General features: G+C 52.2%; 3 protein-coding genes across 4 annotated transcripts; all 3 read right to left on the bottom strand.

Moving 5' to 3' along the window:
- Window positions 1–1,688: 1,688 nt before the first annotated feature.
- On the bottom strand, window positions 1,689–6,128 carry SLC16A8 (solute carrier family 16 member 8). The gene is made up of 4 exons (XM_058568818.1): window positions 5,915–6,128; window positions 5,007–5,150; window positions 3,964–4,791; window positions 1,689–2,230 (listed from the first exon to the last, which is right to left on the bottom strand). Exons 1-4 carry the CDS (start codon window positions 6,126–6,128, stop codon window positions 1,899–1,901), a joined length of 1,518 nt encoding a protein of 505 aa, XP_058424801.1. The 3' UTR covers window positions 1,689–1,898.
- A 2,021-nt stretch (window positions 6,129–8,149) lies between these two features.
- BAIAP2L2 (BAR/IMD domain containing adaptor protein 2 like 2) lies at window positions 8,150–35,220 on the bottom strand. Its single transcript, XM_058568817.1, has 14 exons — window positions 35,170–35,220; window positions 33,868–33,943; window positions 32,857–32,943; window positions 32,342–32,403; window positions 20,327–20,398; window positions 19,986–20,102; window positions 19,042–19,188; window positions 13,339–13,491; window positions 12,886–13,024; window positions 12,505–12,718; window positions 9,987–10,091; window positions 9,476–9,683; window positions 8,835–8,878; window positions 8,150–8,642 (listed from the first exon to the last, which is right to left on the bottom strand). Exons 1-14 carry the CDS (start codon window positions 35,218–35,220, stop codon window positions 8,567–8,569), a joined length of 1,551 nt encoding a protein of 516 aa, XP_058424800.1. The 3' UTR covers window positions 8,150–8,566.
- Window positions 35,221–36,175: 955 nt separating this feature from the next.
- On the bottom strand, window positions 36,176–94,889 carry PLA2G6 (phospholipase A2 group VI). Of its 2 annotated transcripts, none has more exons than XM_058568373.1 (17): window positions 94,835–94,889; window positions 84,839–85,225; window positions 67,173–67,388; window positions 65,930–66,113; window positions 64,192–64,379; window positions 61,657–61,753; window positions 60,219–60,401; window positions 56,283–56,391; window positions 55,044–55,205; window positions 52,902–52,980; window positions 50,260–50,423; window positions 48,150–48,300; window positions 39,791–39,927; window positions 39,208–39,362; window positions 37,803–37,970; window positions 37,185–37,258; window positions 36,176–37,002 (listed from the first exon to the last, which is right to left on the bottom strand). In XM_058568373.1, exons 2-17 carry the CDS (start codon window positions 85,135–85,137, stop codon window positions 36,858–36,860), a joined length of 2,511 nt encoding a protein of 836 aa, XP_058424356.1. In that variant the 5' UTR covers window positions 85,138–85,225; window positions 94,835–94,889; the 3' UTR covers window positions 36,176–36,857. The 2 variants fall into 2 exon arrangements, with proteins under 2 accessions (XP_058424356.1, XP_058424355.1); XM_058568372.1 differs by lacking the exon at window positions 94,835–94,889 and adding an exon at window positions 94,072–94,236.
- Window positions 94,890–108,809: the final 13,920 nt, after the last annotated feature.

Here is a 108,809-nt window from a genome sequence, read left to right as displayed (position 1 = left end):
CCTGTTCTGCCAGGGCCGTGAGCAGCAGCCCAGCGGACAGTGCCACGCTAGTATCCCGTGTCTTTGCAAAGTGGTAGAAACAGGGTGGCCGTGTGTCCTGCTTCACCTGGGCAGTCCCAGTCCACGCCTGTGCTCCTGGTGTAACTGTTCATAGTGGCCCTTTTCACTCGCGAAGTGTCCCTGTTTGGACCATGAATTCTATGGTCATCCTGAGAATGGGAGGGGTACAAGAGGGCGTGAGGGGTGGGCAGAGGCCACAATGGGGGAGAAATGTTTTCTGCTTGTTAGCTTTGAGTATGCGGGTCCTGGGCAGAAACCCGAATGGGATTCTCAGGCAGGACTGGGAGTGTGGAGGAAGAGATGCGCTGTCACCAGGAGTGCACGTGGGTCCCCTAGAGCTGTCGGACCGCACCACCTCTCTGAGGGGCCAGCCAGCGTGGAGGCCAAGGGCACAGACTGGAACCAACAGCCTGGGTTCCAATCACAGCCTCTGTGACCCTGGTCTACTTCCTAACCTCCCTGTGCCTCAGTTTCCCTGTCAGTGGGTGGGGCTAATAATGGTACCTACCTCACTGGGTTGTTATGACGATTAGATGAGGGAACATTTGTAAAAGGCTTAGCACAGCGCCTGGCACAGAGTCAGCGCTCTATAGGGATTTGTTGAATAAAATAAGATGTAGTCATTGCTGTAGTGCTCGGGGGGAAAACGCAGACAGTGGAAGTCGGCCAGGCATCTGCAAGGGCTCCCCACACCCTCCTGGGGCCCGGATGGAAAAAGACTAGCAGGGAAGGAGTCACCAGTGGGATGGGCCCTCCTGAGGAGCACGGCTGGACGGAGTGGGGGTCTGCGGGGGGAAGGCTGCTTCCTCCACTGGGGCCTGGTCATCACGCTCAGGATTTGGAGGGAGAGCAGCAAGGACAGGGGTGTCACATTTGTGGGGTGAGAATAAACAGAGAGAAAGTAGATCCCCGAGTCTGCTCAGCCAGCAGGAGACCTGGAGCCCCCTGCACTTGAATCAAGTTCGAGAGATGTCCCTGGGACCCCCCGCGGGGAAGCAGATGCCAGGGTGACTGTGCTGCCCACAGAGCCACAGTGATATCCATGGGGCACGTGTCCAGAGCAAAGGCCCAGGACCTGAGTTTATCCCCTAGAGAGAAGAGACCGGAGCTCAGCTGGGAGATGGTCCCCCCTTAGGAAGGTGTGGGGACAGGCACGCCTCGCAGAAGGCAGCAGGGCAGGTGCTGGCCACACGCTCTCCTGGGACGCCATGAGATGGAGTCATTTATTGTCAACCTCAGGGAGCGAGGCGAGAGGAGCGAGGCTCAGGGCCAGGATTCAACCCAGCCCGTGACTCCGGGACCTGTGCTCCTTCTCACTGCTCTGGGCCCCTCCAGCGACAGGTGCCGCCAGTGGGGCTTCAGCACCCAGCTCTGAGCAGTGGGGCTGGGGCTGGCAGGAGCTGAAGGCCAGGGCCGCCCCTGCTGCCTGTCAGTCTGGGAAGACTACGCCCACCCCAATCTCTGCAACTTCCTCCCCCAGCACCTGCGGGTCAGGGGACCCTGGGAGAGCCTCTCAGACTCCCTCCTGCCCCACCCCCCGAGAGCAGCCAGAGCCGCAGCGGAGAAGCAGAAACGGAACCTTCTGTCCTTCAGCTCCTGTCTTTCAGCTGAGCTTTATGAACCTCAGTTTCACACAGGCCCAGACCCTGTCCGTGCACAGCAGCTTCACCGAGCGGGAGCAGGGCCCGGCCGTGGCCCGCTGGGCAGATGAGGGAGGCAGCGCTCCCATGGCCCCCGGGAAGACCGCCCCAGAGCAGCCTCCAGTGTGCCAGGCCCTCGTGGGGCAGCCAGGCCTCTGAGAAGGGAAGTCACCGGCCACCCTGCCTAGTGCCCCCGCACTACACAGTCTCGGGGTCCACCCCTGGCTCTGCCTCCACCTCGGGTTCTGAGGGCCCAGCCCCTGGGCTCGGCACCTCCAGGGCCTCGAGGCCACCGGGCTCCTCAGAGCACGTGGGCAGGGGCTCAGAGTCCCCTTCAGCCTCTGCGTCCTCGGCCTCAGCATCCTCGGTGTCGCTGGCCCCGCCCTCTGTGCCTGAGCTGGGCGGGGCGTCCTGAGAGCAGCGCAGACAACAGTTGGTGGCGACAGCCATGAAGACCCCTGCCAGGACCACCTCGGAGCCAGCCAGGTAGAAGATGATCTCATAGTTCTTCAGTGCATCCACCAGGCGGCCTGGGGGGGATGGGGTGGTAAGGGCCTGTGGAAGACCCCACCCTTCACCCCCTCAACACACCCTCAGATAAAGGGCAGTGCTCTTGGTGGGCTCATGGGTGACACACACACACGGCCCAGCCTTTATTCCCATTTTACAGTTGCAAAACCCCATGCAGGTTCTAACATTTGAGACCTTAAAACTCACTTCACCTCCCTGGACCTCAGTTTTTTAAGTGATATGGGGCCTTTGGTGAGACAGCACTTCACAGTTTACACGGCACTCCCTGCACCCCTGGATTCAAGCCCCACAAGTGCCCTGTGACTTACCCACCTGGGATATTTGGGGTGGGAGTGGGGAGGGGGCCTGAGCTCAGCCCTGCTCTCCTGGGGGTCCTAACTCTTGCTCTCTCCACTTGACGCCCCTGCTCTTCAGCGGCATGGCTCAGCTCTGTAGTTTCCGAGTTTTCTATCACAGGCAAATGTTACCCTCATACTCAGGAAAATCTTTTAATTGCAAATCTTTTCCCCTCAAGTGTGGTTCTTCCGTGGGCTCCCCATCTCGGGGGCATTCTTGTGGCTGTCCGCACCAGCCTGTGACCCCTCAGTCTGCATCTCTGCGGCCTCAGGGAGGTTCCCCCGTGTCCCAAGCTGGCTGCTGGCCTGAGTCCCCTCGAGCAGTGTTCCCTCAAACCTGCCTTCCTGTTCCCCGCACAGCCAGCCAGTCCTGTCCCTCCCACATGCAGCCCTGAGGTGTCCTTCACCACCTTCTCACCCCATGCGCCTTCTCTGCCTCTTACATCCACCCCAGGGTCACACAAGAAAATGGAAGATGGCTCCCTGAGCCATCAGGGGAAGCCCTCTGAGACCACCCTTGTCATCATGACTCCCTAAGAGACGATGAACACCGAGTGCCCAGCAGGCAGTGTGCACAGTGGAAGACCCCAGCACTTCTCCTCCCTATGAGCACGCTGAGCACCCCCAACTCTGCTCCTGGCCCCAGGGCTGGTTCCCCAAGACACTGTCCCTATTCCAGTCACCCTCAGAGGCTGGGGAGACTAAAGCACTCAGATGCAGTGTTTCAGCAGAGCGCACACTTTTTTTGCGTGTGAGGAAGATCAGCCCTGAGCTAACATCCATGTCAATCCTCCTCTTTTTGCTGAGGAAGATTGGCCCTGGGCTAACATCTGTTCCCATCTTCCTCTACTTTATATGGGACGCTGCCACAGCATGGCCTGACAAGTGGTGCGTCCGTGCGCGCCGGGGATCCGAACCCGGGCCACCAGCAATGGAGCGTGTGCACTTAACTGCTAAGCCACGGGGCCAGCCCGAGGGGCCCCGAGATGCAGTGTTCAAAGGTACGGGCTTAGCACCAGGCCGGGCTTCCATCTAATTCTGGGACCGCAAACTGTACTGGGCCTGTGTGCCTCGGTTCCCCCATCTGGAAAAGCAGAAGCACCTGCACGTCACAAGGCCTTCGTGCCCACGGCTGGAGGCGAGCTAGTGGGCCAGCAGCTATCAGTGCGGGTTTCTTCCTGGCACCTTTCCTGGCTTTTCTGCCCTCACCCAGAGCTCGGGGTACCGGCTTGAGGAGGGGCTAACTGGCCATGGGAAGGGGAGTCCACTCCACCAGCCTGTCTCCTCTGATGGGTCCCTTCCCCTCATCCCTGGATGTTCCATCTGGGCCAGGGAGGGGGTTTCCCTTGGACTTAGGGGCCCTAGGCCGTGTCACCCTCTCCTCCTGCGGAGCGCACCGGCAGAGGGCGGTCCGATGAGCACAGCCACGGCCTCGACGAGAAGCACCAGGCCCAGCGCACTGGGGAAGCGGTGCGCACCCACGGCCGCCATGAGCACCTCGAACTGCAGCGCGCCCACCATACCGTAGGAGAGGCCGAAGGCGACGCAGAAGGCGACAAGGGCGCCGTAGGAGCGCGCGCGCGCGCTGCTCAGGTCCGTGAGCCCGTTGGCCACGAGGGCCAGGCTGAAGAGGTAGGCGACGTGCGGTCGCAGGCGCGCCAGGCCGGCCAGGGCGCCGCACGCCGGCCGCGCCACGATGTCTACGAAGCCCACGATGGAGAGCAGGAAGGCGGCGTCGGCGTCGGGCACGCCCGCGTCCTTGGCGTAGTTCACCAGCAGGATGGCGGGCACGAAGAGCCCGAGCGCCATCAGGAACTTGGTGACGGCATACACCGCGAAGGCGCGGTCGGCGCACACGGCCACGTCCAGCAGGCGCCGCCGGGTCCGGCCGCCAGGGGGCGCTTCGCGCAGGCGCAGCCCGGCGCCGTCCGTCTCCATCTCCCCCGGAGCGTCGCTTGCGCTGTCCCCGCGTGGCCGCTGGCCGGGCCCCGGGGGCGGCCGCATGACGGCGCCGCACGCGCAGCAGTGCAGCAGGAGGCCGCCGAGCAGCAGGAAGCCGCCGCGCCAGCCGAAGCGCTCGAGCAGCTGCTGGCCGAGCGGCGACAGCGCCGACAGGAACACCGGGCTGCCGGCCGCCGCCAGCCCGTTGGCCAGAGGCCGCCGCCGCTCGAAGTACAGCCCCAGCATGATGAGCGACGGCTGGAAGTTGAGGGCCAGGCCCAGGCCTGCGGGCGAGGCGGCGCTGTGCCCGGCTCCCCGAGGGCGCCCCCACCCCAGCTGCCAGCAGGAGGGGGGAGGGCGACAGGGTGGGCGGAACTCGGGGAAGTGAGCAGAGGGACCTCGAAGACCGACCCTCATGGGGAAACCTAGGACAGGACGTCTTGCAGCAAGGACTCCCGACCCCCACCCCCGCAGGGAGGAGAGCAGTGGGCACCCTCACCTGTGAGCACCCCAGCCGTCAGGTATAGCTCCACGAGGCGCGTGGCGAAGGATGCTAGGACCATGCCCGCAGAGGCCAATAGCCCACCCACCAGCATGACCGGGCGACAGCCAAAGCGAGTCACGAGGATGCTGGACACTGGGCCTGTGGGCAGGGCAGGGTCACCACTCGGGCTGGACCAAGCTCCTCTCTGGTGAACACTCCAGACTGCACCTCCCAGCCCTGGAAGACGGCTCGAAGGGATAGCGCCACCCCCACCCCGCACCCCCGGGTTCAGAGAGGGCAGTGTCTGGCCGAGGTCACACAGCTTGGCTGGGCCAGACCAAGGAAACAGCGCCCAACCGGGGGATGAAAGGGAGGGACCTGTCCTGGTCCAGAGCGGCCATCCCCAGCCGTCCTGAGAACACGGAACCCAAAGCAGAAGAGGCGGACCCTACTCCCTTTTTATCTTCACAGCTGGAATCGCCGCCTGGGCTGCCTTTCTCCCCAGACTCCCCCCATCCCTCACCCCCACTCCCCACACTGCTTGGCCAGGAAAACTCCAGCATCTCCCCCATCCGCACAGGTGGCTAGGGCTTCGGGGAGCGGGAATCTCATTTAGACTTCGGTTTCCCCACCTGTAACATAGGCGGGTGTGGCAGAAATGGAACGGCCCTGCCCGCTGGCCAAGCTTGCCAGGTCAGCCGCCTAGGTGCGGGCTCCACCTCTGGCCGCTGCCCCATTCCTGCCCTCTCCTCCCCCCTCTCTCCTCCCAGCGTTTCCACGGGAAGGAAGGGGTTTCCGCGCCACCCCTAGAAGCCCGGGGGATGCTCAGGGGGTCAGGTGTCTCCTGGCTCCTGAGCCCAGACCCTCAATCCTGGGCCTGGGGCGGGGGGGGGGGGGGGGAGGGACAGCAAGGGGGCGCTGACCAGTGCCGTAGAGCATGGCGAGCATGATGGAGGACACCCAGGCCGTGTCGCTGTAGCCTGCACCGAAGTCGCGCATGAGCGCGCGGAAGAAGACGCTCACGGCCTTGGGGAAGCCGTAGGCGAAACCGGTGACCACGAAGCAAGCGCCCAGCACCGCCCAGCCCCAGCCGCCGTCTGGGGGGCCCGCGGCCGGCCTGGGGCCGCCAGCGCCCATCGCTGCTGCTTCTGCTGGAGGAGGGGGGACAAGAGGGAGAGGCGAGGGTCTGTAGCCCAGACAGGGAAGGGGCATGGAGACCCAGCGTGGGGAAACTGAGGTACGGGGCTACCCACGTGAGCCCTGCTCAGGGAACGGAGCTAGGAGGGGAAACCTCACCCCAAATCTCCCCTCCTCCAAGGGCCGTATGAAGGATGAGGGGAGGATACCAGCGTCCTTCCCACCTGAGTCGACTTCAGGAAGACCCCTCTGGAGGACACTCTTTGCGCCTCAGGACCTAGTGGTGGCAGGAGAGGGGGTGCGGTGAGTGGGAGAGCCGGGAAGCCAGTGTGCGCTGGGGATGTGCGTGAGGACCCCAGTGGGCACGTGTGAGGGTCTCAGGACACAGGAACAAACACGGTGGAGGGGGGGGCGGGGGAGAGACTGGCGCCAGCCGCAAAATGAGTGTTTATTCTCCTCCCTGGCCTTGTGGAATGTTCCTAATTTCTCATTAGAACATTTTGGAAAAAAACCCCAAAACATGTTGTAACAACATTAGCCTTGTCTCAGAAGCCAAGGGAGCTGAGTTCCAGTTCATCCCAGCTTGACCCTGGATTTGCTCTGTGACTTGGGCTGGTCCCCTCCCCTCGCTGAGCCTCAGTTTCCCAACCTGTGAGACGGGTGAGCGACCACCCCAGGCCAGCAGAGAATCTTGGTGAGAGTGGTCAGATCTCTGGCTCCCACTGGACAGGTGGGGACCTTTGAAGGGACACCAGGAGAGAGAACTGCCTTCCAGATGTCTAGCAGCCCCCCAATCCCTCCACAAGGAGGAAGTCTCTCATGCTCCTGGAGCTCCGCCCAGGGGTTCACACAGCAGCCCATGCGCCCCCATAACAGACGAGGAGGGTGGGCCTCCAGGCAGGATGGACCAGCCCACAGCTGGGGCAGGCACCAGCCTCCCTCCCTCCCTCCCCAGCCCCCTCAGAGCCTGGGGTCTCACTCCCACACTGGGCAATGCCAAGGGCCCCGAGGGTGTCTGGGACTCCACCCCTCCCCCACCAGGACAGGGTCTGGTTTTTGCTGCCTGTCCTCCCCTCACCATGGCTACCACTTGAGGACGGTGACAAGAGGGTGGTCGCTGGCAGCCCTCGCCCCACACTCACCTGAGCCGTCCTGTGGGTTTGGGTGTCCAGCCTCACATCTTCTGAGGCCTGCAGGGAGGGGCCGCCCCACTGGCTCCCCAGGGAAGCCTAGTCTGATGGGGGCGCAGTTGAAGACTGCCGGGCTTGCTGCAGCCCAGCCGTCCAGACTATCAGCCCACAGCTCGCTCCCCCAGGCCTGGGGCTTAGAGTGTCCCCCCCCCACCCCCTCTAAGAGGCTTTTGCCTGAGCTACGGCAGCACAGGGCCAGGCCAGGCCCCACGGTGGGGGTCCTGTCCCATGCCCCTCCTAAGAGAGCTGGAGAGATGGGGAGACCTTCCACCTCCTGGAGCCTTGGGAACCTCGGGCAGAGGACACACGGAGCCCTGCCCAGGGGTGTCCCAGTGGTGCTGGGGGCACAGCCCTGCCCGGGAGAGACCCCACCAGTCTAATCACCTCAACTCCTTGCCTGACCCCCACCCCCAGGCCACATTCCAGGAGGGGCCTCCGTGGCTTTCCCCTGGATAAGGCTAATCCGGGCTGGACAGCCTGGGACTGAGGGGGCAGGGAGGGGCCAGAACAAAGGGTGCTGTGTCCCGGTCCACCGGCAGGTGACTTGCTGGTGGTCCCAGACCTTGGCCACTGCCACCCCTCCCCCTCTGGAGAGGGCACTATTTCCTGGGGAACCCACAGCAGAAATGAGACTGGGCTGGAGATGGGGGAAGACAGCTTGAGGGCTTCAGGGAAGACCTAATGACTCACTTAAAATGAGGGACATGAGGGGCTGGGAGTGAGCGAGGCCTCCCAGGGAAGGGGCAGTGACCTCCAGGCCTCCTGGACGCTGTCCTCCAGTGGAGGTCTCCATCCCCAACCCCCACCCTGTCCCCTAAATCAGACACCACCAGCCTGCGGCCGTGTCTATTTGCTTTATTTCTCACTGTTTACAAAAGTTGAACAGGGGGACACATGGGGGGGTGAGGGGCAGGGTGTACAAGGGGCTCCTCCCCACCGGGGCAGAGGAGGAAGGAGGTGGGGGGGCATGAGGTGGGCCCCCCAGGGAGAGTCTTGGGGCCCCTGGAGGGGAAGAAATGGTTCTGTGCCCCAGTTCCGCCTGCTTTATTTTGAAGGCCCCAGACCCCAGGCCAGTGCCCTCAGAGCTGCTCAGGCCGGGGGCGTGGTTTGGGGAAAGGCAGCCAGCCCCCTATCAGGGCCCCGGCCACTCGCATCCACTGCTGCTGCTTCTGCTGCTGCCAGCTCTGGGCAGCCCCCGGGGCAGGTGTGTGGGGGGACGACCTCAGACCCCTGATGGAGGAAGGCGCCTTAGCGGATGAGGGGTGCTGAGCGGTCATTGGTGACGGTGGGACGCAGCTTTACGGTGGCAAACGGGTTCGTGCCCCTGGAGCAGGAGAGGTGGGGTGAGAGGGGCCCAGGGAAGGTGGCTGGGCACCTGAGCCGGGTGTCCACCCCTCCCCCCTGCCCCCATGGAGTCACCTCCACTCCCCACCCTGTCTCTCCCCACAGCCCTCCACTGAGCCCGGTGCCCTCTGACCCCTGCTCGAGGCCCTCTGACCCCTGCTCGAGGACTCACCGAGGGAAGAGCTCTGGGGGTTGCTGCTCCAGGGACGGAAGTTTCTGCAGTGGGGATGGAGGAAGGGCCCGGTTTGCGGGAGGGAAGTGGCAAGTGAGCCCCTGCCCTCCGTCTCCCCAATCCAGGAGGGCCGAGGATTGGCCGGAGGCCCCTGCAGTGCCGGGAAATGAGGCTCGAGCGTTCTGAAGCCCAGAACTGTGTGGGTTTCAGACCTGAGAAGCCTCTGGGCTCTCTGAGAGAGAGCACTCTCTCCCAGGGCTAGCCACTGCCCCCAGGACAAGACTGGGGGTACACATGGGGAGGTGCCCTCCCTGCCCCCCACCTCTGTCCTGCCCAGGCCAGCCCAGCCCAGGCTCTGACCCAGGACCCTGGTCTGGCCTCCCCTGGGGCGGCGGGGGTGGTTTCCAGTGCTCCCAGCAGGACACCCGGGGCTCCAGTCCCGAGAGGAATGCTTTCACCTCACCCTTCGCCCCAGACTCAGAAGCCCATCACACGCCTCCCTGCACAGATGGGCAGACTGAGCTGGGGCAGCAGAGTCCCCTGCCAGACAGCTGGTGGCAGAGCAGGGAGAGTTACCTGGTCTGGCCTCCCTGCCCACTGGACGACCCAGGGTTGAGGACAAGCTAGGGGAGGGCGCTCACCCTGACATCGCTGGCCACGCCCGGGCTGCTCATGCTGCTTCGGCGGCTCCCGGGCAGGGGGGTAGGTGCAGGGCTGGGGGCACGGCTTGGGACCCGGCTCGGGGCTCGGGAGCGGGACTGGCCATCCCAGTACTCCGAGGACGCTGTGGAGTTGCCCGGCCGGTCCAGGAGGTCATCAAGGCTGTGGCTGCCCCGGAGCGGGTAACCCCTGAGTCCAGAGAAATGAGGGGAGGGGAGGAGGTCGGGGGTCAGGCCCTGCTGCACCTGACCCTATGCGCTGGGCTCTTGAGCATCCTGCGGCCTCTTCCCCTGCATCTGGGTGGAAGGAGACTGTTGGCTTGAAGGCAGTCCTGAGAGGAGGCAGGGGGATGGACACAGCAACCCGCACAGCTAGAGAAATGGGGCTGCCCTTTCTCCAGGGGTGAAGGGGGCTCAGGACTGCAACTCACAGATGCCCCCCGCTGGGTGGGGCCACCCCCACTGGAGTCCCCACCCCTGCTCACCCAGGTACCTGGAAGGTAGCTCATTCATAGGGTTCATGGAGGTCACCGGGGTCAGGGGGTTCAGGGGGCTCTCCTCCAAAGGCTTCACATAGGCCTCAGGGAACCAGCCGCCACTGCAGAGCAGAAGTGAGGGTCCCATAAGCAAAAGGCCCAACAACGGGGGTCAAAATAACACTCCTAAGAGGAGCAGACAGTCACTGGGCACTGCTGTGTGCCGGGCCTTGCTCCAAGGGCTTTGCCGAGAGTAACTCATCTAATTCCTTGAAGGAGGTCTTTCCCGACATTCAAGGCCACCCGTCCCACCAGGGGCTGGGGCACCACAGAAAGGAGGAATGGGAGGTCCGAGAAGGAAAGCACTGTGTCCAAGGGCACGTGGTGACTGGCTGCATATTCCCTCCTCCCTGAGCACCCACCACGCGAGGGCCCACAGAGAGCCAAGCACAGTCCCTGCTCCCCAGAGGCTCCCTGCCTGGCCGGGGGACAGACCGGCAAGCAGATGCTCATAAGAGTGATGGTGAAGGGGACGGGGCAGGGGACCACAGGCAACTGTAGGGACCCAGAGGAAGGGGCACTGAGCCCAGGGTGCCTGCTCTCAATCCGGGGGTGCTCTTTCCTCCTCAGCCCAACTGCTTCCCTCTGCCCTGGCCCTCTGGTTCCGGTGACCCCGGGCACCCTGCTCTGTGTCTTTGCCTGCCTAGAGGCCCATTACCACACCTCAGAGCAGCCAGGGTTGGGGTACAGGCACTGTGATCCATGTTCCTGAGCCTTTTCAGCCTCCACAGAACCCATCAGATTCCTGCAGAACACCTGGGAGAATGTTCTCCCAAACCCCAGTCAACATCCTTCTCATCTAAAGGTAACCGGAAGCTATTTCAACTCAAACTGAGAGAATAAAACCATTTCAGTACATTTTAGTTCTGTTTTCACCATCCAGTGCTTACTGACGGTAAAACCTGCCATCATTTTCCCGAAGCTACGAGTCACAGAAAGAACACCGATGCCCCAAGAAGGCGGTTTGACAGCACCGCTCTGGGCGGTTTTGTAATCAGGTCCTCAGGAAGCGTGCTCCATCCCTGCGGTGGGGACTCTCAGGGCGGCCCCCTGCTGCCCTCTGAGACCGCAGGCCAGGCCTTTCTGCCATTCGTATTCTTGGGCACCTGCCTACCCACCGGCCCATCCTTCCATTCCTGACCTGCGGACAGTCAGGAATCACTTAACAACAAGGACACCTTCTGAGAAATCGTCGTTAGGCGATTGCGTTGTTGTGCGAACATCACAGAGTGCACTTACACAACCCTGGATGGTGTAGCCTACTACACTCCTAGGCTCTATGGTACTGACCTTACGGGACCACCGTCGTATATGCGGTCTGTCGTTGACCGAGACGTCGTTATGCGGCACGTGACTGTAGTTACCTCCCATCTACCCATCTATCCACACATCATCCCATCCACGCGTCACCCATCCATGATCCACGTGGGCAACCACGGATGGACCAGCAATCCACTAATCATCCATCGGCACTTGCCCACCTGCCTGCCCCTCTATCCACCCACTCACACACCTCTCCAATAACCCATCAGTCTGTGCATGCCCCCCAATCCATGCGCCCTCCCACGCCCCCACCTACCCACCTATCTACCCATCCGCTCATAGGAGGGCACATCCGCCTGCCCAGACGACCATGCCCTCACCCATCCTCCACCTGTCCCCCATCCACTAACCCGCATGACCACCCTCGCAAGCGCCCCCGCATGCGCCCAATGACTCCTCCGTCTACGCGTCCATTCCTTCATGCCCCTGTGCCTGTCCTTCATTCCATCTCCCGTAGCATGAGAGGGAGTGGGCACCACACAGTCCCCTGCCCACAAAGCCCAGTTGGGGGGCACTGCCCGGCTCCAGCTAGCTCCCACCTTCCTCTTTTCCTCTGGCAGAAAGAGTGACCCCTGCACACTCCCTCTCTTGGCTGCCCACCCCTGCTCTCCTCCAGGCTCGCGGCGACCGCGCTGTCCTCGGCCACCTCCCCCTTCCACTCGCGGTGCTAGAAACAGCCCCGTGCAGCTTCTTTGAGGATTTCCACTTGCGCATGACCGTAAGCAGGTGCGCACACTCAGTGTGCAAGGTCCCACACTGCCTGGGTGCCTGGCCTGGAAAGCCCATTCCCTCCATCGGAGCTCAGGCTGACTCTCTGGGTGCAGAGGGGAAGCCGCCCCCTTCCTCAGTGTCAGGCGCACAGTAGGTGCTCAAGCAGCAGGGTTTCCTAATGTTCCGCGCTTGTGAGAGACCCTTCCCATGCCCCATCCTCTACCACGCTCTCAAAGGCCGCCACCCTGAACTTCGAAAGGAGGCTCTTCCTACCCCGGCTGAATGGATGAGGAAACCGAGGTGGGAGGCGCAGGGGGCTGGGAGAAGGGGAGAGTCGTCGGAGGCCCCAGGGGGAGGCGGGAGCAGCCGTAGTCGGAGCCGGAGCCCGGGCGTCCCGGGTCCCCCTTCCAAGCCACCCTGCGCCCCGAGGCGCGCACTCACGTGGACGAGCCCTCCAGCTTGCCATAGAGCCAGCCGTTCTGGGCCTCCGGCACCAACACCTCCACGACGTCTCCGGCCGAGAAGCGCAGCAGCGTGTGGTTGGCGCCCTCAGAGTGGGAGACGAGGGCGCGGACTCTCCTGGCGCCCCCGCTGCCCGCGCGCTCGCCGAACGAGTTGGAGCGCGAGCGCTGGGCGCTGTTGCCGTAGAGCGAGGCTGGGGGGGGCGGGGGAGCGCGGCGGCATGTGGGTGGGAAGTTCTCCCTCGCGTCCACCCTCGATCCCTCCTGCTGCAGCGCAACCTCAGTTCCTCTTCCCAGCCCCCGGGCCCCCGGCCTGTGTCCCCGGTCCTCCCATTGCGCTCCGGGGACCGGGGGCACTCACAGGCAGACGGCGTCCGGGGCAGGGACCGGCGGTCTGGCTCCAGCTGGGACGCGGACCTCCCCTCGGTGGGCTCGGGGCCGTAGGAGCCGGAGCCGTGCCGGCTGCGGGGGGAGCCGAACTCTCCCAGAGGCCTCGGGGGCTGCGAGGGGAGACGGGCAGGGGAGGGTGGGGCGGGGAGGGGTGGGGCCCGGCGCCCTAGTCCAGCCCCCATCCCCAGTCCCAGGCGTCGGCGTAGGGGTTCGCGGGCCTGCGGCCGAGCCACCACGGGGGCGCCGAGAACGCGCCCGGGTGGAAGGGCCGGCCGGGCGGCGCCGCGTAGAACGGGACCCTGGGGGGCAGGAGGCTCCAGGCGGAGGGCCTCAGGCCCCAGGGCCCGGCGGAGGGTGCCGGCGGCGGCGGGGGCGCGAACGGCGGCGGGGGCGCGAACGGCGGCGGGGGCGCCCAGGGCCTCACCATGTCCAGGCGGGTGGGCGTCAGGCGGCCCGAGGGGTAGGGCGGCCCCAGCACGGGGCCCAGCAGGCCCGGGGAGTGGGCGCGCGACGGGCTGCGGCTGGCTTCCGACTGCTCCTTCCACAGCAGCACGTGGTTCTGGAGCATCCCCCGGGCCTGGCGGGGTGGGGACACAGGGGTCAGCCCGATCTGAGCAGCCCCCAGAATCCTGGGGACTCAAAAGTGGCACCCTGGACCTGGGAACTCGGGCCCTGCAAGCTGAGGGTGACCGGATTTTCTAGCTGGAAGGAGCCGAAGATCGCTGTGGAGTCGCTTTGGGTTCGCCCACCGTCCAACCCTCCCCCTCTTTTGTGAAAGGCCCCCCCTTTCCTTGAGGAGCTTCCCCTGCCTCCTCTCTCAGTCTGTGCCTTTTGGGGGCTCTCCCACTGCCAGATACAAGTGTAGGAATAGAACCTAGGCCTGGCCACTCAGGTTGCTCCATCCTCCTGGCTACAGGGATGGCACTCACCCAAAAACTGTGACCAAAGAACCCAATCTCAGTACTTACCCTGGAACAATCTGGGAAAATAGATTCTTTCTCCTCATGGGGTTTGCTGAATAGGTAGATGAAGCCAACACAGAAAACTACAACTAAGCAACAGACAGTGGCAAATTTCTGATATCTTGTGTGCCCCTGGATCCAGCTATACCTGAAACCCTCGAACTTCCCAGTAACTAAAGTAATAAATACTTTTTCTGTTTAAGCCAGTTTGAGTAGTTGTCTAAAAGAGACCTTCCAAATACAGTTTTTCCAGTTCATCCCTGTAGTCTACATAAGCATCCCTTTTCTAGTATCCCCAGTACACGGACATCTAGTGGACAGAAGGACAGGACACTCAGCAGCTGACCACATAGTCCATAACAAGCTGGGGAGGCAGGGCTTTAAATGTTAGAACTGCTGTGTGTATTAGCCACGGTTTTAATTTTCTGTATTTTATGATGCTTTGACATCCTGGAACCTTGCTAATCCTGGACATACTGCCCCTCCCAGGATTAGATAATTCTTAGAGATAGTAAACAACTTGCCTGTGAGCACACCTTTCTAATGCAAACCAGCCAATCCAAAACACATATCCCCAACCACCTCCTTTGTCTAACTCACACACCAAACCAATATTTCCCCTGCCCTAAATCACCCGAGAGCCACGGACCAGGCAAGTGGAGGCCACCCCTACAGCCCATAGCCTACTGCAATTATTCAAACTATCCAATCCTAGATTTGCCTAAACTTCCTGCCCTGCTTTGCCCATCCCTTCCCGTGGAAACCATCATAAAGGTTCTGGGCCATGCTTTCCCCTCGCTCCTTCTGTCTCCTGATTGACCCCTGCTGCTTCCCCATGTGGCCCTGCGTGGCATGGAGTGACCCCTTCTCTTGAGAACTGTGAAATGTAATAAAACTTCTTTCAATGGCAGTGACTTGTCTGTGTTGTCACTCAGTCACTTCTATGAATTAAATCCCAGGTACCATCAAAACCTGTGCTCTCCAGTATAAAGGTCTCTCCTTTTCTACTGAAACATCCCTTCCCCTGAGGCCTAGCTCAAGACTGTCATCTTAGGAGTAATCAAAGCTTCCCTTAGTTGAGCATTTACTCTGTGCTCAGACCCAGTGTTAAAAGCTTTACCTACATTATCTTATTTGATTCTCAGCCCTGGGAGGTATGTGCAACTATTATCTCCATTTTATAGAAGAAGATGCTGAGGGTCAGAGAGTTAATGACTGGCTCAAGATCTCGCACCCAGTAAGCAGGGGAGTGGCCTGTACTAGTCTGTCTTGAGGAAGCTTCCTGTGACTGCACCTTTCGGTGAGAGTAATGGCCATGGCACTGAGTCCCAGGCTGGACAGCACTCAATTTCACTGGCTTCCCGGCCCTGCCTCCAGGTGGGTTAGCCAGTGGTTGGGAAGAAACACTATAGTGGGTTTCAAAACCATAGAGGAGACCATGAGAGAATTTTTAAAACATTTATGGGGTGGAAAAGCCATTCTAAGTTTGATACAAACCCCGTAAACTATAAAAGAAAAGACTGATAAATTTGACTAAATAATAATTGTTTTTTTTTACTTGGCAAAACCTACTATAAGCAAAGTCAGATGATAAATGACAAACTGGGAAAATATTGGCAACTCATCACCAAGAAAGGGCTAATTTCGGTAACATAGGAATTGCACGGTATGTGAATTATATCTCAAAAAAACTGCTTAACAGAGGAAGCAGCAGCAGAGGGTCCCTGGCTTCAGATACAGAGGGAGGGGCCTGCGGGGGGAGGAGCCGGGGGCCGGGAGGCAGGAGTCTGGCTGCAGGGGCAGCTGACTGCAAGCAGACGGGCCTCCTGAGTGGTAGCTTCTGTTTTCATCCTGCAGGGCAGGGGGACCTAATTCCACCGGCTGCTTCATCTGCCAGGCTCCATCACTGCACCAACCTTGTGAGGCGGGGATTAGTTCCCTCCTTTTCCAGATAAGAGAATGAGACTCAGGGAGACGAAATGTTTGCTGGAATCTGCAGCCAGGGCGCAGTGGTTAGGAAAGTAAATAAGAATATAAAGGAATAGAAATAGAGACTAAATAAGAATACAAAGACATAGAAAGTAACGGAAACAGCAATGAGACTGGCGGCGGGCGTGGAGGAGCCCGTGTGTGGCCTCAGGGGAGAGGGGCTGGCTGGGGGTGGGTCAGGGACCCGCTGTCTCTCAGATACGAAATAGAGCCAGCCCAGATGTGTCATCTGGGCTCAAACAATATTTGTTGAATAAATGAATGAGTGAACGAATGGCGTTGGAAGTATGCAGGGACAAAGGCATTGATTTCTGAAGGAATTGTGGGAAGATGGTGTCCCAGTGTGCCGGCCCCTCCTGCAGATCCCATCAGCCCCTCTCCAGAGGGGTCAACATCTAGGCCAGGCCAGGCAGGGGCAAGTCCACGGGCCAGGAGGGCCCTTTACAGAAGAGAGCAGGACAGAACACTGACCACTGTGGGCTGGCAGGGGCCAGAGGACCTGCAGCTGAGAGGCCAGGCAGGGACTGGGACAAGTCCCAGCAGTGCAGCCCACAGAAACATTGGGTAGGGCATCATTGAGTGTCCCTCCTGACTGTGGCCTGGGAGGAGCTGCTGGCTTTCCTGAGTTCCAGGGGTCCATAGTCTTGAGCTGCTGTTAGCCCATAAGGTACCTCTTCATAATTTAGAGAGCCATGTCCCCTCTGGATGGATAGAGCCTGGTGGGCACACATTTAGTGAGAGAATGGCCTCTTTATGCAAAGAAAAAGATGCTCCTTTTGCCAGGCAAACACAGCCTGCACCAGTGTGTTCAGCCTGGAGAGCAGAGCACAGCCCCTACTCTCAACCGAGCATCCTTGTGCAGTGCACAACCTGCACAACCTTTCCTAGCAGCCCTGTCTGCAGTGGTTTCTCCACATGCATAGGCTAAATGAATCCCTATCTCTGAGGCTGAGCGAGAGCTGATGTTTGCAACAGGAAGACCTGGGGCAGAGTAAGGCCCCACTGCAGTAGAGATTGCTCCAGTCCACTATCTCCCCACATTTGCCAGCACCACCACCTAAGCGCATGCAGTTTAACTCAACCCGGAGTGGGAACAGGACCATGAGGAGGCAAAGGACAGAAACAAGGCACCTATGAGGACCCAGTGGTCAGGGAGGAGAACCCACAGACCCCAGGCAGCTGAGAGAAGGGGTGACAAGCTTAACAAGGACTTGATAAGAGCACCTGCGTATAACACAGACCCTCTCACCCCAACAAAGCGCAAGTTTAAGATTTAAAGTTGAATAGATGAACAAAAAGAGAGGACAGTCCTGTGGAGATCAGAATCAGTGGGCTGACAGGTCAAGAATAAAGGAAATAGACGTGGTGAAGGAGAAGGGCATAGATGTGGAGGCCCAGATGATTGGAGTTCCAGAAGGAGAAAAAGGCATGATGAAGGAGAGATAATAAAGAAACAGAAGAGGAAGTAGCTCCCGGGCCTGAAGAAGGACTTGAGCCTGCAGACCGAAGGGGCACCAGCAGACACCCGTCCAGGCGGTGCCCAGACAAGTTCCTGAGCCCCAAGCACACAAAGAAAATCTCCAAGCATCCAAGAGAGAGAGCCGGTTACTCAGGGGAAAGGAGACAGACCAGCACCCGACTTAGCGTCCACAACACAGAGCACGAGAAAACAGGGGATATCATCTTGGACCAGGAGAGAAAAAGCCTGCAGCTCCGGTCCTTCAGCCAGCCGATGTGTCCGTCAGCAGTCAGGGTAAAAGGGAGACATCTGCAGATATGCAAGGATTCGGACAGCGTATCTGCAGAAGATACTCATGACAGTTCTCTAGCCACGCCAGTTAATCAAACAGAAACCTCCAGACAGTGGGAGAGGAGAAGGAGTGAAAGCATGGTGAGCAGGGTTTCTGAGCGCGTGTGTGGTGAAATACTAGTGGAGGATGACAGTGCCCTGGGCAATGGCACTATGTGTAATCTAAGTAAAGGGGCTTGAAATAGATGGGTCATGCTGCAAAGAAATGACTAGTGAGGGTCCTGAATTAAAAGTCCTGAAGTTTCTTGACAAAACCAAGAGGTGAGCGTCAGGGAGAATGAGGGGAGGAGTAAAAACTTTCCAAAGGTCTCATCTTAGAGTACAAAGGAGGGCAGGAAAATCCTTCTCAAGGTCTCATCTTATGGGGTGCGGGAGCAATGGACTGAGTAGTGTGGGGGGTGCCAGTATTTTTTGGAAAAGATAATAGAAGAATATATGTGATTATGAGGGTCACAAAGTGAGGTCACCATGAGTAAAGAGGAAAAGAACTGTAGAATTTCCAAATTAAGAAAGGAGAAAGGAGAATGTACAGTAACTCAAGCAAACTGACAAGAACAAGAATGGGAGAAAAAGAGCAAATGACAAAGTAAATACAGTTAACTCAAGTTATCCAGAAAGAATAAAACAAGTGTATCAGTTGTGAGGTTAAATGGGAATGGACTGAATTCCTCTGTTAGAAGACATAGCCTGTCAGACTGGCGAAAAATAAAAACTGAGCCACACCTTAGTAACAGAAAACACACTTAAAACAAAGAGAGAAGAGAAAGTAGGGAGAGCAATATTAATCTCAAAGTGGAATTAAAAGCATTAGACTAGAGTATGAGAGACATTAAGTACATAAATGGCAATATTTACAGAGAAGGTATAATGGTCATAAACCCAACAGCACCAAACAACATGGCAGCTAAATACAGAAAGCAAAATCCATTAGAAATCCAATGAGAAGTGAAAGAATCTGATTGATCTAGCAGACAGAACAAAGCAAGAGCATAGAGGATTTAAATAATATGATAAAATCAGTAGACAATAACTGAGTAAACCTAAGAGTTAATGAATTTGTGAATGGTGAGTATATGCAGGCAGGCGTGAGAAAATAAATGGTTCATACGTGAATGAGTAAATGCGTGAATTAGTAAATGAATGTGAGAATAAACAGAATCATGAATGAATATCTGGTGATACAAATAAACACAGAAATAGATAAACAAAGAAATAGATGGAGAGAGTAAATAAATAAAATGAACGTCTACAGAGAGGAAGGAAAGAGGGAAAAGGGAGGGAGGGAGGGAAATTCCCGTGCAGCCAGCTCACAGAGAGCGCAGCCCCCAGGAGGGCTCCATTCGCTGTGCCCCCAGCCCCAGCTCACCCGGCCGAAAAACTGCAGGAAGGTGTTGGAGAGCAGCAGGTGCTTCTCGGCCAGGAACCGGTAGCGCCGCTTCTCTTCCAGCTCAGCAGCCCGCTGGCTCTCAGACACGAAAGCCTGCATCTGCGTGTGCAGCCGGTTCACGCTCTCCTGGGGGGATGGGGGATTCTGGCGGGAGGCAGGGGGCAGGTGCCTCATCCCACCCCCAACATGTGCCACTTGTCGGAAGCCTCCCTGTCCTTCTCGACCCAGCCGCCTCCTCCTGGAGGCCTGCCCTGAGCACCCAGCCCATCCTAGCTCCCAGGCCTGCCCTCCCACGGGCATCCTCAGCCTCCTGATGGGCTGTGCATCCTCCCTGGCCCGGGCACTTCTCACGGGCAGGACTGGTGTCTGAGCACAGGGCTGAGAACAGAGGTGGGGCCCGGGGAGGCTGGTTTAATGAAAATGTGAATGAGTTGCTTAATACCCGCTACTTGGGAGAAAAGATTCTGAAGAGGAGAGACAGGAGCTTATTAAAGGAGCCAGAAGAGGAGACAGGGAAGCAGACAGAGGTCTTGGAGACCGAGGCCAGGGATGGGGCCCCGAGCGTGGGAGGAGGGCTGGCCTTAGCCGGGGGCAGGGTACCACTGCCCGGGCGGCGGGGAGGGGAGGACGCTGGGCTGCTGGTGGATTCCACCTTTGCCACCCTGACCAGGAGAAGCATGCTGACGGCCTCGGGTTTTCTCAGTGGAGCAGGAGAAGCGGGGCGGGCTGGGGAAGGTGGGGAGGGCCAGGAAGTGACGGGCAAGGAGCGGCGCTGAGGGCGTCCCTGAGGGCTGGCCGACCTCTCCAGCTGTGCTCGCCACAGGCGGTGGGCTGAGCCACGCTCCTGGAGTCAGGCGGGTGCCGGCGGGGGGCCCAGGAGGGTGTCAGGGCCCCCAGCGCCCGTCTTGCCCCAGCCCTCACACCTTCATCTCCCGCGTGTTCTTGTCCCTCCTGCGCTCCATGCGCCACAGCTCGGACATGCGCCTCTCCAGGCTGGCGGCTCGGCGGCGGTACTGGATCTCGTAGTGCTGGCGGCTGTCCTTGGGTGGGGTGGAGAGAGAAGGGAGACCCACGTCAAAGAGCTCAAGACGCTCAGCCCCTGGGTCAGAGCACTGGACGGTGCGGGGGGTGCTCAGCTGGGAACGTGGATAACGTGGGGCCAGTCAATGCCCAGCGCAGGCCTCAGTGTGTCCATCTGTCAGATGGGGAGAAGCAGTGCTGCCTGTGATGGCCGGGGGGGCCGAGGGGGGGCGGCCAGACTCACTTTGATGAACTGCATGTCTAGCTTGGTGTTCTTCTCCATGTGCTGCAGCAGGTCCCCATGGAATGTCTGCGCCTGTGTGGAGTACAGGATGGGAGTGATCAGGGCAGCCCTATCCTTCCCAGGCCCCAGCAGCCCTTGCACTGCCCACTCAGATACATTGCTCACCGCGTTCCTAACACACCAGGCACCTGCCCAATTGTCAGAGAAATGGGTATAATAAGAGCACCTGGTTGGGGGGAGGATTAAATGGTTAAACACGCAAAACATTTAGTGCTCAAAACACACCCTCGATAAAAGTGTCGACGTCTTCTTGTTCTTAGTCTCTGTCTGTTCTTTGATTATACTATTTCTTCTGCCTGGAATTTCCTACTAATCTCCAAATACGGGCTTCCCTGCTCCCTCTGCTGGGAGGCCTGCCTGACTTTCCATTGCTCTCTCATTTTGCTTCTGGAACGTGTACACATTTGTTCATTCATTGTTCATTCCTCCAGCCACAGGACAGAATTTCTTGCCGGGCCCCTGGTCATAGCCCCTTTGTACAGGCAGCGAGCCTCTGTGGGCATGAACCAAGTCTGACCTGTCTCTGTGTCCCCGGCACTGTGGGCAGCGCCTGGCCCAGCAAAAGCACTCAGAACTGTTGACGCCTTAGCTAGGGGGTGGCGGGTTCCCCCGACAGACAAGAAGGAGGCGGCTGACCACTTGGGTGACCAGGAGGCCAGGGCTCAGGCTCAGAAGAGCTGCATTCTAGTAGTTCTGGTGCCGCCTCCAATTTTCTCTATTACGTTGGACAAGTTGCTGCCCCTCTCTGGGCCTCAGTTTCCCCATCTGTAACAGGAAAGGCTTGGCCAGATGCACTCTAAGGTCCAGTCCTGTGAACCTGAAGGTTTGATTCTGGGGGCCCAAGTGGTCACCTGGCACGTACTCCTGAGCTCCCATCAGTGTTCCCCGGGTCACTCCGCATGGTTGGGGTAACAGACCTAAATCATTCGGGCTGCACTCTCTGTGCTTGGGTTCAGGCTGCACAGGGAGCAAAGAGGAGCGTCTTCCATCCCACTGCCACCACCCCTCTGGGCACCCTTCCACCTCTCCTCAGCCTGCTCTGTCGTCGGCACAGCCTCTCCCTCGGCCGCCCCTGCTGGGGAACCCTCAGCGGCTCCTGCCGCCGGGGCCCCACTGAGCTGCGGGCGCTCTGTCCTCGGGGCAGGGCCTTGCCCAGAAAAGGAATGCTGGGAATCTCCTCCCAATGTGCAGGAAAAAACAGTAAATTAGAAAAGTTCTGAATTTTAAGTTTTTCTCCCACACTTGTTTCTGAAACCTTGGTGACTGCTGATCTGCAAGGGAGCTTGACAGCGGCCGCCGCAGGACCAGCCACGCCCTAAACCCCTGAGCTGTGGCTGCTTGTGAGTGAGTGTGTGTGTGTGTGTGTGTGAGTGAGGCCGAGTTTCTGCCGATGGGGGCCCTTTTCTGCTGGATCCTGGAAGTGAGGAAGAGAGCCTTCGTGACCTGCACTTGCGGGGCTTCCCAGGGAGGCCTCCTGGGCGCCCTAGCCTCACCCCTCCGGCCCTACTTCCCACGGAAGAGACGTCCAAGATTTCTGCTTGAACACAAACTGTGAGTTCTTGAGGATCCCCACATCCTGCAGAATCACCCAGTATCAACAACAGGGCTGATAGGAGATGCGGGGTTGGGGCAGACCCTCAACGCCCAGGCGACTCTGTAACCAGAGCACTAATAAAGACAGCGAATGGTACCTGGAGAGACGAACTCGGGCCACGCCAAAGGCCACAGGACCACAGGAAGTATTTTAAATGTACGAAACCGACAGAATGGATATGCCAGCTATGCCTTAATTACTGCAGCGCTGGCGTGCTGAGACAATGCAGGGGGAAGTGGGGCTGTCATGCAGGTGGGCATGGGAGGCGGGGACACACCTGCCCCCAGCTGAGAGCCCCGGGATGGCTGGGAGCACTCTCCCTGGGGAGGCCTGGGCGCAGGAGCTCTTTTAAAATGTTCTCAGAATGCTGACAGCAGACAAGTTGGGGCCTTTTCCCCTTCCTCCTAATTCTGTTTACCCAATCGCGCTCCTCTTGCCTAGGAAACCTCACTCATAAACAAGCCACCTTCCATGGCATACGATGTCACTCCTTCTGCTTCCAGAATGAACTGGAATCATGCCATGGGAATGTGTGTTACAGCAGGACAGCTGGATTGTGATTCTCCCCATTACCAACTGTGGCTGTGATCACCAACACGGTAGACAGACCCACAGGATGCCCAAACTGGATGGGCCCCAGGCACCGCTGGGCTCATGGAAAGTCTTCATCAGGCTCCTGAAGAGACAGATCTACTAAGAGGGTGATACTGAAGTGAACTTTGAGCTCTTGCTGTGGTGGAACCAGAGGATTGTCTATAATTAGCAGGTGGCTTCTGAAACAAGGAAGTCAGCACCCCCAGGGCAGGCTGAGTTCCCAGCAGGTCAGGACAGAGGCTGCGCTCCCCTGCTCCCCTCTCCTGGGCACGCACCTCACTAGCGGGTCCTGTGGGTCCTCAGTACAGGAGCTGACGGCAGGCCCACTGTTGAGAACATGTGCTGTAAGCTCTATGGATCGACTTATTCCAGCAACTTCCAAGAACTCCTTTTACCGTCTATACAGGGAAACCCACTTGAAAGAACTGTCTCCGGGCCGACCCCAACGCCTCCCATTTGCTCTCGAAACCCCTCCAGTCTGGCTATGGCCCACCACGCCAACAAGAACGTTTCTGTCGAAATCACTGGGACTCCACGTGGCTAAGTCCATTCTCAGGAGTCATTGACTCGCCCCGTCACCACTGTCGGACGTGGGTGACCACTCCCTCCTCCTGAAACCCCTTCCTCCCTCAGCTTCCAGCCCCCACTCTCTCCTGGCTTTCCTTGCACCCCCTGGCTGCCTCTTCTCTGCCCTTTGCTGAGTCCCCCTCATCTCCTTGACCCCCTAAAGCTGGGCTGCCCAGGCCTCAGGCTTTGGGCTTCTTGTCTCCTCTATCTACACCCCCTCCCTCAGTGAGTTCATCAGTCCGTAAGCTGACGATGCCCACATGTATGTCCCAGCCCAGACCTCGCCCCCAAACTCTAGTCTCAGATGTACAACTGATGATTCCACATCTCCGCTGGTTTTCTAATAAGCATCTCAAACTTACCATGTCCTAAACTGAGCCCCTGATCTCTCCCCTCCACCCAAACTATTCCACACAATTTTTCCCACCTCAGCTAATGGCAACTCCACCTTTCCAGATCGTTAGGCTAAAACCTTGGGGTCACCCTGACTTTCCTCTGTCTTTGGCAACTGACATCCAATCCATCAGAAAATCTTATTGGCTCTACCTTCAATTTCATCTCTTCTCAACACGGCTGCTGCTGCCACCCTTTCCCAAGCCACCTCGTCCCTCCCCTAGATGATCACAACAGCCTCCTCACCGGTCTTCCTACGTGTGCTTTTGCCCTCCACTCCTGATAATTTATTCTTAGTGCAGGAGCCCGAGTAATTCTATGAAAATATAGTCCAGGGGCCAGCCCAGTGGCATAGTGGTTAAGTTCACACACTCCCCTTCAGTGGCCCAGGGTTCGTGAGTCCAAATCCAGGATGTGGACCTACACCACTCATCAAGCCATACTGTGGCGGTGACCCACATGCAAACTGGAGAAGACCGGCATGGATGTTAGCTCAGGGTCAATCTTCTTCAAGCAAAAAGAGGAGGATTGGCAACAGGTGTTAGCTCAGGACCGATCTTCCTCACCATAAATAAATAAATAAATAAATAAACAAACAAATAAATAAATAAAATATAAGTCAAACAATGAACAATTGGAAAATGAAATTAAAAAATGCCATTTACAATGGCTTCAAAAAAATCAGATACCTGGAAATAAATCCATCAAAAGATGTGCAAGACTGCTACACTTAAAATGACAAAAGCATTGTTATGAGAAATAAATAAATGGAGAAATATACCATGTTCATGGATCAGAAGACTCAGTATTGTTAAGATGACCATTGATTTATAGATGAATGCAATCCCTATCAAAATTCCAGCAGGCTTTCTTGAAGAAATTGACAAGCTAATCCTATAATTTATACAGAAGTACAAAGAATCTTGAATAAGCAAATCAATTTTGAAAAAGAACAAAATTCTTAGACTATTTGATTTCAAGATTTTGATTTTTTTACTATAAAGCTACAGTAATTAATAGTGTGGTTGGCATAAGGATAGACAGATATATCAAAGGAACAGAGTGCAGAGTCCAGAAATAGACCCACACAAAGACGACAAATCAATTTTTGACCAAGACACCAAGTCAGTTCAATGGGGAAAGGAAAGTCTTTTTCAAATGGGCTGGAAAACTGAATATCCATACAGGCAAAAATGAACCCTGACTCCCTCTTGCTTCATACACAAACATAAACTTGAGATCGATCACAGAAAAAAATCTAAAGCCCAGAACATAGAGCTTCTACAAGAAAACTTAGGAGAATATCTTCACCATGGGGGTAGGGAAAGATTTCTTGGACAGGACCCAAGCACAAAGCATTTTTTAAAATTTCCAAATTAGCAGAGGCAGAACCCACAGGTGCCCTTGTTGGCTTTTGGTGGTGTTGTTATAGCATTAGCGCTATGAAGTGTAAGGTAGTTTACTGAGTTCAAAGAGATTCTACCTTTTGTAAAATGAAAAAATAAAATAAAATAGCCAAATTGGGCTTCATAAAAATTTAAAATTTCTGCTCATCAAAGACACTATTAAATGAATGAATAGACAAGCTACAGTTTGGAGAAAAACATTCACTGCACATATATCTGACAAAGGACTCGTATCTTGACTATAAAAAGAGCTCCTATAAGTCAACAATAGGTATAACCTGATACAAAATGGGTAAAAGACTAAATAAACACCTCATGGAAGAAGATATACAAATGTCCAATAAGCCCATTGAAAGTCTTTAGTCATCGGGATATGCAAAATAAAACCACAGTGAGGAACCATTCCACACCCACTAGAATGGCTAAAATAAAAAAGACTGACAACATTGAAGGTTGCTAAGGACATAGGGCAACAGCAGCTCTCATACCTCGCCAGCAGGAGGGCAGAATACTTTGAGAACTTTGGGGAACTCTTTGGCAGTTTCTTATAAAGCTAAATATATGTCAACCCTACGACCCATAAATTCCACTCCTAGATATTTACCCAAGAGAAATGAAAACGTATATCCACAAAAAGACTTGTCCAAGAATGTTCACATTCCTATTCATAATTGCCCTATTCATAATTGCCCCAAACTGGGAACAACCCAAATGACTATCAACAGAAAAATGGATAAACAAATTGTGGTCTGTTCATACAATGAAATACTGAGCAATCGGACTGAACAAAGCATCGACACACGCAACAGCATGAATTAATCTCACAGACATTGTGCTGGGTGAAAGAGGCAGGACACAAAGGAACACATATTGTACCACTCCATTCATATGCAGTTCTAGAACAGGCAAAATTAATCTCTGCAGATAGAAATCAGAAACTGGTTTCCTCTGGGGGGCAGGGTTGACTGGAAAGGGACATGAGAGAACTTTCTGGTCTGATGGAAACATTCTAAATTTTGTTTAGCGTGGTGGTTACATAGTGTAAACAACTGTCAAAGCTCAAACTCAACACTTAAGATCTGGGCGTTTTATCGTATGTAAATTTTACCTTGATAAAAACTAATTTCACATAAAAATGAGTAACAGAAAACCTTTGAAGTTAAGTCCTATAAAAGTCATTATGAGAAAAAAAGCAATGAGGAACAAAATAACACTTCTACAATGAAAGCACACCAGAAAGATGGGCCCGCAAAACAGAAGGAAACTAATCTACAGCTTAAACGTGAACTAAAAGACATTAAGAAAATAATATAAGATGGGAAACAATGTGGATGTGAATTAGAAAAATTCAGAAATGAGGTGACAGAATTCAGGAAAGAATTAGAAATTTAAAAAGACAAACATAAGTTTAGTAACAAAGGCAAAACTATAAGGAATACAAGAGTAATAAACACAACAAATAATGTCTTAAGAGAAATATAAAGTAAAAAGGAAGAAAATATTTAAAATAGGGGGCCGGCCCTGTGGCGCAAGCGGTTAAGTGCATGCACTCTGCTGCGGCGGCCCGGGGTTCGCCGGTTTGGATCCCGGGCGCGCACTGACGCACTACTTGTCGAGCCATGCTGTGGCGGCGTCCCATATAAAGTAGAGGAAGATGGGCACGGATGTTAGGCCAGGGCCAATCTTCCTCAGTAAAAAAGAGAAGGATTGGCATCAGATGTTAGCTCAGGGCTGATCTTCCTCACTAAAAAATAAGAAAATATTTAAAATAAAAAAGAAACAAAGAAATGGGGAGTGCCTGCTAACAAAAGGGTACAGAGTATTTTTTGGGGGGTGATGAAATGTCCTAAAATTACATAGTGGGGATAATTTCAAAACTCTGTGAATATACTAAAAACCTCTGAATTGTACACTTTAAAAGGGTACATTTTATGGCATCTGAATTATATCTCAGTAAAACTGATATATATTTTTATATACCCATGATAGGGGCTCCTATATGGGCTCTATTCTCACTCCAGATATTAAATCATAAAATTTGGAAGTGGAGAAAAAAAAGAAATGAAGAAAAAAGTAAAAATGTCCAAGAGGAAGAGACAGATATTAAAGATAGGCCAGGAAGATATAATATAGAGATAATAGGAGTCTCGGAAGAAAAAAATGCAAAGAAAGAGAATAAAAAAATCCTAGAAACTTTAATTCAAGATAACTTTTCCTGAAACTAAAAAAAATAAAATTTGAAACTACATATTGAAAGAGTACCTCACATAACTGAGAATATTGACCCAGACTGACCAACACAAAGACATTCTAGAAAAATTACTAGACGTAAGAAAAAGAAAAAAGTCTTTAGGGCATCTAGGCAAAAAAAGCAAGTGATTTATAATGGAAAAAACAGATAATCAGACTTTTCGATAGCAATGTTCAACATTTTCTGTCAGAAGAAAAACATATTTAAGATACTCAGAAATGAAAGAAAGAGAGAGAATCAGAGAGAGGAAGAAGGAAGGAAAGAGGCAGGAATGAAGGAAGGGAGGGAGGGAAGGAAAGAAAGGAAGAAAGAAAATGTGAGTCAAGGATTTTGTATCCAGCAAAACTGACTGTCAAGTATGAAGAGACAAACTATTAGCACCATGTCAGAACTCAGAGATCATTGTTCACACGAGCCCGTCCTGTGGGGACTGTCGAGAACAAGCTTCAGACAACTGAAACGACCAGTGAGACCTCGACCTAAGGATTGGTGGTGCACATTACACATGTACCTATGTGAAAAGGAAGAGCAGGGAGGCTAAAGGAGGGCAGGCAAGGTCCGTGAGGGCTCTGCACTGCGACAGAGTGGACACAGGACAGATACTTTCAAAGCAGGGAGAGAACGAGGAGAGCTAATACAACACACATTTTAACTGTTTTAGAAACCATATCAGTGGTGGAGGAATTAGTAATGTTGTTCAGAAACTGTTGCGTATGTAATGGGAGATAAAGCAAAGGGGTAATTACGGGATATCCCAATTTTTTCATTCTCTGTCTCCTTGAGAGTCAGGATTCTTGATGTGGAACAAAGAAGAATCTGGTGTAATATTGAAGAGGTTAAGGAAAAATTTTGCAGTGCTGAATCGGAATTGGAAGTATCGGTATGAACTTGTGAAGTATTTTATCTTTAAATATATACATTGTATATAGTATGTATCTATGTATGTATCTATGTGTGTGTGTGTATATATATATATGCATCTATATTATATATACATATGTATGTACATGTAGCACTGGTCACTGAAAAGGCCTAGAAACAATGATCAACCCAGCAGCAATGAACACCCCTAGTGCCCAGATTATGGTCTTGAAATACCACTTTCCACCAAACACAAAAAATACAAACAAGGCTTTGTGGAGAGATGGCTGATTCCATGTCTAGAGCAGAAAAGGTTCCGGACGAGGAACATCTCATCTAGATAGCAAGGAAGCTGTCGAACCACGAGGGTAGTACCTAAAGGACTCAGGAGCCAGGCTGAAGAGGCTTCCACTGGCCCAAGAGGGGACATTTTCAACTTCAAATAAAGATAATACTGGCAAAGGATTGAAACACATTGAGTATATTTAAATCTATGATACTGATGATACTAAAACATACTACAATAATGGTGCTAGTAAAAAAACAAAATAAAGCTGGGGCTGGCCTGGTGGTGTAGTCATTAAGTTCGAGCGCTCTGCTTCAGTGGCCCGGGGTTCACAGGTTCGGATCCTGGGTGTGGACCTACGCACCACTCATCAAGCCATGCTGTGGCGGCGTCCCATACACAAAATAGAGGAAGATGGGCACAGACATTAGCTCAGGGCCAATCTTCCTCAGCAAAAAGAGGAAGACTGGCAACGGACGTTAGCTCAGGGCCAATCTTCCTCACCAACAAATAAAATAAATAAATAATAAAATAAAATACAGAAAGCTAATTGGTCACCTTCAGAGGATGACAGGATAAGTAAAGGGAGTGAATACGCCTTTATCTGCCTTTCCCACATGAAACGCGCCACTGGCTAACAAATAGCAGACGAGGACAAGCTACTCTTGTAGAAATAATCCAGTTAGTAAGTGAAAGAGCATTGGAATAGCATCATTTTGTAACTCCCAGTGCGTGAATAGCCAGCCCTGGTATCTAGTAGTTAAGATTCGGTTCTCTCACCGCCGGGTTCGGGTTCGTTTCTGGTCAGGGAACCACACCACTTGTCTGTCAGTTGTCATACTGTGAGGGCTGCGTGTTGCTGTGATGCTGAAAGCTGTGCCATCAGTATCTCAAGTACCAGCAGGGTCACCCATGGGGGACAGGTTTCAGCGGAGCCTCCAGACCAGACAGACTAGGAAGAAGGACCTGGCCACCCACTTCTGAAAAAATTGGCCATGAAAACCTTAAGAATAGCAGGGGAGCATTGTCTGATACAGCACTGGAGGTGAGAGGACGGAGCAAAAAGACAGGGCAGGGCTCCCCTCTGCTGTCCAAAGGCTCCCTAGGAGTCGGAATCCACTCGGCAGCACTAACAACAACAACAACAAGAAGTATATGTATGAACGGATATAGACACATTGAGCCTCCACTGCTGTTCACGTCACATGGCAACAGACGTGACATGCCTCCCAATGGAGGAACCCAGCACCCCTCTAGTCTTGCCAAAGGGATGAATCTCAGTCTGATCAGGCCTCCGGATCCAGGGGACAGAGGAACAAGCTGAACTGCACCAGGAGTGTGCAATCAGCGACCCACAGTCTGTGGGAAAACCAAGCAGTCAAAAGGCCTCAGGGCCTTCAAGAGACAAATCGTAAGGAAAAGGATGGAGGGGAACCAGCAGATTAAGAGCCTCAGAGACATATTGAAAAAAAAAACAGAGCAAGACCAAACCCTGGTGTCTGGGGACATACACGTGGGTGATCAACTACAAAGGCACACAAGGAAGTGACAGAGCCTTGGTCACTTTTGGAGGGAGGGATGGAGGGAGGGAGGGGCTGTGACTTTGATGGGGCACATGGAGGGGCTTCTGGGGAGGCTGGCAAAGTCCACAACCCGGGCGTAGTTTCAAGGGTAGTTTGCCTTATAATGAAATGATTCAATAAGCTCTAATTTGCTCAGTGAGATTTTCAGTATCTGTTTTAGTTTACAATAAAAAACGGTTGTTTTTTTTTTTTTTAAACTCCAGATCCTGCCATTCCTTTCCTCAACACCCTCTAAAGTGCCCCTTTCACTGGGGAAATGGCCAGAGTCCCGACAAGGCCCCTGTCAACGGCTGACCCTCTCCTCTGCACTTGCCCTCGCTGCCTCCGCTCCTCCAGCCTCTCCACATGCTGTTCCTCTGCCCAGAACTCTCTTCCAGGTGAGTCCCCCGGGCTCACCCCCCTCGCCTCCTTCAGGCCTTCTCTCCGTGTCACCTCTCTAGTGATGTTTTCCTTGAGCATCTGTTACAAACTGCGTCCCTCCAGCACTTCCTGTCCCTCCCCTGCTCTATTTTCTCCACGGCATATTTTGCATCCAGCCTGTCACACGCATACTCACTATTTGTCTTGGGCTTTGTCTGCCTCCCCTCTTTGGGCGGGCATGCGTTTTGTCTGCTGTGTCCCCAGTGCCTACAGCAGTACCTGGCACAGGGCAGTAAACAGCTGTTGAATGAACGAGCCCAAGGGGAGGCGGCTGCTAGTGTGTTCAGTTGGGACAGTTCTGGCCAAGGGCCCCACCCGGTTGTCACAGCCAAGACACTGGTGCCCGGAGAGGGCAGCTCTCCTTACAGAGCAGGCCAGGGTAGCACTCATCCCTGTCCAGCCCAGGTGTGCCACAAGTGACATGGAGAGCCATCAAACACAAGGACAGGAAGTCACAGGCTGCCAGTGTGAGCCGTGCTCATAACCCCCTGCCCAAGGCCCAGGATGTGGCCCAGGCTTAGTGTTCCGCCTCCAAGTGACCGGGAGACGGGACACATTTTCTGCTGGTCAAATTGTTCCCCATTTCGACACGGTACCCAAACTGATGAGCATGTTATGGGGTCCCCCAAAGAGCACCCTGACTTCCAGGGGTTCCCCCCACACGAGTTTGAGAACCAGGCACTGTCACAATTAGTTGAAATTTCCTTCAGAACCTTCCAAGGCCCCTCACCTCCTGGGCCCACCCACCTCTCTCCCTTTGCCCTCACTCCCAGTCTCTGGCTCATGTCTGCCCGATGCCACGCTCCCTGCATGCTCAGCCCAATGGACCCCCTCGGAGTGCCCCCTCTTCTCCTCTCCCTCTGGCCAAGCCCCCTCCCTTTTCAAAGCTCATTCTCTGCCCCCACAGTCAGTGAAGCCCTGCCCGGTGCCAGGCCCATCCAGGCCCTGGAGCTGCAGAGAGAAGACCTCGTCCCAGCCCGTCAGAGCTCCCAGTCTTGGCAGGGATACAGACAGGGCAGTCAATTCTACTTCTAATTATCGTCGCACAGATACACGGAGGGCTGCCAGTGCCAGGGAAACAGTTTATGCTATTAATTCACTTAATCCTCACAAGAATCCTACAAGGCAGTTATTATGATTGTCTCCATTTTACAGACAGATAAAATGAGGCACAGAGAGGTTAAGTAGCCTGTCCAAGGTCACAAAGCCGGTAACTGGTGGAGCTGGGCTTTGAACCCAGGTGCTCTGGCGGCAGAGCTCGCTTTCTGAACCGCTACGTGCTAAGAACAGATAGAAGCATCTGAGTCTGGAGAAAGGAGGGACTGAATCTGCCCAGGGGTCAGGGGGCGCTTCACGGAGGAGGGCGACTGTGCTGGACGCAGGGCTGGTGGGGGTTCTAGGCTGAGAGAGCAGCAGGACAGCAGCCCAGGGGTGGAACACCAGGCTGGGTCTGAGGGGCAGCTCCTCAGGGTGGCCGGGCTGGGATTGGGGTGCCACAGGGAGTCTGCTGAGTCAGCAGGGCCTGGAATCGCTCACGGAGGAGCCTGGGTTTAGCTCTGTGGGTGGCAGGGGCGTGGAAGGATTTTTCCTCTTGGCGTGACAAGGTCAGATGGCCGGCTGCTCCCTGGGAGAGTGGAGGGTAGGGCCGGGAGGCAGGTAGGGGACAGGGACCTGGACCTGATGCACCTGGGCAACAGTCCTTTCTCTTTCTAGCTCCTCCACTGGCTTGGGAGTCTTGGGCAAGTGACTAGATCTTTGAGACTCGGTTTCCTCCTCTGTGAAATAGAGATAGAAATGGCACCTGCCTCCCAGGGGTGCTGGAGGCTTGAGCAGGATGTTGCAGGTAAACATGCCCAGTGGAGCCCGGCCCTGGCAGGTGCCCACAAGGGCCCCAGGAAGTCCTCCCTGAGAAAGGGTGTGGGAATTCGGGCCCACCTCTTCCTTGGGACGCAGCCCACTCTCTGGAGCGGGCCCTCGGGGCCATGGGGTCTGATACTCACCACCACCTCCAGGTCAGAGTTCAAGTGCCTCTGGGTGTCCGCCATCTGCACCAGGATCTCACCTGGAAGCCCAGAGAGCCTGGCTGCGGTGGGGGAGCCTGCCCCACACCCCCTTCCCGCCAGAAGCTGCCAGAGGGGGGCTGCCCAGGGCTGGAGCTTGGGACCAAAGTCCAGGGATTCCCCATATGGCTCTGGGACTCTGGCAGCGCTCGTCCCACCCTGGAACAGCTGTGCAGGGAGTGGTGGGGAGGGGCCTGGGCTCCAGAACACAAGTCTGGGCTCTGGACCTTGGGCTACAAGGCCTGTCTTGGGGGGGACTTCCTGGAAAGGCAAGAACCAAAAAGGAGCCCCCTCTGGGACCCCAGGATGGGGGGCAAGACAGGCCCCGGGCCTGAGGGGAGGCAGCAGGGAGACAGGCAGAGGGGCGTGGGGCCTGGACAGCAGGAGGCGGCGGGGCTCGGAGGAGTGCCCCCAGGCCCAAGAAGGCAGGGGATGTGGTGGAGGGGGCGCCTCACCCAGAATCTGTGAGGTGGAACTCTGCAGGGCCTGCTCCCCGATCTTCCGGATGGCGCTGAAGTACACCTCGGCGGCCTCGGACAGCGCTGCGTGGGGAGAAGGGATGGGTCCAGCCCGGCCCCTCCTCCATCTGCCCCCACCTTTCTGGAGACCCCTCCTTGCATCACGAGAGGGTGTGGGGGACCCTGTGGGATGTGGCGTAGGGGTAGGTGAGAGCAGGGGTGCCCCAGGTGGTGTGTGTGGAGACGTGGCAGTGGCCAGAGGAGAGGGGGTGTAGAACAGGGGTGGCTCTCTCTGCGGGGCAGGGCCTGGCGCCGAGCGGGTGTGTGCCCATAAGGCGGGTGTGGGCAGCTGTGTTGTGAGGCGCAGGGGTGGGGGTGGGGGTGGGGCCGGGGGTGAGGGGTGGACTCGGGGAGCTGGTGTGGCGAAGCAGGCTCAGACTCTGAAGTCCTAAAAGGCAGGGAGGGATTGGGTGTGTCCCTGGCCTGTCCATCCCACAGAGGGTTCGCGACCATCTCTTGATTAGCTCTGGTGCAGGGGGCGTTGTGGGAAGTGGGGGCGGGGTTGGCTCTTTGCATGGGCACTGGCCAAGTGGTGAGGTTCGGCTCAGGTGTGTGGATGGGAGGAACGGTCAGGGTGAGGACGAACAGCCACGGTGTGATGCTGGCGTGCAGGGGTGGGCCAGGGTGCGGCAGTGGGCTTTCGGGCAGCATCGAGGTGACTTATAGAAGTGTGTGTAGTTGGGGTTGGAAGGCCTGCAGGGCCTGGCATGGCATCTCTGGGAGCATCTGGGGGGCACCTGAGGGGGCGGGCACAGGAGGGTGTGGGTGTGTGAGGGGTCCCCGGCCGCAGAGGTGTGAGGGTGAGGGTGGTGGGTGGGAGTGTGTAAGGGCGAGGATGAGCAGTGTCTGGTGTGGGTGCAAAGAATACGGGTGGGGGCACAGTGTCCGTGTGGGGGGGCCAGGTGGGAGGGCAGGCGGAGGGTGGGGGCCCCATGGCCAGGCACTCACCATGGAAGGCCCGGAGGTAGTTGTTCCCCAGGTACACCAGGTTCTCCAGGGCAGGGTTAAACTGCTCCAGGATGCTCTGGACCCCGAGGGCAAGGGGAGGGGGTGGGATTGGGAGAGGAAGAAGGAATGATGGGCAGAGGCAAGTCACCAGGCCTCAGCAGCATGGCACCCCCAGCCCCAGTGACAAGCCAGACTCTGGGGGAGCCACCTAGAAGCCTGCAGTCACCCAGAAGCCTGGCTCTCGGCTGCAGGGCCCTCAGAGGCCATCTCCCGGGGCCCTGTTCCAGGCCAGGGGCCCTGTGGCCAGCTCCTGCTCACACATGTGGCCTGGCAGAACATTGCTCTCGAGACGATGCACCTGGAAGCTTCTCCTCCTCCCACTGGGTTGAAGCCTTGTCTGTCGCAGCCCCAGCTGGGCGAGGCTCAACCCTGCCCTGAGTCCAGCCTCGCTGGGCTGGACATGTGGGCTGCTGACAGTCCCTTCAGGGGCAAGGGCAGACTCTGCCCTCAAAGAAGAACCCCTTGGAAGCAAGGTTGGGCGGGAGGGGGCGTCACCCGGGCCGCTCCAGGCTGTGGCCAGCTGGAGAGCACCCTGGGTGGTAAGGATGGCTCTGGGCTTGGACTTAGACTGGGGTCTTGGTTCAAACCCCAGCGGCCCCTCTTCCCCTCCTGGGGACCTTGAATAAGCTGTTTAACCTCTCTCGCCTCAGTTCTCTCATCTATCAAACGGCGTGATTATGTTCTACCCCACAGGGAAGATGCTGTGAGGCTTACATGGGAAAGGGTGCTGCATACAAGAGGTGCTCAATAAATGTCTGTGGCGACTGCGGCAACCCCTCTGGAGGGAAGTAGGAAGTTTGAGTGAGGGGCTCGGAAACGAGAAAGACAGAGAGATGAGAGAGAGACAGAGAGAGAGACAGAGACTAAGAGAGAGAAACTCCCCACTCCTGGGCCACATGGCTCTTCGGGCCCCTTGCTCGAAGCTACAGCCACCCTGGGCCTTGTCCTGCCTGCCTATTGTTCAGGAGTTGGGGGTCCTGCTGAGTGCCATCTCAGCAGGCCTGTCACCCACTGGGGGACTGTGGACAAACCTGTGCCCTGGGAGCCTCAGGCTGGGGCCAGGGTGGCTGACTGCCCCGGGGAGCCCCAACCCCATGCCCACAGCTCAGCCCAGCCCGGGTCCCGGCGTTGCGTCCCAGACACGCCGCAGCCATGCTCACCCTCTGTCCTCCCGAGCAGGCCCGACCTTCGCGCCCTGGGAGGGGTGCTCCAGCCCTGGGCCTGGGCTGCACACGCGCTCACCTTGTAGATGGCCATGGTGGACCTGTAGAACTGGTCCATCTCGGGGGCCATGAGCGGGCTGCAGCCGGGTGCTGAGCAGGAGGCTGGTGGCGCTGGCAGGGCTGGGAGCACTGGAGGTTGGTACCCTCGGCTGCCCACTGCTCAGCGGGAGTGAAGGAGGCTGCAGAGTGGGACCCGGAGATGGAGGGCCGGCCGAGGAGGAGGTGGCAGCTTAATTATTCACCAGCCAGGGATGTCAGAATGCGATCTGGGGCGTAACCAGACCCGGCGGGGAAGGCATCCTGTGACGCGGGTGGGTTCATGTGACCTGCCCTTCAATTATTTACCCCTCTGAGCACGCGTGGACGGGCCACTCTCCTAGTTTACCTCCTCCCCGAAGACGAGGCTTCCCCAGGCCAGCCGGGACCCCTGGCTCCGGGGGCACCCTTGCCCGCCTGTACTGCACTGGGCATTGCCCACCCTATCGGGCTAGAGCTGCGCAGCGCCCTCCTCCAGGACGCTCTCTGACAGACCAGCCCCTGGAGGCTGAGCGCACGAGTGGGTAGTCACTGTTCTTGGGCCTCTCTCTACCCTGGGCCCCTCAGACCTGCACCTCAAGGACCAAGGCGCCCACATCTGCTGCTGCCCGCCCAGCTCCTCTGACTGCTGGAGAGGGGACAGCACAAACCCCGGAGTCGCACAGACCAGGGGACAAACCTTGGCCCTGCTCACTCGCTGTGTGGCCAGCCCGAGCACTCTGCCCTCTCTGGGTCTCATCCCCTCCCCCCGGCAAATGGGGGTCTCCCTCGTCCCCCACCACGAGGCAAGTGGGCCTAGCTGCCGCCTCTGAACACCCTCACAGGCCTGATGTGGGGAGGCCTGGAGAAGAGAAGAGGTGTCCCCGCCCTGGGGAGTGGGGGAAACAGCGTCCGTCCAAGTGGGCACAGGAAGATGACAGTCAAGGCTGAGGGGAGCTGGTAGGGGGGGAACGGGGCACTCACACAACAGTGCACACAACACAGGCGAATTGGAATCAGACAGTTTATTTCACAGTTTGGGGGCAGCCCCGGGGGCCCCTCCCCACTCGTAAACTACTTCCTGTCAGGAAAAATAACTTAAGTCACAGGAGCGACGACCTTTGAGAGCCGAGAAGAGCTCGCAGGGTGGGGCAGCTCTGAGGGGTGCAGGTGGCTGGGCGTGTGTTGAGGGGCAAAGTCGAATGGGGCGCCCCAACTCTGGGAGCCTGGGTTTCCCCTGCTGACGGGGTGGGAGACAGCCCCTCCTCTAGCCCCGTCCCCAGGGAAGAGGGCAGAGGGTAGCAGAGGTCCTGCACCCCCAGGGGACCTGGAAGAACCCAGTGCCCTCTGGGAGGCTGGGCTGGGGCGAAGCCGGGCTGGGGGCACACCCAGGCGCCCTTAGTGTTGGAACCGACAAGGCGAAGGGCCTGAATCAGTTGTCCCTGGTGGTCAGGGAGAGGCCCGAGTGAGGCTCTAGGCTTTGTAAGCCTGGAATAACAAAAAGTGCCAGAAGGTGAGGACAGGGGGAGAGAGGCCTCAGGACTCGCCTCAGGCAGGAAGTCCAGCCTCTCTGAGGCCAGTCTGTGGACGCAGAGCTGCCTGGGCCTGGCCATGACCAGCTGGCCAGGCCTCTGCAGCAGGGGCTGGGTGGGTAGGTGGGTGGGGTAGGGGGCGGCTGGGGGCCTGGCTGCCTCACGGCAAGAGCAGCAGCTGGATGAGCTTCTGGAATTCCTCCCGGTGCTCGTAAACGTAGACCTCGGTCTCCCAGAGGGCATTGACCAGCACTGCGTCGCTGACCTCGTCCAGCATGATGTCTGTCCCCAGCTGGGGATTCAATCTGTCCGCGTCAAGGAGGGGTCACCCCAGGACGCTTGGCCCAGGTGGGGGACAAGAGCCAGGACTTGGGGAAAGGGAAGGTCAATGCCATGGGCTGGGGTGGGGAAGGTCGCCAGGTCTGGCCAGGGTGTGGGGCTGGGGGCCGGGGGCGGGGGCCGGGGCCGGTGCTGGCCGAGCCCTCACCTGAAGTACTGGATGCCGACCATCTCGCACCAGGCCCGGGCCCGGTCCACAGCCCGCCCATCCGGATCTGTGCACTGGCGAAAAGCAGCCCCTGTGAGCGTCTAGTACACACGGCACCCACAGCCCCTGCCTGGGGATCCCCAGGTTCTAGTCTGGCTCAGCCACCGATCCGCACAGAGATGGGGTGAGGCCCCCTCCCTGGGCTGCAGTGACGTCCCAGCTGTGCAATCAGAGGGCCACGGTCTGTGGTTTTCACCAGTGTCTCAGCAGCGCCCGTTCAGGGTCAGTGAGCATGTGAGGGGGGTTGGGGGGGGACACACAGGGGCTGAGTGGACAGGCCTCCCCCACGTCCCCGCCCCCTGCAGCTTTTGTCCGTCTGATATTCTGGGCTTCCACACAGGTCTGCATTTGAAGGAAGGGATCCACAGCTACAAGGTGCTTGAAATCCCCCACTGTAGGGTCCCTGCCAGCACTGAGACTCTGAATTGGGGACCCCCCTCCCCTGAGCTGGCTAAAGAGGTTCAACAGAGCCTCCTTGACACCCAGGGTCCCCCAGGAAGGTGTCATCCTGGGGCTGAGACCCTGAGGGACGTGGTCTGGGGAGGGGCCCATACTCACACAATCCACCACCATCTTGCCCAGTTCCTTGGCCCCAAAAACAGTCTTGGCCAGTTCCCAGGGGTTGCTGGGACGGAAGACATCCACACAGGTCACGGGCACCTGCGGGGACCTCCCTGTCCCCAGAGAGACGACGATGGAGAGCTTCTTCACTTTGTTGCCCTGACCCTGTTGGGGACAGGACGGGGTAGTTGGAGGAGATCTTCCCCTGGTGGACCTCTCCTCGGGTGGGGGGCACCCAGGGGTGAAAGGCCCCCAGCCCGGGCCCTCGGGGAGCGTCAGGAGCGGAGACAGGCCTCTGGGGCAGGAATCCAGCCTGTGCTGCCTCTCCCCTTTGCTCCAGAACAAGCTCTGCTGCCGAGCTGTTGGAACCTACCCAGGCTCCTCCTCCACACTAGGAGGCAGCTTGTATCTTCCAAGGACCCTTCCCCATCCCAGTCTCTCACTGAGTCCCTCCTCTTCCTGGAAGTCCGCCCTGCCCCGCCTGGCCCCTAGAGAGTGCTCTCCTCTCCCATGGCCGAGCCCCTGCCCCACTAGCCAGGGGCTGCACCGAGGCTTCGTGATGACCACAGTGGTAACCACAGTGACCACAGCCGGCAAGGATACGGCACACTTGGGGTCAGGCACTGACCTAAACACCGTACAGATAAGAGCTCATGGAAGCCTCACGACAGTCCCCTAGGCAGGGACTGTCAGTACCACTGGCAGTGGCTGACGGGAAGCAGGGGCAGAGCCAGGACCCAAACCCAGAGGCCACGTGGTCCAGGGCCTGAGCTCACGCTACTGCGCCACACTGCCTCTCCCGGCACGCGGGGGCCTTGCCCACCTCTGTGCAAGCCTCCTTGGGCTGAGAGCTGCTTCTCATCCTCCAAATCATTGACTCTGCACTGTCCTGTCCCCAAAGGCCTCAGGATGGGGTCCCCTCCTCCGTGAGCCCTTTCCGAGCCCCCAGGCCTCTCAGCAGAGGTGGTCCTCCTCCTGGGCCCCCGCACAGTCCTCTATCACAGCACCTGAGACACCTGGAGGGGTGTGACCTTGTGTATGGACTGTCTCCCCTGGATAGGAGCTCCTCAAGGGCAAGTGTGTGTCCTCAGGCTGGGCAGCGCAGTTAGCACTGGGGCTGGCATGTACTGGAATGCATGCTGCCCTCCCCACTCACGGCAGATGCTGTTAATTGATCATAACACTCTTCACCACCTAGGCCAGACTGGGCCTCAGAATCCCTCTTAGCACAGTGCTACAGGCAGATACCACCCATCCAGCAGGTTCAAGTGTGAGATAAAATTGCTGTTGAGTGCACACATGAATAAATTGCTCTCTAGGAGTCCCTCCTTAGCAGTATTTGCTGAAACAGGGGTGGCTGCAGTGGGCAGTCACGTCCCCTCCGACCTGAGGTGGCTCTCACCTTGCGGATCAAGTCCTGGTTGTATTCATGGATCTCAGTCATGGCGTCCAGCGTGGGGTTGTTGGCCAGCAGCCCGCCATCCAGGAAGCGTCCACTGGGCCGGAAGTAGGTGGGGGCTGCCCCACTGCTTCGGGCTGCCCGCCATACCAGCTGGTCTGGGGTAGGGGAGGAGGGTGGCCCAGTGCCACAAGGGACTGGTATAAAAGCCGCGCTTCAGACCTGAGTGTGTGTGTGTGTGTGTGTGTGTGTGTGTGTGTGTGTGAGTGTGGGTATAGGGGTGTGGGTCTGCGGGACAGGGAGAGGCTCAGAACTCTTCAGAAGCAGGCCCGACAAGGCCATGTTGTCTGGCCTCGCCATCCTGGTGGACGGCAGGGTGTCGCCGAGGGCCGCCTCTCGACAGCCCGAGGCCTGACAGCTCCCCAGCTCTGCCTCCTGCAGCCGATCAAGACTCTGGAGAGCAGACGGCGCGGCGCGGGGGATGGTGGTGGGCTGCAGGGCCGGCAGCAAGCTGACAACTCCCCCCACCGCCCCGCAGCCTCTGGGGCCAATCGCTTCCCACAGGTGCACCGAACATGGTTTTCACCTGAGGGCTGAGTTAGAGGCTTCAGGTTGATATTCTGGCTGAATCGCGGCTCCCGCACGCACTCTGGGGCCTCGTAATTCCGGAAGAGGTGGAGTTCAGCCGGCTGCCGGTCAGACAGCGTCCCTGTCAGCATCACCCTGGAGGGAAACCGGGAGCAGGACGGCTGACGTCACCGACCCACCCACCTTTGGCAATCTTCCTCCAAACCGCTGATGGCCTTCTCCTCAGACCCAGCGATGCCACTGCTGGGAATTCATCCTAAGACGCACTCACACGTGTGGGAGACAGGCACGCGCAAGGCTGTTAGCAGCAGCATCGGTTGTTAAAGCAAAAGACTGGAGACAACCATATGTCTAACAGTGGGCCGCTTCACTGCACCGCAGCTCCCCAACCAGTGCGTCTGTGTCGCTGCGGAACGACTGAGGAAGGCTTTACGTCCATAGGCACTGAGCACCAAGATTTATGGTTAAGTGGAAAAAGCAGGGCTCAGGACAGTGTGTTTAGTATGCCACCATTTATTTAAAAACAAAACCCAAAAAAAACCTCTGTGCCTATTTGCTCCGTCAGAGGGTGACTCTGGAAGGCCCATGAGTAGCCCCTGGCAACAGTGAGCTGCCTCTGGGGCAGGGGACTGCCTGGTGGCTGCAACTCCGGGACAGGAGCAGGAGGAGACTTCACTGTGTCACCTTTGATGCCCCTTCAGTGTTCGACCACGTGAGTCTATAACCTATTAAAGACGACTCCTACTGGTCTTGAGAGACGCAGACATCCTTAAGTACTGCGGGGAGTGCAGACTGGCACAGCCCTCTTGGAAACTAATACATATTAAGACCCTGGATCTTTGATCTGGGAATTCCATTTTGGAAAATCTACCCTAAAGGCATAATCTTAGCTACAATGGAAGCTTCTTGTACAAGACTATTCATCACAGTATAATTGATTATAGTGAAAAGTGAACCCATCTAAAGGGCAGCAATAGAAGGGCTAATGAAACAATGGAATGTTTTGCAGCCTTTCAAAATTATGCTGGCAAGGAGTTCAGAGTAACACAGAAATGTATTTGTTACGTCGTAAAGAAAAATATAAAGGAAAGGGAACAAAAAAACTCTACCTAGGGAAAAAAGACCAGTTTTCTGTTTCTGGGAATATTGTGGGGAGGTTAGTTGAACAATCTTCCTACTGAACAAAAAATTAAATGCTGGAAAAAATATTTTAAAAAATCTTCTTAAAAGCACAGAAGCCCTGACAAGATAGAAAGGACAGATCAGGGTAAATTCTGAGGATAAGCAAGAACCCAGAGAGGTAAACAGAGCACAGACTAATGTCTAATGGGAGACCCCTACATTAGGCTGGGACCCCAAAGGGCTATGCTCTTGGATAAGGGTGAACCAGAAATAAACCTGCCCCTTTCCCACCCCTGCAGGATGTGAGGAAAGTTGCCATTGGACAAAAGAGGGAGAAAAATTCCCTGAAAACGTATAACCACAAACTAACCCTCAAGGGGATTTGCAGTCTAAATTCACACTACCTGGGGGAAGCTCCAAAACCTTCATGCCAAGAATTCAGTTACAGTGGCCCTAGACGGCAGTGTACCTAGGTACCTGGAAGAGACAACACAAGACACTCTGAAGGAAAATACTATCACTCTAAGCCTCACAGAAACTGCACATATTATTCTTCAACACTAAGGAACACCACATAGTTAAAAAAAAAACAAACAGCATCAGGGGGCACACAATGAAATAAAACACCATGAATGAGAACCAGCTTAAACCAACATAAACAGCAAAACATACCTACATAGACTGCAGATATTTGAATCCTCAAACAAAGATTCCAAAACAGCTATGCTTACAATGTTCAAAGACAAGCTTGACAGTATCTTCAGGGAATAGGAAACTATAAGTAATGACCCAGAAGATTTGAAGAGGAACCAAAGAGTACTTCTAGAAATTTTTTAAAAATACAAGAGAATAAAAAACTCAATGGATGGGTTAAATGGAAAATTAGATAAAGCTAAAGAGAGAATTAGTGAATTGGAAAATAGGTAAGAAGAAGTTATCCAGAATGCAACACATAGAGATAAAATGATAGAATATACAGGAGAAGTTAAAAGACATGGAAGATACATAAAGTCTAACATGTTTAATTGGAGTTTCAGAAGGAGAGGAGAGGAGAGAGAAAATTAGGAAGAGGCAAAGGTTGAAGAGATAACGACTCAGGTTTCCAGAACTAAAAAAAGGCACCAATCCAAAGATTTAAGAAGACCAAAAAATCCCATGCAGGATAAACTAGAAGGAATTCATATCTAGATATATCATAGTACTACTGTAGAGAACCAAAAACAAACAAACAAATAAAAATATCCAGGGAAAAAAGACCAATTGCTTTCAAAGGGGTAACAGTTAGATTGAAATTGACTTTGCAAGTGCAACACTGGAAGCTAAAAGAAGACAGCATGATATCTTGTATGTTCTACAAGAAAACCGCCAGCCTAGAATTCTATACCAGCAAGAATAAGAGTAAAATAAAACTATTTTCAAACAATTCTGCTGGTGGAGAATTCACCACCAGCAGACCCTCTCCAAGGGAACGTCAAAAGAATGTACTTTAGGCAGAAGGAAAGTGGTCACAGACGGAAGTCTGGGATGCAAGAAAGAATGTAGAGCAAAGTGATACACACATATACACATACATACGCACACACGTACACATACACACACACATCCGTAGCCAAGGGTGTGCTGGAGCTAGCTCATACTGGCTTGTAAGAACCTCCTGCTAAATCTCACGAGCTGGTTGCTAAGCTATGAGATTAGTAAATAGCCCTGGTATTTTGAAATTGGCCATGGTGAAAGTATTTATGCTACAGGAATCAGCAAACACTACAGATCAGGGCTTCTTCCCCCAGAGATCTGGTTTACCAGCACACCACTGGCTAAATCTAAATGACAGCCAACTTCAAAAAATAATTATAATGTCTTGTGAGGCTTAAAAAAACAAGATAGATTTAAAATATAGGAAAACAATTATAGATAAGATGGGGAAGGTACACGGAATTAAAGTATTTTAAAATCCTTGATTATCTGAGGGGAAGGTAAAGGTATCAATTAAATTTAGATTTTTATAAGTTAAGTATGCACTAAAAAAAAAAGGAGTGCATAGAGTACAAACTATTGGTGGTGGGCGTGTGGCATGGAATGTAATGATTAAAACTATTCAGTAATTCCAAAACAAGGCAAGAAAGAGAAAAAGAAATGCAGAACAAAATAAGATGGCATATGTCATCCCAAATATATCAGTAATTACATAAATATAAATGGACCAGCCATATAAACTATTAGATTAACTATGTGAAGGTTTTGATAGTCAAACCAATCAGCTAAACCAAACTTAACTAATTAGTTAACTTAAATAAATACATTACTATGCATTAAAAATCCATAAATGGACTAAATGCTCCAGGTAAAAACAAAGAGTAATAGATTAGATAAAGAACAAATCCAACTATGGGCTATTTACAAGAGATACATCTAAAACATAGGATTCAAGAAGGCTGAATTAAAGGATGAGTACAGATGTACCACGCAAATATAACCAAAGGAAGCCAGTACAACTACGTTAATATCAGGTGAAATGGGCTTTAAAACAAAAAGCATTCCTAGAGATAAAGAGGGCTGCCTCATAATAATAAAAGATTCCAGTCGCCGGAAAAATACACAAAATTTAAATTTATATGCACTTATTAGCATATGTCAAAATATTAAAAGAAAAATTGACGGAACTAAAGGGAGAAAAGGGAAATTCTCAGAGTGGGAGACTTTAACATCTCTCTCTCAATAATCGATTGGAGAGGTGGACAAAAAATTAGTAAGGATATGGAAGATTTGAAAATTTTAAACAACATTCCTAGCCAACATGCCTTAATCGACATGTACAGAACTTGGCACCCAACAAATGGCAGAATCCCTATCTTTTAAGTTACACATGGGACATTAAAAAAACTAGCTGTAAAAGGCCACAACCCAGGTCTCAACAAATTTTAAAGGACCAAAATCATACAGAGCATGTCCTCTAGCCACAAAGTCATTAATAACAAAAATATAACTAGAAAATCCCCTGAGTTTAGAAATTGAGAAATGCATTTTTAATGACCTATGGTTAAAAAAATTATAATGCAAATTAGAAAATATTTTGAATCAAACAATCATCAACATGCTTATGGGATATAATTAAAGCAGTACTGAGAGGAAATGTTTAGATTACACACACACACACACACACACACATATATAATATATACACATAGGTAGTAGAACAGAAAAAAGGCTGAAAATCAATGAGCAAAACATTTATTTCAAGAAGTTAAAAAAAGAACAGCTAAATAAATGCAAAGAAAGTACAAGAAGAAATAAAAATAAGAGCAGCAATTTAATGAAACAGAAAACATACAATAGAGAGCCAATAAATTGCCAAAAGCTGGTTTTCTGAAAGAGTGATCCAATTGAAAAACCTGTGACAAGACTGGTCAGGAAGAAAAGAAGAGCTGTAAATAGTCAGGAATGGAAAGGGGGCATCACAACAGAGGCTGCAGGCATTAAAAAGATAATAAAAATACTTTGAACAACTCTACACTAATAAATTTGAAGATTTGACAAAATGGACACCTTCCTAGAGAAACAAAACCAAAATTAACTCAAAAAGACATTTAGAAACCCTAATAGTTTTATAACCATTAAAGAAATTAATTCCAACTTCACAAATTTTCCCTCAAGCAAACTCAGGCCTAGATGACTTTACTAGTAAATTCTACCAAAAATTCAAGGCAGAAATAAAGTCATTATTATACTAACTCTTCCAGAAAATAGAAAAAGAGGAAACACTGCCTCAAAACCAAAACCCAGCAACCCCAAAACGGGAAAAAACAGTCAAGCTCGCTCATAAACATGGATGCAAAATCCTAAACAAAATCTTAGCAAACGGAGCTCATCAGCACTCTCTCTGTAAAAGGCACCAGGAATTGAAAGCAGGGATTCGAACACGTACGTACACCCATGTGCATAGCAGCATTGCTCACAACAGCCAAAAGATAGAAACGACCCAAATGTCCATCAACAGACGAATGGATAAACACAATGTGGTACATACATCCAATGGAATATTATTCAGCCTTAAAAAGGAAGGAAATTCTGACACACGCTACAACGTGGATAACCTTGAGGACATTATGCTAAGTGAAAGGAGCTAGACACAAAAGGACAAATACTGTCTGGTTCCAGTTACATGAAGTTCTTAGAGCAGTCAAACTCACAGAGATAGAAAGCAGAATGGCGGTTGCCAGGGGCTCTGGGGAGAGGGGAACGGAGAGTTGTTTAATGGGTACAGAGTTTCAGTTCCACAAGATGAAAAAGTTCTGGAGATCGGTTGCACAACAAGGTGAATATAGTCATTACTACTGAATTGTACACTCAAAAATGGTTAAGATGGTAAATTTTATGTCATGTGTATTTTACCATAATTAATTGTATACTAAATAAATAAATGGTATTTCTAAATATGAGCTACAGTTAGAAAAAATGTTTAAAATGTATAAATGTTTAAAAATGTATAATTTAAAGTAGCACAAAACATATGAAGTACCTAAACAGATTAAAAAAACAGATGTATAAGATCTCTATAGATAAAATTATAAAATTGAACTGAGAAACTCTGAACCAACGGAATGTTTTACTACGTTCTCTAACTGGAAGACTCAGTGTTTTCAGACGTCAATTCGCCCCCAAATAAACTGACAGATTCAATGTAATCTCAATCAAAATCCCAACAGGATTTGGTTTTCTGTAGAATTTGACAATCTGATTCTACAATTTATGTGGAAGCGCCAACAGTCATGAGTAACCCTTATACAGCACTCTTTATGCACCAGCTGCTCTTTAACTGCTATAATTTTTTCACTCCTCATGAAGACCCTAGGAGGCAGGTAGTATATTATTCCCATTTTCGAGAAGAGGAAACTTCAGGGTGCAGGTTCTTAACCACTTCTCTATAGGGCCTCCAAGAACAGCCATGATACTCTTGAAGGAGAAGGACACGGTGGGAGGCCCTGCTGCCCCGGATGCCAGGACTTATTACCACGCTGTCGACTCAGGGCTCTGTGGGCCGGGCACAGGCACAGACGCCCAGCCCACGGAACAGAGCACAGCCAGAAACAGACCCAAGCAAGGACCCCTGACCCACAACCGAGGCAGCAAGGCTCCAGGTGTGGCGAGCAAGACAGACTTCTTCACAGAGTAGACTGGGGAAACCTGTTATTCGTATGGAAAACATGAAATGGAATCTGCCCTGATACAAAAACCAATTTCAGGTTGATAAAAGACATAAACAGGAAAGGCAGATCTAGAGAGCTTTCCGGCCTGACACAGGAAAATACCTCCTGCCTCGGGTTAGGGAAGGGTTCTTGAATGGATATGAAAAGTACAAACTATAAAAAGGAAACATTTCTAAAGTCCACCACTTTAAGAACACCCACTCATCAACAAAACACCACAGAGCATGAAAAGACAAGCCATGGAATGGGAGAAAAGATTTCAAATCCATATATCCATCAAAGGACTAGTTCTCAAAACATAAAAAAGATCGTTAAGAAGCCTCCTAACTCAAAAATCACACAACCCAATTTTGCCAAAAATAGGCACTTGAACAGGAACTTTACAAAAGAGGAAATCCAAATGGGCTTTAAACTTCTGAAAAGGTGTTCAACCTCCCTAGTCATCAGGAAAATGAAAATTCAAACCAGCAGACAGCATCTTGTACTCTCCCAGATTTGTAAAGATAAAAACGTTTGACGATAACCAAACGCTGGCAAGAATGCAGAACAGGGCCTCTGAAACACGGCTGATGGGAGTGAAAATAGAAACCACTACTTTGGAAGACAGCTGGGCAGAATCGAAGCGTTGAGGCCTCGCATCCTCTGAGACTCGCAGCTCTGCTCCTGGGCATGTACCCCCCAGGGAGACTGGTACACGCGCAGGTCAGAAAACAGGTCCCCAGACGCTCACAGCCACACTCTTCGCAAGAGCTCCAAACTCTGCAAGTGTCCATCGAAGGTATTCAGGGAAATAAACTGTGAGGCGAGTCACATGATGGAATCCTCCACAGCAGAGAGAACAAATGAAGCACAGCTTCCCCCAACAGCAGGGGCGACGCTGACAAATGTAGCATTGATGGAAAGAAGAGATAGCACACAAAATGATTCTGTCCACGCCCAGGGACAGGCAAGACCGAGACTATGCTGGTCACACTGCCATCACAGTGCCATCACACTCCACACAGTGCACAGGTGGTGAAACTATCCCGAACAGCCAGGAAATCCCTTTCACACAGGTCAGGAGAGCGGCTACCTCGGGCCCAGAGTAGGGCACACACTCAACGGGCTTTTGGACTTAGCTGGCCGTCAAGTGGGTGTCTGCTTTATAATTATTCAATGAACTGCTTTATGTACTTTTCTAAATGTATGTTCTATTTCATCATTAAAAAGAGGAAAAATGCCTAGAATGAAATATACAAAAATGTTTTCAGAATATTATCTTTTGGTTAATAAATCATGGATGATATTTTCCTCTTCTTTTTACTCTCCGTATTTTCTAAATTTTCTTAGAAGACTATTATTATTCTTAAATCTTTTTAAAAAAAGCTTTATTATGAAAAGAAATCCTCCCTAACCCTCTAGGCTTCACTCACACTTCACTTCCTCCAGGAAGCCCTCCCTGACCACCTCATCCTCAGTCCTCTCTCCCTCTTGCTCCAATGGACAGTCAGTCAGCTGATGAATACTCTTCAATGGGCTGCTCTGGGGCAGTCCCTGGGCCAGACGCTGGGGCTACAGAAAAAACTGTTCATGCTCCTGCTTCAGGGAGCTCACAGTCTGGCTGGCGTCACAGGCACTAGACAGACAATAAAGTAACTCCGCGGTAAGGAACACTACAGAGAAGTAGTGGTGCTATAGGCTCTTCTGGAACCTCTTAAGCACGTGCTGCCTTGCTTGGCTGCCATTTTTCAGGCCACTTATCTCCCAACCAGAAGGTAAGCCTCCCCCTCTGCCGGCTGCATCCATAACCCCCACGCGTACAAACACAGTGCCTGGGCAGGCCATGCTCAGCAAAGAGGTCCCGAGTGTGTGGTGGACCAGAACCGACCCCCTCGGACCCAGGCCCGTGCTGTTCGCGTGGAGGGAAGAAGCTGCTCTCCACCCCACCCACCTCGCTTTAATCAGACCAGGCAGGGAGCCTCTGCCCCAGGGAACAGCGAAGGGGTGCACAGTTGGGGCCAAAGCCACCGTGCTCCCGCCCGGCAGGCTCACTTGGGTTTCTTGACGTCTGTCATCTTGGTGTGCTCTCCAAACTCCCGCTTCAGGAACTCCTCCAGGGGCCCCGACTCGTAGGGCCGCGAGCCCCGGAACACCTCGTCCTTCATGCGGAAGTACACGCCACGCATGTAGGCCATGGACTTGCCTAGGAACAAGGGAGTCAGAGGTGGGGAGAGACACGAGGGCCTGCCCTGACCGAGGGCCTGGGCACAGGTCAGCTGTGGGAACCAGGGCCAGCAGGAGGGGGGCAGATTTACCAAGGCACTAACCAAGCTGGAGCTCCCAGGCTCCCCTTTGCAACTTCCCACAGAGGCAGAAATCCCCCTCCAGCAGCCCCAAGGCTCTGTACTTAATTTTGTGTTCATAATTTTGTATTATTTCTCTTTAAAAAGGGCCCTGAAAGTGAAATCGCTTATACATCTAGTTCCACCCTGTTCGTCAAGGAATAGAAAGGCCAGCCCTGCAGTCCGAGAACAGACAGGGTCAAAGGGCAGGTTGCACCTCACAGCAGGCTTCCCCCCAGCGGGGGTGTGCAGCCAGGGGGCCACGAGAGAGGCTTTCTGCCCGTATAAGAGGCTGAACTAGGCGGCTCCTCAGATCCCTTCACAGCCCCCGGGAATCTGAAGACCCTGGATGGGGGACAAACGTCCCCTGAAGAAGGGAGTGACCCTTTGTGGAGGACAGGCTGGTACCTCTGCCCACTCTGTCCTGCCCCCCAGACCTCATGCCCCACTGGGCGGAGGCAGGCCCCTGAGATGGCTCCCCTCTCAGGGAAGACAGGAACAAAGGCCAGAGAGGGGCCGTGGGGCCCGAGGCCAGGGGAGAGACCTGGTCCTGGCTCTGCCAACTCACTGCGTGACCCTCTCTGTCCTCAGTTTCCCCATCTGTAACCTCACAGGGCTATCGCGAGAACATTAAAATGAAGTGAAACAGTAAAGTGTTACAGTAAACAGTGTAGCAGCACACTGTCGGGACCACAAATCCTGGCGGCTTGCCAACTGACAATCCTCCTCTTCCCAGAGCCCCAGGGGATACTACTCCTGGGAGCCACCGGGACTGGCTCTGCCCCACATCCCCACACACCCTGGACCACCCGGCCACGGCCTCCTCCCATGGTGAACCCCCAGATGCCTGTGCCTCCCCCATCTGACTGGGGCTCCCTGAGGCTGGATGTGCGCCTGACAGCCCGGCATCCCTAGCACCCGGCAAGGCCTGGTGCACAGGCCTGGCCCGCAGGCCCTGCTGCCCCGGGAGCGGGAGGGTCCTCTCCTGGTGCTTTCAGATCTGGAGGGCAGGCTGCAGAGCATGGAATCTGACCAGCACCGGGGCAGGGATCGCTGGTCAGGGATGCTGAGGCCGAGGCCGACCCCCGCCTGGGTGGGGGCTGGACCCTGTTCTGGGAGGGCCCCCACCGGCAGAATCACGGATCCCAGACAGCTCCATAGAGGAGACCCCACCTGAGTGGAGACAAGGCCCACCCAGCAGTCTGTCTAGTAAGCGATGCACGCTGTCACCTTTGCAAAGCTGCAGAGAGAGCAGACTGCACAGGTAGCCTGGGACGTGCACCGGCCTTGGGACGTGCTGGGCTGGCATTCTGGGGGGCTGTCCCAGCCCAACAACCCCACGGCTGGGCTCTGTGACTTTGGTCACCTCTCCCCCTAGGGCCTTCATTTCCCTGTGGGTAAAATGAAGCATGCAGACTAGGGCTCTGGCGTTCTGTGACTCGGTGGCTCCTCATTCCTGGGGCAACCCACTCCATCCATTGAACTGCCTGATTTCCAGCAGGTCATGAGCAGCCTGCCTCCCAGGGCTGTGGGGAGCAGTGGTTGAGGCAATCGATACAAAAACCCTTCCCACACTGAAAGCAAGGGCAACTGGGTCTGTCCTTCATGGCTGGCTGGGGGCATGGAGCACCAGCGCACCCACCCAGCCCTTCTCCTTCCAGCCTCGGACCCCAGCACCCTCAGCCACCCCACAAAGGGCTTACAAGCCCTGCCCTCCCCCATGGCCCTCTTTGCAAGGCTCTGAAAACATACTCAGCCACCCTGAGGGCATACTTGGCCCCACCCTGCGCTGCCCCCATTGTCCAGGGGGCCGCCCTCACCGTGCAGAATGGCCAGGGCCAGGATGCCCCCTGTGCTGGTCCCTGCCACCCAGTCAAAGAGGTCCTTGGTGGCGACGCCTGAGGCCTTCTCGATGGCGATGAGGAGCTGGATGATGATGAGGCCTTTCACGCCCCCGCCGTCCAGGCAGAGCAGGTGGTCATGGCTGCAGTGGGGACAGCAGTGGGAGAGAAGAGGGGCTCACTATGGCCTGGCTCTTTACCTCCCGCACTGGAGCCCGTGGCCCTGAGCACGTGCACCGTGGCAGCCACAGCCACATGAGCACATGAAGACCAAGCCCTGCAGAGCCTGCATGCCATTGGGGATTTGCAGAGGGAGAGTGGGGTGCTAAAAAGTGCAGTAGAGAAATGAAGGTAAGGGCAGCAGGGGCAGGGAAGGCCTCACTGGCCAGCACCACCTCAGCAGACCTCTGGGTTTGTCCCCCGACTCTGGACGGGGAGCTCCCTGAGGACAGCCACTCGGCTTTAGTCAGGTCTAGGGTCCCAGTCCCAGGCCTGAGCCGAAGCAGATGCCTGATAAGAGTCTGTTTGAGTCAAAGGCTGTGGGGGAAGGACTGGCCTACAGCAGGCCAGGAAGGGGTGGAAGAAGAGGGCCAGGACCCTCCACTGGGGGGAAGCAGGAGGGGAGGGGGGCAGGGAGGAAGGACCCTCTGTGTGCCGGGAGCTGTGAGGGGCTTTCGCCAGCACGAACTCACTAAATGTCCCAGACCTCTCTGAGGCGGACACTCCTGTTACCCCTGCACGTGTCTGTGAAGGAATGAAGCTCAGAGGCCAGGCGACTGCCCAGTCACACGGGTGGTAAGTGATGCGGCAGGATCTGGATTTCTGAGTCACCTGCTCTCCAACACACCCGACATGTCTCCCTCGGTCGGGCCATGCCAGCTCCCCGCCGCAGGAGAAGGCCTCCAACATCTGCTCAGACCTGGAACCTTCCTGATGGTCTCCTTCTCTTCTTTCCATCTCAGCTTAAATGTCACCGCTGAGAAGCCTGCCCTGCTGCCATCAGGACCCTCCAGCTCAGCCTGCTCCTGCCCCACCCACTTCCTTGGTGTGGGGCACTCCTCGCTTCTATAGGAACTGTTTCTCATTCTCTTGTTTATTCACTGTCTCTCTTCCCCACTGGGCCGGAAGCTCCCTGAGGGCAGGGACCAGCTCTGCTGTGTGCAGCGCTGAGTATCCAGTGCGCACAGGAGGCGTCCAATAGGCAGCTCCTGAATGAAGGAGGCCTGGGCGGCCGGCTCCAGGGTCCCTCATCTTTTCCTGGACAAGCTGCCCAGCCCTACAGCAAACCCAGAGGTGGCAGGGGAGACTGTGCTGTCACTGGAGGCCTGCAGGGCCCCTGACCAGGGAGGCCACAGCAAACATGCAAGAGACCCTTCTGAGGATGTGGGGCTGGCAACAGAAGGATTGACCCAGGGGGAGCAGGGCTGAGCTATGCGGCTCACAGACCCTCGTGGGGAGGTCCCCACAAGGGTCCTGATTCTTGCCTCAGCCCCACCTCCAAGGAGGACACTCAGGCTCGTGCAGACTCCCCTGGTCCTGCTGGAGAAGCTGCCTCCTCTCCTCCCCTTATTGTTAGTCCTCCCTCCGGGACCTTCCTCAGCCCTGCACAGGTGTGTGTGCATGTGTGTGTGCGCGCGCAGGCTGTGCAGTGGGAGGGAAGAGGGACAACGCTGATGGGGCAGGCGCACCCCCAGGGCACACATTACAGGGTGGCTGTGGAAACAGGTGGGATATGCCACAGGGAGGCCGCCCCTTCAGGCGAGGAGAGGCAGAGCCACGCGATGCTGCTGCCTGGCCCCCAGAGCAGGGGCTGCATCTGCTTCCGGGAGAGAGCTTTCCCTGCAGGGCTGGCACCAGAGATGCAGCCAGGAGAGAGGCTGCAGCAGCAGAAAGGATGTGGACTCGGAAGACCCAGGCGTGAGTCTCCGCTCTGACACTCACTCTGTGCAACCTTGAGCAAGTCACTTAACCTCTGGGGAATCAGGTTCTGCATTTGCCAAACAAGGTTACTAATACTTCCCTAGGAAGGCTGTTAGGAACAAGGGATGGTAATAAACAGAGAATAAACCGTGTTATTAAAGGGCGGGGTGGAGAGAGCACGGTCCATTGGAAACACATTTGTCCTGGTAACCGGCCGTGCTGGTGGGCACTGATTCCAGCACCAGGGACTGTCTTCAAGGACAAGGCTTGGGCTTCTTTCCTTTGTGCCCATCACCCAGGCCTGCCTCCTAGGATGGGCCTGGGTATACAGCAGGTGCTCGGGAACCCAGCCCACCCCACTAGCTCTGTGGAGGGAGGCGGGGTAAGGAGCAGGGTGGAATCAGAGGGAAGCAGGCTGAGCATCACAGCAGCTGAGGTCTCTCCCCGGGGGATCTGGGCCATCTCCCCCGATAAACCATGACAGGGTCAGGGAGGGCAGGGACAGGACTGTAGCCAGCTCCACTGTGTGACCTGGAGCCTGCACGGGCATTGATGAAGGAGCAGACCCGGGCTCTCTAAAGACTCAGGCTCTTTGCTGTGAGCTACCACACAGGGCTGTGGTGAGCACCCAGCCTCCAAGCCCGCTGCGGAGCACCCAGCAGAGGGCTTGCACATGTGGCCCCCTTCCCTCCTCCACTTACGTCCGCTTCTCGTCCCTCATGGAGCTCAGGATAAACGCTGGCTTCCGGGCCCGGGAGATGTGCATGAGGTCCTGCAGTTCTGTGAGGCACAGGGCAGGGGGGCTGGGGCCAGGCAGGGGTCGGGTCCCCTCCAGCCCACAGGTCCTGAGAGCAAGCCTGGAGCTGTGCCCTCCCCCCACAGCCCCCAGCAGGAGCATCTGCGTCCTGCCCTCAGGAGGGGCTCTTTGTCCCAGGAGACAGCTAACCCAGAGGCCACAGGCCCCTCGGGGAGAAATGGGCTGGAACGCAGAGGGGAGCCCACCGCCCCGGGAGGGCATCCCACCCTGCCCGGCCAGCTCCCGGCTTCTCCTCAATGTCGTCCTCCCAAAGCCCCGAAGCACAAGCACCCCTGCCGTGTCCCGTGCTTTGCAGCTCAGAGCGTTCATGCATCGGGCCGTGCTGCTGATAACCACCATCACCAGACGCATTATACCCGATCCACACAGAAGGCTAAAGAGGTTACATGACTCGTCCAAGGCCACTTAGACAAAATGGCTGAGTCAGGATGTTCCTCCGGGTTTCACTCCATGAATGAAGGGAGATACCCTGACCATTCTTCAGATGCCCCTGGTCCTGATCCCAGGTCTGGAGACTTCCTCAGCGGCCTCTTGGATTAGATGCACCCATCCACTCCATCCATGTTTTCCCCTGTGCCCAGGGCCCATCCCGCGCCCACCCAGTGGAGTAGCTGCCCTCCTGACAAGCAGCCCAGCCCCGGGTGCCCAGCCCGGCAATGCCACGCCATCTGGATTCTGATGGGCCTTCCCCACCACTGTGCACAGAGTCTGGAAGCAGCAAAGCAGGAGGGCAGGCTGCAAGGTGGCGTCTCCCCCTCACCAGGGCAAGTGGCTAGAGAGTGGGCCAGATAAGCGGGCAAGTGGCCAGGAGAGGTGGACAGAGTGCCAGGGCGAGGTTGGTAAGGAAGGGAGCATGTGTCTGGGCATGCAGCTGAGAAAAAGGAGAAGGGGGAACCAGAGCTACAGCTAGAGGGCCTGGCCGGGCTCCGCGGCCCCTCTAGGCCCAGGGCATTACCCATCTGCCGCCGCGCCCCAGGCCCACCATCCAGCCTGGCGTGGGTGACTGACTGCCTGTAAAATCGAGAGATAAAGATGGGGGGCAGGTCCTGGATGGGAGGCGGAGGACGAGGAGAGAGGCGGAACCAGAAGGACTAATTGTGCCTGGGCTATCCTGGCTAGAGGTGCTGGTGTCTGCTTCCCTAACAGTAAAAAAAAATATATATATATATGGGGGCCGGCCCGGCGGCGTAGCAGTTAAGTGCACGCGCCCTGCTTCGGCAGCCTGGTGGCCCAAGGGTTCGCAGGGTCGGATCCTGGGCGCGCACCGACGCACTGCTTGTCAAGTCATGGTGTGGCGGCGTCCCATATAAAGTAGAGGAAGATGGGCACAGATGTTAGCCCAGGGCCAGTCTTCCTCGGCAAAAAGAGGAGGAATGGCATGGATGTTAGCTCAGGGCTGATCTTCCTCACAAAAAAAAATAAAAAATGCCAGTTTGCCTAGGATCGGTTCCTGACTGCCCTGTTCAGGGGACCCTGCTCCCAAACAATCTGGAGCCCCGGGTGAGCCAGCTCACACAAAGCCCAGCCATCTCCATGGGCACCAAGGATGCACCCAGCAGATGCTAGTTGCCTGGCCACGTTCAAAAGCCTGTAAGTCAGCGAGGGGGCCAGCAGGGGAGCACACAGGCCTCAGGCCTGACAGAGACTCAGCAGCGTGGCAGAAACCCTCCTCGCTGAAGCCAGAGGGCCAGCAACTTCTCACTGCCCCCTTGGGCTCCCAGGGGACACAGAGAGGCTACAAAAGCACCCACCTCATGGGTGCCGTGGGGATGCCCAGACCTGAGACCTGTGTCCAGGGCATCCTCAAGGGAGATGGACCATGGGCCATTAGCCAGGGACCGCTCTGGCCTCTGGGCTCTATGGGTTGCTAGCTGCCTCCAGAGGCTAACAAACTCTGCCCCATCCTCCCTTGCTCCCTTCAACAACTTCTACCGTGGGGCCCCGATTCCTTCCCATCAGGTCTGCTCTGATCCAAGTGCCCAAGAACCAGCTGGAGAGGAGGGACCGTGGGAGGGCAGAGGCCTACCTAGGTTGTTTAAGCTGATTGGTGGGGGCTGAGATCTTTCCAGGGAGAAGCAATGGTGCGTTGCTGTGGAGCCCTGCTCCACGGGGACCCCCTGGACGAGTGGGAAGCAGCAGTCGGCCCCTACGGTTCTCAGCAGAGTTAGGAGCTCCTTCCTGGTGACAACTTGCCATGGTTTGAGGAGGTGGAGATCACACAGGATCAGAAACGATGTCAACACGCAAGTGAGAGGCCCCTCCTTCCCACACACATCCCCTCTCCCATCCACCAGGTGGCCTGGGGCTGTGGGGGAACCGGGGTGCCCCGGGGGCCTGATCCCACCCTGACAGGCGAGCTGACTCTGGTCTGTTACATCCAAAGCAGCTTCCTGGGGCACATACAGCTTCTGGGGCCACGGAGGGCACGGGGGGTCGACTGGGGAACATGGACAGAGGAGGTCGGTGTGGCCCTGCCCGGGTATTTTAGGAACTCTCTCTTCCCCTTCGACTCCAGCCAAGAAAGCAGGACTTCCACCTCCATGTTCAGCAATTCTCAAAACTGCTGAATGCAGAGATCCTTCCAGAGCTCAAAAGGGACTAACCAGCTGGCCACTGGGCACTTACTCCCATCTGACGGATGGGATAACTGACTAGGATGCCCCAGGAAGTAGCGCACACATGCATGCACATGCACACTCGCACGCACTGTCAGGTACACACCGACAACAACTTGCACAACTCCCTGAAGCCCTCCAGAGGGGCTTCCAGAGGGGGCTCCAGGCTTCTGGTGAGGAGGGTCTGCTTTTTCCAGCCCTGAAGCCAAGGCTCACCAAGCGAGCATGCAGTGCATGCAGCGCGCCTGTGTGCACGAGGGCACACACACGTACTTGCAAAGTGCAGTGCATGCATCGACCTGTAGTTGTTCTGGCAAGCGGTCCCATCAGTGAATTCCCAAGAGTGGGGAAGAGGGCTGTTGCTGCTGCCTATCCCCCCGCCCTGGGAGTCCTGGCACGCTGAGGTGGCATGGGGGCCCCACAGAAGAGGACACTGGCTTGGCAAGCCCCTTGGTGGGCTCCACCTACTGGTCAAGGCACCTCTTCTCGGGAAGAGGAAGCTTCCCCTCTCAGCCCCCCAGCCACTCCATGCAGGGAGCAACTGGGGGCAGGTATGGACAGGATGCAGCACCTGATGGCTGGGACTTCTCTCTTCCCCGGTCCCTGCACCCTCTCCCCCCCATTCTGGTCCCAGAGGGCAGAGCACATACGTTTGCTGATCTTGGAGGCTAGTAATGCAGGAGTCTCCCCAAAGTCATTCGGGGTGTCCACCTCTGCCCCAAACACAATGAGGGCCTTGATCAACTCCACGTTGTCTTTCTGTTGAGGATGGAGTAAGGGGAAATACGCCACAGCTCAGGGAAATGAAGGAAAAAGGACCCCTGGCCTCTTCCACTCTACCCATCAATTTGGTGGGCCTCCCATCAGCCGGAAAGACACTGGGACCCTTTTGATCCCCCACCTCATCGATCTGGTATTCCAAAGTCTACAGTATGAAGGTGGCACCCTGACAAACAGGCTTACAAGTATCCCCAGGTGAGGGTTTAATAACTCAGGCAGAAACTGGAAGTGACTGACCCCGGCCCCCAGCCCCGCCAGCTCCTTCTCGAAGGTAGCAATGCATCTATGACCCCTGACCTAGGAGCCATGGGGACACTGAAAGGTCAGCTGCTGACTGCTTTCAGGAGTAGCAGGGAGGGGGTGAGTGAGGAAAGGGAAGGCTGTCTTGCCCACCCAGTCCAGGGTGCCAGTTCTGAGAGGGTGCCCCTGATGGCAGCCTTCAAGTGCGGCTCCCTCCACACAGCACTGTGCTGAACATCTGGAGGCTGGCCAGCGGGGCGGGCATGACTCCCAGGACACACCAACAGTAGTCGCTGGAGGCCTGAGCTCTGGTCTTACCACCTCCCTTTTCTCGGGGCTGGATTCCCTTGCCTGGAGAATGAAGAGATGTGTCTGGAATGGAGTTTTCCCAACAGTTGTTCATGTACCATTGGGATTTATATGGGTACAGCTAGCTACATATGTGCATTTTAATCATTAGTTATGTACTTCGCTTCTGGCTACCTTTTATTTGTGGCACTGGTTTATAGCTTATGGTAGTGATAAAGTCACGCATCGCTTAATGACGGGGACACGTTCTGAGAAATGCATTGCTAGGCAACATTGTCGTTGTGGGAACACCATAAAGTGCACTTACACAAACCTAGATGGTATAGCCTGCTATACACCTAGGCTCTATGGTACTAATGGTTGACCGAAACGTCGTTATGTGGTGCATGACTATATAACATTTCTTCCAAAATAAATTTAAGTAAGTTTAAAAGCAAGCCAACTTAAAGAAATGATTAAGCACATAATGGTAAAAGTGGTTCATGCATGTGTCAAAAACTGTGAAGATGGTGTGCAAGAGACTAAAGCACAGGAAACAATGAACCACACCAGCAGTTCTCAAAGTAAGATCTCAGGACCCCGTGAATGCATGAGACCCTTTAGAGGGTTCATGAGATTAAAACTGTTTTCATAAAAACATTAAGATGTTGTTTGCCCTTTGAACCGCTGGTGTAAAAGCAACAGTGGATAAAACTGCTGGTGCCTTGGGGCTGGCCCGGTGGTGTAGTGGTTCATGCGCTCCGCTTCAGGAGCCTGGGGTTCGGCGGTTCGGATCCCAGGGGCGGACCTACCCATTGCTCATCAAGCCATGCTGTGGCAGCGTCCCACATACAGCAACTAGAAGGATGTACAACTATGACATACAACTATCTACTGGGGCTTTGGGGAGAAAAAAAGGAAAAAAGGATGAAGATTGGCAACAGATGTTAGCTCAGGGCCAATCAATCTTCCTCAAAACAAGCAAACAAAAAAACAAAAAAAAAAACTGCTGGTGCCTTAGCACTAAGCAAGGCAGTGGCACCAAACTAATAGTTGTCATGGTTTTCTTCTCTGCCATGCATTCACAGTACAAAATTAATTAATTAATTAAAAAGCCGGTTTCACTTAAGAATGCCCTTGATGAAACAGTAAGAATTGTTAATTTTATTAAATTTCGACACGTGTGTTCAATGTCATAAGATGGAGAGTATGGATAAAGTCTGTCTGTGGCATACCCAAGCATGATGCTTGTCTTGAGGAAAAGCCCTTGAGTGACTGAGTTGCGAGCAGAACTAGCTGCTTTTTTTCATGGAACACTGTTTTTACTTGAGAGAACAGCTGACAGAAAAAGTATGATTGTTCAGCCTCAGGTATTTAGGAGGCTTTCCCCAAAATGAATGCAGTGAGTTTGTCACTTCAAGCAAAACAACTGGCTGTATTTTGTGCCAATGACAAAATTCCAGCTTTCAAACAAAAACTGGAATTCCAGAAAACTTGTATATGCCATGAGGGGCTTGACAGCTTCCCCAAATTGAAAGACTTTTCCGATGAGATCGGCGGTGATATTTACAAATGTGGGTTTCTGAGACTTATAACGAAATGGGTCAACATTTGGAAGCTATGCACACTCGGTGAACCAATATTTTCCAAGGATGACATGAAATTGTGAATGGGTAGAAGATCCACGCAAAGCGCAAGAGATGCCAATGGATTTTAATGTAACAAGGGGTGAAAAGTTCACAGAGATGGTTTCAGAGTGCCTACTGCTACCAACTTGTCAGAAACTACCCATCGTTGAGTTCCAGTGTAGTATCAAAAAAGAATATCCTCAGTTATCTGAAAAGGTGCAACTACACATCTTTTCCAACTACATATCTACGTGAGGCCAGATTTTCTTCATATTCCTCAACACATATTCAATAACATATTGCAACAGAATAAAAGTCGCTGAAAATAGGAGAATCAATGTCTTCTCTGAAGCCAAGCATTAAAAAAGATTTGCAAAAATCTAAAAAAAGATGCCAACTCTTCTCAGTCGATTATTTTTTGTTTGGGAAAACAAACCTATTTTTCATAAAAATGTTACCCATGCTAGCATGTGATTGGTTTATTATTGTTATTTTTAAATGAATGAATAAATATTTTGAAAATGTCTCACTTTTAATTTCTAATATGGTAAATATAGATAAAATCCATATAAACAAAAACTCTGAGATCCTCAATAATTTTTAAGATATAAAGGGCCCATATAGACCAAAAAGTTTGAGAACTGCTGAACCAGATCATTCTAAGGGCCCATTCAGGGCTAAAAATGTCCATGGTTTTATTTCTAGTTTCCACGTCTTGAGCAGCAGTGTCTCCTCTACGGTTATGACCTTTTTGGTATAAAGCAGGATGTCTTTGCATTTGTCCTAAACCTACTTCTTTTAGAGTCCCAGAGTCTCTCCCATTCTATCCCTCCGAGACTTGTTAAAGAGACCTGTGTACATATGGTATTGCTATAGAATACATACACACACACACCACATATGTGCGTCTGTAACACAGTAACATTCCCTACCCTGCATTTAACATGTTCACACCGCAGCTGTCTCACCAGACTGCAGGGGCTCTAAGGGCAGGAACTGTGCTCCATAATAAACCAACAAACATGACCAACACCTACCCTGGGCTACTGAGACGTGTAAGCAGGCCCTGCCTTCCAGGAGCCACAGTCCACCAGGCAGATAAGAACAATATACAGATGAATGTTTTTCCTGAATAATGGAGGGAAGGAGAACTAACTTCCTCGGGACGCTCAGTCTGTGCCAGGAACTGCGCGTGTTGTTCAGACATTCCTCATACCAAGTGTCTACCATTTACTCCTCTCACTCTGCCAGCTGGGTCCCCACACCCCAATTCTCCAGATGAGGAAATCAAGGCTGACAGAGGTGACCTTAGTGGCCCAAGGACACAGGCAATAGTCAGAGCTGTACTTTCCCCTGTCACACCATGCAAGTGTCAAGTGGCGGGCACGAGAGTGAGAGATACCTAAGCACAAAGGAGACATTATTTTGGGCTGAGAGGGAGACATGGAAGGCTTCCTGAGGGAGGAGGCAGGGTCTGAACCGAGTCTTGGAAGATAAGAAGATTCTGAGCAGCCGAGGAAAGGAAGAGGGCATCATGGAAGAGGAGTGTTGGGCAGGCGTGCTCCAGCCCTGCCGGTCTCCCGGCATCCCCACCACATGGGCAGTAAGCTCAGGCCTGGTGCACGGCAAGACAGGGAGTCTCGGGCTCACCGACATGGCCAGGTGCAGCGGTGTGTTGCCGTGCTCTCCGCGGGCATCAGCGTGGGCCCCGTGGGTCAGCAACACCATGACGCAGTCAAAGCGGTTGCGCATCACAGCCACGTGCAGGGCGGTGTTCCCTGCGGAGCTGGTGCTGTTCACGTCGCAGCCCCGCTTCAGCAGCATGCGGGCCATCTGTGGGAGACAGGTCAGGCCCGAGTCAGCAGGGCACTGGGAGCAGCTGTGACCTGCGGCACCTGACGGCACCTGGGCACGGCCACTTCCTCCCTGAGAGGCCTTCAGGAATTGGGCCCCTGGAAAGCTCTAGCAACAAGAAGAACACAGGTGGCAGGCCCCACTTCCAGGGGTGGCCCTAGACCCTGGCTCCCACTCCATCAGCACCCCAGGAACTAGGGGACAAAAAACCGAAGGTGTGCCGACTGTTTTAAGAAGCTTCTGGGTCCTTTCCTGGAGCTCATAGGATGCCATACCCCCCGCAAGGGTTCCTCTGGGCCCTGTCCCAGAGCTGGCCCACTGCCTGCGGCCCTCCCCGGGACCCTGCAAAGGTGTGACCCTTCCCGGGGTCTGAGCAGCACACACATCCCTGCTCCCCTAGCAGCCCTGGGGAGCCTGGGCCGCGGACAGGAGCCTGGACTTTGGAACCCGACAGGCCCGAGCCCAAAGCTCAGCCCCAGGTCATCACAGTTATTTGAGCCTGGACGGGTCACTGCACCCACTGCACCTCAGTTTTCTCTGCTGTGAAGATGGGAATGCACGTCCCTACCTCACAGAGTGTGGTGACGATGAATGAGGACACATGCCCGAAAGGGCCTGACTAGGGGTCTAGCTCCCGGCATGAAGAGGTGCCCTGCAGAGTCTCCTCCCTCCTGGCCCACCATGCTCACGAACAGGCCATGATCTTTGGGGGCACCCAGTGCACTGCCAAGCCGTGCTTCTTGGAGACGAGAGACCAGAGGCCTCCATCCTCCCAGGGGTGCGGATCGTGGCTCAGGGAAAGGCCTCAGAAGAGACGCTCAGCCGGGCTCTCTGTGGACGCAGCTAGAGCCGCCACTACCACCACCATCACCATCCACCACCTTCTATTTGCGAGTCACTTGACAATTTAGGAAGAGCTTTCTCACACGCTACCTCGCTGACTTCACGACACCTCCAAAGGCAGGCCATAGGACACCCCATTCATACATGAAGAAACCCCCATTCATACATGAAGAGGGGACACCGTCACCGGGCCAGTGAGCAGCAGGGCAACGCCAGGATGCACCTCGACTTGGGCTTATCTGCCTGGGCGGCCACCAGGAGATCAACCCCCCAGTGCCATCCTCAGAGCCCTCTCCGGAACCTCCTTCCCGCAGGCAGCTGAGCAGCCAAGGGCTCTGGGGCCCTGTCCCTGCCCCCTGCCCACCCCCGCTCACCCTCAGACTCCGCCTACCTCTGCATTCTTGGCCCAGTGGAGGGGGCTGGCCCCGTAGCGAGGGTCTTTGCTGTGGATCTGGTTGCTGTCCATGCTGATGATCATTTCAGCACACCTGGGGAGAGGGGAGCCATGGGGCAGTGAGGAAGGTCAGGGGGTGGCCTGGCGCTGGAAGAGGCCAGACTCAGGGCTTCTTCTACTGGTCAGGGAGAGTTTCTGCAAATAAAGTTGCAACAAAACCAACCAGCATGTATACCATGGTATGTCAAGGGTATCCTGAGCCCCTCAAGGCACTGCTCAAGCCTCCTCCTCCAGTAAGCCTTCCCTGATGACTCCAGTCAGCAATGATCACTCTCACTGGTGCTGGCTTTAGAGTCAGACAGGCTTGAGGTCAAGCCCAGCTTCCTCATTGGTGACCTCTGAAAGTGGTTCAGCCCGTCTACAACATGCGGACAGTCATAACAGGCCTGGGTGGAGATTAAAGGAGACGAGATATTTCAGCACCTGGTTCTATGCATGGCACATAGCCTCCCTCCAAGCCCCACCCCTCCACTGCTGGTGTTTCATGCGGTGACCTGCATCCTGCAGGAAGCAGTAGGCAGGGTGGTTAAGAGCGCAGTTGCTTTCCACTCCGAGATATAAAACCAAAGGAACTGAAAGCAGGGGCCCGAACAGATATTTTACGCCCATGTTCACAGCAGCATTATCCACAATAGCCAAAAGGTGGAAACAACCCAAGTGTCCAGTGATGGATGAATGCATAAGCAGAATGTGGTACATGCGTACAATGGAGTATTATTCTGCCTCAAAAAGGAAGGAAATTCTGATACATGCCACGACGCTAATGAACCCTGAAGACATTATGCTACGTGAACCCGGAGTCCCAGGCCCAAACCGGATCTCTGTGAAGGTCAGCAGAGTTGACGCAAACAGCAGAGGGACTCCCAGGTCGGAGCTGGGAGGGAACCACTCTCAGTAACCCAATCACCTGAGATTCTTAGAGTACAGCTGTGCTGGCTAACACACGGTGGTGGCAGAGGGATGTCCCCACTGGGGCCTTGTGACCCTGTGAGGAACGTGGCCATGTACGGCGGTAGTGCACACCCAAGGTTTGAGATGACTTGCGTCAATTTAAGTGCAATGATCCTCTCGTGATCTGAGCTGGCCCCTAGGAGGCCCGGGTGGAGCAGAGAGGGAACATGGCTGAGGATGTCTGAGGACAGAGCAACCTGAGCAATTCCAGGCTGCTAGACAGGAAAGCTTAGGGTGGCTGGAGCCAGCAAGAGTGGGGCCACCATGCCAGCCCTTGGGTATTGATGAGCATCCTCCCATCACTTGTGTCCATTTGGGTCACAACCTGCAATTAGGTAACCTGACTCCTGGGGGTGAGCATGGTGTCGGTACTGTCTCCAACCATTTGGTCAAGTCTTTCTGAAAGTTCTAGTTCATCTTGGCTCTGCTAGGGAGAGTCAAGGAAAGGAGAGTTTGCCCAAGCTTGGACCAGACCTGTGAGGGGATGGCAGTGCCAGGGGGGGCGGCAGCAAGGTGGGTGCAGACCCCAGAGGAAGGAAAACCCTGAGGGAGGGCGACAGTGCCTGCCCCCTCAGCCCCCATGACTGTGGCCCCTCCGTGCTCTCTTCTCACTGCCTGTCTAGCACGCAGCCATGGAAGGTACCAGTGGACTTCTGTGTCTCCTGTCCTGAAGCTGCTCCCATATGCATCTCTGTAAGGCCGACGCTTAGCACAGTGCCTGGGACTGAGGGACCAATTGACTCATTCATTCATTCATTCAAGATGTTGTTCCTACTGGGTAATATTTTGAGATAGTCATCTCTTTTATCCCACCCCCATCCCCCACCACACACACACACACACACACACACTCTCCCCAGGGAGAAGAATTTTCCTGAGACCAGGGTTTTCCAGGTCTGGGGAGAAGGGAAGATATGAGAGAGTGGTCTAGGGCTCCCCAAGACGTGGGCTTGGCACCTGTGTCCCAGCAGTGTCACCAGCCAGGAAGGATGGATGCATCTAGGCAGATGGGGCCCTGGGCCATCTTGCCCAGCATGCCTGGGCTTCGAGTCGGGCACAGAAGCCACAGAGCACTGCAACCGTGAAGGGGTTCAGACCAGGCTGGTGGGCTCGGGTGGAAGAGGACCACGTGGGGTGAGCCCCTCCAAGACCTGAGGTTGCATGAGACTCTAGCACTGGAGCACCACCTGGGGGAGCTGGGCAGGGGGGACTCCGGGGGAGATTAAGATAGTTTTTCTCCAGTTTGATAAAGGGAGGATCATGGTCAGAAATTAAGGTGCATCATAGAACAATTTAAAAAGTTCTATTCTTTGCACAGCAGAGTTTGTGGACCGAGACAAACACCTGCTACACATTGATCAAGCACCTTCTTTGTGCCAGGCCAGCCCTTGGCTCCAGTAGCTGATACACATCTAATGTGGAGCCAGTGGAGGCCACTGCTCACCTCGGCGTGAGGACTGGCCGTGCGAGAGCTGGAGGCCCAGTGGACCGGGCGGGGCGGGGCGGGGCACGAGGTCTTACCCCTTCTGGGAGAACTTCATGGCCGTGTGGATGGGGTAGCCGCCGGGCCCCATGATGTTGCAGCGAGCGTTGCACAGCAGCAGCACACGGACCATCTCCTGCTTCCCCATCTGGCAGGCCAGGTGCAGCGGCGTCTGCCCTTGGTTATTCACCTGGTTCAGGCCGGCCGAGGCATTCTTCCCTAGGAGCTGAGAGCATGACATCAGGGCGGGCTGGAGCATGGCACTCCCCTAACACCAACCAAGGCAGTCTCTCTCCGGGGACTCAGGGGAAAGGGAGGTTTGACTCCACGGGAACACTGATGGGAACTTAAAGGGAAGCAGCAGAGAGAGGAGGCTTTGGAGGAAAAAAAAGAAGCCGACGGTACCAGTGTCGGCTGGGGGGTTGGTGGGCACGACTGTGGCACGTATGAAAAATTTCTGAGTCAAGAAACTTAACAGGAGGTTGTATCCAGGGATGGGTACTGGGGCCTTGGTGGGAGTGATCTTTGCTTTCTATTGTATACTCTTATGTCCTGCTTGAATTTTTTTGCTATGCGCAGGTATTATTTTTTCAATTAAAAAAAATCAGTATTAAAAAGAGAGCACAGAGGCTTTTACTTCCTCACTTGCAGCTGAATGGTGCCTCCATAGGTTAATTACAACCCTTGTGTACCTCTGTGACCAGCTGGGCCTAGTAGCAGGATGGGGACACAGCAGGGAGACCCGATTCAAGGGCCAGCCCCACCACTCACAGCTCTGTGGCCCTCCTCAGGCACATTTCTTAACTTCACTGAACTTCAGTTTCTTGGGCGAGAAGAGGATAGTGACACCCACCCACAGAGGGTATTTTGAGAATTAACTAGAACACATATGACACTCAGTATAGGGCAGGCACAAGAGCAGCGTGCAGCAAATGGCAGCCACAGGTGTAGGTGACTCTTGATGAGAGAGCATGCACATGCCCCTTGCACCGATGCCAGCTCTGCGTGGGACTGTGCTGGGCACATGTGGGCTCTGAGTAAGCGTGGAGTTCAACAGTGGGAGTAGAATTCCCTTCCCTGAGAGCACGAACCATAGACATGAATCCATATTTTCTGCAATAATGTAGTTCCATTCTGATGCCAAGGCAGAAAGAAGGATATAGCCTTTAGAAAAATCTAATTCTAGGCAATAAAATATTGTCCAGTGTTCTGTCTTTTCTTTCTAATATATAAAGCAGGCTTTAATAACACCACTTGATATACTCGCTCACAATCTTTATTTTTATTTTTCTGCCCAGCTAATCAAAAATTTCACAGAAGGAGGGCCTCTGGTGTAAATGTCTACCAGAGCCAGATTGAGTTTTGTTTTGTCTGCTTTGAGTTCCTGTAAAAAGTTAAGCTCAGGGCCCACTGGACCACAAGCAGCTCCAGGCAGGGGCTGAAATGAATTCACCCGGCCCAGGTCCTGCTCACAGCAGGTGCTGGGGAAATCAGAACTAAATGGATTGACTGGACTGGGCCTTGAGTTTAGTTTGCTGTGTTGGAGGACTTTCCCAGGGTTGTCAGAGCAAAGCAGCCAAGGATGTGTCCCCTTGACAGGTGTGGGGAGGGAAGAGTGGGGTGGGGAGTGCACCCTCCATGACAGAGCTCAGGCCTCAAGGACCAAGGGGGGATAGTGAGAGGCCCGAGTGACACCTGAGGCCAAGGGCCCAAAGACAGCTGCAGGCACAGTGAGGCGTCCCCAGCACCGGTCACCCTGCCCCCACCCCTGCTCACCTGCAGCACCTGGGAACTGTCACCCTGGACAGCATAATGGAAGGCCGTCTCTCCGTTGTTGTCGGTGACGTCCATCTGGGCGTGGCAGTACTGCACCAGCTCCACCAGGATCTCCCCGTCGCCCTTGCGGCAGGCCAGGTGCAGGGGGGTGCAGCCCCCCTCATTCTCTGTACTATTGGCGCAGCTGCGGGGGAGGGCCAGGGAGGTGAGTGGGCATGACACCAGGTGGGCGAGGCTCTGAGAAACCCCAGTGCAGCAGAAGGAAGGGGGCCGGGAGCTCAAGAGCACTCACGCCATGCTTGAGCTGGCAGGTTCAAACCTAGGGCTGAGTCACAGTTTATTTGTATCTGATGTGATTTTTATCTGTTTTTAGTTTAGTTTGTACACCTGTATGAGAGATGTGCCCCAGGGCCAGACCAGCCTGTGGGTGTGGGCAGTGAGGTGGCATAGAAAGGACCGCAGAAGGCAGAAATCTCACCAACCTTGGGCAATTCACTTATCCTTTCTAGGCTTTGATATCCTTATCCACAAAAAAATAAAAATACCTGCTGTGTCTGCCCCATGAAATGGATAGAACTGTTGTGAGATTAAACACCACGATGTCCAAGAATATGCCTGCAAACTGTAAAGGGCAGTGAATACTTTTGAGCTCTGGGCCCGGGAGCTGCACTGAGCTTTCTGGGGCAGAAAACCAGAGGTGTGGCCACCTCCGGCCAAGATGGCAGGCTGGAGTCCTGCGCCAACACAGCGCCCGCACCAGGGGGCAGCCACTGACACAAGTGTTGGCTGACGGATGCATGAACGTAAGTGTTCCAGCTTCCAGAAGGGCGACCAGATCTTTGGAAGGCGACACCAGGGATCTGAAGCCTTTTCAGCCCTCTCCAATTGAGTGGCCTTGCACAGGTCACATGACCTCTCACTGGGATGATGATACTTCCTGGGGGTGTTGGGAGGATTTAAGTTCATGGCAGATATAAAACAGCTGCCATGGGCCTGGCACCTGGTAGGCACTCCAGAAATGTTACATTTCTCCTCCTGACTTTAGTCAGCATCCGTCTGCTCTAACCTAGAGGCAATGCTGTCCCTTCTTGAGTCAAACTTTCTGGGCAACCTCTGACTTTACAGAGGGGAACTAAGGCAGGACCAAGAGACTCCCCATGGCCCCACCCATCCACACACACAGGTGCACACACTGTCCCAGTAGTCTTGTCCTTCTGCCCCACCTGGCAGACCCCCCGCCCACCTGATGATGCGGCTGTGATGGAAGCACTCTCGGATCCCCAACTCCACCGCCAGGTGGGCCACCGACCAGCTGGGGTGGCTGCGGATGAGGTCGGTCAGCTGCTGCAGGACCTCGATGTGCAGGACGTGGGTGGAGCTCTCATAGAAGGGCGGCAACTGGGAAGAAAACTGCTGGAAGTTCACCAGGGCATCGGCCTCCGCCTCCAGCTGGAAGAGCCTGCGGAGCCAGGACAGAGGAGGAAGATGTGGAAATGAGCCAAGCGGGACCGTCGGCCCACACCCCTGCTGGAATCAGAAGCCTTGGTCCCCACAAATGGGTCACTGCCTGCCTCTGGCTGTGGACTGACCACTCTGGCCAGACTCACTTCCCCCACCTCCACCTGCCCCTCACACACATACACACATCTAAATGGAGCTGGGACTTGCTTTTTATTTGAAAAGATTTTTTCTTTCTTTCTTTTTTTAATATCACCATGTGATGCCTTCATATTTTATTTTCCCAAAGCCCTGTCACATACCCACTTGTAATATGACTGCCACGTCTTAAGTCCCTGGCGCCTCACACATAGTAGGAAGTAAATAAGTGTTGTTTAACCTAAATGCCCAGCAATAGAATATTATATAAATTGTGGTACATCTAGGTGGTGCAATACTATGCAGCCGTTAAAATGAGATGTTAAAAAGCACGGAAATTTTTATTTTGTAATGGTAAGTAAGAAAAGCAGGATACAAATTTTGTATGATACAATGTGATCTAAATTGCATAAAAAAAAGATTGCAAGGAAATATGTAAAAATGTGGATGGTAGTATAATAATTTAAATGTTCTTTACCCATTTCTGTAATTTCTAAATTTTCTACAATGCATCTATATAATTTTTATAATCAGAAAAAAAAGTTCTGTTCATTTTTAAAGAGTTGTGTTTGAGTCCAAGGTCTGCTATTAAGTTTCTTTGTGACCTTGGAAAAACTCTTTCCCTCTCTGACTCCTATTTGAAACATGAGACTAATTGGACCTGTCCCACCTAACTCATAGAGGTGCTGTGAGGATCAGATGAGATAGTGATGTGTAAGCACTTTAAAAACTGTAATAATTACATGTTAATGATGGTTACTTGAAGTTCTGTCCAGGGCTTTCCACATACCTGAAGGTTTTGTCCTATCCAGCTCTAAAGCCCAGCGGCCAGCCAGGGTCTAGTGGAGGTAGCGCCCAGAAAGCGTCAGCTCCACAGGGCCAGCCTGTTCTTACCCAGGGTGCAAGTGCTCAGCAAATACCTACTGATCACCTGAGCTGTGCCTGACACTGTTCTAAATGGAGGGGTGAATTCATGAACAACACAGACAACAGACCCTGCCCTCCTGGAACCTACGTTCTTATAGTGGAGATTGACAAGATAACTAAGGTAAAAATCAAATTAGGAAGTACATTAAATAGACTACCAGGGACTAAGTGCTATAGAAAAACAGAGGGAGCAAAAGAGGATACGGAAGGGCCCTTCCTCATTCTCCTTGGCTGGTTTTTGCTTCATCTCACCAGCCTCTTAACATGGACGTGCTCCGTATTAAATGCTGCTGCTGTGTCCAATATAACGACAACTAGAAGCTGATCACTGGATGTGGCACCCCTGAGGCATGAGTGATCTTGACAAGAGCACTTTTGTTGGCATGGTGGGAACCAAAGCCTGATCAGAATGGGTTTAAGAAAGAATGGGACGTGAGGAATTGGAGGCAGCAAGTATAAATGATATTTTTGAGGAGTTTTGTCGTAGAGGGGAGCAAATAAAGACAGCTAATGCAGAAAGTGCAATCAGGCATTTGAATGCTGATGGGAATAATCCAAAAGAAAACGGGATCTCTCTGAGGACTTCCACTTACGTTAATGGCAGACTAGGTAATGGGAACCAGAATGTGAGCTGGGGACAACCAGAAATGCTGGACAAAATATAAAAAGCATCTGTTTGAGGCACTGGATACCTAATCAGAGAGTGACAAAGTGCCAGGCTGGAAGGAATTATGGAAACCCAGGGACTGAGCCCAGTTTAGGGCTGCTGTTACTTGAGAGGCTGGAGGGACACACAGTAGCATTAACAACCTCACAGGCTCAGAGGACAGGGATTGGAGGCCAGGGGTCTGAAAGGGGAGAGCCCTGGTGACCACCTCTTACTCTGGGTTGGGATCCTAAAGGACTACACCCCAGGAGTAAGGGTGAGTGACAAGTAGACAGACCCTCAGAGGGACTGCAGCTCAGCCTCAAATAATTTCAGTTCCAGAAACTGGACTGAGATATCCTCATTGAAAGTGTTTCCAGGTTCCCAGGAGAAGCAAATATAAAGGAAACACCGAGCTAGACTTCAAATTATTTCTACAAGCATGTTTGCAAATCCGAGGTCAAGCACATAATCAAAACTCACCAGGCACACAAGGAGGTAAGACCATATGAAAGAAAATTAACAGAAACAACATACAACAGAAACAGATCCACAAGTGGGGGGATGCAAATAGTGAAGTTATCTGATAGAAACTTCAACTGTGATAATACTCAAGAGGATAAAGTAGAAGATTTAGAATTTTGGTGAAGAACTTTAAACTACAAAAAAAAGAAGCAAATGGAAGTTACAGAATTAAACAATACAATTGCCACAATTAGGAACTCAACAGCTAGGTATAATAGCAGATTGGATAATGCTGAAGAGAAAACTAGCAAACAGGAAGACAGGTCTGAAAAGAGTAAACCGAAGAAAGCATGGAGAGACAAAAGGATGGAAAGTAGAGGAAAGCAGATAAGAGACGTGGGACACATAATGAAAAGATGTAACATACATATAGGTGGAGCCACAAAAACAGAGCAGGAGAAGAACTGGACAGAAGCCACATTTGAAGAGTTAATTTCTGTGAACTTTCCAAAATTGATGAAAAACATTATTCTACTGATTTAAAATACCTATGAGCCCTCCCCTACAAAAGAAAAATAAACAGAAATCCAAACTTAGAGACCTTGTGGAGGTTTTAAAACATGGTCCTCAAATTCTCTGACATGCCTCCCACTGAGCAGTGGGAATCGGTCTCTTTATCCTATAATCTGGCTCTGTAACTGCTTTACCAATGGAATATGGCAAAAGTGATGCTACCCTAGTTTCTGGACCAAGGCCTTAAGAGACTGGAAGCTTCTACCTCTCTTTTCCTGGGACCCACCACCACGCCACAGGGAACCTGAGGCGAGCCACAGAGATGACTCTTGGCCCCATATGAACAGCCAACAGCCAGCACCAACTTGCCAGTTGTGAGGGAGTCATCTTAGAAGTGGATCCTGCAGACAAGCCACACTAGCTGATGCCATGTAGGACAGGATTGAGGCTTTCCTACTAAGCTCTGCTCAAATTACAGATTTGTGGGCTAAATAACTGGTGCTGTTTTAAGCCACTAAGTTTTGGGGTAGTTTGTTATACAGCAATAACTGAGAATGACACTTACTGGTCAACATATTATAACACAGCAATAATTGACCCATGTGCCACGTCACACCTGCTGAAAACAAAATGCAAAGAGAAAATATTAAAAATAGTAAGGAAAAAAGGCTATCTTCAAAGGGCAACCATTAGACTGATAGTTGGCTTCTCAACAATGGAAGCCAGTGATTTCCAGAGATAATGGACTGATATCCTTAAAGAGCAAAAAGGAAATAAATGCCGGTGAGAATTCTACGCCCAGCATACTTCCCTTCAAGTATGAAGTTGAAATTAAAACATTTCATTAGTCACACAAACAAAAAAAAGGGAGAGAAAGAGAGAGAGAGAGACTTTGTTATTAGCAGACCTAACAAAAAGAAATATAAAACGATTTTTTCAGGTAGAAGGAACCTGATCCCAGATGGATGTCCAAAGATGTAGGGAAAAAATGAAGCACCATGAAAATGGTCAAAATGTGGGTGAATCTAAATAAATATTGACAGTATAATGCCTTATTGGGCTTAAAATAAAAGTATTATTAAAAAACAACACATGGCGTAGAAGCCTGGGGGGATAAACGAAGTTAAAGGGTTCTAAGACTGTTTCATTGTCCTGGAAGAGACTAAAGTACCAATTATACTTCAGCAAGGCCAAGGATGTGTGTTACAATCTCTAGGGTTGTATCAAGAACTGGGAAGGGTTTCAGATTTTACCCTACTTGCAAACTAACAAGTTGGCCTGACACAGTTCCCTGGATGCTGGCAGAAGACACAAGATTCCTGGATCAAAGACAAAGGGCAATTTATTACTCACAGCAATAGCAGTAGCCAGAGTATCAGCATTTGTGCCAATTCCCCAGGATCCAGTTCCCACAGGGTGACATAAAGAGGGTCAGGTGACACCTGCTCATGTTGCATTAAAAGAGAGAAACTCTGAGGGTAGGGAACTTGAATCTTCTATAATTGTCAATAAGCAAATTTGTCTAAGCTTTGCTCTGGAGGAAGATATTATCTTTATTACATAGGACAGTAAGCAAACCTGCCCTTTGCTCTGGAGGGAGACCTAGCTCTATCTTCCAAGGCTGTATATTATACAAACATCCTTGTAAAGATAGCCTGGAACAAAGGTAGTCAGTGTCTCTGCTCACAAGATGTACAGAAACATGCGAGACCCATGGAGAACTGTATCCCAACAGTTATCACCAAAAGATAACAGTAGATATATAACTTCCAAGCTAATAGAGAGGGGAAAAAAATGGAATGATAAGAAAACCCCCAATAACGAATTGCAAAAGCATGCTAAGTGAAAAAAAAAGTCAGACTCATAAGACTAAATGTTGTATAATTAAAAGGCAAAACTACAGTGATAGAAAGCAGATCAGAGTTTGCCAGGGGCTGTGGTGGGTGCAGAGGACTTACTGCAAAGGAGCACGGAGGAAATCTTCCAGATAACAGAAATGTTCCACATCTTGATTGTGGTGATGGTCACATCAAGGTGACAAATGGTCACACACCATTTGGTGTGTACTTTTACCAAAACTCATGGAACGGTACACTTGGTAAGTTTTTTTGTTGTAAACTGCATCTCAATAAAGCTAACTAAAGCAAAACAAAGAATAAAAATAAATGCAAAAGAAGACAAGAAAGAAAGGAATAAAGAAAATAAAATTAGGTGCAACCAAAAAAAAAGAAAGCAAACAGTAAGATGGTAGATTTAAACCCAAATATATCAGCATTACATTAAATATAAACAGACTAAATGTTCCAAATAAATATAAGGAATAACAGGACAATAGAAGAAAAAGACAACTATATACTCTTTACAAGAGTAAAGATATAAGGAAATATATTATACAAATAATAGCCAAAAGAAAGTTGGCGAAGCTATATTAACATTAGACAAAGCAGAATTTAGAGCAAAAAACATTACCAGAAAAAAAAGGGACAATTCATAAATATAAGTTTCAATTCACTAGGAAAATATGACAATTATAAATTAATATGCACCTAATAATAAAGATCCAAAATTAAAAAAATCAAATGACAGAATTAAGAGAACTAGACAAATCCACAATCACACGGAGATATTTTAATATTTTCTATTAGTTACTTATACAACAATCAGACTGGAAAAAAAAAACTCTACTGGATATAGAATAATTAGTAAATTTGACCTAACAGACATATACAAAACACTATTCCCACCAACTACAGAATACATTCTTTTCAAGCACACACATACGAAGTTATACATCTTGGACCTGTGTTGGCCCGTAAAGCGAATCTGAACAAATTTCAAAGACCTGAAAATATTTAGACTATGTTCTCTGACCACAATGCAATTAATTTAGGAATCAATAACAAAAAGATAATTAAAAATTTTCCATATGTTTGAAAATTAACCAAGATACATATGGGGGCCGGCCCAGTGGCATAGCAGTTAAGTTCACACGTTCTCCTTTGGTGGCCCAGGGTTTACCGGTTTGGATCCTGGGCGAGGACCTACTCACCGGTCATCAAACCATGGTGAGGCAGCATCCCATATAAAGAGAAGGACCTACAACTGGGATATAGAACTATGTAGTAGGGCTTTGGGGAGGAAAAAGAAAAAAAGGAAGATTGGCAACAGATGTTAGCTCAGGGCCAATCTTCCTCAAAACAAAACAAAAAAAGATACATATAAATTATCTATAATTCAAACAAGAAGTCATGGTGAAATTTAGGAAATATCTTGACTCAATGGCAATGCAAATATTACATATCAAACTTGCAGGATGCACCTCCACTTCTGGCTATGAGAGAAGAGTTTGTATCAGACTAGCATTCCAGTTGAAAACAAATATAAAGGCAGGATTAAATTCAAACAACTATTGAAGGCACTGGAGAGAACCCAAGGCAGGCAAGGCATACAGGGCCAAGATTTTAGAGAGAAGGGAAGCACACAAGATAAGCCCCACATTTTTACTCAAGCGCTTTGGGATCCGTGGTGCAAGACGTAAAGGCCAAGTGTAAAACTACAGCCTCGCCTCCAGCATTCCTACAAGGCTGGGCAGAGAGAGGCTGGCATTCAGAGTTTCCAAGACGGCCAGAACGTGAGGAAATCACCGAGAAGTGAGCCCAAAATTCTGCATGCAATTTTCCCTCATAAGCTATGCAAAGCAAGACGTCAAGAAACCAAATAGAAAATAGCAGCAGCCAGGGCTGGCCCAGTGGCATAGCGGTTAAGTTCACGCTCTCTGCTTCGGCAGCCCGGGGTTTGCCACTTCCAATCCTGGGTGTGGACCTATGCACCGCTCATCAAGCCATGCTGAGGTGGTGTCCCACACAGAGCAACTAGAAGGAAGTACAACTATGAATACAAGTATCTACTGGGGCTTTGAGAAGAAAAAAAATGAAAAAACGAGGAAGACTGGCAACAGATTGTTAGCTCAGGGCCACTCCTGCTCAAAAAAAAAAAACCAATTAAAAAAAAAAAAAGAAAATAGCAGCAGGGAGATTACAGAGCTGAGTAGAAATTTTGGCAGTTTTTCAGTACTTGGGAAATAGAGATTAGAGTTCAAGGTCCACCAAGGTAGCAGGACCCTGGTAAAGCCTAGGCCTTCAGCTGAGATTTAAGAACTTCTACCCCCGAAGAGTAAAGATTATGACGGAGGAGTGAGGGCAAACTCAAGACCGACCAATCTTCACAAAGCCTGAAATGTAGCCTTAACTAAATATTTTGAAGGAAGATAACACCATCCATAACCTCAATAATTTTTTATACATAATATCCAGCATGCAAACAAAAATTACCAGGCATGCCAAAATGACCAAAGAGGTCCAAGAGGAAAAAATAGACAATAGAAACAGAAACCACAGGTGATCCAGATATTTGAGTCAAAAAATACAGACTTTTAAAAAATCTGATTGACAGATTCAAGAAAATAAAAGATGAAATCTATAAAAAAGAATGAACTGAACATTCTAGAACTGGGAAATACAATAACTGAAATTAAGAATTCAACAGATGGGATAGGGGGCCGCCTCGGAAGCACAAGCGGTTAAGTGTGCACGCTCTGCTGCAGCGGCCCAGGGTTCACCGGTTCTGATCCCAGGCGTGCACCGATGCACCACTTGTTAGGCCATGCTGTGGCGGCGTCCCATATAAAGTAGAGGAAGATGGGCATGGACGTTAGCCCAGGGCCAGTCTTCCTCAGCAAAAAAGAGGAGGATTGGCATTGGATGTCAGCTCAGGGCTGGTCTTCCCCACACACACACACACACACACACACACACAAAAAGAATTCAACAGATGGGTTAATAGCAGACTAGACAAAGCAGAAAAGATTAGGGAAATAGATTGGCAAAAAATATCCCAACCAAAGCTAAAAGAGAAAAAGGAAGGATAATGCATTAAAACAGATTAGGAGACATATGGGAAATGGTATAAAGGGCTTTTTTTAACATAATGTAACTGGAATTCCAGAAGGAGAGGAGAGGTAGAATAGAACAGAAGCAATAAAATTACTGATTGATAATATAAGAGGACTGACAGTTGACTGCTGACAGAAACAATGGAAGTGAGAAGAAAATGAAACTGTATCTTTAAAAAGATAAAAGAAAATAACTATCAGCCTAAAATTCTATTCAATGAAATTGTATTTCAAAAATAAAGGTAAAATACAGTAATTTTCAGACAAACAAAAACAGTGAGTTAACTGTCAGTAGATTTGCACTAAGAGTTACTAAAGCGAGTTCCCTCAGCAGAAAGAAAACTATCTCAGATGGAAGCATGATAATGCAGGAAAAGAATAAAGCACAATGGAAAGGGCAAATACGTGGGCAAATCTAAATTGGCTGCTATAACCAACAATAATGTTTGGGGGATAGGCAGATAGATATAGATATAGATATTTACATACATATTCAATTAAAATACATCACAATATCACAAAAGGCAAGAGAGGGATGAATGGAATTGAAGTGATCAAAGGTTTTTGCATTGTCAGGGAAGTGGCAGAAGTACCAATTTAAAGTAGGCTGTAACAAGTCAAGGATGCATACTGCAATCTTTATGCATCCCAGTAGTCTTTAACTACTAAAACATTAATAAAACAGCTAATGGACAGAGGAAACGCCCCCCTCCCAAAAAAATACCACCAAAAACTTGATCAACCCAAAAGAAAGCAAAAAATGAGAAAAAAGGGAACAACAACCTATGGGATAAACCGAAAACAAAGAGCAAGATGGTAGATTTTAACACAAATATACAAGTAATTACGTTAAATGTAAATGGACTAATTACTCCAATGAAAAGACAAAGATTGACAGACTAGATATCAATCTTAAATAATTTTCAGAAAATAGGAGAAGGAATACTTCTTAACTCTTTTTATTAGGCCACCATAAAGCTGACACCAAAACCTGACAAGAATAGGTTTTTCTTTTTTTGAGGAAGATTAGCCCTGAGCTAACATCCATTGCCAATTCTCCTCTTTTTTGCTGAGGAAGATTGGCCCTGAGCTAACATCCATGCCCATCTTCCTCTACTTTATATGGGATGCCGCCACAGCATGGTTTGATAAGCGGTGCGCAGGTCCGCACCTGGGATCCGAACCTGCAAATCCCGGGCTGCCAAAGCAGAGCACGTGAACTTAACTGCTACGACACCAGGCCAGCCCCAAGAATAGTTTTTAAGAAGAAAATTACAGGACGACATCTCTCATAAACATAGATACAAAAAATCTTAAACAAATACTTGATTTAATCTGGCAATATACACAAATGATACTCCATCATGACAAGGAGAGATTTATTCCAGGAATATATGGCTGCTTTAACATTTGAAAATCAACCCATCAATCAAGTAATATAATTCACCTAACTGACAAAATAAAGGAAAAACTAAGAAGCTAATAGACGAAAAACCTCAATGGTTGCAGTATAAGCATTTGATAACATACAACATGCATTCATGAATTTTTTAAAAAACAAAGCTCTTAAAAAACTGAAAATAAAAGGGAACTTCCTTAATATAATAGAGGGTATCTACAAAAAACCTAGGATAAACATCATACTTAATGGTAAGATGTTGAAGCTTGCCCCTTTGAGATCAGGAAGAAGATAAGGATGCTTGCTTCACCATTTTACTGGTCATCTTTGCCAGTGCAGTATGACAAAAAAATAAAAAGTATACAGATTGGAAAGGAAGAAATAAAACTGTCACTATTGATAGACGATATGATTGTGTTCTTAGAAAATCCAAAAAATTCTACAGATAATTTATTAGAACTAATAAATGAGTTTAGCAAGGTTGCCGAATACAACGTGAATATACAAAAATCAACTGCATGGCTATATACAGCAACAAACAGCAAATTAAATTTTAACAAATATCATTTATTAAATAATTAAATTAAATGCAATAACATCAAAAAATTTCAAACACTAGGAATAAATCTAACAAAATACGTCTAAAACTTCTGTGCAGAAAACCACAAAGCATTATCGAGAGAAATTAAAGAAAACCTAAAAAAATGGGACGACATTCTAGGTTCATAGATTGAAAGGCTAAATAATACAAACTTGTCAATTTTCACCAAAGTGAATCAATGCAATCACAATCAAAATCTCAAGACCAAAGGTTTAATTTTTTGTTGGCTTGCTTGCTTGCTTGTTTTGTGTGTGGAACTTTTTTCTGGTAAAAATGCAAAGAGCTAAGAATAGCCAAACTAATCTTGAAGAACAAGGTGCAGAACTTGTTCTACCAGATATCAAGATCTACTATAAAGTTACAGAAATTAAGACAGCACGGTATCGGTGCAAGAAAAGAAAAATAGAACAGTGACTAGAAACGAATCTATTCATAGAGGGACACCTGATTTATGACCAGTGTGGCATTCTAGAGCAGTGGAAAAAAACGATCTTCAGTAAAAGGGCCTAGAAAATTGGATCTCCAGATGGAAAAAAAGAAAAGAAACCTGAGCCCTATTTCACACTGTACATTAAAAAAATCAATTCCAAGTAGATTATCAATCTAGTTATAAAAGGCAAAATAATAAAGCATCTAGAAGATAATATAGAAAAATAGCCTCACGACCTCATGGCAGAAAAGGGACTTTCTTAAATAGTAGACAAAAACACACTACAAAGGAGATGAAAAAATTTGACTTCACTAAGACTTAGAACTGTTGTTTATCAATAGATATCATTAAGAAAGTAAAAGGCAAATCACTGCCTGGGTGACCACAACGCACATAACCAACCAAAGGTGTGTATTTGGAATACAGATGCACAAAACAACCCTCTTAAAACTCTATAAGAAAAAGAACTTTATTTTTATAATGGTCAGAGAACCAAGCATTCATTCACTGAAGAGGATAGCCAAATGGTTAATCAACTTACCAAAAGGTGCTGAACTTCACAGGCAAACGCAAATTAGAGCCACAATAACATACCACCACAAACCCAACAGAATGACAAAATTTCTTAAAACTGGCAACACCAAGTACCAGAGGATGCGAAGTAACAAGAAATCTCATTTGTTGCCAGTAGGACAACAGACAGACAAAGGACAGGTATGGCCTGACTCAGCAATTCTACTCCTAGACAGATGCCTAAGAGAAATGCAGGCATATGCGCACCATGAAAACTAGAAACAACCCAAATTCCCATCAACACTGGAATGAATAAATAAAATTGCGATATAGTTACACAATGCAGTTCCACTGCATTGAAAATGACTGACACAGCTGCATGCAGAAACGTATATAAATCTCACACACAAAATAATGAGCAAAGAAGCCAGACACAAAAGCAATTACCGTAAAAGTCAGGTTAATGGTTACCTTTCTTTGGGGGAAACCGGGGAAAGGAGGGCTTCCGGGGTGCCACAGGTTCCTATTTCTTGACATGCATGGTAGTTACAGAGGTATTCATGATAAAGCATTAAGCTGTACTTTTCCGTGTGGGTGTTATATTTCACTATTTCTAAAAAGTTTAGAGACTAGGAGGACAGGAATTGAAGACAGCTGAACAGAGGCAGTGCCTGAGCGTCAAGTGGAGGCAAGAAACAGATCATTTTTAAACAGAAAAAACCCCAGCACATTTGTACAGGAATGGAAAATATCTAGTAAAGAGGGGAAATTATGTAGGAGAGAGGAAAGAGTTGCTGAAATGATGTCCTGAAGTGGCTGAGAGGGGATGGTGACCTTGAGGGGGCCGGCCTCAGCAACTCACGTCGTGGTTTGAAAATGAGACCAGTCGGCACGGAGGCATGTTCCTCCAGCCATGGTGGAGAACTGGAATTAACTAGTGTCAGGGTTTCACCAAGCAAATAGGATGAAGAGAGAGAGCGACAGGAGAGCAGAGAGTGTGTGCAAGGGTGTGACTGTATCGATGGGTCATGGTGTTTACGCTGGGTAAGAAGTGAAGTCCATGAAAGGGATGGGGATTGGAAAGGTGGTAGGGTCAGTCCCGTCTGCAGGGGTAGAGGGACCTGGCACTCAGAGGACTAGTGAGAAGGAGCTGGAGAGACAGGAGATCTGAGGATGAGAGGAGCATCCAGGGTCGCAGGTGCCTGCCACCAGGAGAGAGAGCGGGTGGCATCATAGGACGATGTGAGTGTCAAGGCTGAGGGGCGAGGAGGACCCCATCCCACCTCCGGGTTCCGTGGGAGAAAGACTGGGAGAGAAAACTCTGGAGCGGCCTGCAGGGGAAGCAGTGTCCTCAGGGCAGAGCCTCGTTTGGGTTAGAGCAAGGAGGTGAAAGGAAGATTCAGAGAAAAGGTTGCCGAAGTGGAGGACTCATGGGGCTGTGTCTTCTCTCTCTTCTAGAACTGAACCCCTAGACTGAAGCCACCTGGCGTCAGCTCTGGGAAGCCTCTGCCTCAGTGGGAGCAGCCCGTGAATAAGCCTCAGGGGGTCTATGAACCTCGTGAAATTGTGTGCAAACGTGTGGATGCACATTTGGTGGTGAAGAGGATCCCCTGGGACTCTCAAGGAGGTCCTGGACCAAAAAATGGCCAAGGACCATTAGGCTACAGGGGTTCCAACTCCCCAGTTTCAAAGCCGAGCACAAGCCCTTCCTCACTGCTTCTCCAAAGCTCTCCTCCATCCATCCCTCCCTCCATGCCTTTGCATATGACATTCCCTCTCCCTGCAGTGCCCTCTCTCTCACACCTTCTCCTGGTGAAACCTTCCTCATCCTTTAAAGTCCATCTCTAACCCAACTACCCAGAGAAGCCTTTTCGAGCCCTCCTGTCCAGCACACTTGTACCCTCAGTGGTCACGGATTCATTCACCCAAGCAACAAATATTTACCGCACGCCTCCTGAGTGCCCGGCTCTACCCCGGGCATTAGGAGGAACGACTCAGACCCAGGCACTGTGCCTGAGGAGCTCTCTGGTCTAGTGGGGGAGACAGAGATGCAAACGGACATGTGGCCATCCAAGGCAAGAGGGGCTGACAGAAGTATGGACAGTGCTGAGGGAGGACAGGGGTGAGGACAGGTTCACAGCACAGGGACCGTGAGGCGAGTGAAGGAGCGGGGAGAGCAGTCTTAGCAGAGGGAAGAGCGAGGGCAAATAAAGAAGTGCAAGGGGGAGGTCTGTTCCGGGGACATAAGAGCTTTACACGAGCCCATGATGACATTTACCCCGCTGGACGCCGGGACAGATCCACCTTGGCCGGCCGCTGCCTCAGCTCTGTGAGGGCAGAGACCTGCCGTATTCAATCTGCTCGGTGAAGATGGGCTGTGGGCTGCATAAACGGGTGAACGAGCAAGTCACAGGGTACGTGGCCAGGACGCAGGCCACCCAGCCCGTCTGAGGTTTCCTGACAAGCAGTTTCACGGCAAAGTCCCACTGCGGAAGCGCAGAGGGCCTCAAAGGGCAGGCCCCGTTCGAGAAGCAAAGACCACATGTCGCACATGCTTTGATCTTTCCTCCCGGGATTCCTGGGAAGTGCAGCCGTGCGTCTGCTGAGATGCCAGTGAGGCACTGGCGGAGTTCATCAAACATCACGTGTCACAACTAAATGTCAGCAGTAAATGATTAATCCGTACCAGGAACAGAAGTATGGACGTTATCACAATGTACACAGCAGTGCTGCCAATGACCACGCCGGGGTTCACAGCAGAAGAGCCAGGGCCCTGGACCATATGTCAGACAGGGCCCAAGGATGGGCCCCCGGAGAGCTGAGCCCCGCCCAGCTGGCCACACTGCAAAGCAGCCCTGGTGGAAGAGAAGAGAGAGGTGGGTTCTGGAGCCAGAATGCCTGGGTCTGAACCCAGCTCTGCTGCTGACCTGCTGTGTGACCTTGGGCAAGTTACTTACATTCTTTGAGCCATGTTTCCGCCTCTGTAAGACGGGGTCAATAATACCCCTGCCTCCTGGGACTGTTGTGAGGATAAGGACTCAATACTGAGACCTCAGTGCCTCACACATGGTATGCACCAATATGACGCAGACGTTATTATCGTTGTTGTTGCCATCTGGATCAGCCAGAGCCCACCTCGCCGCCCAGCAGGGGTGCTGTGGGACTCACAGGCCTTAGGCAATACAACCTGAGGGTTCAGAAGATCCTGATTCCCTCCCAACCCTGAAGCTACGCCTGCCGGCTAAGAGCAGCTACGAACAACAGGAACACTCCTACCCAGAGCCGGAGGCTGGAGCAGGACCTGACATCTACCTCTAACACACTTAAGTACCTTGGGGACAGTTCAAAGCCCTCTAGGCAAATAAAGGAGAAGACATTTAAAACAGAACCTCAGTCCCCTGAAAAGGAAGTCTAACATACCAAGCTTTCTCTCCACAAACTGCAGGGTGTTCAGAGCAGTGCGGAGACCCTACGATGACCACCCCAGTGAGAACCCCAGGGCGCAGGCACAGTGCCCTGACCTCGCCCACCGCAGCCCTCACTCCCAGGTCACACCCTACTGCTTGCTGGGCGTTAGCATTTCTGCAACTCTTCATAACCTCACCTCCAGCATCCTACTCTCCAACCTGCACTCCCGCTGCCCAGCTCACGCCTTCGACAGCCCAGAATCCAACAGTCTCCCAGCCCCCTGGCACACGGGCCCTCAGTAAATACTGTTAAAGCTGAAGGAATACATCATACTTCTCACAAACCTGATCTGCGCCAGGCATCCTGCTGGGTGCTGGGGAATCACAGCGGGGTGAACAAGGCAGACCCAGCCCCTACCCCCATGGGGTTTGTGGTCTACCAGGAAGGAGGTCTACTGGGCACAGGGATAGGGTGCTACCGAGACACACAGCAGAAGCACCTACTCTAGCCTGAAAGCCAGAAGGGCAAGTAGAAAGGAGGCCACCAAGGAAGGGGAAAGTGTTGCAGGCTAGGGAAGGGTCTGGGCAAGGGCCAGGAGCACAGGGTGGCACGAGTGGAGACCAGAGGGAGAGGCACGGCCCCACTAGCGGCCCTTTTAAGCCATGCTAAGCACCTGCTGTGTTAAGGAAATAGGAAGCCCTTGAAGAGTTAAACAGGGGAGAGAATAACCAGATTTGCCCTCTAGAAAGATCACTCTGACAGCAGACTGGAAGAGGCTGGGAGGAGAGCAAGACTGCAGGCGGAGCAACAGCCTGGGGAGGGGGCAGTGCAGCAGGAGTCCACGTGCACGAGGACCACGGCCTGAAGAGAGCCAGCAGCAAAACAGAGGGGAACAGCAGCCCTGATTTTGGATTGGCACGTGGCTGGAATATAGGCTACACTTCCCAGGCTCCCTTGCAGTTAGTCGTGGCCATGTGACTAAGTCCTGGCCAATGGGACTCAGGTGGAAGGCATGTGTGCAACTTCTGAGAAGTGTCCCTAAAAAGGAATGCCCTTCTTACTCTGCCCTTCCGCCTTTCTGCTGGCTGGAATGGTGGATGTGATGGCTGGATCTGGTGTGGCCATCTGGGACCACGTAGTGACGCAGAGAACAGAGGCCACACATGGTGGAGCAACAAGACAGAAGGAGCCTGGGCCCCTGAGGACACTGAGGAGCAGAGCGGCCACACTAGCCCTACCTGCCGTGGCTGTCACTTAGGATAGAATTAAAATTCTATTCTGTTTAACAACTATTATGTTGGGCTTTCTATCACTGGAGCCGAACCTAAGCATAATTAATAGAGAAGCAGCAGCAGACCCAAGACATACTTGGGAGGAGAACCCAAAAGAACTCGGCAACGACCTGGATCTGGGGGTGAGGGAGCCCGAGGAATCAAGGATCACCCCTGGATTTCTGGATTGAGCAACCACATAGATGGACGGTGATGCCATCTGCTGAAATGGAAATGCTTGAGTGGGAGCAGGTAGAGAGAAAAAGAAAAAGGCTCCAGAGCCAGTGAGGGACATCAGGAACTCCAAGAGGAGACCTGTGCTTAGCGTGCAACCCCACCCAGTAATGCTCCTTATTCGATCTAAATACATGAAAACACCACTGCAGCACAGAAAGAGAAATGGAGTAGGAACCAGAAGACATGGATTCTGTTTCTTCACTGCCTCCTGTGCAAGCTTGGATGGAGCACTTCTCATCCCTGAGCCTCAGTTTTCTCATCCATAAGATGGGATACTGCCTTCCTTCTTACCTCAACGGGTGGTAGGAGGACATGCTAGTGGACCACATGTGAAAGCACTGTAAACTATAAGGTGCCACCCAATCAAGGGCAGTAACGGTACAGGGGTAGCTAATAAACCGTTGGCAAAGTGTTTAACCCCCCGGGACGGCGGTCTGCCCACAATGGGGCTCAAGCTCACTGAGAAAAATCTGGACTCCTGTCAAGGGATATTGACAACTGACAGGACTTGGTGATGACGTGCACGTGGAGGGTGGGGGAGCCCCAGGGTAGGGCACCTCAAACGTAAGGGTGAATGCCCTTCAGAAGGAGTGGACCCACAGCCTGGCCAGCTGCATAGTCGGAACAGCAGCCCTCAGCTGCTGGCCTGGGGAGCTTCTGCAGCTGCAGGTGGAAGCCGGACCGTCCTGACCAGGGCCAGCAGCTCAGGCCCGTCTGCACCCAGAGTTTAGACTAGTCCTCCTGTGTTAACACTGCGTCTGGACTGGGTGCACAGTCCCACTGTGGGTGCCTCTGCCTCAGTTTCCTTTTGGAGCCGGGCCCTGAATTCTCCCCTGATTAGCAGGGGCCCTGATCCCCTGCCTCGCTCTTCTCCTGGTGGCTGGACCCTGACTGCCAGCTCGACACCTTCTGATACTCTTGCTGCTGTGCCTCCTCAATCAGAATGATGCCCAGAGGTTCCCTGCAGCCTCCCTTCTCACCAGAGCCCTGGATGCACCCAGAGTCCAGCCAGAGCCATCTGCCTGCAGGCTCCCCCTCCACGCCTCTGCACATCTGAAACGACCGTATCCACTTTGTTCTGCTAGATACACTCCTACTCTTTCCTCCAGATGCAGAGTAGCCCACCAAGGAGCCATCACCTCCTGTGACCCCACTGTTCCTCACACGGTATTACAACGCCTGGTTTGCAGGGGGGCCTCCCCCAAGGACTGCACATTCCTTGAAGACACAGAGCATGTTCTGTCATCTCACAGCGCCAGCTGGGCCTAGCCCAGGGCCCTGGGCTCTGGAGACACTGGAGGTCGCTGATGCATGGTGAACGGAGGGATGACAGGAAAAGCCAGATGGGTGAACACGGGAGGAAGGGCTCTCAGTACCAGCCAAGTCAACGCTAGTCCGTCAAGCTCCTCTGGACCCTGCATTTGGGGTCCTTGGCCACTCCCCTCCACTTTTCTCAACCAGCCCTGCAGCTGGCTCGGTCCCTTCAGCCCTGTCCTGGCTTGCTACCCTTTCCTCTAGCCCATGGGAGGCCCAGCATGCCCTGAAAAGCGACAGCTGTCCACCCCCTACAGGCCCTCCTCAACAACCCCTGTGCAGCCCGACAAGGACGGTCGCGCCTTTAAAGATCAGGGCTACAGGGGATCCCTGGGCCTTACCCAATCTGACCCTTCTCGGCATCCCCGCCCTTCCTCCTCCCTCCATCTGCACGAGTCAAGACTGAGGCAGGATACAGCCCGGTCTTCTATCCCCACACCCTGCCACAGGACCCTGATGGGCCAGAAGGTGTGGGGTCTAGAAAGCCTTCCCTGCATTCTAAGAGCAGTCCCCTCTCTGCCACCCTCTCTGGAGCCCTGAGATGTAGCCCCAAAGAAGATGCTCCTCTGAGGGACCTCCAGTCTGAGACATGGATGGTGTCAAAGGAAAGAAGCGTGTCATAGCTGATCATTACCCACCGGAATCCACTCTGTGAGTTCCTGGGGTTGACCAGGACGCAGTCCCAGGTGCGATGGAAAGTGTTCTGGAACAGAATCAGCTGCCCTTCCTCCCGAACCCGGCCACTCGAGGTATAGTCGGCCACAGCCACCTCCTTCACCCGGAATGGGTTCGAGAACAAGTTGCTGACGTTACTGAGGGTATTGACCAGGCGGCCGAAAAACTGCATCTTCTGTGGGGCAGGTGGGGAGGCCCCACCGCCTTTCCCCTCAGTCTGGAAGAAAACGGGGTCTCTGGTCAGCTGGGCTTGGTCTCCCATGCCCACCTCACCAAGTGCAGCGGGTTCCTGCACAGGCACCCAGATTGCACGCCACCAGCGCCGTTCCCGATTCTGGGCCTGGAGGCACCTGGAAAGGAGAGGAAAGAAAGAGAAAAGGCAGTGAGCGGGAGGTAAGGTCCAGTGGGAAGTTACAGAGCTGCCACTGTGCACAGATGACCAGAACTCTCCTGCTCCCTGACCCACTGGCCTCAACAGAGGCTCGGCTGCCCCCTCTGGAGTGCGGAGCCACACTGACCAAAGGAGAGAGCAGACGTGAACGCACGGGACAGGCCATCCTGCCCGTGCAGACAGAGGGCTTCTCACTCCGCAAAGTAAGGAGTCAACTTTTTGGTAATCAGAGAGCTTGGCAGGGGTCATTTCAATTCCACAAACAAAACCAGTGTCCCCTCTCGACCAGACACCGCAAGCAGACCAGGATCATCTCACTCTCCATCGGGGGGACAGAGGGACTGTAAGCATTTGTCTAAAACCTTTGGCACCTGCCACCACTGGTTTCCCAAGGAGCTCTGAGAGAACACAGAACCAAGCTCCTCGGAAATGAGAGTGAACGCAGAGACTTCGAAACAGCGAACACGTGTTTGGGTGGAAATTTTACACTTCACATTCACAGGGTCACAGTTTCTGCTATGGAAATGGTCCCCAGTTTGGATGACTGAATTAGATGTCTCGTTATTTCCTGGGCTCCCAGAAAGCATACTGCCTTCCTAAGGCACTGCTACTAAAGCCAGGTGACAATCAGCTGGAGGCCACCCTCTGCCTCTGTGCCAGGATGTCACTGCCAAGAGCGGGTCAGGCTCTGAGGACAGAGCGTGGGAGTGTGGGTGCCCGGGGGAGAGGACATCTGAGCAGACACTAGTTCACACCTGGCCTATGTGTTGAGGAGGGGATCAACCTTAGGGATAAAAGGAAGAACACGAGGCCTACAAAGAATCATCTACGAAGGTAATAAGGGTCAACAATGAGAATTCCACCAAGAGATGGTTACTGAGCACTTACGAGGTAGCAGGCCCCAAGCTAAGCACTTCACGTAACTGTCTCATTTAATTCTCTCAAAACCACATGAGGAAGATGCACTGAGCACACAGCACAGCTCTGCAGCAAAAGTGCATTCAAATCCTGGCCTCACCACTTACCAGCTGTGGGACCTTGGGCAAGTTACTTAACCTCTCTGTGTCTCAGTTTCCTCATCTGTAACATGAGGACCATAACAGTGCCCAATAATAGAAGCTGGCAGATAGTAAATGTTCAATAAACATTAGCCCTCTTTACTTCAATGATCCCCCTTTTACAGATAAGGAAACTGAGGCTCAGAGAACCATGACTGCAGAGCTTTGAAAACGCTCTGAAGCTTTGTAATGTCCTTCTTTTTATGATTAGTAGTAAGATGTGGTGGGAGCAGACTGTGAGCCTCAGTTTCCCCTTTAAAATGAGGACGATGCTCACCTCTCCTATGTTGAGGATTAAATGAGAACGCTCGTGAGGATGCCTAGACCTGTGTCAAGTTCCTTCTTTCTTCTGCACTTGGGAACTGTAAGGACGGAGAGCTGGGTGCCTGCGCCCCTCCCCACAGCCAGGGGAGAGGCGAGGGACCCCAAGGGAAGGCGTGGGAATTGGTCCCAGGAGACCTCCCCAAAACGGATGACACAGCATGCATATCAATGTGCATTATAACGATTTTCGTTTTGACACAGACAGGGAAGCAACTTCAACATCCATCATTACAGGAATTGTACATCATGATACGTTTGCCCCAGAGACACGTGTGGGCATTTAAAGCTGTGACCGTGAAGGTTATAACAACTCAGGAAAAGCGCGTGGCGTTCTGGTACAGGCTCAGGGGCGTTGAGTCCGACACTCCCTGTGCTGTTCGTGGGCTGCAAACACGGCCTGCGGAGCCCCTGCCCAGCCCTGCAGCCCCCTGCGCGAGTCCCGCCCTGTCCCGCCCTGTGCTCCAAACCACGCACGATCCCAGAAAGCAACGCTGTTTCGCACCTCCCTGCCTGTCCACGCTGATCTGTCTATCCACGATGTCCTTCTTTGTCTGTCTAGAAGAGCCCTCATCAGTCTTCAAGCCCAAGCTCGGCCACCACACCCTCCTTAAAGTGTTCCTGATGCCCTGGCCCAGCCGCCAGGTTCTCCCTCCCTGTTCTGTGCTGCCCGTCACTTTCAACACATTTCTATTATTAGAGCCCAGCCTGTTATGACGGACCCCCCCGCCAGACTGTACACTGCACAATGCTAACCCCACCAAATGCTCCCGTGCTCTTTCTGTGCTCTGGCCCTGTTCCCAGAGGTACATATACTAATTATTTCATCTGCACCACCACCCTATGACATCCTTACCACTGTTATCCTCATCTTCCACATGAGCAAATCAAGGACCAGAGAGGTAAAGTCACAGGCCCAGGGGCACACAGCTAGCAGGCAGAAGAGCAAGGACTAGAGCCCAGACGGGCTGGCTCTGGAGTCTGAGCCTCCTCAGGGCAGCTGCCGCTCCTCTGTACACTCACCCTGAGCACAAAGCTTGGCCCAACGAAAGTTTGTTAAAACGTAATTTACATAATTTACCAGTAAAAATTATGCACAGCAAAAAAAAAAAAAAAGACTGATAGAAAATATACCAAAATACTAAGGGCAGATGAGGGTATTGGGTTTATGGGCAATTTTTTTCTTTTCTCTGTTTTCCAAATGGTATGGAAAATGATTACATGTTTTGAAGAAAGCAGGAGTATAGGCTGAGCCCCCAGGGCCTGCAGCTGGGGAGATGGGGGGCCCGTGGGGGTCAGGCCTGGCTCAGACAAGCAGCACAGCGGAGAGGCGCTCACAGGAAGCGGGCGAGTGGGCAGCATCCAGCACCCACCAGCCCGCTCGGGTCAGGGGAGGAGAGTCACCACGGGGTCCAGCCGGATGGAAGGAAGAGACCCCGCCCCAGAGGGGAGCCACCTTCCTCAGGACCAGGGGCGGGCGGCGGCCTGGCCACGGCCAGGACAGGCTGGCTCTCTTCCAGCCTTGCAGGGTGGCTGTGAGGACGAAATGACACAATGAAGGGAAAGTGTCCAGGACGCTGGCCCACCGTAGGCACACAAACCGTGAACACTGCTATCACGAGGTGAAGAAAGGAAACTAAAACCACCGGGCCACATCCTGGAACAATCCTAACAGGCCAACCAGGAAAGCGGCAAGAGCGCTCACTTCTCGTTTCTCTCATCTTCCTCCCATCCCACCACCTCTGACCTCAGAGCCCAGATTCTTTCCAGCACAGCTGCAGCGGGAGGACGCCGGGCTGGGGAGAAGGCTGCCATCCAGAACCCGTAAGGTCCCTTCCACCCGACTCCTTCCCTGCACAGCCCCGCCACCCCTCACTCTCTCTCCTTCTCCCTTCTCACAGCTGTTTGCCCTCTGACCTCCCCACGAGGTGAACACGAGCTCTTACCTACTGACAACTGTCCTCTGTGGCTCCTCACCTGGGCTCGCTCCCTGCACATAGGTGATGACAGGGTCCCCCGACAGGGACCATACACTCCTGGGCACCTGAGGCTGCTTCAGGCTGCTCTCTCAAATGCCACAAGCAGTGAGACATAAACCCAAGAGCTTCTGTGGTAACAGTGACGGCGACAATTCTGCCTATCCACTCTAGGTGTCAGTTTTGTCTCCCCTACAGTGAGGCTGGGTACTTTGAGCCTGTTCTCCTTATTTTTGCTCACCCATCCCCTCTCAAAGGCGCAGCCTGCCTGCTTAGTTCCTTCAGGGAAGACTTACAGAGTGTCTGCTGGGTGTGAGGAGCCCCTGGAGGAGCTATGAGGCAGGAAGGACAAGCATTATTATCCCATTTTAGAGAATAAGAAACTGAGGCCCAGAGAGGCCTCAAATTGTGGGTGTTCAAAGGGCAATTTAAAGTGGGCATGTTGATGTCCACCAGGGAAGAAAACAAACAAAAACCCTTACTGTGATCCAAAGAGATTGGAACCGACAGGCAGACTCTTTGGTGAGTTTCTAGAAGTGGCTAGTTGGGTTCATAAAATGAGTAGTCACAGGGGAACCCAGGCCTATTCCCTGTCTCAAAAAGTGCACAGTCCCTTGCGGGTGTTAGAGTCTGGAAAGTATGGCTGGCTGGAGGAGGCGACTCCTTAGCAAAACTCTGAAGTGGGGACCGGGGAGAGAGGGCTTCCCAGCAGACAGAGCAGACAAGAACGTGTGGGAGGGCATGGGGACAGGAGCCTGAGGGACTCATCTGGGAACGAGCATTTTCATGGGGACTGTGCGGCACAGAGCGGGGACTATGGTTACTGCTGTGACAACACGAACACTGGTCACCACGGAGCCATTTGTCCAGCATCTGCTATGCCAGCCACGCTCACAGCCACAGTAAAGTGGGCTCTTTATCACTAGCTTACAGACAAGTAGACAAGCTCTAGAAGTGCAGCGGAGGATGGGGAGCATGAGTCAGTGATGGGGGTGCTTAGGGAGACCTCAGTCCCCAACTACCTGGTTCCTCCTCGGTCATGAACTCCCTGAAGCACTGTGGGCAGGTCTCAGGCAGAAGAGGAAGTGCAAAGCTGCCAGTCCCTGGGCCCGGTCCTCTCTTCTGCTCTGGACGGTTATCTCTTCCAGAGAGCAAGGGGCCCTGGGTTTTCAAACTTCCTGGCCTGTCCGACCTGGAACGCGCCCCCCATTCCTGTCAAAGCCTCTGCTCATCCTTCAAGGCCCCGCGGCCCCCTGTGATGGCTCAGAGCCCTAGATCTGCCCCTCCTGCGACGCTCTCCCTTCCAGCTTGCACTATAGCCCTTTCCAGACACACACACCTGAGGGCCAAGTCCACCCCACCCATCCCTCACCTGCTCTGTGCCTACCGCAGGATGCAAATCGGACTCCGTGCTTACACGTGTCCAGCGGCTCGCCATCACCTTCCAGAGAAAGTCCAGGCTCCAGGGCGGGGATGTGAGCGTCCACATGAGCTGGCCCAGCCCAGCTTTCCAGCCCTCCCCTCTTGCACTGCGACTCCTGCCATGTTGCACCAGACACCCCCCGGAGCACGCCCCACTCACGCCTCAGTGTACCCACACACACGCCCCCCGACCTAGACGGCCCTCCCCACTTTCTCCACCGGTCTCAGAGCATGCGCTCCAGAAAGGCCTGTCAGACAAATGAATACACCCCTTCCTGTCCTTCACATGCCATCTCCTCCAACAGTCATACCCTGTGCCTCCCCTCCTCTCAGCCCGGCGTGTACGCACTCCTTCCTCCATACACGCCGCCCAGTGCACCCCCATGGGAGCACTTCTCCTGTGACGATGGTGGGGTATCTGTTGTTTTGGGCTGCTCACCCCTTTTATTTGTTTACCAGGCACCTAGCATGCTGTTCCTGACACACAGTGGGTATTTAATAAATGTTCGGTGAATGAATGAGTGAGAACAAATGAATGAACCAACTGGAAGCCCCCAGGGCCGGCACCTCTGAGCCCCGCCCCCCCTTATCCCCTCGTGGGTGGTGATAGAGCGCACACCCTGGGCCCCCACTCTCAGCTGCCCAGCACGTCACACAGTGGAAACGCTCAGGAGGCTCACTCCTGCAGCAGGGGACCTGTATGGGACAGCTGCTGGCCTCAGGCCGAGTACCGGCTTTGGCTGGGAAAATTCGGCTTCATACACCGTCAAGGTGCTTGACGCTGGGCTCGTTCACACGCCAGGCAGAGGAGCCCCTCCAAGCGCTCTGCTCTGCTTCCTTCCTGACCCAGAGGCGCGTGACAGGATCCCGCAGGCAGCGGGGCCAGGAAGCTGACCGCACAGGAACGGCCACTCGGGGCATTCTGGGAGCACACGCACAACTGCTCTCGGAAATCAGCCTTCAGGAGCCCCGGCTGCTTACAACAGGATGTCCCACGATTGGAACAACTGGCACAGGACAGCGACACCCTCCCGTGCAACCGACGGCCCCCCACCCACTGCCCTGGCAGGATGGGCTGAGAACACGGCGGGGATCAGAGCCCCATCCTGCTCTGACCACCACGGACTTCCTTCCCGCAGCCTCACCGTCTGCACCTCTCAGCACGTGAGCGCGTCACCACACTGGCCTCCGTCCCGTCACGAGGCTACCGCGCTTTAGGGCTGGCAAAGCGTTTTCACACCTGTTAGCTACCTTGAAGCTCGAAAATGCCCATGAGATAGAGACAGTGCGATTGTTATCCCTGTTTGGCATATGGGGAAACTGAGGCCCAGAGGGAGGAAACAGGAAGTGTTGCCTGGTGGCTGGACTCATGTCTTCTTCCTCAGACTCCTGAACAGCACTAGGCAGAGGGCCTGCACACAGCAGGCACTCAATTAGCAGCCAAGTCCAACGTCATTTCCATCTCCCATCTGAGCCTCTGGACCTCCAAGACTGCCTCCAAAACAACATGTCCCTCTAAATGTCCATTCTGACCGCAGCTCATCCCAAACCCTTCCCTCAGCAAGTGAAGAGTGGGGAAGGGTTTGCTCCTGTCACCTTACACCCCAACAACACTGCCACATTCACCCAGCACCCACTGAGCACCAGGCCCCTCACAAAGTGTTTGAGGTAATTATCACATTTGATCCTCAAAACACTCATAAGAGAAGGTATCCTTCTCCCACATTACACACAGGCATAGGAGGTTATGAAATTCTAATTAGCTGGAATTCAGAGCACCGGCTTATAATCCTCAAACTGGCTTTAGGAGAAAGCCTGAACACAAAGTGGCTGAGCGAGGCTTGATGTTCAGTCTCCTGTACTCCCAAAGCTAAGGCCCTCATCTAAAAACGCACTGCCACTCATATGCGCCAGAGGAAAATGCCTTTTCAAAAAAGGAAAAGGTGTCTCTTTCATTCACTCTGCTTAGCTGGACCACGGCTGGGAGCAGGCTGCCCCAGAAGAGTTGCTGGAGCTCCCAAGGACGGGAGACACTGGGAACTTTAAGTGATCTGTGGGCCTGCGGCTTGGTACAGGGCGGCTCATTTTATGATTCATTCTACAAATATTTATCACGGACCTATTCTGTAGAAGGCATTGTTCCAACTGCTGAGAACACATTAGCGAACAAACCAGACAAAATCTCTGCCCTCCTAGAACTTATATTTTAATATGAGAGGGCTATAATAAAGAAGATAAATAGGCAAAATATATACATAGGTTCTAGACGCTGATTAAGTGCTGAGGAGAAAAATAAGCCAGACAAGGGAGATAGAAGTTTCCAGGTGGAAAGGGAAATTTTAGATAGGGTGAACAGGGAAGTCCTCACCAAGAACTTGACTTTGAATAAAGACTTAAAGGAAACGAAGGCAAAAGTCATATGGATATCTAGGTGAAGAGTTTTCTAGGCAGAGGGAAGAGCACGTGCAAAGGCCCTGGGGCTGGAGCATGCCTGGTGAATACCAGGAACAGCAAGAAAGCCATTGAGGTCAGAGAGATAACAGGGAGCGAGGCACGTACAGTGAGAACAGAAGCCATGGCAGGGCTTGGAGCAAAGGAGCAACATTAACAGATCACTCTACCGCATGCGGGGTATAGAGAGGCCTCAAGGAGAATCTCACAGCTTTGGTCTGAGCACTGAAAGAAGAATACTGCCATTTCCTAAAGATGGGAAAGTGAGTGGGAGGGCCAGATTTTGCTGGAGGTGGGGAAGGGATGAAGGGGATATATACCAAGAGTTTAATTCTAAATACTTTAAGTTTGAAATGCCTAAGTTTGAGGTGTTGAGCCAGCAACTATGTACGTGAGTCTATCATTCAGGGGAAAGGTCTGGACTGGACTGGAGATATAAATTCGGGAGCTGTCAGAGCAGAGATAGTACTTAAAGCCATGAGCTGGGTGACATCACCAAAAAAAATGAGGATGGACAAAAAAAAGAGAAGAGGCATTTAAGGCACGGACCTATTAAAACATTCTCCCAGGAGCCACTCTCTTCAAAGTTAAGCTCATAACACAAGGCCCCCCCTTCAGTACAGCCCCTCACCCCTCCCACACACACCCAGTACACATGTGCACACACACACAGAGCACTTAAATTCCTCCTTCCTTTCTCTTGGTGATGTCAGTCTGCTAAGTGAGAAGGAAATTCCCTTTCGGGGATACTGTCATGTAACAAGAAAGTAACCCGGGAAAGGGAGAAAAAGTGCCCTGGCACTGAGACAACAGTAGTGACCCTTCCACAGCAAGGCAATTACACAGGCTGTGGTGTTACAAAGTGCTGTGTCCAGATTCCAGCTCCAACCTCACGAATCCTTGTAACCTCAGGCAACTCATCTCACCCTCTATTCCTTACGTTAAATGGGAATGACACTGGCTACGTCAAGGGAGGCCGAGAACTTAGTAAACAGTCCAGTAATATTTGTTAAACAAATGAGGAATGGATGAACGAATGAATGGTGAGGATAACACATAAAAGGTCCTGACTCATAGCAAATGATCAATAAATACAACCAAACACTAAATGAAAGACAGTGTACCTTCTACTAGTCTTTCCCTCCTCAATTTTTCATTCCATCCCTTTCCCTTTCCTGCCTACGACACAACAGCAAAGTCATGCATTTGTACAGGACCATCCTGATTACCAAGCTTTGCCTTCTATATTTTCTCAAATTTTGAACCTCTGGCAGCATATGAGGGGCAGGAAATGCAATCCCCCTCTCACAGATGAGGAAACTGAGACTTGGACCCGACTCCAGGAACATTTTAAGGCAGAGACAATAACAAAAACACTGCATTCAGCCCAAGGGTGGAGCATCTGTGTTGCCAAACCAAACCTGCCTAACATCCTGTTGGGCGGGTAAGAGGGCAGGTGAGGGAAAGACCCAGAAGCTTAGGGGAAGGGAAGGTATTTGTTTGGGGTCATGTGAATAGTCCATTAAAAAAATGGGCACAGATCCCTGAGCCCTGCGCCCTCCCTGTCCCACACTCACTGGCCCGCCCGTCCCAGTCACATGGCCACACAGGTCACATGCTCCCTGTCACCAGCTTCCAGGTGATCTGCGGGTGCAGGAGGTGGACACAGGATTGGGGGGTTGGGAGACTCTGGGGTGATGAGGCTATGGAGAAGGAGGCAGCATGGTGGGGAGCAGGCACAGACGAAATCTGGAGGCACAAGATACACAATAAGCAGGGAGACGCAGGGAGTTAGAAACAGTAAAATGGAGAACTGGGGAGAGAAATGGAAGAATGTAGAAAAGAGACAGAGGTGAAGTGGGGAATCGAGTGGGAATACGCAGAGGCGAAAAAATTAGGAGCACTGAGAAAGGCACAGGAAGGAAGGTGGGATCAATCAACGGGGCCCAGAGGGAAAGCTGGGGGTGCCAAGAGGCACTGAGAGTTGGAGGAAAACGAGAAGGGGGTGACTCAGGAAGTGAGGGATAGAGGGGAGACACACAGACAAGACTGGGGTACTGAAGGGGGCCCCAGGGTCGAAGCTGGGGTCCCTGGGGGACCACAAGTTGGAGATGAGACAGAAGCGGTCACGGGATGGGAGCTGGGGATGCTAAGAGATCAAAGGGCGAAAGCAGGGGGCACTCAGGGGGTCACACAAGGGTCAATGGAGGACACGCCTCAGAATTGGGGAACACAAGGTAGATCCGAACGAGGGGCCGGATGGACACCACGGAGTCTGGGGCGCGGAGAAGGTTTGGGAAGGGGCCCCCCGGGCCCCGCCTTCCCTACGCCGTCACTCACCTCGCTTTACTCAGCACTTCTACTTCCTTCTACTTCCGCAAACAAACGAGCCCCGGGCCACGTGACGGCCCCCGCTCTCCGCCAATCGCCGAAGCCCGAGCCCCAGGCCGCGGCTGCAGCCCCGCCCCCGCGCCGCGAGCCTTGCGCGCGAGGAAGGCGGGGGCGGGGCGCCGCCATCGTTTATAACTGCCCAATGGAAGGGGCTCCCACCGCCGAGGGGGGCTGGGCTTTGGGCTGGAGCCAATCCACGGCGGCGGGGCGCGGCCATGTCGGTGCGGGGCGGAAGGGCCGCGTGACGGCTCGTTGGCAGACATGTTGATGCGGGGCAGAAGACGGCCTACTTCGCTCTCCGCGTCCTGAAACGGTCGGAGGCCTGACTTTTGAACCTACTGTTAATGACGGGTCATAAAGAGATAATAAAATCAACGAAGACATAGGGTGTAACAAGAGGAACCTGCTTTGATTTTGCAGTCTACCCCAAGCTAGGGTTGCCAGATTTAGCAAATGAAAATAGGGGACGCCCAGGTTAATTTGAATTTCAGCTAAACCACCAATAAATTTTTAGTATTTGTGAAAAATAGTAAGTATGCTTGGGCTAAAAAATTACTCGTTATCTGGCAGCCCAACCCCAAGGCCATCTCAGGAAATATCTTAGCACTTTTAGTAGAAACTTGGGCAAATGACTTGGTCTCTGTGAACTCCTCATCTGAGAAGTGGGCACAGTGATAGCCCATAGGGTTGTTGTGCCGACTAGAGATAAATTAGTCCCCGTGCCTGCACGTAATGGGATTTCAGTAAATGGCAGTTGTTATGATTAGTAATGCTGAGGATAAGGTACCCGGAAAGAAGCGAGGAGACTGGGTTTTAGTCACAGATCTGCTTCTGACTGAGCAGATCATGTCCCTCTCCAGCCCACGGGACTTGGTTGGACAACTTTTCTTCCCCTAGTGATCCCCTAACTCTAGATCTAAATAAATTCTCCAAACTGCTCTCTGTCCAGGTGGGAAGTGTAATTGCTGTTGTTAATTGCTGTGAAAAGAGCGTTTTCTCCTCAGTCTGTCCAAAGATATTAGTGCCCCAGCTAGGAGCAGCCAGTGCAACTGGAGCAAGGTTTAGTTAAGAATCTAGACAGGTTAATAAAACTAACCATAGAAACTAACTTTGGGGGGCCAGCCCCGTGGCGTAGCAGTTAAGTGCGTGCACTCTGCTGCTGGTGGCCTGCTTGGAACCCTGGCACAGACCGACGCACCACTTGTCAGGCCATGCTGTGGTGGCGTCCCATATAAAGTGGAGGAAGATGGGCACGGATGTTAGCCCAGGGTCAGTCTTCCTCAGCAAAAAAAAAAAAAAAAAAAAAGAGGAGGATTGGCATGATGTTAGCTCAGGGCTGATCTTCCTCACAAAAAAGAAAAAACTAATTTTTGCACAGAGCATTACCAGTTGCAAAGTAACTTGACTTCACATCCATCATCTCAGGATTGTAGTTACTCTTGTTTGCATTTTACAGGTGAGGAACTTGTCCTTTAAGATTAAAATTTTGCTCAAGAGTTTCAGCTTTGAGTTGAGAGAATGAAATGAAAGCTCAGAATTCTCAATGAAAATATCTAGCCCTCCACACCCCAAGCACGTGAAGTTAGGGCAATGGTTATCAGGGAGTTTGCAAAAGGCCAAGCATTCCACTCACTACTGAGCAATCTGACCTGAGAAAACACGTAGGTTCAACAGGATGAGTCCCATCCTTCAGCAAACAAGCCTTATATTCAAGGTGGGTCTGCAGGGCAAGTTTGGCAACACAGACACACAACTGAATCTGAAAAGCAGAAAAGGCCGAGGAAGAGAGACAGATCAACGGTCTGGATCAATCAAAATGCTAGAAACACTCAAAGATCCATGGAAGAAATGAATAAAATAGAATAGAAAGCAAATAATAAATAGAAGAAAATAATAGAATCTCAGGGCCTGATGAAGTTGAGTACTCCTCCCCTAGATATTTCTGGTGAAAACTGTTGAATGAGTGAATAAAGCAAAGGAGGAAGAACAGGGAGCTGTTAGGTAGCGTTGAACGAGCAAGCAGTGTAAAGGGAGGGGGCAAGTACGTACAAGGGAATACGTCCCATTGGGTTTCTGCTGGATTTCACACTGGAGAGTTCAAGTCAAAGAACTTCTCTTGACCGGCTGTGCTAGGCCCTGCAGCTACAAACATCATGGAGCCAGGTGTCTGCCTTAGAGGAACCTCGAGTCCAGAGGGTCAGAGTAGACCAAGTCCCCTCCCTCAAGAAGTTAGATGGACGTTTAACAAACATGCTTATTGTGTGATTTTACGCTCTTACCTTGTTGGATCCTCACAACAACCCTGAGAAGCGGTACTATGATCCCCACTTCGTAGGTGGAGAAACCAAGGTTCTCTGGGGGAAATGCTCCCAAGTCACGTGTCAATGAGAGGCAGAATCAGAATCAGGACCTCTCTTGTCTTTTCTTTCCCTGAACCGTAGGAGTACCCGCTGTGTGCCAGGTAGTGTTCTTGGGGCTGAGGAAACCACAGCAAACAAAATAGACAAAATCTCTGCCCTGGTGGTGTTCACAGTCTTGTGGGGAGAGACAGACAATGAACAAGATAGAGAAATCTAACACAGAGTGCGTTTTGCTAACGTCTTTGGACGAAGTGTCATGATGTTAGCATCTTACTTTCAAAAACCTTTGGGTGTTGAATCTGGGGCTGTGTATATGGGTGCCATTGCCGAGTCCTTCTATTTTCTCTGTTTGAATATTTTTATAATTAAAATATTGGGGGGTAGCCAGCCCAGTGGCCTAGCGGTTAAGTTTGCGCTCTCAGCTTTGGTGGCCCAGGGTTCGCGGGTTCAGATCCTGGGCACGGACCGACACACCGCTTGTCAAGCCTCATGCTGTGGTGACGTCTCATATAAAGTAGAGGAAGATGGGCACAGATGTTAGCCCAGGGCCAGTCTTCCTCAGCAAAAAAAGAGGAGGATTGGCATCAGATGTTAGCTCAGGGCTAATCTTCCTCACAAAAAAAAAAGTTGGGAAAAAACTATAGAGTGTTAAAGGATGATAAATGCTATGGCGTAAAGGGGGGGAGGAGAGACGGGAGGGTTGCAGATTTAAACAGAGTGGCCAGGGAAGGCCTCACTGAAAGGGAGACATTTAAATAAAAACCTGAGGGGGACAAGGGAGCGAGCCATGTGCTAACCTGGGGAAGAGTGTTCCAGATGGAGGAAATGGCAAGAGCAAAGGCCCTGAGGCAGGAGTCTCCCTGGCTTGTTTCAGGAAAAGCAAGGAGGCTACTGTGCCTGGAGTTGAGTGAGGGAGCGAGAGTGTAGTGAGCCGTGAGGGCGAAGGGATATAAGGGCCTGGAGGACATTGTAGATCATTTTAAACCTTTGGCTTTCACTCTGAGGGAAATGGGGAGCCATGGGAAGTTTTTGAGCAGAGGAGTGACCTAATTGGACTTATATTTTAACAGATCATGTCTGTTCTGCAAGAATAGACTGTAAGGACAAGGCAGAAGCTGGGAGACCAGTGAGGAGGCTGATGCAGAAATCCAGGTGAGAGACAACAGTATGACCACCACGCCATTTAATCATCACGACTGTAGAATCATTACGGTCGGGGTGTAGAGGGCACTGAGAGAAGGCATTGTCGAACTCTGTCTGGGGGGGCTTCGTGAGATGACTCTTGAGCAGGGGTGGACAGACTATCCTGCCTACCACGTGTTCCTGTAAACAAAGTATTATTGGAACACAACCACATCATTCGTTTACATGTGTCTATGCTTTCTACAATGCCAGAGTTGAGCAATCATGCCAGAAATCGTATGGCCCCCAAAGCCTGAAATATTTCTATCTGGACCTTTACAGAAAAAAATTACCAACCCCTGTTCTTAAGTTGGGTTTCAAAGGTTGAATAGGAGTTTGCCGGCTGGATTAGGAAAGTAAGAACATTCCAGGTGGAAAGGTCAACATCTTGAGATTATATGGATTGTTTGGGGGAACCACAAGAGGTTGAGCATTGCTGGAACCTGGGGTGTGAGTGGGTGAGCAGGCAGGTGAGCCACAGAGGGCGAGCATGAAGGGTCTCGAGTGCCAGGCTAAGGATGCAGACCTGGCCCTGCAGGCAGTGGGACCCCCAGAAACATTACAAGCAGGGAAATAATGTGGAAAAAAAAAATCCCTCTCCTACTTTGGGAGAGGTGACTGGAGGGCACAGAGGCCACGAGGCAGCCTGTGTAATGATTACACTAATGATGTGGCTTATGACTTGAGGAGGGGCCCCTGGGGTTTGTGCTCTCCTCAGGAAGGGAATGAGTGCAGGTGACCTTGAGCTGTGAGGCAGCAGCCACGTGTTCCGATCCCAAGACGGAAAGCCAGTTCTGGCCAGCAAAGGCGGGATTTCCCCACTCTGGGGGCCCCTCAGCCCAGCTCTGGGGCTCACAGGACAGACTGTGACCTGAGGAGAGGCTGGTTCTCAGGACTAGGGCCCAGAAGCTGGCCTGAACCTGGGTCCTGAAGGATCGTGAGGGTTGGGGAGCCAAGCGGAGGGCATTTCAGGCAAAGACGCAGAACGTGTGCCAGTGATCATGCAGAGTCTGGTGTCTCTGGGTGGGGGTCCAATGTGGGTTCTTGGGGTCAGAATGCTCAAGACCTTCATCCCTTTCTTCTTTCTACTGGGCTGCTCATCCTCATTTCCGTTTCTTCAGCCAATAATTATGAAATACCTACTACGTGCACGGCCTCACTCCTGGTGGTGTGGGGCCATGAAAGATATCTCTATTCCTGTGCTTGAAGTTCACAATTTAATAGAAACTTGCCTCAAATACACAGATAATTGTTTATTGTGAAAAAGCACTGGAATACAGCAAATATGATTTTCCTGAAGAAATCATGAAATTACAGCGGATCATGTTCCAGACTCTATGAGGCAGGAGTGGCGAGGGAATGCCGTAGTAAGAAACAACCCTACAACCTTGTTGACTAGCACAAGTTAACATCTTTGTTCACACTATATGTCCAGTGTGGGGAGGGATGGGGGTTTGCTTATCACAGTCACTCAGGACCCCAGGCCGAGGGGACTCCGCCTCCACATGGGCTTCCGTGATCACCATGGCAGGGGATCTGGACGTGGTGAATCATGCCCCGGCTCTTAAAGCTACTGCTCAGGAGTGACATGTGACTCCTCTCCCATTTTGTTGGCTGAAGCATGTCACGTGGCCATACCCAATCTCAAGGGAGATGGGAAAAGCAGTCCCGCCGTGTGGCCAGGAGGAGAGGAAACAGAATAGCTGTGAATATCCCAAATGACTTCCACACTGATCCACAAGGCAACAAGGTTCTGCTTTGTTTGTGACAACAGAAACTTCCCCACTTAATCAACTGCAAATCATATTCCCAGTCGGTCTTCACCATAAAGGTCTCTAAAATGCATATAAATTAATTTAACATGACAATACAACCATAATTTTAGAGATTCCTGAAAGAGGGGACTGAGTAAAGAGGGACAGGGTTCTATGGGATCAAGAAGAAGAGACCAAGAGCCGGCCCAGTGGCGCAGCAGTTAAGTGTGTGTGCTCCGCTTCGGCAGCCCCGGGTTTGCAGGTTCGGATCCCAGGCGCGCACCGATGCACCACTTGTCAAGCCACGCTGTGGTAGCGTCCCATATAAAGTAGAGGAAGATGGGCACGGATGTTAGCCCAGGGCCAGTCTTCCTCAGCAAAAAGAGGAGGATTGGCAGATGTTAGCACAGGGCCGATCTTCCTCACAAAAAAAAAAAAGAAGAGACCAGAAAGAGCAGGACTCCCTTGATGGTAAGTGACAGAAACGCAACTCAAATTAGCATAGGTAAATAGGCTAAAAGACTGGAAAGTAACCAGAGAGTCTCCCAGAATCCAAGAGATGACCAGCCACATGCTAGAAGGGCCTCAGGGTGAGCCCTAACCAGGCCCTCCATGGGCTCTGTCTTGCAGCACATCCGTCTCAGTCTCTTCTCTGGCTTCTTCTGCCCAGGAATGAGGAACGCAGCCCCCTCACTACCCACAGCTCTCACCACCAGAAACGGACTGGCCTTCTTCCTTCACTCCTGGAAAGGACTCTAATTGGGCCAACCTGGGTTGTGTGCTCATGCTTGAGCCAATCAGCTCTGGCCAGGAGTTGGAAGCTATGGTTGACCCCTGGCACAGTCAGCCCTGGCAACCCCAGCTATGGCTGAGCATGGGCAGAGTTATCAGGAAAAGGGAGGATGCTGAGCACACAATATCATACAGATGCCCTTTCAGCTTTCAAGGAGGTGATTCCAGGCTCGGGAAGACCACCAGAGGCCCCAAGAGCTAAGAGGGATCTGAAGTCTCGGGTGATGAGAGGAGGCAGTCATAGTGAGTGAGGTGGTGGGGAGAGAGGAGGAGAAGGTCCTCATTGAGAATGCGGGCACAGGGGCTGGCCCTGTGGTGTAATGGTTAAGTTTGTGCACTCCACTTCGGCGGCCCAGGTTCGTGGGTTCGGATCCTGGGCGCGGACCTACACCACTCATCAGGCCGTGCTGTGGCAGCGACCCACATACAAAATAGAGGAAGATTGTCATGGATGTTAGCTCAGGCCAATCTTCCTCAGCAAAAAAAAAAAAAACCAATGTGGACAAAACCCGCTGGACACACAAACTTGCCAAAGCGTGAATTATCTACGCTCTGTCCTGGTGTCCTCGTTTATGACCCGGGGGATCCTGAAACTCTGCTGCAAATCACATATTCATGAGCAGGCCAAATCAAATTGTCCCTGGGATTCAGTAGTAACAAAGGGGAATCGCAGGGGCTGGCCTGGTGGTGTAGTGCTTAAGTTCACACGCTCCACTTCAGCAGCCGAGGGTTTGCAGGTTTGGATCCTGGCCAGAGACCTACGCACTGCTCATCAAGCCATGCTGTGGTGGCATCCCACGTACAAAACAGAGGAAGATGGGCAAGGATGTTAGCCCAGGGCCAGTCTTCCTCACCAAAAAAAAAAGGGGTGGGTGGGGGAACCACAGGGCTCCCCAGTGAAGCCTGTCATCGGTGTTATGCAGGGCGTGATGGGCAGTCAGTGAAATGAACACAGTCCCCACTGTCAGGGAGCCAAAAGACCTTTTAAGAAACTATCCACACCCTCCTCCACCTCCCTGTCCTGTCACAACCTGAGCCTCTGCTGGAGCCTAGGACAGAGCCCAGTGGAGCAAGGACAACTCACCCATTCATCCAATGGACATTTATCGTGACCTTACTACATGCCATGCCCCAGGCTAGGCACTGGGGACCCCAAAATGAAAAGACGTAGTCCTCGTCCTCAAAGAGCTTGTGGTTTAAGAAGAGGAAACAGCCACAAAAACACAGAACACCAATGCGGAGAGAAAAGTATGATTGTGGAGGGAGGTAAAGGCAGGTAACCCACCACGAGGCCAGGAACCTGAGTCTGCCTGGGGGTTATTTGGGAAGCTCGCTGAAGAACGCAACGTCTGAGCTGGGTGTTGAAAGACAAACTAAAGCTGGGGAGGGAGTTCCTGGTAGAGGGATCTGCGAGGGTGAAGGCTTGGAGACGTGCAAGAACATGATGAGTGTGAGGGCGGAGGTGAAAACAGCTGGAGTCCAGAGGCAGTGCTGAGAGCTGGGACGGCAGAGCAGGCAGAGGCCAGGTCTAGAACGCCTGTGAAAACAGCTTGGACTTTATTCTGAAGGCCATGGGGAGCTGTGGAACAGTCTGAGCAGAGGAGTGTCCTAGTCAAATTTAGGCTTTAGAAAGCTCTCTCTTTAAAAAGCATTGAGGCTGGATTAGAAGGTGCTGGAGGCAGGGAGACCAAGCGGGGGGCTATTGCAATTGTCCAGGACGGAGACGCTGTGGCATGAACTGAGGCCAAGGCTGCAGGAAGAGAGCGAGAGGATGGAAAGAAGTTCAGGAGGTGAGATCATCGAGACTTGGTGACTGGTTAGCTGTGGGAGTGAGGGAGAGGGACGAGGCAAGGATGAGGGCCTGGTTTCTCTCCAGGGTGACTGAGTGGAAGGTGGTGTCACCAGCCTATTAGAGAAATGAAGGGAGGTGCAGGTTGGGAGGGTGGCCCTGGGTTGCGCTGTGACTGTGTTGGGTTGGACGTGCAGGGGAAGGGCGGCGGGGAGTCCATGTCTGCCATGCAGATGCTTAAGCAGATCTGGCCCACGAGAGACAGATGCGAGCAGGCGAGAGAGATTTGGCAGTCATCAGCATCAGATGGCACCTGAAGCCTCCAGGGGGAACTAGATTCCCCAGGGAGAGGAGGGGAGGGCAAAGGCCAGAGCTCTGAGCATCACTAAGCACGGAGAGTTCCAGAGGAACCAGGGATGGAGACTGAACAGGTGGAGGGAACCGAAGCCTGGAAGCCAAGGGGAAAGAGCGTTTCAAAAGGAGGAGGGGAAGAGGAGAGGAGAGCAGCAAGATCAAGTGCTGGCGAAGGACGAGACAGATTAGGACGGAAAGTGGACCTTGGATTTAGCGAAAAAGAGGTTGCTGGGACATTGGCAAGAGTCCCTCCAGAGGACTGTGGGGGCAGGGGCCAGACTGGGGGGTCGGGAGGTGAGGGGGCAGGGAGAGCTCAGAGGCAGTGAGTGGAGATGACTTGAGATTTTGGCCGTAAAAGAGAAGAAAAAGCCAGGGTGGGGGTGGTGGTTGTTAGAGACGACAGCCACTTGGGGAAATTTTGGTGCCGAGAGAGAGGGCGGTGCTGGAGGGTGGGCATGAGCGGTCAGGAAAGAGGAGAGGTGGGAGGAGGGACAGCTTCTCCAGGCGCTGGGAGGCAGCTGAAAGGACAGGTGCGGGGCGGGGGGAGTGGGCGGGGGTTGAAGCAGGGTCTCGCGGATGCCCCTGCCCCCTCCTCAAGTGGAGGTGAGGACCAAGCAGCGTGTGGGAGCCGCAGAGCTGTGGTTGGAAAAGGGAGGCGGGTTGAGCTGTGGTTGCGATTGGCGAGTGACCTCGTAGTGACCTTGACTGTTGCTGTGGGTGTTGTGGCCATGGTGGTTGTTTCTTCCAGAAGCCCAGAGCACCTGGGGTGCAGGTGTGCAGCAGACAAATTAGAGGTGCCCAAGTTCATGCTTTTACAGGCTGGGGGCACAGAAAGGACTCAGACTGGGATTGGCAAATTTCCAAGTATATTGAAGCTGTCAGGGGAAAAAAGTTTTTAGAGGGAAAACATGATGGGGGAGGCAGAGAAAAATGGGAATATGTGCAGTCCTGTTTCAGGGCCCTAAAATATCAGTTTGCAAACATAAAAATAAAATAGACAGGGAACATGATAATTCACAAAAGAAGAAACCCAACTAGTTAACAAGCATATGGGAATGGATTCAAGCTCATTCACATTCAGAAAAACGCAAATTTAAATAAGATAGCGTCATTTGCCTAGAAAATTAGCAGATCTTAAAAAATGAGAACAGCCAGTGTTGGTGAAGTGGCAGTGAAATGCTCATATTCACACAGCGATGGTGAGGGCCTTTATTCACAGGGGCGCCCTGAGTAAAAGGCATTGCCTCTCTGAGCCTCAGTTTCCTCATCTGTAAAGTAGGGGTGATAAAGACACTCACCTCATAGAATGTTGTGAGATACCAGGTTCACAAAGGAAGCATCTCATAAACAGGAATAACAGTAGTTACTGTGGTTGTCTGGATTTGTTCAAACCTGTTTTTCTTCCTGCTGGATGATCTCTAGCCCAGACCCAGGACCCTTGCAGGCAGTGGCCCAGTGGAAGGACACCCTCTGCCAGTCCCTTCCCAGTTTGTCTTAGGATTTAGAAGTAGGAGGGAAGAAGGGGAGGAGGGCACAGGATTCCTCCACAGGATTCCAACCTGGGCTGCCCACGGGGAGTGATGGAGCATCCTCTAATGATCAGACTCTCACATGGCCTGTGTGAAACATTGCGTCTCTCCCCAACAAAGCCCGGGGTGAGACTTGGCAGGGGCAGCGGGAGAGAGCATGGCCCTTGAATCAGACCAACCTGAGTTCAAGTCCTCTGCCAGAGACTCGCTGTGTGATACTGGGCTAGTTTCCTCATCTCTCAGAGCCTTGATCCTCATCTGCAACACCACGATGATAATACCCAACTCCTAAGATGGTGGAGAGGGTGACGGGCAATCAGGCACATCACACCCAGCAACCGGGGGTGCCCCTGGGCAGCTGGTGAATCCACAAATCAGTCTGTTTCCTCAGCTTTAAAAGGAGGCTGATCATTTGTGTACCATGCTCCTCCTCTACCAGGAGGGCTTTTGTGGGAAGGAAAAGTTGAGTTAAAAAGACATTGAAATGTGATAAAAGGACAGATAATTTCTTTGGATGGTTGGTTGACTTAGCAGTGGGAGAAAAGAGCTGGGAGAACATGTACTATGCAAACAGGATTAGGCCCTCAGCACAGCGCCTGGCACAGAGGCAGCGTCTCATGAACGTGGTAATAGTAAGAAGTAACAAACACTACTAAGAAACTGGTAAGAGGCATGTGATGGCAGAAAGAGCTGGGAACAAGAGAAGGTTCCTAAAGGTGCTGAAAGGGATGCCTTTGACATCACTTCCACCCGGCAGAGGGACCCACGGAAAATTCGGGACTTGTCTGGCTGAGGGGGCCAGGGAAGGCCCCAGGGTCTGGGGACTGGAGCTCATGGAGCCTGGAAATCAAATCTCAGGGCAGGAAGGGCCTCCAGGAAATCGTAAAGCCAGCCCTGGTCTCCTCCGCCGCAGCCAGCTTCTAGCTGTTCTACAGTGTGGGATGTACAGCAGTCAACTTTTTTTTTTTTGCTGAAGAGGATTAGCCCTGGGGCCGGCTCCGTGGCATAGCGGTTAAGTGCTGGAGCTCTGCTGCCGGTGGCCCAGGTTCCGATCCCGGGAGCTCACCGATGCACCGCCTGTCAGGCCATGCTGTGGCGGCGTCCCATATAAAGTGGAGGAAGATCGGCACAGATGTTAGCCCAGGGCCAGTCTTCCTCAGCAAAAATCTAATCAGCTAATCTCTCTCTTTTTTTTTTTTTTTTGGTGAGGAAGATCAGCCCTGAGCTAACATCCATGCCAATCCTCCTCTATTTTGTATACCGGATGCTGCCACAGCGTGGCTTGATGTGTGGTGCGTAGGCCCACATCCGAGATTCAAATCTGCAAACCTGGGGCTGCCAAAGTGGAGTGTGCAAACTCAACCATTAGGCCACCGGGCCAGCCCACAGAGTCAACTTTTATTCGAAGAAGGTTTACTGTGGTTTGAGAGTGTTTAAAAACCACTGACCTAATCCTACACTCTCACTGCAGGGGGGGAAACTGAGGCTGGGAGTGAGGAAAGCCCCACACTGGTCAGCCAGGGGGGAGATCTGAGCTGCAGATCCTGGCTCAGGTCAAGCCTGTCGCTGTTACTGAGCACCCACTAATGGGCAAGGCACCTGACGTGGGCCAGGGTCCCTCGGGGACAGGCTTGGGTGCTGTTTGTTGTTTTGGGCTCCTGGACAGGTGAACAGGGACCAGCTGGGCCAATTAGAGTTCTGCTGGACTGCGCTGGCAGAGGGCAGCTCCCTCCCTAGAAACTGGCGATGAGGCCCCTCCCTGTTGGCCGGAGGTGGGGTCTCTGGGCAGGGTGGGGCCATCACTGGTTTTGTGTCACTCACCCAGGGAAGAGGCAGGTTTCTCAGGAGTGTCCTAGAGGAATGGAGATGACTCATCTCTCCCCAGTCCAATATTTATCGATCTTTTATTCAATACTAGGCACTGTGCCAAATGCTTATAAGTGTGAACACGTTAAATTGTGTCACAATCTATGAAGTAGGCACTATTAGTAAGCCCGGTGTATGAAAGAGGAGACGGAGGCAGGGAGAGGTTAAGTCACTCAGCTGGTGAGGGGTAAGGCCAGGATTTCAGCCCACAGGCTAACTTGAAAAAACAAAAAAAAACGTTTTTTTATTAGAACAAAAATTGCAAGAATGATAGAGGATTTCTGTATGTTCTTTACCCAGATTCCCCAATTGTTAATATTTTATCACTTTTTCTTTATACTCCTCCATCTATCCATCTGTCTGTCTGTCTATCTATCTATCCATCCATCTATCATCTTGTTCTGAACCATTTGAGAGTAAATTGTAGACACGATGCCCTTTACCTCTAAATACTCCAGTGTGCATTTCCTAAAATCAAGGACATTCTCTTACATGACCACAGAACAATGATAAAAATCAGGAAATTAATATCAATATGATATTATTTAATCTACAGACTGTATTCAGATTTTACCAGTTATCTTAATAATGACCTTACAACAAAGGAAAATCCTGGATCACACATTGTATTCAGTCATCGTGTCTCCTTAGACTGCTCTATTATGGACCAGTTCCCGGTCTTTCTTTGACTTTCATGAACTTGTCATTTTTCAAGCATGCAGTCCAGTTGTTTTACAGAATTTCTCTCAGTTTAGGTTTGTCTGATGTTTCCTCCCAATTAGATTCATTGTATGAGTTTTTGGCAGGAATACTGCAGAAGTGATGCTGTGTCCTTCTCAGTGTATCATTTAGGAGATACACATGCCAATTTGTGATATTAACTTTGATCACTTAGTGAAGGTGGTATCTGCCAGGTTTCTCCACTGTAGAGTTACTGTCTTTCCATTTGTAATTAATAATTGTCTATGGGGCAATACTTAGAGACTATGTGAATATCATGTTTCTCATCAAATTTTTGTGTCTGTTGATGATTCTCATTGGAATCCATTATTACTGTGGTGGTTGCCTAATGGTCATTTTCTAACTGTATCATTCCTTCTACCATAAGGAGGACCTTTCCCTTCTCCTTATTTGTTTATTTATTCATTCCTATTAGTATGGACTCATGGAATCTTCTCTTATTCAATAGATTATAATCCATCAGTACTGTTACTTCCTTTCATGCTCAAATTGTCCCAGATTTGGGCAGTAGGAACCCCCTTCAAGTCAGAGAGCTCCCATTTTTAAATATGACATCACACCATGTCCCTTGACCTTGACCAGAAAGGGAGCCACGTCTGTGGGGAGCAGGCCCTGCTGGGTGGATGCTGAAGCGCTGCCCCCTAATGCGTCAGCCTGGGGATGGGAGCAAAGGCCTAGGACTGAGGCAGCAAGGCGTCCAGGGGTGTCGTGCAGGTCTGCTGGGGACTCATTCACTAGTTGAGTACCTATTATGGCCTCAGCTCTTGAGAAGCTCATAGAAGATGGGGGAAGAGAAGTCCAACAATCACAATTATGCAGTTTCTAAAATCAAGAACTTTTGTATCCCAAGAGGTAACAAGAGTGACTCCCTTAGAGATGTAAATGTAGGGCAAGCGGGCAATGTTAGGGGGGATTGTTTGAGTGTAGACAGAGCTGCCTCAACACTTGGTCACTGGGAAGCTAGGGGGCCAATCTGCATATGAAACCCAAGGCCTTTGGGAGCTAAGGGACAGATGTTACAATCCCAGGGGCACCAAGGCCCAGAGGCAGGAAAGCATACGAGGACTCTGAAATCATGTTACATTATATTAAGGGCAGGGGAGCCTTGCCTGTGACCAGGGTGCCACATAAAGACCTCCTAGTTGGGGAGGTCCTATGCCCCACGCAGTAAAATCAGGAAGGTGCTGTGATGACAGCCTCACAAGAGATGGCTCTTGGAGTGAAGGCAGGCATGTCAGGCAGTGGAACAGCATGAGCAAAGGAAAGGGAGAATAAACTGCCCCCATTGTGCCCCCAAAGTCACCTCTTTTGGATGGGGCTCCAAGCACCGAACGCATTGTTCACATTTATGCTGGGCCCCACCTAGTTGAGCATAGCTCCAAACATCTGGACCAGGAATCAGTCAGATCTGGATTCAAATTCCAGTTCTTGTACTTCTTAGCCTGGTGACTTTGGAAAGTCACTTTACCTCTGTGAGCCTCTACTCATTTATTTCCTCCACGAGTATTTACGGAGGGCTTACTACATGCCGAGCACTGTTCTAGGCACAGGACATAC

Source organism: Diceros bicornis, chromosome 25 (genome assembly GCF_020826845.1).
Source record: "Diceros bicornis minor isolate mBicDic1 chromosome 25, mDicBic1.mat.cur, whole genome shotgun sequence".
NCBI classification, from domain to species: Eukaryota; Metazoa; Chordata; class Mammalia; order Perissodactyla; family Rhinocerotidae; genus Diceros; species Diceros bicornis.
Note: the sequence above shows the minus strand (reverse complement) of the source record. Positions and strands in the feature narration are given on the sequence as shown.

What these genes read in the sequence shown, in the direction of transcription:
- SLC16A8 (XM_058568818.1), bottom strand. Translation starts at nt 6,128, where the DNA reads ATGGGCGCTGGCGGCCCCAGGCCGGCCGCGGGCCCCCCAGACGGCGGC. An exon ending in GACGGCTGGGGTGCTCACAG is followed by an intron (nt 4,792 to 5,006) that starts GTGAGGGTGCCC and finishes CCTCGCCCGCAG; the next exon opens with GCCTGGGCCTGGCCCTCAAC. An exon ending in CATCGGACCGCCCTCTGCCG is followed by an intron (nt 2,231 to 3,963) that starts GTGCGCTCCGCA and finishes CATCCCCCCCAG; the next exon opens with GCCGCCTGGTGGATGCACTG.
- BAIAP2L2 (XM_058568817.1), bottom strand. Translation starts at nt 35,220, where the DNA reads ATGGCCCCCGAGATGGACCAGTTCTACAGGTCCACCATGGCCATCTAC. An exon ending in GCCCCGGACGCCGTCTGCCT is followed by an intron (nt 12,719 to 12,885) that starts GTGAGTGCCCCC and finishes CGCCCCCCCCAG; the next exon opens with CCTCGCTCTACGGCAACAGC. An exon ending in GCGTGGCCAGCGATGTCAGG is followed by an intron (nt 8,879 to 9,475) that starts GTGAGCGCCCTC and finishes TCCCCACTGCAG; the next exon opens with AAACTTCCGTCCCTGGAGCA.
- PLA2G6 (XM_058568373.1), bottom strand. Translation starts at nt 85,137, where the DNA reads ATGGGAGACCAAGCCCAGCTGACCAGAGACCCCGTTTTCTTCCAGACT. An exon ending in AGCCTCCAAGATCAGCAAAC is followed by an intron (nt 55,206 to 56,282) that starts GTATGTGCTCTG and finishes AACCATGGCAAG; the next exon opens with TTGTCACCAGGAAGGAGCTC. An exon ending in ACCAGGACTTGATCCGCAAG is followed by an intron (nt 37,971 to 39,207) that starts GTGAGAGCCACC and finishes TGTCCCCAACAG; the next exon opens with GGTCAGGGCAACAAAGTGAA.